The sequence below is a fragment of the Lutra lutra genome, chromosome 11 (genome assembly GCF_902655055.1).
Source record: "Lutra lutra chromosome 11, mLutLut1.2, whole genome shotgun sequence".
NCBI classification, from domain to species: Eukaryota; Metazoa; Chordata; class Mammalia; order Carnivora; family Mustelidae; genus Lutra; species Lutra lutra.
The window spans coordinates 5,029,977-5,174,155 of record NC_062288.1 but is presented as its reverse complement, the minus strand read 5'-3'; the positions used below and the strand labels follow the sequence as shown (position 1 = coordinate 5,174,155).

The window sequence follows — 144,179 nt, the reverse complement described above, 5'->3', positions numbered from 1 at the left end:
AAAATTGGAGTCTCCTCTTCCTGGGACATGGTCAGAGCAGCCACCCCATACAGCAGAACCTGTCATGCCTTGTCTCCCTTCCACCCACAGCCCTGGACGGGTGACAAGTGTGCAGCCCCAGAGAGGGACTCATTCTCCTGGGGTCCCATCCTTTGGGATCAGGGTTGCTCCTTATGTATCTAAGATGTGCTACCCACTTGCTCCTAGGGGAAAAACAAAAAAACTATACCAGCTTCTTTTTCTCCCAGAGCAAAATATCCGCTTAAAAAAGGAAGGTCTAACACAGAGCTTCCCATTTACAATAGTGGCTAAGCCGTGCATTCACCTTTTCCACATGTGCTGAATCTTCACTTAAAGGAAGAAATAAAAAGACTGACTCCATTGCAGTGGTATGGGGGAGGGGAGACACCGTTTTCAAACAAGACATTGGTGTTTCTTGAAGTTACAGGGCAAGTGGCGTTAGGTTGCAGGACCCCTGAGCTGAGACCAGCAATCCAACAAGGGCGTGGGAGGCCAGCGGGGCTGGTTTCCTGGTGTGCAGGTGGTTCCGGAGCTCAGATGGCAAAGCCAGCTGTGGGCCGGGCTGGGGGTTGCTGGACAGGGCAAGGATGCAGAGACCAGTACAGAGCCATACCGTGTTCACATGGAGCTGTGGGCAAGACAGGTTCCCTGAATCAGAGAGTGATCCGTGGCCTGCCTCCTGTGGGCTCTGTGGCCTAAGTCGTGGGGCAGAGTGGCGGGTTATTTCCAGTGGCCATGTTAGGCGAAAGCACAGGTGAGAACTCCCAGCCTTCTCACCCCATCCCACTGTGAGACTTGTTGCCTCTTGATCAGTCTGTGGGCGTCGGTCTTCCTCCTTACAGACCCCGAAGCAACGCCCCTCCCTCCCACTGACCTGTGCACACGCATTAACATGCACATACACACACACTGCAGGCTCACGCAGGAGACCACACACACACAGGCTGCCATGTCCCTTCCCGACAGGCCCCATTGCGCAGTGTACCAGGATTGCTAGAGAAGCATCCCCCACTCGCCATGCTGGGCAAATTTCAAGTATGAGTTAGTTTCTGCTTCACTGCCCTGTAAAAAATCCTATAACAGATTCCCACTGAAATCAAAGATCCAAATTCCCAGCTAGAGCTAAATGGCCCCCGTCGTCACTCTTACTTTGCTTCATTGCACTGGTTCTTGAAGACGCAGCAAACTTTTTCTCTGTACAGAACGTGTGGTGGGCAGAATTCTGATGACGTCCCCACAAGCTTCCTGTCCTCCAGTTTTCGATCAAACGTGAATCTAGGCACTTCTGGAAGGGACTTGATAGCTTCAGGATAGCTGTGGACCGAGATGGTGAGGTTACCCTGGATTAGGACATGAACATCAGACCGTAAGAGCGGAGAAGGTTCTCTGCGTGGTTAGAAAAGAAGCAGAAGTTTGCTGTAGTGTACGTGGAAGTCGGAAATGCCAGGCATGGGAAGGACTCAACGTGGGTCACCATGCTCAGAGGCAGGGTCCAAGAGCCAGCAGAGAAACAGAGATCCGGCCTTAGAACCACAAGGAACTGATTCTGCCAATGACCTGAATGAGCCTGGACCTGAGTTTCCTCACAGAGAGCCCCAGGGAGAGCCCAGACAAGCTGACACCTTGATTTTGGCCTCGAGGGGTTTCGGGCAGAAAACCTAGCAGGGCCCACCAGACAGGCACCCACCAAACAGCGAGCCAGTAAGTGTGAGTGTTTCTGTCTGAGTTTGTGGTGCTAGGGCTGTGCTATGGCTGCCATTGGACACACGTGCAGGGACGGAGGGCCTTTCCACTCCCTGTTCCCTGAGTCTCAAGATCTGTTCCCCATCTCCTCTCATGAGCTGCCTCATGTCCAAGGCCCTCCCTGACCACTGAGTAGGGTGCGTCCACCCATCCCTGTCCCACCACCCCGGTTTTAATTGGTGACTATTGCTAACTGCAATATATATGCTTACTGCCCTTTTGTCCCTGACACCCCCTGCCTTCCTGTCACATCCACGAGGGAGTTCCTCACAGCCAGGCACTTTCTTGTTCATCTCTGAACCACGCCAAGATTCACCAGGCATCTCAGAAAACCCAACGGCTGGGGAGGTGCCCAGAGAAGAACAACTCATCTCAGAGAAACCTGGAAGTCCCAGAGACTGAGCCCAATCCTGAAAACTCCTGATCCCAGAAGACGCAGTGGCCATGAAACCAAAATCAGCAGCGACCGTAGGAGTTACTATACTGCAGCAGCAGCCTCGGCGCAGACACAGCGGCGCAAAACAGTCCATGTGAATGGTCTCCAAGTGTCTGTGGGCCAGGCGTGACCAGGCTTCTGTGTCGGGGGCTCCCACAGCTGCCCTGGGCGTGTCGGCTGGAGACGAGTCTCAGCTGAGGTTCGACCGGGGACGGGGCCACCTCCAGGCTCACACGGCCGCTGGTAGCAGGCAGGACCTCAGACCGCAGTGTCTGCTGTCCGCCACTGCTTGGCATGGAAGGCCTTCCCAAGCAGCCTCTTGCTCCCCAAAAGCCAGCAAGGGAGAATCTGCCAGCAAGACAGGTATCAGAAGTGTCCACAGCATGGTGACACAGGAGCCCCCCCCCCACCTCTGCTGTATCCGGTTGGGTAACAGGCACCACGGCTATGAAATTCAGACTCAGGATGCAGGAAAGGGTCCTAACTGTCAAAATAAAAATCTCAGTGGAGGGACCAAAATATAACTGGAAATGGTCGAAACCAACTATCGATATGGAAGAACGACTTGCAGGTTGATTTCAGACCATGAAGCAGAAGGACGAAAAGAAGGAAGGGGTGAGTTCAGTGGTAGGAAGGATAGATTCCAGGAACTTTATCCGTGTGACGGGAGTCTTACAGAAAAGGAACAGGAGAGAGGAGACAATAGCCACGTTAATAAGAGCGGATGATTTCCTGAGTAAATAGCTGAGAATTCACAAAACAAAACAAAAAGTCCATTGAGCGCCCAGCAGGAACTGAGGATGGGGAAGAAATACTGAGAAACCTCCCGGTGTATTAAGGCTCTCCGGAGAAGCAGGCCAAGAGCATACACAGTCAGAGTGCACTAGGGAAGATTATTATGGGAACTGCTTCCTGGTCGGGGAGGCCCAGACCTCCCGTGACAAATGGCCAGTCTAAACATTTGTCCATGGAGAATTTTCAGTCTGCCTGTGGGGTTGTATGCTGGGGTCTGAAAGACTCAGTTGGCTGTTTGTTTATACACTGATGGCGGGGGACAGCTCCAGGCACTGCTGGTCACTGACACGTGTGAACTGCCCGATAATTCACACATACAGTGTGTAAGTACAGGAATGAGAAAAGGCTAGGAGAGTCAGCAGCAATTAAGAGGGCTCATCCTCAGGGTGCCTGGGTGGCTCAGTGGGTTAAGCCTCTGCCTTTGGCTCAGGTCATGATCTCAGGGTCCTGGGATCGAGCCCCGCATCGGGCTGTCTGCTCAGCAGGGAGCCTGCTTCCTCCTCTCTCTGCCTGCCTCTCTGCCTACTTGTGACCTCCCTCTCTGTCAAATAAATAAATGGGATCTTAAAAAAAAAAAAAATCTTGCCATTTGCGACGATGTGGATGGAACTAGAGGGTATCATGCTTAGCGAAATAAGTCAATCAGAGAAAGACAACTATCATGATCTCCCTGATATGAGGGAGAGGAGATGCAACATGGGGGGTTAAGGGGGTGGGAGAAGAATAAATGAAACAAGATGGGATTGGGAGGGAGACAAACCATAAGTGACTCTTAATCTCACAAAACAAACTGAGGGTTGATGGGGGGAGGGAGGTGGGAGAGGGTGGTTGGGTTATGGACATTGGGGAGGGTATGTGCTATGGTGAGTGCTGTGAAGTGTGTAAACCTGGCGATTCGCAGACCTGTACCCCTGGGGATAAAAATATATGTTTATAAAAAATAAAATTTAAAAAAAAAAAAAAAAGCTCACCGTCTGGGGGTGGGAGTTGGGGGGGTGAGGGGTCTCCAGGTCTGACTTGACACACACAACACAGCTGTTCTAATTGTTTTACTCTTTCCATATTTTTAAAAACTCAGTGAAATCATATTTTTAAAGTACCAAACATAGCTTTGTCAAATAACTAAAGCTTTAAAAAATTTTTTTCCAGCAGCCATCAGGTTTGTTCGTAAGTACTGGAGAGACAAGGGAAGAGTCCTGGGACCCCTGATTGTTAATTACTCTTAGAAAATGTTTCACATTGCATGTGGAAAACAGGGCTGAAAAATATTGAATGGATTGAAAATAAGCCTTTAAAAAATAATTTGAGAGCATCGATGTTTTGCACATAGATAAGATGGTATTTAGAAGTAAACCTCTCAGGATCAGAATCCATAGAAAATAGCCATTCGTTCAAATCCAAATTGAGCAAAGCTGTCAAAATTGCTTCCAAAGTAGCTATGAGGCCAAAGGAGATTTCATCTGCATTTTAAGGAACTGAATGTTCAGAAACCCATTTTATACAGAAGTCCGGGAGCAAGCAACATGTATGAATAACATTATACCTGTGCCCACAGAAGTGGATAAATTCTATTTATCAGAGTTTGGGGCGCAGATAATGTCGAGATCTCACATCTGGAAGAAATGGCATGGCTGCACGCATGCTTCTGACCCGGTGCACCACCGCAACCCCCAAGGTGTGATAGGCATCTGGAGACATCATTTCACAAAATGCAGAAAATTGCTGTGGAGCTAGGGCATGATTGCAATTTAAGGGAAATGGTGCAGATAAATCTATTTTAATGGATAAGCTTAGTAGATGCAAAATAAATATGTCAGTACTTCATTATTTATTCCTTTCAACTGGTTTAAATTGGAGTGGAAAATACACATGATATCCAATTGTATATATCTGCAATTGTATACATGCAAATGAAAAAAAAAAATGTTTCTCCTAAGCCACGTAAGTAGTTTGGAGAAACTTCTTCCCACTGCATAATTAATTTCAAAGACTCTTTCAATTCCACTGCACGGCCTTCCATGCACTTCTTGGGTGTCACCCATTACCCAGGCCATCAAGGTGCTCACCACTGAACGGAGTTCACAAATTCTCTCTCTCTCTTTTTCTTTTTAATGTTATGTTAGTCACCATACAGTACATCATTAGTTTTTGATGTAGTGTTCCAAAATTCATTGTTTACATATAACACCCAGTGCTCCATGCAATCCCTGCCCCCTCCTTAATACCCATCACTGGGCTCACCCATCCCCCCACCCCCTCTGCTCTAAAACCCTCAGTCTGTTTCTAGGAGTCCACAGTCTCTCATGGCTCATCTCCCCCTCCAATTCCTTTACCTTCATTTTTCCCTTCATTCTCCTAATGTCCTCCATGTTATTCCTTATGTTCCACAAGTAAATGAAACCATATGATAATTGACTCTCTCTACTTGACTTATTTCACTCAGCATAATCTCCTCCAGTCCCATCCATGTTGATGCAAAAGTTGTGTATTCATCCTTTCTGATGGCTGAGTAATATTCCAATGTATATATGAACCATATCTTCTTTATCCATTCATCTGTTGAAGGACATCTTGGCTCTTTCCATAGTTTGGTGACTGTGGACATTGCTGCTATGAACATTGGGGTACATATGGCTCTTCTTTTCCCTATATCTCTATCTTTGTGGTAAATCAAGTGGGCATCTTTGGACTCTAAAGGCCAGTATTTCCATTCAGCAAAAAATAGGTTAGTAAGATTGGGCAGGAGCCCTCTGCTGGCATCACTGCCTGACAAAAGGGAGGTTGGTGGTGGACCCAACCCAAGAGCCCCCAGAGGCTGTGACACCCCCAACTTGGTTACTCTTGGTTTATTGAGCAGTGTTATTAAGTAATGAGCAAGGCTCACCTTTCTTGCTGTCTACACAGCAGATAGATTAAGAAGGGGAACTAAAAGTTTTGCTACTTGAGACGCTCCTAAAATTCTACTCCAGTGCAGGGATCAAGTCTACAGAGTATAGACACATACTCTAAGAAATAGGAAATTCAATATAGCATTTCCTTTATTAGATTCAATTGCTAATTTATATAAAACATGGTACACACTTTATAATATGTTAGAGAAAATACAACATTTAAAAATACCAGGGAAACAGATTCCTGATAACTTGATACATGATGTTATCATCTCAAGATAAACAAGCTCTAAGATTAGCTATCAACTTGAAACAGGAAAAACTATAAGAAACAGACAAACTGAATTTTGCATGAGAAAATACACTGACACACTTTCTAACATAACTATAAAAGTAGGTACAAGTGCAGGGTCAAAAAGTGAAATAAATGAAACTGACTCTCTTGGACATAAAACTCCAGAAATTAAAATTCTAGGTGCTAGAATTTAAGAATCTTTGTGTTCCCGTCTCTTAATGTTCTCTGGGTTTTATCTCATGAGGATAATGGTTTCCACATTAAGGATCATGATAAGGAGTAAATGAAAAATATGTATTTGGAACTATCAAGGACATGTCAAAACATTGTTTCTTTTCTTCCTTCCACACTCCCTTCCTTTTCCCCTGTATTCTCTGTATTTTTCTTCAAGTGTTATAGGAAACTTCCTGATTAGTATTTGGAGAAATGGAGAAATAAAGTGTTTTGTTTTAAATAGATTTTATTTTTAAGTAATCTCTATACCTATACGTGGGACTCAAACTCCCAGCCCCGAGATCAAGAGTCCTGTGCTCTATGGACTGAGCTAGCCAGGGGCCCCAGTAATAAAGTCTGTAAACTCAGAAATTTTAGCTTTGCAAACATCTTGAGACTAGAGTTGATTTTCCTTAAGGACACCTGTGATAAATTCCCAGCTGGAAATCCTATCACAATTCTCCCACTTCCAACCATTGGGGCAATCTTAAATTAAAAATAAAATATTTTAATGCATATAAGGAATTTAATTATTGGAATATATGCTCACTGAAGAAAATTCAAGAAGTACAGAATGTCAGGGGGAAGGTTACACACTCAACTGTACAATCCGGAATGGCTGACAGACTTCTCTTCAGCTTATTACCTCCATGACACACAGAATACAGTTTTCTATAACTCAAATTATACTGTGGACTCAACTGTCATTAAAATTTAACAATGTACCATACGTGAATGCCGCACATGTCCACATGCTTCAGGGTTGCCTACAATTCCACTAAGAGGATGTGCCAGTCCCCTCATGCTGGCCCGATGTGGGCAACGAGGTTGTTGAGTGCTGAGAAAACTCTTAGAAGAACAGCAGAGAGGGGCACCTGGGTGGCTCAGTCAGTTAACTACATGCCTTTGGCTCCGGTCACGATCTTAGGGTCCTGGGATCCAGTCCTGCATTGGGCTCCTTGCTCAGCGGGGAGGCTGCATCTCCCTCATCTCTGCTTGTGCGCTCTCTCTCTCTCTCTCTCTCTCTGTTAAATAAATAAATAAATAAATAAATAAATAAATAAATAAATAAAATCGTAAGAAAAAGAACAGCAGAGAACTACACAGACTTCGGAGACATGCCTTAAGAGAACCCTGAAATGTCTCCTCTTCGTCACCTGAGTTAGAGAATGTGGGTCACCTGGGTCCCACTCTAGATCACGGAATCGAGCCACGGCATTTAAACAAAAGGTGGATTGTGAGGGACGGCAACTGGCCTGGAAGTGGACTTTTTAATCCATCAAATCTTTAAATTCTGTGTTTTGTGATTTCTACTATTAGTTTCTTTTTTTTTTTTAAGATTTTATTTATTTATTTGACAGACAGAGTTCACACCTAGGCAGAGAAGCAGGCAGAGAGAGAGGAGGAAGCAGGCTCCCTGCTGAGTGGAGAGCCTGATGTGGGGCTCGATCCCAGGACCCTGAGATCATGACCCGAGCCGTAGGCAGAGGCTCAACCCACTGAGCCCCACAGGCGCCCCGACCATTGGTTCCTATTTAGAATCTTCTTTCCAGACAGAGACGAGATACCTTGCGTATCTCCTGTACTTACATTTATGTTCCGGGTCGGAGGACCCAGCGGACCTGTGTCTACACTCTGGACCCATAGACATGGTGTTGTTTTGAGCTGCTAGGTTTGTGGTAATTTGCTAAGCAGCAGCAAATAGTAACACAGACTGTAGCATCTGGAAGTGAGTGGTTGCTGTCACAGACACCTGAAAAGGGGGGAATGGCTTTGGAAGCAGACCATGGTGGGGGGGCTGAGGGAATTTTACAATAATGCCTAAATCACCTTGAACAGACTATTGTAGGACTTATGCCCCAGACACTGCCACTGGGACTCCCACAGAGGTGAAGGGTATGTTATTATGAACCAGAAGAGGGGGTTATGCAGTGGCACTCAGAAAGCTGAGTGAAATTGTCTCCTGAAGTTCTACAGAAGGCAGGGCCTGTGAGCAACTGACTGCCTGTGTAGCTCAAGAGATTTCCCAGCCAAGTGTGGAAGGGGCCTTCTGGGTTCCTACTGCTGCTCGAAGTGGAATAAACACAAGGGAAGTGGGTTGTGAGAACCAGGACTTCATGATTTTGGAAATCCGCAACCTCTCCAGACAGCAAAGGTGTTACAAGGAAGAGATTTATTGTCAGGAGAATGTGTCTTGGGACAAAGCAGAGGGTTGACCACACAACCTTTTGGGAAAACCTTAGGAGAATGGAAAGCTGAGAATATTCACTCACGCAGAAGACCCTTTGGTGTCTCACGGAACAGACCCTCTCGATTGAGCACAAGGGCCTCTGGGAGGTTTCGGGATGTGGATCTTCAACCATTCTATGGCAGCCATGGATGATCTGAGGGGACGCCTTTCATGCAACAGAGCGAACTCATGACAACCACAGAAGGCCCATAGACATTGGAGAAAACTGTTTTAGCAGAAACTATCAGCTCAAACTAAAGGGGGCAAAGAGAGTAAAACGGAGAGGTGGATCTCAGACTCCCAAAGTCCCTCTGGGAAGAACAAATGACTCACCCACCATCACCATTCATGGAAAAGAAAGGCATGAGGGCATGAGCTCAGACGGCAAGCTCCAAACTCAGAAGGCAAAGCCAAGAGTCAGAGGAACTTATTCTCAGGCCTTGAAACTTCAGATACTCCCAATATTTGCCTGATGGAATCTCAGGGCCACTACGGACCAGCGACCCTGCCTGCCTCTCCTGTCTCCCTGATTTGAATGAGAATGCGCGCAGCTGCCATCCTGTGTCTATCCTGCCCTTTCTGTGGGAGGTGATGGGGGCAGATCCCTCGCTGGTCCACACGTCAAGAGAAGATGTGCCCCCGGAACTGCACTTAATGAACCATCCCCAAGGGCCTTTTCTGGACCTGGGCTTGACATAGAAGATAAGATTTGGGACTTGAGTGGTGGCATGAATGGGATGAGGCACATGGGAGGTGAATGTTTCTTACAGGTGTCAGGATAAAACCACTGGGGCCAGAGGGCAGATGCTGGTGGACAGACACCGCATCCTGATTTGTTTTGTTCGTGGTTTCCTAGAGTGTGAATTTCTTCTAATGAACCACATATAGAAGGGATGGAATGTCATGTCCACAAATGTCTCAAGGGAAAGATCACAGCTTCCCGCTTCCTCTCCTTTCCTTTTTCTCTCACTTGCTCACTCGGATGATATGTCCACCTGCTGTGTTGTGAGCTGCTCTATGGAGAAGCCACAGGGGAAGGGCAGAGGGAGGTGTCTGGTCAGTATGGAACTGGCGTCTTCCACCCAACTTCCTGAGAGTAACAAGATCTTGGTGGTCATGTGAATGAGCTTGGAAGCGCCTGCTCCCCAAGCTGAGACGTCACAGAAGACTCTGGTTCAACAAATTGAATGTGTTCTTGTGGGACACCTTGAGCCAGAAAACCTAGCTGAATTGCACCTGGATTCCTAGCCCCCAGAAACTGTTGGATAACACGTGTTTCCTGTGTGAGGCCACTAGGTCTGGGGATCTGTTGTATGCAGCAATAGATAACCAAGAAGGAGAGTAAAATGACATTTCACACAGAACCTAGGCCCTTTGGGGAAATGGAAGCTACCACACTAAAAACAGCAGCAGAAGCAGCAAAATGGAGAGTAGAGGGAAGAAGGGCGACACTATTTCAGGTCAAGATGTAACAAGTGTCATCTCAATGTACCCAAGGACATCCCAGGCGTGTGACTTCCTGGGAGTATGGGTCAAGTTCTTTCCACTAAATTACGGATTTGCTCTCTCGATTCACACATCTCAGAATGGGCAAGAGCACTTGTCTATGATTCCCAAGTTTAAAATTCCATAGGGATGTTTCATTTAAGATGAAGCTTGCAGTCAAACAAGCGCAGACCAGCTTTCGGCAAAAACGTAGACAGTGTTAACGTGGTCGAGCAAGAATGGTAGGTACCATGCTGGAATTCTGCTTGGGGGGAGAATAATGGGCTCTTTCTCCAGTATACAGCCGCCATCCACATGGGGTGAATCAGCTTACAAGATGCAATGAAATAAGACATTCACTTCTTTGGTTGTGCTAGTCAGGCGCTGAATAGCACCATGTCTGTGGGTTCTACTCTGGACAGGCAGAAGCAGAACGTTTTCATCATCACAAAAAGTTCTGTGGGACCGTTCTGGTCTAGAGAATGCCAGAATCTGAGAGGGGTAAAGGAGAAGGGGCCGTAACACATATGTGAAATGAGATATCACATGGTGTGGCAAACGCAGCAGGGTCCTTCCTCTCAATGTTGTTAAAGGTGACAATGGTATTTAAATGGATTTTTTCAAATAACTCACCAATTCTCTCAGCAAAATTTTTTGAACACTCCATACCACTGATATTTCTAATTCTTCCTTTATTTGTCTTGGGCGACTTTGGCCAATCCCAACCTTCTGGCACTTGAACTCCTGGCCATTCACCATGGGGGTGTTTTTCTTTCTTGAAGACCAGTTGGACCTGAAATGCTGCCCTGGGGAAGCGTGGCCCTGCAAGGTTGGGTGCTTCTCTGCACAAGAAGCTTGTTGTGTAGCAAAGATAAGATAAGGTAAAATTTAAAAAAAATTTAAGACAAAGCATGAGATGATCTTAGCTTTTCCAACCTGTTCTCCAAGAACAGAAGACTGTGCTTGCTCCCACCTCGCGATGTCCCTCTGAGTGTAGAGCAGATGGTCCAATGTTGGAAATTCCCTAGGATTTGGCCTAGTGAAACGCATGCCTAGAGGCATTCATTTGCGTCAGTCTTTGGAATCATCTGTTAAATACGGTGAAAAATGACGCTGGCCTCTCTCCAGAGGGAAGGCAGCCCACATGACCAGGTTAGCGTGGAGTTGTGCCGGATCCCTGGAGCCTCGTTCCCTGAAGACAGGTGGTCGGCAACTTGAGGAAGTGGCAGTGCCCTCAGTCCCCATCTACTATGTGGGCTAAGGTCTCTCCCACAGGACCCCATGGCACATGAAGACCCAGCTGTGGAGTTTGACTGGACTTTGTGTAAAATATGGGGCCAAGAGAGGAAGTAATGAAGTAGAACGGTATATGCAATATGACTGCTCCTGGAGCTCACTGGCCACGGGCTCCATGGGGCTCTTCAGATGGCCCCTCTCCTCACACCCCGCCTGTCTCCATGGTGCAGACACTGCTGACCTCCAAACACAGGATGCTTTCCCCTGGTCCCTGGTCCAGCTGCTCCTGGCCCCCGAGAGTTCTTCCCTATGCTGTAGAAGTTCTTTCTGCACGGCATGAGGTGGCTACGGAGGTCACTGTAGCTCCCTTCAGGGCAATTCTCCCTGCCAGGACTCTGGCCAGGCTGTGCTGAAGACTGAGGAGTGTTTTCCTGCTTCACCAATGTCAGTGTAGAAACTCTACTAGTCATCCCACTACATTACTAACAGCAATCATAACAGCTGATGAATTATTTCCTACCGTCTAAAATGCTGGCTCCCCTATCCCCTTCTTCTAGGACTTCACTCAAACATGGTGAAGTTTGGACTTTCTTTGTATTTTATTTTGCATAGTTTCTATTGTTACACTTTTAAGTCTGCTAATCCTTTCTCAGGCAATGTGTAATCTCTCTTAATCCTAGTTTAGAGGGTGTGAAACAGAATAGGGGTTGAAAAATTGTTGGAAAGGAACCCTCCCTCTCTGAGTGTCTCCTGTGTCCTGGGCACCGTACCTTTCCCATGCTGTCTTCATGACAACCTTTTAAGGCAGGGACTGTTCCCATCCTGTCTTCACAGATGAATACAGGGAGGCCTATAGAGAGCAGATAACACGCCTGAGCTACCCTAAGTCCAGAACAAGAGCCCAGAGGGGCTAACCTCAGTGTGCACTCATTCACCTACACTAAACAGGGTCCTCTCTGTCTGTGGTCAGTGGGCACTGGAGCAGTGGCAGGCAGAACCAGGGTACCCAAGACCAGAGTGCAGCACCATCTAATATGCCAGGATTAGGATTATTTTGAGCCAAAAGCTACTGAGAAAAAGTAGTTATAGGGTGAGCTCTCTGCCCTCCCCCATCCAGTTTAAGCAGAGCATAAGTTCTCCCTGTGAAGGCATCCTTCCCCGGCCCAAGCAGAGAATCCTCATCTGCCACAAGCTTCCCATAATGTTTTTCATCTTATAAATCACTGCCCCTGAAAGTTCAGTCTCTTTTCTTTGTCTTTCACTTCTCTCTAAATATGTCTTCCTTTGTCCGAGGAGCACAAAAGCCTTCAAGCCTAGGCATTTCTTTATTTCTTCCATGTCATGCAAAACTTTTAACATCAGATAAAATCACACACCTTCTCTCCTGTTGATATGTCTATTGCCTCTTCATTCCTCAGACCCAGACATTGAACCTCGGAGGGCAGGAAGAAATGTTTCCTCCCCTGCAAGACATCAGAGATCATGGCTCCAGGAACCTGGGGGCCAAGGAGTGGAGGGCCAGCAGTGAGAACAATCATCATCTGAGTTACATTCTTGTTGCCAGTGACCGTCTTATGCTCCTTGCCTGGCTCAGGGCAAAGTCCAGCAGAGGTCAGGGTGGCTCCCCAGGTATACACAGATTAAGAGCATCCATCAAGGTTAGCAGGTTCTGGGCCACAGCAAGGGCGAGGGCGATCCCTATTCTTGGTGTTAACAGAGTTTATGCAAAGATTGATTTCAGGAGGCATCATGGCTGAATGAGATGCAAAGGGGTCATTTGAAATCAACCCATGAGCAAATGATTCTGATATTTACCTGGCTGCAAGATGATTTTCACCTTTACCTGGCTGAGAGAGTAGAGTATGTTTTTACTGTCCCAGGGCTCAGCTTCTCCCTCCTGCAGTCGGGGAGCTGGGCTGGGTGAGGAGTGGCTCACCCCTAGCCCCCCGGCAGGTGCAGCACCTCCTGGAACCAGGAAGTTGGTTGTCAGCCGCACAGATCCTGTCCAAGCCCACATCTGTTCACCACTAGATGGAGAGCTTCTCCCACCTTTCCCTCAGGGCTCGAGGAAGGCCCTGGAGGCAGCAGTATGCATCTCTTCGAATGCTGATACCATTTAAAGGAATTCCAAATCAGATGTCAGAAAATGTTCTCCTAGTTAATGTGCTAAAACCTCAAATTTTGGGTTTCTTCACTTGTCTTGTTTAATGTACTGTACTTAACATTTTAAAAAATGCTTAATTAATTGGGCTTTCAACATGTTCTGGTCTGTATTTTTCACAAGGAGATTTCCGGCAGAACCTTCACTGTGCTTGTTCCTATATAAATTGGAAGTAGCTGAATCCCTTTTAAGTAAGCTGTTCTTTGCTGGGTCAACCAGACATGCTCTCACCAAGTCTGTCTGCTTACAGTGAGCGTTTTTAGCTCTGATTTGAAGAGGAGGCCAGTCAGATTGAGTTATTAACCAGCAGGTCCAACTCCAGCCCAGTACACAGAGACTGGGATTAGGAATGGTCTTGATTTCCTTCTCGTGGCCTTGAGTGTGTGACAGTCTGGTGCACACAGCCCTGTATTTTGCAGCCTGATATCGGCTAGAACCTTCCAGAGCTGTGTCCTGGCCCTGAGGTCCAGCAGGGACCAGCACACTCTACTGAAGGAAGAAGCCACTGATCTGAGTGGGCACTTGTCTTCGAGCCCAGATGCAAGGAGCGAGGATGTCGCCAGGCAAGGGGAGGGTCCCGAAATGCAAGTGCCTCCCAGAGCCCCGCTGTGTGAATGTGTGGAAACAGCCACTTTCACAAGGAACATTTCTCTAAGTGCAAAGGAAATTAGGCAAGCAGTTTATTTAGGAGAAGCAGAAGCAAGAGGAAAGTGATTTGCCTTCTTTTCCTCTTTTTCTCCTGGGAGGAGAATGATCCTGCAAAAATGTACCAGCAGCCTGTAACGAGCCCTTCCCTATTTTGCTGGAAATCCCACCCTCCCGCCATGGCTCCTCAGTTTCTGTTTTGCAGCTTGTGGCTTCGGGAAGGGGACTGGAGGTCACAGAAGCAGCTAGCCAGGGCTCCAGCACAGCACCGGGAACAGGGAGGAAGTCAGGCAGGTCCCCGAATTCCAAGGCACTGGTGGGGGAAAAGCAGTCCCCACTTAGCCAACACCTTGAAGGCCCCAGTGAGCCTGCTTTATACAAAGCACATGTCCTCAGGCAAATGTCAGGTCCCTGGCTGGCAAAGTGAAAGCCCTGGTCGTCAAAAGGGAAATGAAAGTTTCTGCATAATTTGAATATTGAAGGGAGGGTTCGGGATCCAGTACCCCAGGGCAGGCTTCAGGCGGAGCCAGCTGGGAGTGCATGGTTTACTTGGAGAGGGAATCAATGTTTGGCAGGTACCACCTTTTCTGGGCACCAGGCTGGATGCTGGGAGGCTTCTCAGAGCTATGCCCAAGAGCTTTCCATGATGTGGATAGCTTCCAGTATCTGCGCTGTCCAGTATGGTAGCTGTGGGCATGAGTGGCCTCCTGAACACATGGAATGTGGCTGACGCCACTGAATTTTCTAGTTCTTTACATTTCAATGAATTTAAGTGTACGTAGCCTTGTGGGCCACTAAGCTACTATTGTATGGAACAGCGATGTTCTACGTTGAGCCTCTGTTTTGGGTTCAACACAGGTAGGCCATGATGTAGGCTGCGGCATCTCATTGCTACAGGGAAGGAAAGGGAAGCTCTGGTCCTCCACGCAAACAGTCAAGCAATCAGCTATGCTCTTTGCTTCTGAATGAGGTAGTCTTTTCACATGTTCACATTCTCAACCCCGCCTAAATGGGGGTATGCATGCACCCAGGGTGCCTGCTGGTGACCAAGTCATCCTAAGGGTGAGGAACTATTCTCCTTCTGTTTGCTTCAGGTGATTCCTTACACGAGGCCCAGCCCCACTCACCATGGTGTGGTGACAGTTGTGGCTCTCACCCGCTGAGGGGACCTCAGATGAGCGAGGTCCAGGACTCTCTTGCACGTAATCTCTAAGATAGGAGGTGGTGGCACCTCCGTCCCAGGCTTGCTATGCACGTTGCCCCTGCCATATTCCTTGCTCTGTGCCCGACCCACCGAATATTCATTCAGTGACTATTCAGTGATGGTGTCTGTGGGCCTGCTGGGGGAGGGCTGCATTTAGCCCCCCAGGGGGATGGTTGTTGTCCTCCTTCGTAAGGAAGGCCGGGCATTGAGCCCCACGGGAAGCGCTGGAGGAGCCTGTGGGCTTGGCATGGTGGTTTCCTCCCCCTCGGATAGCAGGGCAGAGAGGAAGGCTACACCTTTTTTTTTCTTTCCTATGTAAATTTTTTCCCAGTCAGCTTTCTACTACTTCTGATTCTCTTTCTGAATCATTAGTCTTTCTCAACACATGTCTTCATCCCATCATTCAAATTCAGGCACGCCCCATGGATGAGAATTTTTGAGTTTCTTTATTGTTTTTTCCCCAAAACTGTTTTCTATCTGCCTGCCTCCCCCCGCCAAGCTCCGAACATAAAGTGTTGTAAGCAAGATTTACATCACCCAAGTGAAACCGTTTCGAGGGCTCTTCCTCATAATTGCTGGTTGGCAGAGGTGGGGGCCTGGCATAGGAAAAATGGGTGAGGGGGGTCCAAAGGTACAAACTTCCAGTTATAAAGTAAATAAGCCACATGGGGGTCATATGCAGCACAGCGACCATAGTTAATACTATATTACATAGCTGAGAGTTTCCAAGAGGGTAGGTCTTAATCGTTCTCACCACAAGAAAAGAAACTCTGTGTGTGGCGATGTATACAAAATATGACTGAGTCTGAACTGAAAAGTCTGGGTACTGAAAAACAGAAATGTGAATGATACCTAACGGCAGCCAGTCATAGGAAAATGCTTGCAAAACAAAGAATAATTTATCGGTGTAAGTGATATCTTTCCTTTTCTCTTACATGCAACATAACAGAGTAGATCCATTTTTAAGAAGTTGTGTTACCTCCACACTGGTGTATTGCTTCTATTTCGCTATTGCAAATTGTGTTATCCTGGGTATCTGGGGTCTGCAAACGTTGTGTGACTTGGGGAAATGACGCATCCTGTCTGAGCTGTAAGGTAGGTGTGACGGGAGATTGCAAAGATCGCAACAGTACCATGCCTGGTATCCGGGATCAGCTCAGCACATTTCTGTCTTTCTTTTGTTTCCCTCAAGTGTTTTATGGTTGGTCTAGTGGTGTTTTTCACCAAGGCCTGAACCAGGAAATAAATATTGAAATGGTGTGTTGCTCCTTTTCAAATGTCAACACAGGCTCACAGGACCTCAACGTGTTTGGAATCATCCAGGCCCAACATCAGGTCCTACGTCTCAAAGTTGAGTGGAACCATAGGCTGAGAAGACGAGTGTCATGCCTCTTTTTTTCCTGCCATAAAGAGAATGAGACACCCCCAATCTCACCTCTGAAATGCTCCAGCTACACCCCTGATGGCGGCAGAAGACATGTCCCTGAAGCAATTCCACTCTCACAGAAAGACCGACTTCCAGAAGGCAGGAGACAACTCATACAATCACCCTCAGTTTCACAGTTTCACAGAGTGAGAAGGAGAAGCAGACTCCATAATGAGCAGGGAGCCCGATGCAGGACTCGATCCCAGGATCCTGGGATCATGACCTGAGCAGAAGGCAGATGCTTCACTGACTGTGCCACATAGGTGTCGCTCTTGGAACCTTTCAAATGCTACCATACAGCATAGCTCTCTGAGAGGGGGCAGGGGTGTATGGCTTTTCCCAAAACACTCTGTTCCATTCTTCATTTTGTATTATGCATAATGGGCTTTAGGAAGTATGCTCAAGGGTGACTCTCTGTGACCTTGAAAAAGTCACTTTGCTTCCCTGGCCTTAGTTTCACTACCTGAAACTGGTGCACACACCCACCTCTGCCCTTCCTCCCCAGCAGCCTGGCAGTTCCGGAATCACAACAGGGCTCATTTTCCACTCCACTCTGGGCCCTGTTCAGCTTTGGTGCTGAGAGGATGCTTCTGGAGCTAAACATGGTTCCCCCTCCTGCTAATCCCCCACCCCACGGCGGGGCTAGCTGGAGGCCGAAGGCCCAGAAAGCCATCCCAGGACACTCTAGCCAAACTCTGGACCCAGACTTTCCTCAAACACCACTTCCACACTCGAGCCTCTTGTACCTGTATGCATGTTGTCCTTTTGCCTTGAATTTTTTGCTGTCTTTCTTCACTCCAATAACCCCTTCTGTCTTGCAGGCTCCTTGTGTCCTTGTTGATTTTCTGCCTGCTGGATCTGTCTGGTTCTGAGAGCCTCTGACTGCAAGCATGGGTTCGTCTCTTCCCCCTTGCATGTCTATCAGTTCGGCTGATACTATGATGCTCTGTTAAGCCCACACATATACAGGCTTGCTACATCTTCTTGAAGAATAGACCCCTTTATCATTAGGTAAGGCCCCTCTTTGTCCCTGATAACTGTCCTTGCTCTGAAGTCAGTTCTGTCTGAAAGCTTAATATAGCTACTCCTGCTTTCTTTGGATTAGTGCTAACACGGTGTCTTTCTCCACATTTTTCTTTTTAGCTTACATGTCTTTATATCTAAACGGGAATTCTCACAGACAATGTATAGTCGGGGCTTGTTTTTGGGTCCACTCCGATAATCTCTGTGCTTTAATTGGTGCCTTTGTTTATTTTTTTAAAAAGATTTTATTTATTTATTTTGGGAGAGACCCAGAGAACTCGCACATGGGGGGAGGAGCAAAGTGGGGAGACTCTCAAGCAGACTCCCTGCTGAACACAGAGCCCACGGCAGGGCTTGATCCCAGGACCCTGAGGTCTTGACGTGAGCCAAAATCAAGAGTCAGATATTTAACCGACAGCACCACCCCAGGTGCCCCTTTAATTGTTGCATTTAGACAAATGACACTTAAAGTATTGATACAATTGGATTAGTGTCCACTACATTCTTACTCTTTTCATTTATTCACTCCTTCCTTCCATCTGTCCATCCGTCACTTCCTTTTTGTCTTCCACTCTTTCTGTCTTCTCTGGTTTTGACTGGATACTTTGCATGACTCTGCTTCTCTTTTCTGCCTTTGTCTCTCTAGGTTTGACTGAGATGCACTCGTTCCGGAGGATCCTGGCAGGCTGCCGTCCCTGCTTCTCAGCCCCTCTCGCTCCTCAGCAGCTTCTGCTCGGACCGTTCAGTCTGTCCCCCAGACGGGAACCCTTTACAAGGGCCAAAATTCTAGGATGCAAGACAGGACCCTCCTGGAAAGACTCAGGGACCCCAGAAGCCTGGGCCCTGGGTCCCATTGCCTTATGCCTGTCTCCAAGGAGAATGACAATGGCCCTGAAGCAAGTGGAAAGATGAGAAGAGGCTTCAGAAAGAGGAGTCATGGGGTAGGGATTCAGGTCACCATCTAGGGCAAGATAAGACCTCAAGGAGCCCAGGAAGCAGAATTGAAGGCCCATATCACACAGCATTCTTAGAACTGTGAGTGCCTGACTTTGTTTGCTGTTGGAGGTTTGGGGATGATGGCAGCAGCATGTCTGCCCTCCAGAAGCTCACAATCTGATGGAGGAGGAGGACACTTGACACACAGCATCCTGAGAGCCCCCAGCATGGACTTAGCCAAGGACTCCAGGAGCACAGAGACCTGGTCTTGAGAGAGTTCTACAAACCAGCTCAGGACAATGAGCTCAGGCTTATTGAATGACTAGTTCAGCAGCAGTGAGGCTAGAGGGAACCACATGGAGTCACGTGGTGGTCCGCCTGGATGCCATTCTGGAGGAAGTGGACTTGAAGCCTAGACCAGGCTCCCTGACCTCTCAGGGTTGCAGTGGTGGTGGCAGACCTCCCAAACTCACACTGGATATAAACATGCAACTGATTTCCCACTGGGCAGCACACCCGCGGTTTTGAAATGGCATCCTCCTGCTTTCAGGGATAGGATCTGGGTGTAGGCAGGGGGGACCCACAGCCGGTCTTGTGAGTGGCAGCACCCAGAGGGAGGAGGCCCTGAAAGGGGAATCAGATGAGGGCCCCAAAACCACAGACCCTCCTTGCTGTGGGGCCTGGCCTGCCCTCGCCCACAGGAAGCGGGAGGGAGATGTGATGAGGAAGCTGCCACAGGTGCCGGGTGGGCTGAGATGCCCCAGAGGTGAGGCCAGCCCAGCGTAGCGGCCAGCAGGACTCTGGAGAGCCTGGGCCCACCCTGCTATGTGTAGGTGTGGGTGCATGTGCTGGGGGATATGCAGGGAGGGGACCCCTGCATAGGAGGCTCAGGGATGGGCGGCACAGAAGGGAGGCCTGGAGCTGACCCATGGAGGGACAGGCAGAACATTTTGGGACAATTCACACGCTCAATGTCACATCTAGTTGGTCTGACAAAACATGGGAAAGAAGAAGTGAAATTTGTTAGCTGTACCGAGATCCATGTAGTTCACTTCAAGGGACAGTTTTGGTACCAAATTATCCTTGTTATGCAAATTTCCTCCCCAACTGGCTGGTTCCCAGTTGTGCACAGGGACCTTGGTGGTTGCATCTGCTTCCCGTCGTGCCGATTCACTGGGTAGCCACAGCCCATCTGCTCCGTGGGCCAGCGCCCTGCTGCCAGGGAGGAGGGACACTTGGGAAGGTTCTTGAGCAGGGAGGGGACAAGCAAGGGGACTTCACCACAAGGTCTGTACCTGTGTCCCTAGGAAATACTGCCCGGCACTTGCCATTTTTAAAGCAGCAAGTCGTAGCCAAGGCCTGAGGCCTGTAGTGTACAGGGTTCCTGTCTTCTCCTCTGCCAGACCCCCATGGGGGTGCTTCAGGAATGTCCCTGTGGATGTCCTGGACCCTCAGGCAGCAGCTCCTTCTCTGCCCCTTCTCATTTCCACTGCTTTCTTCGACCCAGTTGTGGCCTCTCTTTCTGCACCAAGAAAATCTGGGGTGCTACACACAGCTGGCTTTCCTTTTGTGGGCTCTTCCTCCCCCTATCCCTCCTCAGGCACATGGCGCATCTGTCACTTTCCTTACCATCAGCCATCCACATGTTGGTAACGCTCAGGTCTCGGACCTCTCCCTACAGCTCACCTGTTCTCACCATCCTGTCACTTAGATAAGACCAAAACCACACTCCCCACTTCGAGCCTTCTGTGGTCTTAACGGGTCCTCTAGGATCAGAGACTGTTATTCCTGCAATGAGCAATGGATTAAGTCGCCTTAAATAGAGGATAATGTAGCCTATGTCCATGGAGCTCCACCTTCACCCATGGGGCCACGGTAACAACATGGCACAGACTCCAGGAGCTTGGAAACAACAGAAACTACTTCCCAGAGTTCTGGAAGTTGCACCTGTGAGATCAGAGTTGGACTGAGGGCCCTCTTTTGGGTTGTACCTTCATGCCGTGTCCTCACGTGGGGACAGGAATATTTCTGGGCCCCTTTTATGAGGGCCCTAATCTCACTTCTGAAGGCTTGGCTGGGATCTCAGCACGAGGACTTGAGGGGACACGACCGTTCAGACCAGAACAGGCCCCCAGCCTATTCCAGGCCCTCTTGTTGACACCGAGGATGTGGCACTTGGTACATTAAAAAAAAAAAAGATAAAATCCCCGGGGCGCCAGGGTGGCTCAGTCAATGTCCTACTCTTGATTTCAGCTCAGGTCATGATCTTGAGGTGGTGGGACCGAGCCCCACATTGGGCTCCACACTCAGTGGGATGTTGACTTGAGATGCTCTTTTCCTTCCCTCTGCCTCTCCCCCAACTAACTCATGCTCTCTCCTTCTCTCTTTAAAATCAATCAATCAATCAATCAATCATCAATCAATCTTAAAAAAAAAAATCCCAAACCACTCTGTTCATGGAAATCGCATCCTAGTGGCAAGAGTCCAATCCCTCTCCTCTTTGCTTCCCTCTTATCTGGACTCCCCTCCGAGGTTAGTAGCTTGACCCCCACCAGGACATGCCTAGGTCCTCCTGTCCTCCCTTGTTCCCACTGCATCTCCCCTCCGTGCTGTCCAATGTTTGGTCACCTCTTCACCCGCTTCTGGGGGCAAAAACTGAGCACACTTTAGCTCTGCTGGGCTGTGCTGCCTGCTGAGCCTCCTGTCCCCCGTTCCCACAGGGCCAGGGCTCAGTCTTCCTGGGAGTGCGTGAACTTAAATGCTGCCTGTGTCCAGGGGAGCACACAGTCTAATTCGGGGCAAAGGGTTTAGCAAGACTGCTGTGGTCATGCACTGAAGTGTGTCCTCTAATCTAGGTTGTATGCATAACATAGCAATTTATTTTGTTTTTCCACTCTCTGATTTTCTTGTCTCTGAGTTGTTTCAGACTCCAGGGGAAGAGAGAATCATGATTGTTCTTCCTCTCTTAAAAAAAAAAAAAAATAAGTTTGGGCAGAGGAAGAGGGCTAAGCTGTGAACTGTGCTGGGGGGAGAAACAGGTTGGGGAATCAGCTTCATTGGTCTGGGGGAGCTGGTCTGATGCCTAGTGGGTGGACTCCATGCAGACCTCCAGTTAGAATGATCAGGACCAGGGCTCTGGAAACTGCATTTTTAATGACCACCCAGGTGATTCTGAGCTGCATTTGAAAACCAGGGTCACAGGGGATCTCTGGAAACACTGGTGCCAGGGCAGGGGGTGGAGGACAAGGAAACCTTGAGGCAGCTGGGGATTGGGAATTTGGGTTCAGGGCAGGAGAGGCCAGTGGGAGGACAGGAGCCTGGCTGTGAGGCAGCACTGTCATCCTCAGAGCCAAGGGACTCCACTTTCTCCTGTTAGATGGCTTGAGGGCCAGGGCATTTGGAGATAGGCAGGTAAGACTGCCATGAAACAAGGCAGAGCAAGGAACAGTGATGCTTTGGCAGGATCTCTGAGCAGGCGGGGTCTGTGCCACCTGATGCTGCTCTGGACTCTGGTGCAGAGAAAGCCCAGAGGCATCAAGCAGATCCTGGCCTGCAGAGGAACTCACCCCCCAAACCCCAGTCTTGTACCAATCACTGGGTCCCTTGAATTTCCTCTTGTGCTTTGCTCTGTGTTTGGAGTTGAGAAGCCATACAAAAAAAAAAAAAAAACACAGGACTTTTAGAAACTGCCATGGGGATTCTGTTCCTTGAGAGTCCATGTGTTTTTGATGAAAATGCATGCTTTCACCAAGGAGTCACAAAACCTCCAAGATGTTCAATTTTGGTAAAAATAATATGGCTAATTAATTAGCAATGGGATCAGAGATCTTTGGCCTCTGGATCTGCAATCCTGGTCTTTAGCTCCCCCAATGTTAGTGTTTCACCCTAACATTTAAAATATAGAGTGACTTTGGAGTGTCTGGATGACTCAGTGGGTTAAGCCCCTGCCTTTGGCTCAGGTCGTGATCTCAGGGTGCTGGGATCGAGCCCCACGTCAGGATCCTCACTCAGCTCAGTGGGAGTCTGCTTGTTCCTATGCCCCTCTCCCCGTTCATGCTCGTTTGCTCTCTTTCTTAAATAAATAGAATCTTATATATATATATATATATATATATGTGTGTGTGTGTGTGTGTGTGTGTGTGTGTGTGTGTGTGTGTATGGACTTGTATATTTATGGCCCTCACCAGGAACAGAAGCAAAGGGTACAAGAGCAGCAGTTTCCAGCAGGAATGATAAAATCATGCAGGAAAACTCAGCAGCAGCCCTGGGGGCTCCCCGTGGAATACAGAGAGGGTGGGGGTGCTCACAGCTGCTTCAGGGGTCTGGGAACAGTGGCAGGGCACCAAGAACACATCACGTCTACTTGGCCTCCGGTCCTCTGCTTCTGCTGCCAGCTTTTCCCACCTTGCAGCATCCCACCTAAAATCCGGCGCTGTCCTCCTGGGGCCCGCCAGGCACACCTCACTGTCAGCCCACAAAGGTGGACCCCCTCCGGGGCAGCCTTCCCAGAGTGGGACTCATCACTCGGGCCCATCAGGTAGATGCACCATGGACTTGAAGGGTGTAGGGACCAGGGACGGCACAGGAACACTAAAGGTTCAGTGTCAGAAGGATGAGCTGAGATAATCATTCTTAGGATTCTTGGTGAAAACCAAGAAATGGAGTTTATCGTCCTACCGATGGCTTTTGGAACTGAATTGGAAACCTCTCTCTCACCCACTGGCCACATTTGGGGCTCCAGGATGAGACTCCAGTGTGCAACTGAGAGCTGGGGACCGCACGTCTGGGAGGGATTAGTGCCAGCGATGATTTGCCTCTCGATTCCTTCAGGTTTCATTTATTAAGCTTTGTAAGGCTGTGAGCTGCATGGATGCACACAGACACGTTTGTCACTCTCACATCAAATTCATCCTTTTGAGTGACTTTCCTCCCTTCGCCTGCTCTCGGTTTATCTGTAAGTAAGTGCAGATACTCCTGATTCTCCGGATCTGTGATCACCGAGAAATAACAAGGCACAGCTGTAACATGGTCGAACAGATTTCTAGCGCATCCCATCACATCAGTCCGAGCCACACGCTCCAGAAGTGAGCTTACGGGAGGAGGCTGAACATTTCCTCAAAAGATGCTGCCTTGTCAGGGGCTGGTTTTGAAAGTCTCCTTTGGGAATTGACGGCCGGGGCTGACGGGGAAGAGCGCGGTCTGCTTATTCCACTAGCGCTTCACCTTGCTCCAGTCAAAGGTTGCACCATGCAGACCTGGCCTACCCCATCTTGTCCACTAGGTGTGAACCTGAAGTCTGGTTCTCTCTCCAAAAGGGACAGGAGCCTTCTGGCAGCGCCTGGCCCTGGTCTAAGAGCGCAGCTTTGTAGGGTCATGACACGTGGCCACTGGGGTCAGCCACTGTCTCCCGCGCCCCCACAGCCACGGACCCGCCTCCCCGTGGTATCACGCAGTGGGCTGTGAAGAGTGTGGGACGCACCGATTATTGTTCGCCACCTCCGCCTGCCTCAAATCCACATTTTGAAGCCAAAGCCAAAGCCCCCGCCCCCAAGCCCAGCGCAGCCGCGGAAAGGTCAGTGTGCCGCCGAGCCACACTGCTGTGATGTGAAAACCACCCATGCCCACGGTCACGTGGCTCCCCACCCAGGCTCAGCCGCCCCAAGGCCCGCCCCCTCCTCCGGCGGGGAGGAGTCTGCAGCAGGTGGCCTCGCCTCCGGCCCCGGACTTCACGGGAAAGGAACAAAGTATTTGTTGCATTTATTTGTTCTATCACTACAGAAGAAGCATTTTCAAAATGTGTACAAAAGGATCCTCTATTCCTCCAGGGGGTACGCTACCCCTTGTTCACAGCTAAACAGAAATAATTTAACATCACCAGAGAAGGCGGTTGGGAAATACAAGTGCATTTTCTCATTTACAATCCTGTACACGTATTTTCCAGAATGGCGTTCGGGGACCTAAAGCTGCACCGGGATGCAAGCAAATTGGATTTTGAGGATCCCCACAGACAACATTGTAAAAAAGTGTATTAGAAAGTATTTGAAACAATATTGCATATTAATACCTGGTTACATCTGTTCACAGTGAAGGCGACCATACCCACGTGTGGATGTGCTTCTTTCTTCTGAGGCCTGTCCATCTTAAATAGATCTGACTGTGGTTCATTTTAAAGTTAAACACGCACGCACGCACACACACACACACACACACACACGCTGAGCTGAATGAAAGCTGACTGGATTTTAAGTACAGTTGACCCTTCCTTATTGCTGAAACTCAAAAAGTGCAGGTAAAGAGAAATACATTTGCTTCGTGATTTGTCTCTTCAAGTCCATCTGATTCTGCTTCTGTTTTGGCAAAAATACACTATGAGAGCTACACAGTAATCAAAACAAATCAAGAAAAAAAACCCCACAGAAATAAAAAGACCCCCCCCCCCCCAAAAAAAACCCCAAACTCACATCTCCATTAACAGTAGCTTCCTTTGTCAATAAAGATTCTAGGATTTATTTTTGTGGACGCTTCTTGATTGGAAGTGGAACATGCTAGTCTCTGAAGTGACTGGTGTGGGGATACGCCCTTTGGTGGCAAAACAATGACATCTCAAATCTTTTTAGTGATCCTTCCAATAGGACAGCCCGTGCTCTGAGGTCCATGTCACAGAAGGGACCTGGGTGAGGAGCAGATGTCCAGGCTTTCTGTTGGGGGAAGCTCAGTGATGGGGATGGGAGGGGAAGGGCAGTGATTTCTTACTGTAATTGACACATCGACCCAAAACTAGTGACCCTCCTGTCTCTGGTGTTTATTTTAAAGATGGGTGTATAAAGCCTAGGCACCCTTCAGGACACAGCGGTTCCCAGGACACACACTCACACTATCCAACAACAGAACAGACCACAGGACATAAAGAGGTGAAGTCATGCAAAACCCTACTTTAACCAGCTAGAAGAGAAAACATCAACAGCTTTTGGTACAGAATAGGACCACCTTTGTAACATAATTTAATTACTTGTTGCCATTCTATGGGACCTTACCTTAAACACAATAATCTCAAAGAAAAATGGTGTTACAATATAAAACCACAAGAAAAAGTGTGTAAATAGACGGTTACATTGGCTGGAAAAGGCAGTGGTGGGGGGAGGGGATGGGGAGCATTTTAGGAAAGAACATCTGTGGCCACTATTTACAGTTCGGGGCTCAGCTTTGTCTGAAGCCACGTGGTGGGAAAAACTAACTCCTTTCCACCAACTGGCTGTGTGGGACGGATGGAAAAGAACAAGGCAGGTTCACTGCTAGCAAACCGGCAATCTCTGAAGTCTCTCACCTTGACCACGTTCGTTTGGATGAAATATAGCTTTCTCTGTGACAGCGTGTGGAATCACAGCCGTCAGCAGCCCTGTCTCTACCTGCCTCAGCGCATCCAAGCACCAGAGTCTCAATCCCTGTGACTCTGTTTCCCGTTTCAAAACACCACAACGTTTCATTAGCAAAGACACCCACACCTCAAGAATGACGTGTGGGCTCCCTCCTTTCAACAGAACTCAAATGCACACGAGAAGATTTGCTTCTGAAGAATGAGAGGGACTATTTCATTTATAGGATTTGCAGTTAGTACAAAGGAACACAGGTCAGGAGCTAGACCCCCAGAGGGGACAATTCTTCCAGTACCCTTGCTCTTGGGAAGGGTTCCCAGACCCTCGACTGGTTTAAGTGGAGCAGGGGTTCTCAACTCGGGATGACTTGCTTCCCAAGGGGACATTCGTCAAAATCTGAAGAGATTTTTGGTTGCTACTGGTATCTGTTGGGTAGTGACCTGGATTGATGCTAAATATTGTGCAAGGCACAGGGGTTCCCCCATCCCAAACGATGATCCAGCCCCAAATGTCAAGGGCACCGTGACTAAGAAACCCAGATTTAGATTACATGCAGGGGTGCTTATAGACAATTTTTCTTCTTCTTCTTCTTTTTTTTTTTCATGTTCACCTTGGTTCACTTTCGGCAAAGACATGTAAACATTGGAAATTGTACCGCTCTTACTTGCCTAGGTGGTTGGGATTATTATCTTTAATGATAGGATTAACCTTGAGGGCTACCCCTTCCAGTGGGGACAAGAATGGCCAAACACCTCAGTGGGGCTCCCAGCAACATGGCTCAGGAAGGTTCTAACTCCAGAACCACCTGCCTCTTTCCCGTCAGACCTCGCTGGCGGGTTTCATGGTCGCTCTGCACCTTCCAAGCCCCGAGTGAGAAAGGACGTTCCTATTTATGGGTGGGCACATAGGGGCTGCTCTGTCCTTACAGGGGAGTTTAAGACTGTTGCAAAGTTTAGTTTCTAACAAGTAGGTTCAGCATGTTAGCCACATCTCCTGGGCTTTGCTCATCACAGTTCCTTGCTCTGAAAATGACTGATCATACTGCATGCTCCTTTTATGGATTTTAGGACAAGAATAATGTAGCGTGAGAGCAGGGAAAGAAATGTACCAACAAACAAACCAGTGACATTGTTGAAATGGGGTCTAGGTTGGGCCTCGGAGGGGAAACAGGCTTCTGGCTGTCAGTGGAACCAGCCAGGGAATAAAGGAGTATGGAATCTGGAATAAAGCCTTGGTTTCTGAGGAATGTTACCATTTGAGAGGTTCAAAGGAATTAAGGTCAGCACTTCACGATGGATGTTCAAACTGCAGTGTCGGACTCTGGGTATGAGAGGCACAGATGTGAGAAGGCAGAGGGTGGAGGTCTCCAGACAGACCTCCAGGAGTGTGGAGTTGGGAGCGCCTTCCACCTGCCGGAAAGCTGGAGAAGGCTGAGAAATGCTACAGCAGTTTGGAAACTGAGATGGAGACCACCAGGTCCTCCGACCCCTCCTTGTGCCCTTTGCCCGGGGAGTCCAGCATTGCTCCAACAATGTACTTTTTGTTCAGGCTGTGACTTACAATTACATCTTTTACAAACTGCAGGCTTCCAGACCTAGATGCACGCGATCAGATGCTCCGGCTTGGGTTTCTCAGCCCTGCTGTGTCGGGGGGCACCTGCCAGGCTGAGGACCAAGGGCTGTGCTCACTGCATCTGGGGCCTCGGCAGCCACATGGGGTACAGGGGACGCTCAGCACAGCTCATTCCTTCCCATGCCCTGACCTATTTTTACCAAACATTCTCTAAAAATGAGCAACTCTTTGGAGGAGGGGAATTCTAGGAAGCGGGGAAGGGGATTTCGGCTAACAGTCTATGAGCACATCTAGTAACATAGCAGTTTGGGGGGCAGGGGTGGGGGTGTCCATATGTAACCTTTCTCTAACAATAAAAATCTCAGGTTCCAAAGCAAATCAAACCCCAGCCAACCAACCGACTTAAAAAAAAAAATACAAAACGAAACGAAAAACCACCTAGAAATCAAAGCACAAGGTTCTGGTCCAGTCCCGGCTGCTGGCAGGAGGGGAGGGCCTGGGCCCCGCGTGCCTCTCTCGGCCGGCTTAGCTCATGTGGAAGCGGTGCTCGCCCCGCGTGATGTGGGACGAGAACTCGTAGCGGTCCTGGCTGTGGTAGCCGCACATGTTGCACTCGAAAGGGTCGCGGAAGCCGTGGCAGCCCATGTGGATGGTGTACATGACGTGGTCCAGGAAGAGCACCCGGCAGGGTTCGCACTTGTACACCTTCATGGGCTCCCCGCTCGTGCCGATCACGCGGAAGGCGTCCTGGGAGCTCTCGGAGGCCGCCCGCAGCACGTCGTAGGCTGGGTGCTCCTCCTTGATGGACAGGCCGTTGCGCGCGTGCGGGTTGATGTGGTTGGTCAGGTAGATGAGGCCCCGCTGCTCCCCGTTATTGCTCTCCGTGTCCGTCGAGTCTTGGCAGCTGTTGCTCGGGGACGCGTCCCGCTCGGAGGACACCGACTTGGCCTTGGAGAGCAGCAGCAGGTTCTCCACGGCGCTGTCCTGGGCCGAGTGGTTGGACCGCGGGGGGCCCTCCGCGTGGGGCTTATGGAGCTGGTAAATGGGGTTGATGACCGGCACTGCCTCCGAGCTGCCCGGGGGCGTCTGCACCAGCGGGCGCAGGGACTCTGCCCCCAGGTAGCTGATGGCGTTGTTGATGGCTTGGTCCATCACGTGGGTCTGCATCATCTCGTTCTCTTTCTCGTAGCTGGCGCTGCTGTCATAGGGCATGTCCGACAGGCACTTGTCCCCTGTGGGAGGTGGGTGACAGTCAGTGAGGCCAGATTAGCTCTGTGCATGACAGCGACAGCTGAAATCGACACGGGTGGGGGGAGGAGCGGGGGACACCCCACCTCAGGGCGTCCCAGTCCTCCCGCAGAGGACAAGCCTCACAATCACCTCCCAGATGGGGAAGGTGGCGACGTCCCTGCCTGTGGTCACCCAGCAGAGGGACCTGCCCAGGGTCTACACTTAAACAGAACCGACCCGACAAATGAATCCCTGAACCAGAGTGAACCGGGGTCAGTATAAACAGCACAGCTTCCAACTGAATGCTCACCCACTCTCTGCGTCTCTTCCTCTGGAGGGTATAACCGGATGTTACTATATTTAACTTAAGATTAATATTTAAATGATGTATTTTCAATAGAGCATTCCAAGTGATTTGCTGTAACTAGTGAATCTCTCGTAAATTTAATCAAAGTATATTAGTGTATAATTATTCACGACAGAATGCAATGTAGTTATTTAAAACAGTGCTTGGCGGGGGCACCTGGGTGATCAGTAGGTTAAGCGTCGGGCTCTTGATTTCCGCTCAGGTCACGAGCCCAGGGCTGTGGGACGGAGTCCCACGTTGGGCTCCATGGTGGATGTGCAGCCTGCTTGGGATTCTCGCTCTCCCTTTTCCTCTGCCCTCCACCCCTGCTTGCAATGTCCCCTCCCAAATAGACAGACAGACAGACAGACAGACAGATAAAATAGTATTACATGACAGAATTTTAAATTCAGGGTGCCTGGGTTAAGCCTCTGCCTTCAGCTCAGGTCATGATCTCAGGGTCCTGGGATTGAGCCCCGCATCTGGGCTCTCTGCTCAGCGGGGAGCCTGCTTCCCTCTCTCTCTCTCTGCCTGCCTCTCTGCCTACTTGTGATCTCTCTCTGTCAAATAAATAAATAAATAAAATCTTAAAAAAAAAGAATTTTAAATTCATAACTTTAATACTCAGAATAAAATTTAATCAAAAGATATGATTGACATTAAAGTTTACCGAAAGCTGAGTTTGGCTCTGAGAGTAAAAAGATGCTCAGGGTCCACTGCCCACACCCTCCTTACTTCCCGCTCCATGGACCTTTCCATCACTGGCAGCCCCAGAGCCACGTGCCGCAGAGGTATGTGTGGGGAGGCTGGAGGCAAACCAAGGAAGCTCAGGGGAGAAGGTGCCATTCATCTGATCTTTCCAAAAACTACGAGGCAGGAACGGTGCTTGAGGAACCACTGCTGAGGACTCTCAGCACATGAGCTTCACCTCAAGAAACTTCTGGTCCAGCAGCCGGGTTTGCAGCTGCGGGCAAGCTTGCTGCCTGGGAATGGTGAGCCCTGAGACCAGCTCTGGCTGCTGAGTAAATATTTTCACCAAGATGCACCTTCTTGGGGCACCTGGGTGGCTCAGTCATTAAGGATCTGCCTTTGGCTCAGGTCATGATCCCAGGGTCCTGGGATCGAGCCCCACATGGGACTTCCTGCTCACTGGGGAGTCTGCTTCTCCCTCTCCCACTCCCCCTGCTTGTGTTCCTTCTCTCTCTCTCTCTCTGTCAAATAAATAAAATCTTTTTTTTAACTTTAATTTTTTTAAAAATTTATTTGACAGAGATCACAAGTAGGCAGAGAGGCAGGCAGAGAGAGAGAGAGAGAGGGAAGCAGGGTTCCCTGCTGAGCAGAGCCCAATGCGGGGCTCCATCCCAGGACCCTGGGGTCATGACCTGAGCCGAAGGCAGAGGCTTTAACCCACTGAGCCACCCAGGCGCCCCAATAAATAAAATCTTAAAAAAAAAAAAAGATGCACCTTCTCAGAATATTGGTAATAGGTTCAGTATGAAACCAGGGCTTAATTAGCAAATTCCCTAACTGTTTGCACTTTACTGTCAGGACTACTGGTTTGCTTTCCTTTCAGGGCTGGTTTATGAAACAACAAAGCGCCCGAGGCACTCACGAATTGTTTATATTTTACCCCTTACTCTGTTTCTTTTCTTCCTCTAACACATCTTCATTGAGCACTGAGTATCTCCTGGACCAGAGAGGAGGGACAGAAAGGTGAGCTAGTAAAAAGCTAGCTAACAGGGGACTGATATTAAGCCAGGGCTGCACAAATAGCATGCCCCAGGCTGTGAAGTTCAATGAAGAAAACAGAAGGCTTGTGTCACATGGGCTTCTGACCTAGGAAGATTCAGCCAGGTGAGTGGGGCTTGTGTCCCACACTGGGAGAAGCAAGGGGAAAGCAAGGGCAGAAGAAGCCTAGAGCTTCGGAGGGACAGATTAAAGGTGGTGGGGCCAGAGCCTGGGTGCAGGGCCAGGTGGAAATGGCATCTAGTCAGACAATGGGACTAGACTAAGAGGAAGCTTCTGTCCAGGGGAAAATGGGGAGCCCCTGAAGAATCTGAAGGAAGTGCCCTTCTGGGTAACGGGCAGAAGAACAGGTTGAGAGATGCAGAGGTAAGTGAATTTAGAGACTCTCCCAAGACTCCAGGTAATGGCCTCTGGTGAGGGCGTGGCACTGGAGGGTCCCCACACCGCCCACACGGACACCTGACATCAAGGTCTCTTGCTAGCTCTTACCAGCAGGAGAACAAACTCCCTGGTAGTTCAAAACTTAGGAACTAACCCTTTCAGAAAAATGTTTGACCACTGATAATTGCCCAGGCTTTGGCCCCATCGTGCTACAAAGTATCTTTTGGTCTCATTTCTTGCTTGCAGAGGAGATTTATCATGAAACGACTCAGCCTGCATTCAGTCTAATCTGCTGGTGGTCAGGAGGGGCACATGCCCTGATAGTGGAACAGTGTGATCCTCAGATTACAGAGAGGAAAACTTGCTGCTGGCCAGTCACACCACTGCAGAAATGGAACAGAATGGATGGAATCTCTCCACAAGGTGGACGGCAGGGAACACAGAGGTGGTGTTTCTCTTCATGGAGAGTTCAAAGAAGTAATTCGATAGCATTACTAACATCACAGAGTTCTCCTCGTGCTGGTGTTGAGGTGGTAAATATCTTGTTGCTCTAACCCCGGAACAGATGGTTTGTAGGGACCCGGGTAAGGACAAGATGAGGCAGACTTTGAGGCTGATTTAGGTACGTATCAAAGTGTTTATAGCCCCACCAAAAATGGTGGTTTCCCACCTAGTCATCCTGCTTCTCCTCAAAGTCGTGATTCCCTGGTTTCCCAAGTAACCATTAAAATCCATTGTTTTTAAAACTTGGTCTCAACAACAAATGGAGAAAAAAATCCATATATTGCAGATTACTGTGGCATATTGAAACCCACAGAATTTCTCTTCCCCAATACTCCACAAAGTGAGAAATATAAAAACCCACACAGTTCACTTTGGCAATCAACTAAATAAGAGAATGGGTTCTAATGAAATAGTTAAAAAAAAAAAATCAAGGACCAAGGAAAGGCAATTCTGTCCTGAGACATATGGTAAAAGGTGGCTGCAGGTCTGACCTCTAAAAACCTTAAGTATGAGTCAACAAAATCCTTAGCATTCTCCCTAATCTCCTCATATTTGTAGAGAACCAATTCAAATAAACATCTTCTTCCACTTCTGACCAAAAAAACAGTGGAAGACATCTTGCTAGCAAGAACCAGGTGGGACAGAGGAGGTGAGCAGTAAAGTTGGCTCTCTTGATAGGAGTCATGTCCTCTATGAGGGGAAATGGCCCGAAGCTTCTGGTGTCCCCTTGTGGGGCTGGGAACCACTCCCTAGCCAAGTGCAATGAAAACCAGTTCAGGACATTTAACCAAATCTCAGAATGAGGGAGAGAGAGCAGAGAGAAAGTCTTTTAACAAAGACCGCACTTTGCCTTACCTGAACTCCCCCCTCCAACCCATCCTTGGCATTCTTTCAGGATTTAGGAAATTTGATAGCTCTCACAGGAAAAGAAAAAAAAGTCTCACATACAGTGGGAAGAATGTCGAAATGTCAATCAGGTTATATCAGCCCAAGCAGAATAACAAGATGAAAAGAAATGCCATGGTTACAGTGAAAATATTTTCTAGCAATACAAGGGAGGAAAGGAAGTAAAACAGACCAATAAGCCCATCCTAGGAAAAAAGCTTAACTCAAGGAAGAGAGGTATCTCATAATTACTTTGTGACATGGACTTCATAAAAACAAGTACTGAAAGAAGGCATGCTAAAACAACAGAATGAGATGCAAAAAGGAGATGTCAGATCTCGGGAAACATAATGAGGTCCCCAAAAGTTTTATTACAGAATGAATCCACATATTTAAAAGCAGTGAGTAACAGAACATAAGCTACTAAAAGTGGAATGATTGACATAGAGGAAAACACAAGATAATAAGTGTGAATGAATGTGAAAAAAGACCAAAAAAAAAAAAAACTTAAGGAAATGCTAACAGATATGGAAGACAAATTATCCAACACAGGACAACCGGTATCCCTGACAGAGATTACAACAGATGGAACAAAAAATTCTCTATAAGGAAAAGAATTTCTCAGAAATAGAGAGAGAAAAAGGGATTCCCCAGATTAAAATGGCAGGAAATTTTTATTCAGAATACAAAATACCAAGACACATCCTAGTGAGGCTATTTAACTCTAAGGTTACAGAAAGAACTCTTCAAGCATTCAGAAAGAAAATGAAAATCACCTTTCAGAAAAAAAAAAATATCAGATTGACCTTAGAGATCTTCACAGCAACATTCAAAAAGCAATGCCATCATGGCACCACACACTCTGTCAAGATAGAATGGCAGCAGGTAGACAACCTTGAACACAAAACAATCATGGAAATAGAACACCTATACCACCTTCTTTTTTTCTTTTTTTTTTTTTAAGATTTTTTAAAAATTTATTTGTCAGAGTGAATGAGAGCACACAAGCAGGGGGAGTGCCAGAGGGAGGAGCAGCCTACCCACTGAGTGCAGAGTCCAACATGGAGCTCCATCCCAGGAACCTGAGATCATGACCAGGGCCAAAGGCTGATGCTTAACTGACTGAGCCATCCAGGGGCTCCTTATAACACCTTTCATGTTAAATCCAATCAGTTATGAGATTAATCAAAATAAATAGAAATGGCAGTAAAAGGACTGAGTCTGAGCCTTGAATCTGTTTAAATATAGAATTAACAGGGACGCCTGGGTGGCTCAGTTGGTTAAGCAGCTGCCTTTGGCTCAGGTCATGATCCCAGCGTCCTGGGATCGAGTCCAACATCAGGCTCCTTGCTCGTCAGGGAGCCTGCTTCTCCCTCTGTCTCTGCCTGCCATTCTGTCTGCCTGTGCTCGCTCTCTCTCCCTCTCTCTCTCTCTGACAAATAAATAAATAAAATCTTAAAAAAAAATAAATATAGAATTAACAATAAGTAGCTAGACTTCTGGGAGAATTAGGATTATGGAATAGAATGTGAATATTAGGAGGCAAGACCATGTAAAAATAATGTAACTGGCCACAGGGGAATAAAATCATGTCCTTATTCCCCAAAGCTACAGGTCAGTACATACTGCCTAAATGAAACAAATGGATTAAAACACTGATTTGAAGGTCTTCACATTTTAAATAAAGTAGTATATCTTTCTAATCTTGGAAAAATCCTTTAAATAATATCTTTTGTGAGAAAATATTTATTTGAAGATCAGCCATGCCTCCAGTTTTGTTTTTTGTTTACCTCTTAAATTTAAGACAGCTACAGAAGTGATACTTTTAATTTGAAAGAGCATCTGTAATACGATAGAATCTTTACATTGATTTCACACCTGTCTATCAATCCACCTGTTCATCATCTAGCCCCTCACATACATAGATATGGATAGAAAGATATTTAGAATAATGCTCAGCTACTCTTAATACTGGCAATTTCTGGATGTTGGGGTTTGGGGGTGATTCTAAAACATTCATCTTTCTATTAAAATTCCTTATATTCACCATGTGTCATTTTAATAATGCAACAGGGTTGTGTTTTTATCTCAAAAAAAAAAAAAAAGAAACTAAACCAAGATAATTATAATGGATAGCAGGAATATTGATCGTTGTTATTCTCCCCTATTTCCTCTTCTGTATTTAAAAAGCTTTCTCAGGGTGCTGGGTGGCTCAGTCAGTTAAGCACCCAACTCTTAATTTCAGTACAGGTCATGATCTTGGGGTCGTGAGGTCGAACTCCATGTTGGGCTCTGTGCTCATCATGGAATCTGCTTGAGATTCTCTCTCCCCCTCTCCCTCTGCCCCGCCCCTCCTCTCTAACAACAACAAGAAACAACACTTTCTCCCTGTAACCGCCCAGCCCAACAGACTAAGAACAATGAGTAGCATTGTTAAGTAACATTATTATCCCCTTTGTGATGGGCTTCATTGATCCAGTGATCTCAGAGGATGAGATCTTTGATGACACAATTGGTGAGGAATGTTGCCAGCAGAATCAATACCTACTTATAGTCATGCCAACGTGCAAGGTAAAAATTTTAATCATAGATCATGTATGGATTAAACAAAATTATAGACCATTCTGAACAATGTACCACAGGAAAATAATGTCACCTTACATTTTTTAAGTGCTTTCTCTAGTTGAGAGCAGTGCCACACCCATTGTCCCTTTGATCTTCAGAATAGCACTGGGAAGGATGGAGGGCAGGAGGCATCACATCCATTTCACAGATGGGGACACTGAGTCCAGTGACATGCTCAAGGTCACCAGTCAATCATAGCTGGACCTGGACCTGAACTCAGGTCTCTTGAATGCAGACCTGGAGCCTTTCAAGAGCACCACCCCTGGCCCGTGTGTATGATCATGTATGAAAACAGGTGCGTTCCTACACACTTTCTAAATTTATATAAAGGATAAAATTAGCATCTAGAAGTTAAGAAGGACCCTAAGAGATCCTTCTTTCCTTTTCTTTCGCTCCCTCCTTCCTTCCCTTCCTTCCTTCCTTTCTTCCTTTCTTCCCTCTTTTCTTTCTCACTCTCTCTCCCCCTCCCACCCTCCCTTCTTTTCTTTTCGTTTATATTTATTTATTTATATTTTTAAATTTTAGCGATGGAGAAGCTATGACAAGTCAGAAGAGGTTGACTGAAATCCTATCACAATGAAGTGAGGACAAGCTAGGCATTTGGGTGTAGAAAGAGGTATTATTTTATAAATAACTTATCAATCACCAAATTCTTGGGAAAACACCTAACAGAATATGCAACCATTCCTGAGCCCTTTGTTCCAGTTTCTACGCTTCTCTCCTTGTCCTACTGTTCCCATCACATCTCTCCTATGTCCCCCTCTCCCTGCAGACTTCTTTCTAACCCTGGTTTGGCTTGGTTAGAACTTTTGTCTTGTTGTTGTTGTTGTTGTTGTTGTTGTTGTTGTTGTTTTGAACACAGAAGAATCTGAATCTGAAGATAATACCCAACTCGCAGCCTCCTCCCGGGTGGCTCAGGAGAGGTTCACAGGTAGTCTCATTTGGTTGGAAGCCTCCAAAAGCTAACATGAGTTGCAAAGATTCATTGATAAAATCCTCAGCAGGACTTGTACAATTTCCCAACGTGAAGGAGAAGTCGTGCCCAGCTTCTCAAAGTCAGTGACCACTAACAACCCTCAGGCGCATTTGTTACCAGGTCTTTGCTCCATCTCCGCTCCTGGTTACCCGGCTCCTCTGCCTCACCTGCCGCCTGCTGACCTCTGCACCATGCCCACTGTGTACTCCACCCTGCACACTGCTCAGCACCTGTGAGTGCTGAGTTCTCACCTAGACCAGTGCGACTTGAAATCCCAGCACAACAACCTGTTCTGTGCTCAGGACATTGCTCCTGCTCTGCTCAGGAAATGCAGGGCCTCCCTCATTCCCACAGTCTAAGCCTGCATATTATGTGGGTGACTCCCCACACGGTGTCTCCAGCCAGTGGCTTGCAAAAGTTTTTGAAACTGGATCCTTCTTTCCCCAAACTCTCCCACAGGTTGGATCCCCCCAACCTGTGACAAGCCTCTAAAATATGATCCAAACGGAGGCTTCAGTGCAAAAGGGAGGCTGGAGCCCCAAGAACGTGGCCTCTCCTTTGTCCTCCCTGCTTCCTGCTGTCCCATCTGTCCTCTGGACCCCTACGCCTCATTAACCATTAACCCCATTATAGACCCATCCTCTCCCAACACACGTTTTCCACGCTCCCATGTGGCCTCAACCTCAGAAAGCCCTTGAAGATGAGCAGATCAAAACCAGAACTCTTTTTCCAGAAAGTGGCTTTATCATTTCTGTAAATGGCACCCTCCTCTACTAGAACTGCAGTGACTCACGGCTTCCACCCCCCAGTCCCTGCCCTGACCCCCAACGCCTGTCACCAAAACTCCTCTGCTCGGCTTCCTCCTCCTTCCCTGCCACCACTGACTCTCTCCTTTTCCAGTCACCTTCTGGAACTTGTGGTCTTATTTTCTAAGATGTGGCTCCCATTAAAATTATGCCAGTGCTTTTTCCTGCCTCTTGAGTTAAGGAAACATTTCCTACCTCAGCATCCAAAGGCCACTGATTCCGTGGCCAGAGCTTACTGGGACTTACTTTTCTTGCTTCCCTGAGGGCACATGAATTAGCTCGGAACACACCCTGCTTTTCAGTCAGATCCCACGTGACCCACCCCCACTCCAGCCCATACAACTGGTGTCACCACATCCCTGTACTTTCATGTCTGTGTAGAATCCTGTCCCTGTCTTCCACTATTAATAATGTGCTGAAATCCTAGTTCCCCATCAAGGTCACTATCAGCTTCCTGAAATTTTACTAATCATCGTCTTTCCTGACCATGACCTTCCCCAACGGTCCTCTTTCCTGACCATGACCCACCCCCCTCCATGGTCCTCTTTCTTGACCATGACCTTCCCGAATGGTCCTCTCTCCTGACCATGACCCTCCCCCAAGGTCCTCTTTCCCGATAATGACCCTCCCCCAAGGTCCTTTTTCATGCACATGACCTTTCCCCTAGCATTCTCTTTCCACATTATCCTACTGATAATAGTTGACCTTTACACTGAGGGTTTCTAAATGTTTTCACATCCTTGGTGTTAATTTATGTTCACAAAGCCACGTGAGGGACATAAAGCATGGAATCAAGGCTTGGAGAGGTCAAGTAATGTCACCCAGGTGACAGCATTAACACATGGCTGTGTGCTGACACCCTCAGGTTGGGCCCCAAGTCCAGGGCATTTCCACTCTTACACGGAGCTAACTCTACACCGAGCTAATCATTCTTCCTGCATTTGCAGTGTGTGGCCTGATGAGGGCCGCTGTACGGTCTACACTGGACAGCGAGCTCCTGGAGGAAAGGCCACCTTGCTCTTCCCTTCATCCCTCAAAACACCTGGCATGGGCAGAGATCCCACAGTGAGCACAGCCATCGTGGCTGTGCCCCCTCCTCCCTGGGCCTTCTCATTGGCTAGTTGCTCTGCCATCCAAGGTAGCCCACGCAGGGATTATGAACTTCTGAGCCTCTACGGCTCAGTGGGGCTGCTCAGGCAGCAGGTGAATGGGCTGTGCGGGGAGCCCCCGGCCACACCAGGCCAACACAGTGCACTGATTCGGCCACCCCCGGAAGTGCATAGTGTCCACAGGCAGATCTCCTGGGTGCCCGGAATGCTGTAAGACCATACCGAGGAAAAACTGCCCAGAGAAGACTTCTTCTGCGTAAGAAGTCTATCAGAAAAAATTCCAAAATATTTAAGAAATGTAAAGCCTACCAATTTTTGCTTTAAAAAAGAAAAAAAGAAAAAACCAAAAAAACGAGATTATTTTTCTCTCTCCTACTCTCAACTAAGGACCAGCTGAGTCTAAAACACCCACACAGTTGTTTTTTAAGAGACAGCAAACGTTTGACTCTTACCAACAAATTTCTGAGGCATAGAGCTCTTACGTTTGGCGACGTTACTTGCTAGTCTGTCCAGCACGAGGGATCTCTCTGATCCTATCTTGCACAGATCTTCTGCCATCTCACTGTGATTAGCTTCTTCTTTAATGACTAAAGTCAAAGACAGTTAGAGAGGCCAGTTTAGAAACGCTTACAGTGAAAGGACTGGGTCGCATCCAGCGATAAATCTGACATTTGTTACGTGCCGACCAGAACCGGGCTCTTCTCAGGGATTACTCCTAATCTCCCCGGCAACTTTCCCAGCAGACAGAGGCTGCCCACAGCCACCTGCTAATGACACCTGGGGACAGCACATTATCTCCCATGACCAAAGGGAACGAGCACCAGCCCTGTCACCAGAAGCTGGATGTGGTGAAGCCTTTGTGTCCCTCTGACAAGTCCTCTTAACTTTTCAAGGGCTCCCAAATCCACTACCTCAGTCAGTCCCGACATCAGCCTGCCGAGAGTCACAGACCTGTCTGAGCTGGAAGTGATCGTGGTCCGACGCCGTCGGCTGGCACCGCAAAGTGAGAGGCAGGAGTACTACAGTGAATCCCGGCAACACAGGGGACAAGCCAGATCCCCCGAACCCCGAACACGCAGCAAACTTGGAAGATCAGTGCTCTCTAACTGCAGAACACCTAGATGCCGCGGTAAGTGCTGACACGGGGAGCATGTCCAGCCTGTCTTTATTTCCCTACACGATCCTTCTTCCCATGACTGAAGAGACAGTGCTGTGTCCTGCGGCGTCCGTCCGCATCCCAGACTCTATGGCTGGGTGTCTGGATTAGAACTTTTTCTCTTGCCTGCAATTTATCCTAACGGACGAGGAGCTGAAAGTGTCAGTTCTATTCCAAAAGGCTACTCAGTCTTTCCAGCACCGTTTCTGAAGCCTCCACCCTCAGTCCCACGGCCGTCCGCCTCCTCGCCCTCCTTGCTTGGCTGCAACAGGCCGATTTAGCGCAGGTGCACTCCTATTCTAAGTCAGAACTTAGCTGCATGTGAACACAGCACCAGACATGACTCCTCCTCTTTGAAAATGCCAGCCCTCCCCTCTGTTCTTCTAGGCACCCTCACGATACTCCCCTACAACGGACAGACACATTCTACATGAAAACCAGGCCTGGATTTGGGAAGACACGAGCCTGCTGTGTCTGGTCGCCCCCCTCGTCCCTCCCACCTTTGTTTTCGGCCCCAGCACGGTGAGGTAGTTCATCACGTCCCGGGCATTGCCTGCCAAGATGATTTCTCAGTGTTTCTAGTCTTCAGATGGCCTTAGGAAGGCCATTTTGGAAACATACATTTCAAATTGGTTATTATCGCTGGTATAGGACATTTTTTAACATTGGAAATGCGTGTTTGCTATTCGATGGGCAAACATAATCGTCTATACCCGATGTAGATGACGGCTACACACAAAACCCACGCGGCCCAATTCCAGACAGGTACGTGTGACCGATCGAGCTCATAGGCGTCCTCACATGTTCCTCCTTCTCCGCTAAGCACCCCCCCACTGCCCTGGGGCACCTGCAGCACTTACGTCCCCACCCAGCCACAGGGCCTCCTGGTACCAGAGATGATCAGCGTCATCACAGTGAGGGACAAAACAGTCCAAAGATGGCGGGTCGGGGACGACCCTGTGTCTCCTGCTCGTCCCCCTAAGAGCCGTAGAGCAGTTTGTGCCCCTGATGGATCCTCTTCCAAACGCTCCAAAGAAACTCGTTTTTTTCCCATAAAGGGAATTATAACAGAAGACCAACAAGCCTTTAACTAGGTAAAGTTATATTCAGAAAAATTAAACGTTCCCACATCCTAGCTAAGCCAGGCTTTGTTTTTACCAAATCCCAAAGAACGGCCCCAACCTAAGGACTGAGGCAGGGTGAGGCTGTCTAGGTGTCCCTCTGAGGGCCAAGGGGGCTGGTCCTGGGCACCGTGGGAGGGACAGGGCATGAGAAGGCACAGGTTCAGCCAGACCTGGCACAGCACAGCTAAGTGAGCAAGGACCACCCCCGCAGCTCACTGCCTGCTCTCTGAATCCCAGATGTCAGCTTGTAGGACTGGCCCTGAAGTGCTTTTATGGATTCCCTCCACACCCCGAGTGCCTTCGCTGCACACAGGAAGACTTCATCTCCCAAGCACGGGAACAGAAGGACAAACCATTGTGGTATTCCCAGCGATCTGATCACCGAAGGGAACAAATTAGCATTTCAAGACAGAAATAATCCTGGCTGGCGAGGGGGTAATACATGTGTCGCTGACATATATGCTCACTGACCCAGACAGCCAACCGAGGTGGTGTCAAGGCTTCGGTGCCTGACATTTGTATGTTCACGTGAGTACGTGATGTGTGTCTACCCTCCCTGCTGTCTCCTCTTTCACCCAGAGCCTTTCTGCAAGGTTGGCCAGGCAGGAATTACCACTCCTACTTGAGAGCCCAGGGTCACGTTCACAAACGGATTCGGAGACGCAACTTGACCCCAGGTCTCAGGGACACAAAGCCTGCCCTCCCCTGGGTCAACCTGGGCTGCCATCCTAGAGTGTTCCTTCAGTAATAAGATGGCAGAGAAAGCCAATGTGTGTGGTCTGTGTCTCTTGCTCATTTTGTCTTCGAAATTCCATGTGTACAGTTTTAGGGGGATATTCAGATCACTGTGCTAGAGGGCTCAGTATGGTAAGTAATAAATGGCAGCGAATATCTTGGGTAGATAAATCCTTATTGAAACATGGGTCAGTACATTTTGGAAACATATATTTCAAATAGGTTATTACCACTTTTATATGCAATTTTTCAACATTGGAAATGTGTGTTTTTCATTAAATGAGGAGACATAAAAGCAGCCCCTGATTTACATGAAGGATATACACAAAATCCATAAAAAAACAATCCTACTGGTCGTACACTTGACCTGTCAAGCTTATATGCTTCCTCCAACGTCCCTCCTTCTCGGCAAAGTGGGGCACTGGGGCACTTACTTCCAGGATCTGTTAGTCTACTTGTGGTAGGAAAACGCAATGTCTAAATGTCCAGATTTTATTCTGAAGGATCATTATCTTCCTCTCATCCTTTGGACATCACCTTGGCGTTTGGCCACAAATGGACGACTATTACATTATCATTACTGTTTTGCTGCCTGATTTCCTCTCTTCTAGTAAGCCTTGATACCCTTCCATTCTAGAAACAGACCTCAGATTTTGAAGAAGGCTAACTGAGAATTTAATGGGATCTCCCCATTTTACAGGCAAGAAGAGTAAGGCCCAGAAAGATCAATGGTCAGGCCCCAGATCCACAGCTGATAGCTAGGGAAGGCAGCCTTGGAACCACAGAGCTCTGGCCATGTAACACACAGCCCTGGTGCCAAATATATTTGGTTCTTAGAACTTAGAATTGTTCGTCTCTCCTGCTCTCACTGGTCCTTAATCTGAGTGTTCTTGTATACCTACTCGGTCCCTCTCAACCATACACTCAAAAATGGTTAGGACCCTATGTGTATGTGCTACGTGTATTTCACGCTAAGAAAAATCCAGTAAGTGGTCACATAAAATTTAAAACGATACAAGTGATCTGCGTGTTCCCTGGTCCGTTTCCTTTAGGAGCCATTCATTCAAGTCAGGGAGCTTACGGAGGTTTTACAAAATTTTCAACTCTTAATTTAACTTCTGCTCCTGAGTCTAGCGACGATCCTTCCCTTGGCGGAGCCGAGCAAATGGTGTTTTGAAAGAGGTTAACTTCAGTTGATCTATTCATAAATTTCTTATGTCTTAAAAAGTTAGAGAGGGTGCCTTCTCTGCCACCGCCGGTCCCCTGAGTAGATGCAGCCTCCTGCAAATTCAGCCGTCTGCTCCCATCCTTCACTTCACATTATCTAAGATCAGAGTCAAACGCTATCTCCTGATGGGATGCCGAAAGCATCAAGGCTCATAAGAAGAAAGCAGCCTTTCCTCGAACCCTCTGACAGCCACAATCCTCTGGACTGTCAGGGTTTTCCAAGGAGCTCACTTGTTCCAGGCAGGCGATGACTGAAAACCCAGCCTGAAAGCGTTTATTCAATCAACCTCATGAAAAAAATAGTTTTTTGAACAAGACTTCATATCTTATTTTGATTACTAAACACAAAGAAGTAACCGATACTCCAAAGTTTAAAAAAAAAAACAGCAAATCCAAGAAAAAACCTCCCAAAGTTTTGGGGGTGACTATTATCTTAGATATTTCCCCAGCTTCCAAGAGGGAGGGGCTCAAGGTCAGGCTCTCTCTGGTGAGATGGGGGCTTCGAAAGTTGGGAAGCACAGTGAGCTCTGGGTGAGATCACGCCGTGTTAGCAGCCCAAAGAGTCCGTCTGTCCTGGTGGCGGCACGCACACCGGGAGCTCTGTGCCCGGGGCCCCTCTTCACCGCGAGCTGGGGAGGGAGAGCCAGCTTACCTGGGTACAGGGTGCCTGGAAGACCCATGCTTTGCAAGTAGTTATGGCAACGCTCCTTATGTTCCTCTAAAGAGCTGCGCTGTTTATAGCTTCGGCCACAATATCCACATTTGTGAGGTTTACCAACTGCGGAAAACACAATTGAGTTCGAGACCCCAATTAAGTGCTGGCCTTATGGGTAATGGGAATGCATGCAATACCATTATTATCAAAAAGGCAAAAAAAAAAAAACCCACAAAAAAACAAAGGACCCCTCTACTCTTGAGAGCTAAAAGCCTTATGGACTCAGTAAAACTGGCTAAACTTAACAGTGTTAATGCCCCGGGGTTTCTTTGATTGAACCAAGAGCTCCTGTGAGTCTTGCTTCATCTTGATTTGCCCATCTTCCTAGCCACTCAATTCTCTTGGGCTTCAATCACTTCTTTAACTGGAGGAAACGGGCCATGGCAGTCGGGTCGGGGGACAAAAACGTGAGGACAGCATCTTCACTGTGGGCCAGATCCAAATGCAGCCAAAGTGGATTAAATTCCAGGATGCTCAACTGGGTAACTTGAGGTCTCTGAGAAACCATAGTGGATAAGTATACACTATGTATTTCCTTGTTCTAGTTTAGAGAAAGCTCTGCATCTCCCCCAAAACTTACGGATGGCGTAGTTTCGAGATCAGCCCTGTCCAACAGAACTTCCTATGAAGGTGGAAGTGTTCACCATCTGCACTGTCCAGTGTGACAGCCACTGTGCTGTTCAATATGGCGGCCATCAGCCTCACATGACTACTGAGTGTTCAAAATATGGCTAGAGTCACCACAGAATGAAGTTTTGATTTTGTTTAAGTTCAGTCGATTAAACTTATAATTTAAGTACCATATACGGCTAGTGGCTACCATATTAAGCATTGCAGTTCTACATGATGGGTTTGGTTCTTCCCGAACTTTATTATTGAGAAGTATTTTAGGGAAAGAACACTAATGCAAATTCATATCATGCTTAAGCTTAAAGACTTTAATACACAGCACCTTCAGAGATAAAAAAAAATGTAAAGTATCCTTATTTATATGAGGAATATAAATTTCCCTCCTCAGACCAGAATCTCCTCTGACTTTCTTCTTATGTTGTTAAATTTCACAGATTTGAATGTATTGTATAAAAATCCATACCATCCAAATAGGAATGTTTGGTAAAATGTTTTAACCAAAGCTTATACTGCTTCAGTCTCTTCCCCAGATGAATAGAAGCAATGGTTTAAGAAGACTAAGACAAAAAACACAATCTGACTTCCGGAACATTTAACAGAGGAGGAAGGGGGTGGGTCTTTATCCGTGGGAAACATTTTATCACTAAGATCAGGGAAGTAACACCGAAATATATGTTGCCTAAAATGGCACACTTTATGGAATACTAGCTTTAGAAATTAATAGAATATAGACAACCCCTCAATGTCCTGTCCTAGAAAAGCTACCACTTAAGCAAATTCATGTATATATGACCCAGTGTCTGAACATCCATTTTTCTAAATATATGATTACTTTTAACTCTGGAACATAGGAAATATGTTCATTGTAAGAAACTAAACTGAAGTATACCTTACAGCAGAACCCAATATTCTGAAGGAAAGAATGTCTCTAGCTCAGCTCTCAACTCCCAAAGAAAGCGGTGAGGAATGTCTTCCCTACCTTGCCAGATACTTGAGTCTTCCTCTTATCAGTATGAGACACATTTTATACCTACATTATCACCACTAATGTGTTGGTCTTTGGTACTTCAGGCTACCACCAGTGGCCAGAGAAAGTTATGAGGTTGATCATGGCTTCAGTGGAATGGAGAAGTGGCCTATTTGGCTCTTCTCTAAGCGTTGTGTGTCAATGGCACTCCTAGATGCCGTTATCACCAGCAGCCCTGGGCCAATGGTACAGTGTTAGCTGCTCGCTCAGCACTGCATCCATAGCAGAGATAAGCTGTCCGAGTCTACCAGTCTTGTATGACATTACTCAAGTCACTGGCCATGCTTAGAGCAGGACACCACCAACACGCCTTGAAGGAAATAGCAGGCATGGAGCCAGAGTAACCGAAAATACTGTTATTAGATATTCCAGACTTCACAGTGGGTAGGAGAGCAGAGAGAGACATCCCTTCGAGTTTCAAGGACTGATATGCAGGAGAGATTTCTGTTGCAAATCAGAGTCACAGGATGACAGTGACGTGATTGGTGTCACCTAGGGATGGTCCTTGTGTTTTCCACCTCCATGGTGCTGTACTTCCTACCAACCCTGACACAGTCCTGTTGTCAACTGTGCTGATGTCCACTTGACCTGCATGGATGATATGTGTGAAGTTCCTTTGTCCTAGATCACCTGTCAGGCTCTGCCCACTGCTGGCATAATGGTCACATCTGAAGCCTTGCATTTAATTCACTTCTAGGGGGCAACATGCATGGTCCTCATTACTGACACACTGTAAACCCTGAGAGATGCTCACTGTCATCCTCCCACTTTGGGGGAGCCAGATGTTCGAACTGTCCCCTGCAGCAAAGCCTGCCCCAGCCCTTGGCATGGACCCCTGGGGGCGAAGGGGTGGCATTTGGGAACCTCCTCCATGGTGACTACTGAGGAGATCAGCATGGGGAGGAGATGGCGTGGCTGGACCCTGACAGGGAACCAGCACACCCAGGGCGCCTGCGACCACCCCCCTCACCTCCCTGTGAGCTCCTGCTGGCAGGGCTCCAGGAGAAAGACCATGTTCCCGCAACACTGGCTAAAATGCATACCACGCCCCCTTCTGGTGTCACTCAGAGAATTACACATTCCCAATGGAACTTCTCTGAAGGTAAACTTCAGAAACTCACCTCCCAGCGTGGACTCAAGCCCCTCATCTGTTGGAAGTCTTTCTTGAAGCCTCCCACCTCTTTGCCCCCTCCGGAGACTGACGGTCCCCTCCCTGTGCTCCCACTATCCCCTCAGACACTTGTGTCAACACATGGGCAACACGCACTTCACTACTTCCCACCAGGCCCCTCCACAGAGAGAGGGGCCCTGGGGTGCTCCGTAATTGCTCAGTAACAAAGGAAGAGGCACAGGAAGAGGCCACGAGAACCTCGCCACGAACTATACTCATCACATTTGGGAAGGAGACAGCCTGATTCTAGGCAGGCTTTCCCAGGGACACAGCATCCCTGCCCCCGGGGGACAGCGAGGCTCTGGGCGTGTTGGCAGGGAGCTTCGTCTCCAGTAGCGCCAAGCTCCAGAGAAGTCGCGGACCAGCCGGTGGTCCAGATGATGAGCTCTGGGAGTGCAGGGGTTAAGTGTCCCAGCTGGACGGAGGACTCCTCTCTGTTCCTCTGTCCTGCTAGACCACGGGGCCCCTTGATAGAACAGAAGATTCCTCAGGAGGCAGAAGACGGATCCCAAAGGTGGATGTGCGCTTTGCAGGCTGGGAGAATTGGGGAACTGTCCAACGTCTGTGGTAATCACCATCCAGACTCTGGATTACTCGACATGCATTTGCTAAACTTCTGGTAAGAGCCCCAGAGTGGCCTGTCTGCTGAGGCCTGTCTGGCTTCTGGCACGAGTTAGGGTCAGGCCCAGACAGGGAGGCCTGCCTGGGGTGGGGGGTGACAGCCTGGTCCCCAGTCAGGACGCATGGCCGCAGACCCTACTCACCTTCTCTCTTAGCTTTGAAAAGAAACTACGCCAGTGACAGTGACCGCTAGCAGAGTCCTCTGCGTAAAGCAGAAACAGGTGTGGCCTGGCCAGTATCATCAAGAAGCGTCCCTGGGAACTTCCTGGGCCTTAGCAGAGCGCTGGGTGAAAGGAGAGCTGACAGAATCCCAGAAGAGCCCCGCTGACTGAGCACCCCCGGAAGAGGAGGTCTTTCTGGAAAGAGTGTCTGTAAAGCAGGACTGTGTGTGTGTGTGTGTGTGTGTGTGCGCGCGTGTATGTGTGAGATCCCACCCGCGCCCTCCGCCCCCTGAGGGAGTCCGAACTTGGGGCACAGGGGCACTGCTGCCACACTCCCTGGGGGGTACGGGGGCCCAGTGGGGGGACAGTGCGTGGGCCCATGCCCAGCCCCAGCCCACGATGGGGGGGTCCCGCGCATGCGCACACACGTGCAAGTCCGGCCTGGGCGCCTGGCACCTGCGCCCGGAGGACCTACCGGAGTGCGTCCTCAGGTGGCCCGTGAGGGCGTCCCGCCGGCGGCACGCGTAGTTGCAGAGATGGCACTTGAAGGGCTTCTCCCCGGAGTGCAGCTTGATGTGTCGAAGCAGGTTGCCCTTCTGCGTGAACGAGGCCCCGCACTGGTTGCACTGGAAAGGCCGTTCCCCTGGGAGGGCGAGAGGGACGGGTGAGAGCAGAACTCGGCGCAGGGACGCGAGGAGCACCCGGCGAGGAACTTGTTTCCCACGGGGCCGGTGACTTCCACCGGCTGCAGGTTTGATAGAACATGAGGCTTTCAGACTAAACCTGCCAGCTCCTTAACGCTTCACTGGTTGGGTCAATTTGATCTGAAAATCTAATTTTTTTTCCCTAAATCAGAATGGCACATCACAATGCAAATTCAAACTCATTTAAATAAAGTGACTGCAACATTTTGTGATGAAGAGCCACTCTTCCTGATCAGCAGTTTTGGAATAAACCAATATCCAATTTTGCGTGTTGTGGCATTTGGTGGGGTTTTTAATGTGGCTTTTCTCAAAGGGTCTTTAAAATATGCCACTGAAGCAGCAAAATAAAAAGGAAACTCATTAAAAATGCATTTCAGGATCACAAGTTCATTTCAGCGTTACATTCTTATATTTAAATGAAAGGCACTTCATTATAACAGTTATAATAACTTCTTTTCATTTACATTTTTCCTGTATTTTGCCTTTCAATTTCTTCTCCATTACCTGTCTGTCCCTACGCAGGCAAATCAGGAAGGAGACAGACAGAGTGTGAGGCTCAGAGAGAGAGAGAGAGAGAAGGAGAAAGATTGAATAAAATAAGAAGTTAAGGAACTGTGAAGGATACTCCACATGGTCCAAAGAGAAGTCCCAGAGTCCCCGTGGCAGGCCATCCGAGCCACAGGCGCTCGGAGACTTCTGGCTTTTTCCTTCTCCGGAATTCTAAAACCGCTAAGCTAAAACCGCTGGCCTATCTCCGCAAAAGATTGGGGTGATTTCAGTATGAGTCGTCTAAGAGATGCAATTCCGCTGTGCTTGGGAATTCTTTTAGGGGAGCCCCGACTGTGTAGGGCAGTGCCTGTCCCCATGGGTTTGGGATCCGACAAAGGGACGTGCAGGCATCTGTGAGAAAGAAACACGCCACTGGGCAGTCCTGGGTCTTGGACTTCAAATCGGTGACCATTTTCCTTAGCTCTTGTGTAGAAAGGATGACACACTGGTCAGGTTTAAGTGAACACTAAAGCCCTTTTGAAAACAACTGTTTTTTTTTTTTTTTTTCCTTCCTTTTTTCTTTTTTCTTTTTTTTAAGAAGAGCTCTCTGTGCCCACAATATCTGGTGTTGAGATAGCGTGAAAACAAAACAAAACAAAAACAAAAACAAAAACCGACCAAAAACACACACACTTCCCGGTAACGGGTTTTTCTTAGGAAAAAAGAATGTGTGAAAATATATACTTAACAATGTTCTCAATTGCTTAATGTGGTTTTGGCGCACAAGGAGGCATTTACCAAAAGCAACTAGCAGAAGCCTGTCTGGGTCTATTCAAACCTACACCGGCTTCAGTGGAAAAACTCAGATTAGCCCCGGGATGTCATGATTATCATCCCTTGTATTTTTCAGTGGGCCGGACAAAGCTGCTATGGTAATGATGGAAACTAGCAATGATATTGAATTATAGGCCAGTTGGAGGGATCCCTATACCCATCAGGACGTATTGGGTATTTTCCCCAGTCGGCATCTGAGGTGGACTTAGCCGGGCAAAAAGTCAGGCAGGTGGGAGGTGACAGTGATCCTGATTAGCTTGGGCTAAAATCTCAAAGAGTTGGTGGCCGAGCGGCCCCCAGGAGCCTCCACCAGGGAGAGATCATTACCTATTAGAAACACTTCTGAGCCTTCATCACACACACGGGCGTGAAGGTGTGTATTTTAACTCCAAGTAGATGCACGGGAGAAGAGAAATCATGGGTCCTCAGGGGCCAGGTGAGACCAGCAGGGTGCAATGGATCCTGGCAGTGTGGACCTCTGGCTGAACGTTCCAGAAAGGGCATCAGTTGGGAGAGCTCACACCACCCAAAATGCATACAGGGAGGGCGGAGGCCATACGTGGGGAACAGGTGTGTGTGGCGAGACCCAAAGCTAGCTAGTGTGTGATGGAGCCCTTCCAGGCTGACAAGGCACTGGAGATCCAAAGGGCTGGAGGCAGAGGGGGGAACCCAGGTCCGACCCTGCCGGGGAGCACTTGTCTGTGTAGGAGCCGCAGCCTCGGACCCAGGAGGGACTGCACAGTCAAGCCATGGCCCCTGCCCGTGAGAGAGGGCGAGGAGGAAAGCAAGGCGGCTGTTGCTTTGAGAGTGAAATCTGTCTTCTAATTTGAGTCAACAGTTCTCGTGTATCTTGCTGTGCCTGGTGTCTTAATCCTGCTGGCAAGCTTTCCTGGAAATCTATTTGTTTCTGATTGCCTGTGCTGGCATGAATATGTAACATGGGACATGGAGACTCCCGAAGACGGCGTTCTCCGAAGTGACAACCCGGGGCTCAGCTCGAGGTAGTTTCCCTCTGGAGGTGTTGTCAGCAGAACAGGGGGCATGGCCCCGCTGCAGGGGACAGAACACAGCCCCCGTTACCTTTGCTCCCCTGGAGCTGAGGCTCCAGCATCAACTGCTTCCCTCCTCTGGTCCCTAGCTTGCTTCTTGTGGCTAAGTGACAGCGAGCTCCCCAAGGCTGGATTTCTTTTCCTTGGTGGGATGAAGGCTTCATCATCCTCATTAAGTCAACATTGAGTTTTTACTCTCAGGGTCTACAGGTGCCCGTGCCAGGGACCCTCTGTAAGAAGGTCTGAGCCCCTTGGATGTCTCCATCGTGGAACTTAAGGGGGGATATCAGAAGAAGGTAGATTACAGAATATATACCTGAGCTGGCAGAATGAACTTGGGCCCATGCCAGCCACACCTCGGAGCTGACTGCTCTCTGATGCTGGTGATGATGGGAACAGGGGGAAGCCTGAGTCTGACCAGAGTCACCATAATTCAGACACATTTCCTGATCGTGATCATTCACAGTCCCATCACTTAGGACGACACTGCTGCATATTTGCGTGGCCGGGTTTCCCCTGCACTGTGTGGCTCTTTCGTACCACTCTCCCCTGTGATTCTCACATCAACCCTGAGGTGTTGGTGGGGAAGGCAGTGCTATTACACTTGAGTTAAAAAAAAAAAAATGAAACTGAGCGGCAAAACTTGGGATGGAAGTAGTGGGATCCGCACACAGGTCAGCGGGTGGAGCCCAGCGCACCTTCCCCCGTTGGGCTCTGGGCAGAGGGAAGAGGGGAGCCTGCCCCTGGGAGCCGTCGGGTACCAGGGAGGGAAACCCGGCATGATTTATATGGCCTTCGAGCGTGAGAAGAAACTGCTCTAGAAACACTGGAAACTCGGAGAATTCGGGGTGGGGACGGACAGGTAGCAAAGCATGCCTTTTCTAACATACGCTGCTTCAGATCCCAGAGAGGTGGAACAGAAACGTCCCTGGCGTCATCTACTTATTCCAGCCTCGCTTGGATCCGCCTGCCGCCATCCGCATTTATGCCAGTGGGGACACATCATGAAGACCATCCATGAGTTCATTGTTTCAGGGCTTGTTGGTTTGTTTTAATAAAAGCCAGACCAGGAACTGTGGCATTGACAGTCTGCCTGTTCCTATTTCTGGACTGTGCTTGTCCTACAAGGGCAGGAATCGGCCCCGTGCTTGGCACTTGGCTGCCGTTTGTGAGGCGAAGTGAGCAGCACGTGGCCGGGCTACTCTGCATATCTGCACCTGGAAGGTTTATTCATTAAATGCAATTATTCTTTTGATTGGGGCAGGCAGTCGTCATGTTTTGGCGATTTAGCATGCCAGGATTTGATTCATTTATCAAATATTTATTTAAGCGAATTTTCACAGTACAGTCGGGCTTTCCATGAATTAGCAGGGAAAGTCACTCATTTGTGAGGTCTCTTCCTCCATCAGGAACGTATTAACACGGGTCCCGGCGTGTTCTGTTACGTGTCTATCACGAAGTAACTTACCTTCGCTTTAATTTCCAAGTCATTACAAAAGGGGAGGGCCTGACTACTCTCACGCAAGCTTGACGTAGGCCTCCCTATGAAGGGTCTGTTTCACGGGATAATTGGAAGATGAAGGGACGCATTAGGAAAAGCAAAGTTTGCTTAATTTTAGAAGTTACGTTTTTACTGAAAACGCACATTTTCCGAAAGTAAATGGGTATTAGGATTCTCCAGATGTCTTACAAGGGGAAGACATCATTTTGGAGACTGTCACGATTCAGATGGGAAAGTCACAGCTCCACCAAGGCCTGTGTGTCCTGACAAGACAGCTGTTCCGCTCAAAGGTTTTCCTGCATTCCTGCTTAATTTTTGATAGTCATGGATTTATCTGGCCCTGGGGAAGACACTCACAAGGCTGTGATTTTCAAGTCTTCTTCCTACTTCCTTAAGTTATCTTTAAAATCTGCTGTGCCCCCAGAGTAACGATTTCAGCCCTTTTTTTTTTATTTTTTTAATCCCCTTGCAGACAGTGGTGGCAGCAGTGGACGTCGTGGTGACCCACCGAAGGCAGCCCCTAGGCAGCCAAGACTCGGGGTTCCTCCGTTTTATGTTTACACTTTCAGTGACCACTAGAGATGGTGACTTTATTGTGTTTTGCACACCTTCAGGGGAAAAGAGTGAAGTTCTCTTCAATGCGGGGGACACCTCCTGCATACAGCTAAAGGTAGCACGTGGCCCCATTCATGTCTTGAAGACTATCTGAGGCCATTCGAGGTGACTCCCCAGTCCTGGTGGGAAGGTATGGGACCGATCGTCTGCCACGGCCAAGCACAAGAAGGGGCAGAACTATCCCCTCCACCCCACCATGAGCTTGGGCACAGCCGTGGGACGCTACACTGTCCTCGTCCCTTCCTGTTTGGACACAGGAAACCTCCTTCTCTGAGGCTTCCAGACGCTCCAATAGACAGAGGCTCGGATGGGAGATTCTGTCCCCGTGGGAGGTGGACACTCAGCGGCAATCAGCAATCTTGTCCTGAGGCTCACCTGTTGGCAGGGACACCGCCGGGAAACTGAGCTGGACTTGGGGACATGTGGGACTTTTCCACGGCTCACTCACGTTTCTAAAAACTGAGCTCTGAGAGCCTGGATTTCAAAAAGGCACATTTTACTCCCAGTTTCTCGGGGGAAACCTGGAGGAGCGCACGTGAGCGGCTCCCTCTCTCTTTGTTTGGTTTCGTCTTGTTGTTGTTTTTGGGGGGGAGGGGGAGGTTACAGGGACACTCACGGCACAGCTGCCGCTCGTTAGTGGGCGGCGAGATCCCGGACCCTTGATAGCACTGGGGAGGCTGTGAACGTTCCCCATCCAATGGCTTTAAGTCTAGGTTTGAACAGGTGCGTGTTTAAAGTCCCTCTCGCTGCTGCTCCTTAAGAACAAGGCTACCTGTGCTACGACTTGGAACCAGTGCGGAGAGACAGGGCATCGCTCTCTTTCTCTGCACCCGAGGACCTTTCCAGGCCACCAAAGGAGGAAATGCGCCAGGCCTTACCAGTGTGGCTTCGCTTGTGGACCATGAGCACATTGGGGCCGATGCAAATTATCCCACAGACATCACACTTTAGTTTGCCGTTAGGAAGTCGAATGCCTCCAGCTCCCGACAAAGCTCTGCTGCCTTGGCCACCGTGGGAGCCATTCATTTTCTCTCCCGCGGCATCAAGCACTCGTAAATCCTCCGCACATTCTTCCCCATTCAGCTCACAGGCACGCGCATTCTCTTCATCACTCTGAGCCTCTACTTTAACATTACTGGCTGAAAGACACAATACAGGGGCCACTCAGTGTCATCGCAAAAAAAGAGAACAACACAGCAGCAAAAAGACAGCACATCAAAGCGGAGAAGGTTCTCAGCAGCTTGTCGACTGGGACGGTGGCCCCGAGCTGGGTTCTTGGGCAGGTGGGTACTGACCGCGCGAGGTGCCCCCGCCTGGGGCCACCTCCCTCCTAAGTGATCGTCAAGCCTGAAAAGCTTCTCCTCCTCGTCAGGCGACCTTTCCCTGTTTCATGGGTTAATACACTCTGGGACAAACTCAGCAAGAGCTTACGCTCCCGTTTCTGGCCACGGACTCCCGAAGGGTTTCCGCAGGAATTCTGATGGTTTGTTTCTTTGGTACACGATCCTCCTATCTCCTTTTTTAGCACCCACGATAACAGAGCGTGCCCCGGAGTGGAGCCACGATTTCCTACAGGATTTCGAGCTGCTGAAGGGTGGATGGCAGCGTCTGTGGAGGTGACAGATCTCGTTAGTGTCTCAAGCGGCCAGCCCCATGCGTGAGGGCCAAGGGCTGGCATTAAGGAGCACACCGACTCCTGCTGGCTCTGCATTCCTGATTCCGTTAAAGTCACATCGAGGGCAGTGACAGGTGCCATTTGCAGAGCTTTGTTGGTAAGGAAAATCAGAGACATTTCATGCGCATCCTTCTGAAACACAGCCTGGTGATGAACTGATGAGTCCCACCCCATAACCAGAGAGACGACAACGACCCTGAGCGCTAGCACTTCTCATATGGCCTCTATAGATTAAGGAGAACAGGGAGGTAAATTTTGCCGAGTACAAGACACAGTGACCTAGACAGTAATGGGGACTACGAGATCTCTGATCGACATTTGGAATCTGTGGGTCTCCAGGCTTGGTCCATGGACCAGCAGCGTCAGCATCAACTGAGAACTTGTCAGAGGAGCAAATTCTCTGGGCAGCCCCGGATGCGCCGAGCCGGAAGCTCTGGGGGTGGGCCCAGTGCCCTGTGTTGTCACGAGCCTCCCTCCTGGGGATTCCGACATAGGGGCATGTCTGAGACCACGGTTTTAAATAATCAACCTAGTTAGTAACCCTCCTTTATGCAACGCTTTGATTATAAGTCAAGAGTCCAGACTCTGAAGCCGACATTCGTGCCTGGAAATGTCCACTCCGCTCGAGCACTGAGATCTCGGGGGCAAGTCACACACCTTCCCTGGTTTTGGTTTTCACACCTGTCAAGGCCGGAAGGAGCCGCTGTGGCCAACCAGGGGCGCTGTGGGGACACAGTGAAAGGTGGATGAGGAGTCAGCTTAGGACGGGCACTAGGTGGGCCATGTGGGGAGGGGGCTACCACCCCAGTGACATCTGAAACACGAAGTCTGTGCCAGACACACGGCACTTTACTTGCCATGGGGCACTTAGCTCTCATGGGGACCCGCAGAGGGGTGTCATGCTGTCATCTTGTGTCCCGGTGGAAGCTCGGGCACAGAGAGGTTGAGCCACATGAGAAGGTCACACATCTGGCAAGGGCAGACCTGGGAGGTCTCGCGGGCAGCCTGGCCCCAGCGCCCACATTCCTAGCTGCTGAACGGCCAAGATTTTCCTTTAGCTCTCCAGGGAGACACATAAGTAAGTGGGACGGTGAGTTGGCACACGGGCCAGAGCCCAGGACGGAGTATCTCCCCTCATCAGATCCCAGTGTTACATCCAGAAAGAGGGAGTCCCCACCTGTACTTTCCTAGTAGGTCCCGAAGATCGGACCCCCCAGAGCACCCCAGAGGGGCCTGATCTCTCCCGGCTTCCAGAGAAAGGGACCAGGTCCCAGTGACACGGGGAGTACAGGACCCGAGACAGGCCAGGCGGTGGGGGTGCCATCAGGCTTTCTGACCTCGGAGCTCTCTGGAGTCCATATTCCTAGGTCCCTCTCCAGGGGCAAGCTCATTCTCCAGGGTCTCCTTAGCATGGGGCTCTGCACTAGAATGCTCTGGAAACAGGACCGTCCAGTTGCAAAGGCTTCTGAATGCCTTCAGCTGGGTTATTTGTAATCATCTGGTTGGTGGCTTGTTTCTTTTATCAAACAAGACTGGGGGATGGGAGAGCAGGCGGGGCCCATGATCGTGGGTGTGACAGGTTCTTCAGCCAGTGGCGCCGAGATACGGGTGTAGGTCCGCGCACCTGCGGCTAGAGAGGTATGGGGACATGGAGAGAACGGACCCTTGCCTGAAACCGCCACAGAGATAAGGCAGGTGGGTATGGCTGTGACCCTGCCGTGTGCTGTGTGGCTGTGCGCTGCTGGGGACAGTGTGGGCCCTGCCTGGTGACGGGCAGGAGGGTGGGAAAGCAGCGGGGCGACTTTAAGGGTGACAGGAGCCACAGCAGGCCACCAGCAGGGGGGCCACACTGCATCAGGAAGAAAGGAGGCGAGGGTGGCCTGAGGGAGGGCTCACAGCACAGTGTCCCCTTATGTATGACAGAAGCCCTCAAACCAGACCTGATTCCCACCATACTCCGACTTTCTCATTGCTATGATGCCAGGCGATAGTCGAGAACTGTTGACAGAATGAAAACAGGAGGGTCAAAAGGCATGAGAGCCTAGGAGGAGGGACCTGCGACTCTGCAGGGCCCAGGTGCGGTCTGAGGTCAATCTGCTTGGTGCGGGAAGAGGCAAACCTCATGAACTGGAATTCGGGGAGCCGGGACGTGGCGGGTCTCTGAAGGAGAGAGCGCAGAGAACACCCCAGTCACGGGGGTGGGTCAGGGGACCACGACTGGCGGGAGTGCGATGGGGCCCCTGGAAGCGGCCTCCGCCCACGGCTCCAGGTCGGAGCCAGGAGCGGACCCCGAGAGACTGAGGGCTGAGAGCTTGCTCGAACTTTGGGGACAGATTCCAGGCCATGTTAGGGCTGGGGAGGTCTGTAGGGACCGAGGGGAAAAGGATGACAGGGAGGGGCCCGGGATCCCAGTGGGCAGCACCGTCCCCATGGGCACGCCAGAGTCAAGCACCGGCGACAGCTCTCTCAATATGGGCAGAAAGCATTCTCAGCTTAGCTTTTCTTTTTTTTTAAAGATTTATTTATTTGAGAGAGAGTGGGGTGAGGGGCAGGGGGAGAGGGAGAATCCCCAGCATTCCTGTCTCTGCGGACGAATGCAGAGGGGTGCTGGCCACACGGAAGATGCTGTCCAAGGGGGGTGTCCATGACAACAGGGTGTCCCCTCTGCTAAGAGGAGAACACAGGCAACAAGGTTTCAGGACACAAACGTATCCTAATAAGTCACGAACGCCGGTCTCAAAATTGTGATCTAGTGGACACAAACACCCAGTCCCCTTAAATTAAAACATGCCTTTAAAAAAAAACACAAACTCAGGACGGGGGAGGTGTCGGCCCTGCTTATCTATGTGTGAACAAGGTTTTGGGGGTCATGGCTCAGTTAGTGATGTGGCTGGAAAAAGGAGAAGCAGAAGATGCAGAAGATGCAGTCTTAGGATCCTGCACAGGGGGATATAAGCCACTAGCCCTGGGGCCTGGCCCTGTGTGTGCCTCCTTTAAAAGGATGAGCCCAGCCTGAACTGGTCAGAAGGAAGGAAGTCAGTGGGGGCTGAGCACACTGGGGGCTTCCATGGGGCTGGACCAGCTGAGACAAACAACTCGCAGGCAGGGAGACTGAGGCTGAACAGGAGAGTGGGCGGTCTGGGTGCTGTGGGCCCAGCAGAGGGGGGTCTGGGGGTGGCTGGGTGGGGGGCTCCTTCTGTGGCCGGGCAGGCAGCCTCTCACTCATGGAGCAGAGTGGGCACCTGGGCGGTTCACCCCCCGCATGTCCATGTACACATGTGATGGAGGACTTGGGAGGCCCATCCGACCACTGGGTTATGTTGAATTCCACAACCCGCGGAAGTCAAAGGCACCAGCAGTTGCTTCAATAAGTGAAGAGTTCAGGACAGATGATCGGCGTTGACTTAAGCTGTCCGCCTGCTGGCCAGGAGCCCAGCCAAGGAGGAGGCAAAGCTCCTACTCTGGTCCCTTGAGAAGAGTCAAATGGAATAGGATGAGTCCCCTGTCCTTCAGAATTGGTCTCCTTCCAGTCCCTTCCATGAGACAGACGGTCTCCCCTTGTTTGTGTTTATGGTTGTTTGGTCCACCCCTTGGACACTGTCTCTGAGCTAACCGGGTTGGTGCTGACGGGCTCTCCTTTCCCTGGACTCCTGAACCCCTCACCCGCCCCTCTTTGTCCGAGCCAGAACGGCTCAGGCGTGCGATGCTGTCTGTGAAATGCTAGGCTCTCCCTCAGCGTGGGGATCACACTCATAAATATTTTGCAACTCTATCCCCCCACTACTTAGTAAAATGTCGAACTCAGCGCCACCCTGGATTGAACTGATTAAATGCAGAACACGAGGTGAGACTCACGCACGTCTCTACCCCAGAGCGCGCCGGCTCAGGCCTACCCCTGCGGCTCTTCCGCTGGTTCCCGAGAACGCGTGGACAGGGGCCCGATTTTATTATTCAGTAAACGTGGCCTCTATTAAGAGCAGATGTCTTCAAATCTTGAGTCCAAAGCTACTTTCCTTCTTACATTAGGAAAAATTGAAATATCATTACGTAACTTAGAGACCGTCTATGTTATTAGTAATGCAGCAGACTGAAGGCAGACCCCAGACCCTTAAGGCTGGGTGGACGTCAGCTCGTACACAAGTTGAGCACTAGACAGTCTGCAGAATCCAGGGACCTGAGTCAACGGGGCCAGGAGGGCTCTCCGGCTGCCAAGCTTGCACGGACTCATGAATGATTAAAACATTTTAATGCACAGATAAAATGTGCCCTGCCAGCCCCCACCTGACAAATGGGTTGTGATTCCTCCCTGTTTTCCTTGCCCTTCTGGAATGTGTCTTTCTATTTACTGGTAAGGTAAATGTTCGGTCCGCAGACTGGGCTTTTCCACGGAGAAGGGATTCCGAAATCGTCCCTTGGTCTGAATTTAGGCCACGTGAGCCTCAAGCACTCCGTATTTTAAATGAACAACAACAACAACAACAAAATGGGACTGTGACTAGCCACCTGTGACTAGCAAGCAAAATGCAAAGGGAGTAAAAATATTTACAAGAGATCTTGAATGAGCATAATTAAAATTTGAGACGAAGAGGAAATATGTATTTTTTTTTGATGCGGCCTCTAAAAGAGATTTAGGAGAACGTTTAAGGATTTTTAAGCTAAGAAAACCACTTATTATAACTTTTATCATTTAAAATATAGGGGTTTTGGAGCACTTGGGCGCCTCAGTCCATTAGGTGTCTGACTCTTGGTTTTGGCCCATATCATGGTCTCAAGGTCATGAGTTCAAGACCCGTGTTGGGCTCCACAGCCAACAACACCACCACCTCCCCCCAAACCCCAGTAAAATGTAGTGGTATTTTTCTTGTCAAGATGCACAATTTATCCTTATTTGATACTTTAGGCCTTTAAATGAAATGAAGTCAGGGACAGAAAAGAGAAGTCTGACAGTGAAATGATTTACGAGCACATTTACATCTTCCTCAGGTAACTGGGAACACAAACTGGGATAGAGAAGGTAGTGGGGGGGTCCAACGGGTTATAGTTTTAATTTTCAAGAAAGAAAACAAAGAGGCAAGGCAGGGCAAGCAGAGGCATTCTCCACCCTGCCCACCAGGTGGCGATGTTGGCCCAGGACAGCTGGGTTGCTGTGGGGTGGGGAAGTCCTCGGTCTTCTGCCACCTGCGCGTGGGACGGGGAGGAAGTTTACAGTCTGAGGACGTGATATGGGGCAGGGAGGAAAGAGAGAGCTACGAGTACCTTGTGATTCATTTGCATAAGTATATAGACAAGCATGTATCAAAACGTGCATCATCTACCTTATGAAATCTCCAAGCGGCATGGATCTTTCCACGAGCACTTCCCAACATGCTCGCCCCAGAACCTCCCTCAGATTTAGTGAAACCGGCTCAGGAAGTATTTTCTTACTCTTAAGTGCATTTGACGTCTCGACATTTCAGCAATGTGACTGTTCATCTCAACATCAACGTGACTTCTCTGTCCTGAGGCCTCCGTGTCCGCTATCATCATAGGAGTGCACACCCCTCTCTATACACATGCAGAAACACATATACATACATCCGTATCTCCCGAAAATAAACCCCAAGCTATTGTTTTCAAGTTGAATTGAAGGAGGATTAGTAAGAGAAAAGTCTCGATAACTTTAATATCCTGGGAAAGCAGTCCATTTCCAGTCTGGGCTGTTGCCAAATCCTTTAGATAGCAAAGAGTTTTGATGACCAGGATGTCAGGAACTTTTACCATTACTGACACCTTTCGGATTGCACCTAGATCTGTAACAGTTCCAGGATTAACAAGCACGCCCTGTTGGCTGATGTTGCTTTGCCACAGGAGAGAATTTACTAATGCAGGCTTCGAAGGCTTTGCTCCTAAGAGGGCAGGGGACCAACCTGGGCTACTTTAAATATTTTTAAAGCATTTTTAAAAAGCACACTCCATTCCTTAAAATACTCCCTCAAAGTTGCTGCCCTGTTCTATCTATGCTTTATCATCTCTCAATACCTAAAAATGAAATTAACATCTGCTTTTGGTTTAACAGCTCAGAGCAGGACTGTCCTGAGGACACAGAATGCTAAGTGTGTCTGCTTGGGCAGCGAGGTTCCGCACTGCAGACTAACGGCCCCAAAGCCCTGGGATGTTTCTCTTCTCGGTTCTGAAATTAATATTTCAGAGCAACGGAGGGAGAGGCTGTCTCTTCCTCCCACAGACTTGTAGAAGTCATCGTGCACACACATTGGGCTGTTTCATGGCGACAGGAAGTCTGGCCATTTTATCATCATACTCACTCGAAAGGAGATACTCGTCACGTTAATGGCAGAACTGTTGACTAGCATTAGTGGAGTAACAATTCTAGTGTTCCTTCTGCCCTATTACTCCACCAGAAGGCATGGTCCACGGTCTAATCTTCCAATAGTCTGAAATGTTACATATGCACCTTCTCGTATCAGTGATGCCCCAGATGACAGATGTGTAATGAACAGGATGGGCGTTATTTACCTCATTTTTTTCAAGTATGAAGGTGGGTGATGAAGAATCATGCATTTACGATATTTGCACGATGGAAACTGAGTATGAAATGAAAACATGTTTCTGTTTTCTGGAAGCAAGGCATATACTTACGAGAGAAAGATTTGGGAATAAGTGCATGAAAATCCCTAAAGCCATCGGCCCCATATACAACTGCAATAAAGAAGGAGAAAAGAAAGCTGGCTTTTGATAATGTTCATGAGACACAGTAAGCATTTAAAAGAAAGGTTATTATTATTTTTTTTAATAAAGGAGGTATTATTGCTGAAAACCATTAGTTAACTACTAATCTGCTATGGTCAGCCTTCGTACAGGCACCTGAAAGGTAACCTGGAGATGCTCAGAAACAGGGCTGTGACTCCAGATTTCTGAGCTCCTGCACATTATCTACGACACCCACTGTGCTACACATCTTGGGGGTTACAACCAGGAACACATACTAAAACCATGAGGAACTTTTCAGCAGAATCAGTACACACTGACCCCAGACCTGAGCATCATGTCCAGGAGAGCACATATCTTCACAAAAGCTGTGCGTTTCTCGCTGGGCTGAACATAGCAAAAGGGCATAGCAAAGGCCCTTCATTCATCTTTTCAACTTTTCTTAGAAAGTGTTCATAGAAAATGAGAAATGTCACACGACACATCGGGCGGGGGAAAATTAGTGTTTTCCCCTACCTCAAAAAGAGCTATCAATTTCTGTGGGTATTCCTTATCAGCTGCTTTCATAAATGTTATCAGTGCCTCAAATCTTCAAGTTCTTGTTCTGTTTTTATAGGTCAGAGCTTCCCACCGTGTGTCTGTGTCTGAAGGGTTAGCAGATACCACCCACGTGCACACATGGAGCACATGTGCAGACACGTGCGGACACATACACGCAGTTTTCTCTACAATGGCGGCATCCCAACATCTATCGGGAGCTGTGAGCCCAGCAAAGCTGCTAGATTAAGCTTGCTGGGTCACCCGCTGGTTTAGCAGAGGAAAGACCGCACAGTGTCTTGCAGGAGACAGACTTATCTGACTACAGACCCTCCCTGTTGTCCCAGGAAACATTTACTAAAATATTGGGATACTGGGCCAAGCTTTTCCTTGAAGTGACCACCTTAATTATTTCCTGACAAACCCTCAGTCTTCCTTACTGATGCTTCCCTTGACAGTCTGAATCTAACAGAGACTGTCACTATCCTGCGTCCCATCCAACAGGCAGGTCCGCGGCGGCTTGCCCAGGCGCACCTGTGCTCAGTGTCTGCAGCCACCCTGTGAAATGATGCCAGTTTTACAGTGGGCTTTGCACTGAGCTCTGACCCTTCAGGCCAATTTTTCCAACCCCAGTCTCTCTGTGCACGGGGGTGCACCCATCTCAGATGATGGGAGAAAGGGTAATTTTAAAAATGGGGGCATTACAATATGCAATCTAAGACTTTGATTAAATTTTTAATCAGATACCACCACATGCCCTGAGATGCTGCTCAGATGGGATGGGAAGGTCAGTTTTCCTGGATGTCCCCTCAGCTCCACAGGCCACAGCTTGTGCATCCCGTGATGGTGGTGAGAGGTGTTCACAGTCACCAGTAACTTACGGGTATAGGAGCAAAGGGACTCGAAAGATACACTATCTACAGACTGTCTGATGGTGGAAAAGAGGCTTATATAGGGCTTTGGGTCATCCAAGCCCTGAAATACAGAACTCCCTCAGAGTACCTCATTAGACATTAAGTGTTCATCGTTCTCAAGAGGATCCACTCCATGCCTACTATAATTCAAACTTTTTGAGATTTGTCCTTCATCTTTGATTCCCTAGAATGGACAAAAAGCTTAAAAAACCAAACTCGGCTATAGCTACAGAGTTGTCCTACTTTCCCTTAGGAAAGCTGCACTGGTAGGAATTCAGTCTTCGTTATGCCCTACACACATTCATGCACAACCAAATTCTCAGACTGGAAGAAGAACAGGGCATTCTTACGGACGGTACTTACGCCCAACGGAAAAACGTGAAACTCACCCTCTTCTGTTCTGTCCAGTTTCATCTACTTCTGTCCTGTCTGGTTCCTTCTGGTCCTGTCCTATCCTGTCACGTCCTGTCCAGTTCTGTCTATTTCTGTCCTGTCTGATCTGGTCTGGTCCTGTCCTATCTGGTCCTGTCCTGTCTGGTTCTATCCTGTCCAGTTCAGTCTGCTTCTGTCCTGTCCAGTTCTGTGGTCCTGTCATGTCCAGCTCTGTCCGGTTCTGTCTTATCCTATCCAGTCTGGTCCTATTCCATCCTATTCTATCTGGTCCTGTCCTGGCTGGTTCTGTCTGGTCAGGTCCTGTCCAATCCAGTTCTGTCTGGCCCTGTCCAGTCCTTCCTGGCTGGTCCTCCTTTTTTCTACTTTTGTCTCATGGAAGGCATTCACGGGGAGTCTGTAAATGCCAGGTATCTGCGAAGAACTTTCCAAAAGCTGCCTTCAGTCTTCTCCATGGTCCCAGAGGCAGGAACGACCACCAGTTTACCAGGGAGGAGACTGGGGCTCCCAGAAAGTTCTGGAATTTGTCCTCCTGGTGGTTAGCATGGGCAGGTTCAACCTGATGGTCAGTGCTCCAAACACACACTCTCGCCGTGCAGGAAGGACCTCTGAGGAGCCGGGGTTCAGAGGCATCAGGAGGGTGTTAGTGGCACTGTGCGCACGCTCCCTCCTGCATGGGGGCCACGATGCGCTTCCCAACAGATGAGATGAGATGCGATGCCCCACAAGAGGGGAGGACTTAGCCACCAGTGAGTTAGAAAGCATGGCCCCTGGCTCTGCCTTCCATGCAGTTATCCCTGCCCCAGCTCACGCGGGTCCCCTGGGACACTGGGTGAGCCTGCACAGTGTCTCACGAGCCCCCGTCTCGCCCTGAGCCCTCTGCTCCAGGGCTCACGCCGTCTGACGCTGCTCACATGCTTCTGGTGAGCCCTCAGGTGGGCCACAGAACCCTTCCTCATGCTCGTGTGAGGAGAGGTTTGCAGGTGCAGACCTGCCCTGTCCCTTAGCACAATCCTGCCCGTAAGCCCAAGACTCAAGGCAAAGCAGCCTCTCTCGCTGGGGCTGGATGCCGCCCCGTGGGAGCAGGGAAGTGATGCTTCCATGAGGGGCTTTCATGCTTGTGTTCCGTCCTTTAGTCCATCCCACCCCAAACTTTAGGCCATGGTTTTACGAAAGGGCACAGATAGAAAAGGATTCAATGTATCTTAAATTTCCTGAACACCATGAAATTCCTTCTTCTTCTCAAGGACAAATTTAGCTCATTGGGTAGGAATTTTTGTGGGCCAAATTGCCACAAAATTCATCAAAGAAAATGCTGTCAGTGGCTCAGATTCTGAGTTCTATTCAGACTGCCCCCTTGAAGAACATTCTGGAAAAAGGATGACATGCCCACAAACCGCACTTGTCCGTTTGCATTCAGTCGTGCACGTGAGTCTCTCACGCTGCTGTCCCCTTAGGGAGACATGAAAACAGACCGGAGACTCTCAAAACAGGAGGAGGAAGTCTGCTCCACTTTCAAGTCAAAGAAGGATACTGACGGTTTTCTGGGGAGAGTCAACGTGTATAGATTCGTGGTTAGGAGAAGTCAGAAATACGCTGGGCTCTGACTTTTATACACAGTCTTCAGATCACATGAGCCTGTTGGGCCTGGTCAGATCATTAGTGTCCTGTTAACTCCTGTTAACAGGGATCTTTCAAGGCTTACAGATTTGGCATTTCATGACTGGCACTCGAACCCTGCCCAGAGGCCAGCGACAAGGTCCCCTGATTGGGACAGTAAAGAAAGGCCAAGGATGGGACGGGTGACCCTCACCAGAGCACAAACCCCGTGCCTGCACTCCTGCTAGGGAACGCGTTAACCTGCATCGTTAATCTGCAAATCCAGCTTCTCGCGGAATTCTCCCAAACCTACACATTCCTGGGGTGGCTATTTGCTCTTAACCCATCCTCGACATTGCCCGGGGAGGACAGTGCCAGCAAATGTCTCCCGATGCCTCCTTCCCGGGAGGCGGTGTTGCTCCAGCCTCAAGTTTAGAGACTGACCCCCAGACACAGAGCCGGGGAGCGCTGGCGTCAGCTCTCGTACCTGGACTGAGTCAATGCTAAGCTGCTCCTTCCAGGACACACTGAGCTTCTCACCCCAGCTCCTTTCCAGGCTCCGGGAGCCCTGGGTGTGCAGATTACGGTGTCTCCATCAGCCCAGTACTCTGCATGGCCCCAGCTGAATGCCACGCACTGAGGGGTGCACAAAATGTTTGTAGAAACAGGCAGTGGACGTATGCCAGGGCCTCCAGCTGTGGGAGCTCACCTGGGCTCTGTCACCAACCGAATCACCTGATAGGAGCTCCAGAACTTTCTGCAGACCCACCCGTCCTTCCTCCACTCCACCGGCACCAATGACACTTGTGTCTGGATTCCCGGAGCTTGAACCTGTACGGCTGTCCCCTTCCACCCTGGACTCTCCCACAGCTGACTTCTGATCCGACAGACCTTCTCAAGCTTCCTGCTTTCCAGCCACATCGCTCCCCAACACCGCCACCCAGCCGAGGCTGCCTTGGCCCGCGCCACATCCTGCCAGGGCTTCCTGGCCGTCCCCGCCCCCTGGCACACTGGTGGGGACTCATCCTGTGGGCCTTGCCTTTGGGCTACCTTTCATTGGTCTTGCCCCTTGCTCTAAGATGGTCATGCCAAAGGCTGCCTTCCTCAGTCCATGTCCACTCCCAAAGTTCCCACTGGCCGGCACTGTTACTGGGAGCCCCAGACCACAAGACCTGGGTCTCAGTCCTTCTAGGACTGGTCTGCGAGGACGGTGACCTTCTCAGTAGGTCATCTGGCTCAGATAATAAGTGCATGAGCTTTATGGAAGAATGTAAGAAAAAGAAAACTCACCAAGGGCACCTTATACCCTCCAGCTTTCATTCAGCTGTGCAGATCATTATTTCCTAATGAAGCCTCCGCCCCCATAGGAACATGGTCACCTCCTGGAGCCCTGACCATCCCCACGTTCCGCAGGGCTGCATATCCCTCCTCCTCTCTCCCATCCTCACGATGCCCACCCCAAAGCCGGCTCTCTCTCGAGCCATCTCCAGCCCAGAATGGCTGTGGCACGTGCCCAGTTCTGGACTGGATGTGGTCCAGAGCCCAATTCCGCGCTCAGCTGAAGAGGCTGCGTGTGCTGGCTTTCCTCTTCCCCCTTCCCCTCCTCCCGCGCATTGCCCAGAACATGCGAGGTGCTCAGGATGGAACTGCTGGGTCTACAGCCTTTCCTACTACTTTCCGAAGACACCTGTCAGGTCTGAACGTTTTCAGAAGCTCATTCAAATCCAATGCAGAGTTGCAAAATACACAGCAGAAAGACTTGAATTTCCTCTGTTGGCAGAGACTGAGGCTCCCAAGAAACGGGGGGCTTGTGGAGTCAGTTAGGAACGGGGAGAATCGCTCTTGCCAGTTTCCACTCAGGGCGGGACCTGACTGCAGTCCGTCTACACTGAGCACACACGGACTGCCTTTCGGTCTGAATGGGTCCCCTGGCCTGTGTCTCGTCCCCTCACGGGAAGACAGGGGCAGCTTCTGAAGGGTGCGGCAAGTTCTGGGTCGAGGCGTGTTTGGCATTTGGCTCCACATCCCATCAGCTGTGTGGACTGAGCGGCCCAGGGCCACCCGCTCTGAGCCTGTTTCCTCCCCCGCCACGTGAGAACGAACAGTCGTCAGGTTACGTGAAGACTCAGGCCCTTGGTGTGCTGAAACTTTTTTTCCTTAATGGAAAAAGCACAGACAGATAAACCCCCGCCCCGTCAACAAAGACCTCAGGGCCTACGGGCTCAGCTACAGACTGCTAACATTAACTGAATTTTCTAAATGGGGGAAAAACCCCAGGGAGAAGGCTTTGTGGGATCACGGGCTGTGACAAGCCAAGACACATCCTCGGGGAAACTGCTGTTGGCACCATGACCCCTGGGTCCACGCAGGCTTCCCTTTGGCCCCGAATATTCCTGCTTGGCACACCCTCCATTTGGGATTTACGCTGATGGGGTTTCAGGCAACCCGCCAAGGACGTGCGACAATTTTGGTTGCTTGAACTGGGCTTTGACAAAGATGGCTAAAGTCAACTTTGCTTTACTTCAAACTCCAGCTGTCAGATCTGCCTTCCAGAGCAGACAGGGCACAGGGCTCAGCGAGAGCCCCGGGAACAGACGAAAACCCGGTTCCGACCCTCCCTTTCTCGAGGCAGCAGCTGGGCACCTACCCTATTTTTGTCTGTTTTATTAGTCCCCTTGTCACGTCTCACAGTGAACTAAGGGGCAGAGCAAAAGTTCTGAGGCACAGAACTTTATTTAGAAAGGGAAATTTAGAGAGGGGATTTAGAAAGGGAAGGCCAGTAAGTGAAGGGTTTCCTTCTGAAGGGTACAAGTAAGAAAACAGGTTGAAAAATGATGATTCCATTTATGGGATTATCCTTGACAGACAGAGATTACAAGGAGGCAGAGAGGCAGGCAGAGAGAGAGAGGAGGAAGCAGGCTCCCTGCAGAGCAGAGAGACCAATGCAGGGCTCCATCCCAGGACCCTGAGATCATGACCTGAGCTGAAGGCAGAGGCTTTAACCACTGAGCCACCCAGGTGCCCCTATGGGATTATCCTTGAAAGTCACCACTTTGGTGTCATTTGTGGCCACCTGTAACCCCCCGCCGCAGTTCATCACAACTTGGGTTGAGACATCCTGCAGATTAAAGAACAGGGTGAGGCACAGTTTCTGACTCTTAATGTCCTTCTCTTCCATTTTTTTTTTATTAATGAAAAATTACCTTTTTTTGGCGGGGGGTAGAGTAACATTTGCCTGTACGACAGAGGACAAGTGTACAGAAGTAGCCAGTTGGAAACGCGCCTCCCAGCTCTGTAAATCTAAAGAAGGCATGTGAGGGAGGACACGGGGAATGGTACTGAAATCGATAATAAAAACAGAGGGACAGAGAGCTTTAAAAAGAGAGAAGGGACGTTTGCAGACACCGAATCAGGCCTGGAGGAAATGAAGTTGGCTGGAGAAACGGAAAAGACAGGGCGAGGTCCCGTTATGCCCCGGGCGGCGGGGTGCAGGGGGCGGGGGGCGGACGAGCCGGGGTGAAGCCCTGGGCAGAAGGGACAGCGTGCGTGTCCTCCTCCTTTCCACATCTCGTCCCAGGGAGGGGCATTCGTGCCGGGGCACACAGGTGCCAACAGCCAAGGAGGGACATTCTACAAAGTGACGGTGGCTACAGGCAGGGGTGGCCGCCCAGGTGTGTCCGTGGCCCGTGGCTGTGAGTGCAGGGCCACTTTGCCATCAGCCCCTGCAAGGGCAGCGCCGTGCTCCACCTGTGCACAGGGCAGGGCTCACGCCCAACACCCAGAGGAGGGGACGGGGGACCCACCGCTCGCCAGCATCCCGGGCTCCGCAGCGCGGGCAGCCGTGAAGCCAGGCACCAGCGGCCGTTGGTGCTGCACTCCTGCCTCAGATGTGGTTTTCCCGCAACCACGGAGCCCTTGCTGCCAGGGGCAAGGGAGTGTGGCAAAATGCGGCCCGGAACAGGAAAGGAAGTACTGCAACCTGTTGTTCCACCTGCCGCTTCTGGAGAGTGGGGGCCGCGCGGGCCTGCGACGCAGACGCATGGGGAGGCCCGGGAGACGGTGCTCCTGGAAAGTGGGTAAGGGCCGAGAATGACAAAACCAGCTCTGTCACCAGCCTCCGGGGACAGGGCGGAGCGGACACGGCTCCCGTCCAGGCTGGGCAAACGCTCTGGGCCATTCCCTCCCTTCCCCATGGCTGGCACCGTGTCAAGCCCCAAAGATTCCAGGAGCCCAGGCCCTGCTTCAGGGAGGCCACAGATAAAGTAATCTCCCCCAGGACACGCAGAGGGTGGCTCCCCGGCTGTCCCTCCCTTCCAGAAGCTCTGAGGAGTCCCTGCCAGAATTCCAAGCAAAATGTGACTCAGCAAAGGCCGAGCAGGGTCAGGAAGAACAGCCTGGGCGCCCACCCAGGTCCCTGAGCCCAGAGGGGCCGGAGCAGGTTCTCTGGCTTCGGATGGGCACTGATCCTTGAGGGAAGTGTTCACTGAGTTCGTCCGTCCTCTGAGGCCACAGCTGGCCTCCGGCTGCCTTCCCAGGCTGCAGGGGCCACGAGGCCCTCACTCCTGCCTTTCCCGACTCTCCCTGCTCCTGCCCCACAAGCACACGCGGCAGGCAGGAGCTCAGTTGGGAGCTGGGGTTCGGGGTGTGGGCAGGAAAGAGCAGGAAGCGCAAGACACCTTCCTCTTGCGCAGAGGAAGACGGGGCCGAGGGCGGGAGCGGCGGCAGGGGCGGAGGCGTGCGGGTGGGGTGGCTGCGTCTGGCCCGCGTCCCAGGGCGCACGTGCGTGTGTGTGCACGCGTGCCCACGTGTAAACGGCACAGAGGTCACTCTTGCCGTGCAGGTGTCTCCCGAGGGCAGCTCAGGAAGAGAGGCTTGAAGCTAGAGAGCCTGCAGCTCACGGTGCCTTTCTCGGTTGGAGACAGCAACGTGACGGCCGGGACAGGGAGGCGGGAGCCCTTGCTCTGAGCACCAGATGAGCCCCGCATTCCTAGGGGCACCTTCCCTCCCCAGCCCAGGAAGCCAGCCCGGACAGGAGCCCAGGCGCCAGACTCCGGCCCCCACTGCTGGGAAGTCACACATCTCCTGCTGCCCCCTTCTCAACTGGCAAGGAACTGTGACTGATGGCAGGACCGCCCTGTCCCCAGCTGACACCGAGGCTGCGGGGACACCTGGCTACGTCAAGCTCTTCGGAACTAGCATTAACGAACTGCTCACCTCGAAATGCTCCTAAGGGATTCCTTAACCAGCCCTCCCCCCCCTTCCTCTTCTTGCTCTCTCTCGTGATTTCCAAACTTAGCTCTGGCTTCCCAACTGCTAAGCATATGGTGTTTTGTCAACACTCATGAGGAAGCCCCGGGATCTCATTACGAGTGCTGGTTCCAGGGCTGGGGCTCGGACCACCAAACGGGGTGATGGAGGGAAGGGGCGTTGGGAAGGACCTGCCCCCGGCCTCCTTCCCCCTCCTGGAGGCTCTGGGGCTTGAGAGCCCCTCAGAGCCTCAGCAAATCTCCATCCCCTCCCAGGTGACACTGGAATCCAATGGCTGTCCTGTCCCCACACATCTGGGTGGATGGGCAGGAAGCCCCCCGAGCAGAGCCGCCCGCCCGCTGGACCAGAGCCTCTGCTGCGGGCCCCACAGCCTCCGACTGGGACTCACTCGTGACTCAACATCCTCCGCTTCCCAGCACCTCTGTCAAGGCTGCACATCTTTCGGGAAGAACCTTCAAATATCACGCTTTTTTTCCTGGTAGATGTCAGCGGCTTCTCAGGACTCGAGAAGCTCAGAAAGTCCTGTCCTTCTCTTCAGCACCGTTTCTTTGAAATGAGGGAGGTTCTTTTCTTCCTTTTCCCCAGTCTCTGTCGCTTTATGATTCAACCCTGTTTACTGGGAAGCACGGGAGAAGGACCAGGGCAGGCCGCGCCTCCTTCCATCCAGAATCCAGGTGATACCAAACAAGCAAGGTCAGTGTCAAGGTCGCCCGGCCCCAGCAGCAGCTGGCCGCACGTGGCTGTGAGGGGCTACTGGGCACCAGCCACCACGGGAAACGCTTTCCATACACCAACGCCCCATTCTTGACGGAGCCCCGTGAGGCCGCTCTGACCCCAGCTGACAAAGAAGGCAAAGACGGCTGGAGAGGTCAGCTGCTGCCCCGAGCCACCTGCTGGGACGGGGTGAAACAGGGACTTGAACCCGTGCTCTTCACCCCTTAGTTCATCTTTGTCCATCCAGGCCTGCCCTCTACGCCCACCAATTGGAAAGACGAACGACACAGAGGTGATGGGAAGAGAGTTTTGCCGCAGGTGGGAGGCCCGGAATTCCTCCGGTTGTCTCGGTGGGGCAAAGCCGACCTCTGCCAACCTCCCCATTCTAGCTGCTTGTGAGTTAGTGAAATGAGGCCCCTTGATCGAGTCACGCGGCACAGCCTCCCAGGAGTGGTTTACACTCCAGGCACCGCACACGAAACCCAGCCCTGCCTCCGGGAAGCACAGGGTGAGAGGAAGTCCTCATTCTCGGGGGCAGCGTGGTGGGCTGGTGCCACAGGGCCCGGCTTCCTCAAAGGGCAGCATTCGCAGTGAGCAGCGGGGCGGGGCGAGATCTCTGGGACGATCAATGCAGACGAGGTGTTATGTGTGGTGGGTGGCCGTCCCCACCGCTTGGACCCTGGGGCTGCTGTGGGGGACGAGGCCTCTGGAAGCTGGAATGACATCCATGGCCCCTGCTCAGAGGGTCCCGTGGTGGGAAGAGGGGTCATGTGTTGGAATGGGGATGGCCGAAAGATGCGGAAGACACTATTCCCACACCCCACACCCAACAGACAGAAACGGGGAAGCTGGGGGCCAGCAGGGTGGTCTGGGGGAGAGCAGGCTCATGGGCCTGGACTCGGGCCAGGACAGACAGCTGGCTCCTGTGCCCCTGCACCCCCCACGCCCCTCCTCACAGCCCCCTGTGGCCCCTGCAGCCCTGTGGGGCCTGGGCCCTTCTGGAATTAGGCTGCAGATGGGAAACTCCAGGTTCTAAGGAAAACCATCCCAGCTCTTGCCAGCCCTTGGGTTTCCAGAGACCCCAACTTCTGCATTCCGGCCCCGCTCCACACCACCTACCCTCCTCCTCCCGCGGCCCCATCCAGATGCCGCCAGGAGGCAGGGCCCAGAGCACGATTGTGACACGGCGGCATGTGTCATATTGTAACTGGGTGTCCACATCCTCCTGCCCGAATTGTAACAGCCTAGAAGAGGAACCAGGTCCCAGAGTGAAATACAGGAATGCGGGGAAAGAGGAAGCTGCCGTCAGACACCAGCCCAACCGAAATGCGGAGAATTATGGAGAAGTGATAGAAAGGGAAGCAAGAGTAGGGAATTGCATTTGGTGGCTTGGCCCAGTGCACACGCAGGCACAGACACACACAGACACAGACTCACACACTCACACATACTCCCCCACACTGATACATGCACACACACACACACTCACACTCACAGACCCACACACACACACAGTCCCAGACGCACAGATCCATGTCTTCACACACACGGACACATACACTTATTTATACACAGACACAAAAAGACACACTCTCATATGCACAGACACATGCTCACACATATTACACACACATTACACACACACTCATACTCTCACACATGCAAACACATGCTCTCACACACACACACGCAGATTCACACAAAGACACATCCTCACACACACACCTTTACACAGAGACAGACCTTCACACATAGATGGTCACATGCACACACTCACACACACACCCCCACCACACACACTTATACACAAGCACAGACACACACATACACTCTCTCACACAGACACAGTCACATATACATACATACTCACATACACACAGAGACACTCATATACACACACGCGCATACACACAGACATATACATACACACCTATGCACAGATATAAGCTCTCACACACACAGCCACTCACTACACAGACACAAACACATCACACATACACACACACAGATACCCACACTCATAGTCTCACATACACACACACTCACAACACATACACACACATACTTATGCACACACTTAGATACACACACTCACACGCACATATACACTTACGCACCCACACATACACACACACATACACATACTGTTTCACATATACACAGTCACACTCTCATACACACATGCACACTCACACACACTCACAAGCCTTTCTTGCATCTAAACTGGACTTCTACGAGACAAGGCTCTCCCAGTTCTTAGCCCCAGAGGCAAGGGGCCAGTCAGGCCTGCGGTCCTGCTGTCTGAGGACGCGCAGTCCAAGCTTCCTCTGTGCGACTGTCCTAAACGGTACGAGATGCAGAGATTCCTAACAATTGAGGAGGCTGTTCTGTCATTTTCCTCTTACATTTAAACAGTCAGAGTAAAACAGGGTAAAATGTCCTTACCTCATCATCAAAAATTTAATTTTGGAGCAGAGACAAAAAAAAAAATGGAATAATGAACAGAAAGCATAAGTACATTCAGGCAGATCCCTTTGGGACCAAAAAATACCATTTTAAGAAATGAGAACAGGCCAAGAGGAAAAAGCCTGAAATTTAGGGAAAAATGAGAAAGAAGTTGTGAATTAACCCGTTTGTGGCATTTTCTGTATGTGGAGATAACCGGCAGCAGAGCTCCGAGTCAAAGGCATTCCCACTGGAGGGGTGAGGAGGTTGCCTAGAAAAATCCTTATCTACCGTTTTCATAGGCGTGTGGCGGAGGGCGGAGGGCCCAGCCAAGGGAGCCTTGGGGCCTGTCCTGCCTCGTGAGACTAATGAATTCACAGGGGAACCTCCCTCCCGGTGCGGGCTTCTGAATGAATGCACCTTTCCTCTCCTCTTATTTTCCAAGAGAACCACAGTTACCCCAGGTGCTGTTACTGTTCCAGGAGAGAACTCCTGACAGATCTCTTGGAACTTTGCATGTGTGGGGGACTCTCCCAGGAGTGGTCCTTCTGATTCACTCTTTGCTAGCGTGAGAAAGTTGCCATGAATTTAAGACAGGACAACCTGCCTTCCAGGAAGACTTGAGGCAAACCTTCAGCCTGTGGGCAGAGTTCGGATGCGCGGGGCGGCTCAGGACTGCCCCGTGCCCACCCCCAGGCTTCCTGGGTGAATGTTCTAGAGGACCTTCCATGCGTCACACATTGTTCCTAACCCCACATGACGTTCTGGACCCTGCAGTGTGACACCCAGGCACACCACATAAAACCAAGACGCCTGACGTCTTCCTTCACAGGTAAGCCTAGGTCAACTCCACAAGCCCTTAACCAGCACTGGTGTCACCAAGGCTGTGACATCCGCCCTGTAGCCACAGGCCTGCAACCAGAGGCACTAACTGTTGACTTGTGAGACCCTTCCCAATATTACAAAAATGAAGACCACTGCTGCTCGCAGGGCCACACAGCCTGTGATCCCAAAATGCCCGAGTTCTTTTTTCCCTTCTGCTTCGGCAACTTGGTTTCCCATCTCTGATCCTTGTTTTTTTTATTGTTGTTTTGTTTTGTTTTATACTGTTTCTATCTTTAAAAAAAAAAAGTGGTAGCAGAGACCTCACTGAGCACCATCCTGCCTCACCATCTTACCTGCAGCCTGTCAGCTTCTCCTTCATGCCACCATGGGCAGCTACACCCCCACACCTCGTGTCAACTGTTCTTTTTCCCAGGGCATCAGAGGGTTCAGGGACATCTGTGCTGCTCCGAAACAGCCCCGAAGCAGGACCTGACTCTCCACAGGGCAGCCATTGGCTGGTGGAGGGCTGCCATGCTTGCCTCCTCCTGCACTGTGCCTGGGGCTGGGGTGGGATGGACGCCTGGTCTCCCACAGCGTTGGGGAGGGGACACGTCTGCACTGCTTTTCCTCTTTTCTCTCTCCCCTGTCCCTCGGCCAGGCCTCCCATCAGGCTGGGAGAACCACCCAGCTCTTCCAAGTGATGGAGAATTGACCAAGAGGCATTTCACAAGCACAGAAGGTGAACCTGGGGTTTTTAACCCTGAGTTATGGGTCAAGATGGGCAGAACCCATAAGCCAGTGCCACCCAAGGCAGGTGCAGGGGATGCTGCCTTCTCTGGACCCTGTCATCGAGTTTTAATGTGATTCCTGCATTCTGGCTCTGGGGCAGTCTGGTCCCCATGCAGATGGATCTCCTACCCTGTAACAGAGATGCTGGGAGAAGCACGGAAAGGATGGTTAGCAGCAGTTAATAGAGGAAAGCTTTATTGACTTGCTAGTAGACTTCAAGATTCACTAACAAGAGATGCCCTTTGATAAAGATGACACCACTGAAGACCCACTGTGGAGCCAAGGCTGCATCTACTGGGCCCTTCGCATTCTCAGCTCTCCCAACCCCAGCCTCAGTCTCCCCACGACTGGCTCATGGCCAGTCCCTCCTTGTGACGACAATGGAGAGCCCCTAATGCCATGTCTGGGCCGACACGTGTTGGCAGGGGGAAAACTTCTTTCCTCTTGTCCCTTATAAGCCTTAGCGCAAACACTAGAGAAATGAAACTTTGAGTTTACCACCAAGGAACAGGAGAAGAGCAGGAGACGTGTGCCGGGAGAGAAGCCGACACCAGGCCTACTCTGGGGAGGCACGGTAATGCGCCAGGGTTTGGGATCCAGTCAAGAGAGAGAAATTTGGGAAACTGTAATCTTGCTTATTTAAGAGCAATGCTTATTTTCAGAACACTAAGTATTAAAAATTCTAAAACTATATGAGGGAAAAACATACAGCATGAGGAACTCCCAGAATTTTTACCCTCTTCAATGATAAAATATTCATATTTCAGCAATTATTCCAAGGTCTGTTGCAGCAGAGGGACAAGTGAAACGAAATGTCTAGTAGGGGTGCCTGCGTTGCTCAGTCTGTTAAGTGTCCTAACTGCTGGTTTCAGCTCAGCTCATGATCTCAGGGTCCTGGGATCAAGCCCCGCTCGGGGCTCCACACTTAGCAGTGCGTCTGGGGTCTCTCTTTCTCCCTCTCCCTCTGCCTTTTCCCTGTTGATGCCCTACCTCTAACAAACATGCCCTATCACAAACAAAATCTTTTTAAAAATGTCTAATCAAGTGACAAGAAGACATTATTTGCACCGTAGATCAAGAATAGTCATTAGACTTTCCCGTCCCGATTTGAGGCTTTGGGTTTCAGGGACAGAAGGAAGTACCACAAAAACTTAAATTGGAAGGATCTGAATAAAGATCAAAGACATTACACATGCAATGCTTTTGCTTCGTTCTGAGCTGCTACACTGAAAAATATGGACTGGGGGAAGTCAAAAGCATCACGAGCTGACCTCATCCCTTTGACATTACACTTACTCAGAATCTGGACATCTCTGTCTGCACCAACTGGTGACAACAGACCCACAATGAGAAAGTAAAACTTGTCTCTGAGCCCACCATCAAAAAGAGAAGTAAGAAGTCTCTCAACCAAATTCCCGCCGTTTACCCACGGGCGAGTCCCTCCGGTGCTCGGTAAAGCAGTGGTGCCCTCACCTTAGGCACTGCGCTGAAGATGATTAAATAGTTCTTTAACACCGAGAAGATTAGGAGTTGCAGTTTAGAAAGCCGAGGAAGACGCTCAAAACATCCAAACAGATAAGAGTGTTCAAAACCAGGGTCGTTTAGGGAACAGTGATAAGCTCTACATTCACAGATTTTTTGGGACGTGAAGTGCAAGACCTCTATAGGCCGACAAATGCCGCTGTTCTTTTGGGCCTCAAGAGGACTACCTCTTTGCAATCTGGACTGCTTTGGACAATCTAGAAGTCAGGACCCGCTACAGCAGAGGCATGAGACGCGTCTGCTGAAGAAAGGGACGCACGCATGGGCAAGGGAAGGAGCGGTTGGTGTAAACCTGCCTGCTCTCGGCATTTACACCCGGCCAAACGTGTGCCCACAAATGACCTCTCCGCCATGCTAGGGCTCGCATTTACAGTAGGAAACCTGAGTGCAGAAGAAGAGATTCAAGTAATTTCAAGAAATACTTGAAAGAATCACAGGAGGGGTCAAGGGGGTTCTAGAAAAGTCCCTCATCCAGAAAAGTTAAAATACACCGAAAATAAAACAGGGTAGGTTTGAGTACTTTGGAAATTTTAGTCGAGAAGGAATGTTCCCTTCTTGCAAATGCCAGGTGAATGAGAAGTCGGTGGCCTCTGAATGCGAACAGGGAGCATGTGTGGCAGACCCAGTATCGAGCCCAGATCCATGGAGATCGGGGGTGCACTGACCCGCCTGCTGAACGATATCCCGTGGACTGGGACGGCGAACTCTGCCTCCCATATCCATTTCTGAGCAGAGAAACTGCAGGTTTTGATTGTAACCAAGTGCCAGGTGCATAAATCTTAGGTAGGGGTAAGAGAGTTCGGTGTCAATAGTTTCCAGGGTTTCGCCGCCGGGAAAGTAGATATGGAGGAAATACAGAACATTCTGAGATTAAAAACAGGAAATGGGTGAATTCATTGCCCCTTCTGGGAAATGATGAAATGAAATGTGTTTCAACCTTAAGGTGTAATCATGCAAAACTTAGTTTATCAAGATTGTTAAGACCTACGATTTCTCATCAAGATAATGAGTTTTTAAATTTTAAAAACCCAGTGAATGTAAGGGTTCAATCCACCCCCCTTCCCATACCATAAAACTACAAAGTGCTAGATGTTTGAGTATTTTCTATCAATGGACAATAAAAGAGAGAGGAAGCACCTCATGAACAATTGTGATGTGACTATTTTCAGGATCTCAAATCAGAGCTTGTGATCAGGTTGGTCACTGGTTGTTTCTGTTCGGAGCTGGGCTACATGATGTGAATTAAACAAGGGTCCTTGTGTCAAAACGCCAACCCCTCGTGCCGAGAAGCACAACAAGCACTTTTTAAGAGCATGTCTTCAGCTGCGAGCGGGTCAACCAGAAATCCAGTCTGTTGTCTGCTCACTGATCCCTGGTGGCGCAGGCAGGACCCACGGTGACGCCTCATGGGCGCCAAATGTCACAACCCAGCACGCAGGGAGGAAGCGCTACCCCCAGCTCAGCGTGCCCCCAGATCTCTTTTCACAGAACAACACACACAGCAGATGTACCCATCACACTGAAGATCTACATGTATGAGTAACCAATGCAAATGAGAGGGAATGAAAGACCAGAAAATGATGGGAAATCTAACAGCATAAATATTTTCACACTTCAGTGACACATTTCTAACGGTTAGGAGCGGGGCAGTTCTCCGTGTGTGATGTAAGGCCCTCGTCAGAGTCTGCTGGCGTAGCCTGCTAGCACAGCCCAACGTATCCTCCCAACTGCCCGCCTCCAAGTCCTGCTGGAGGGATCTCTATCCAGCTGCCAAATTCACTGCAGGCCAACTCTGTCTCGGGATCGGCGGTGGGGGTGAGGACCACGGAGCCGATTGCTGCTGGAGCCACTCATTCCCAAACACGGCACCTGCATCGTGTACGCCAACAGGGGTGAGGATGGACAGGTTTCGCTGCCTTCTTGAGACACACAGACTGGCCTTTGTGGCCGTACCCCGCATCAAGAAGGTCTGACCCCCAGCACCTTGGGATTTCCCTCCAGGCTCCTCTGAGTAGATGGCATTGGTGTGTGACCTCATAGTCTCCGATGGTGATTTAAATCCAGGCCTGCTTGTCCCCCCAAGGCACCCCACGCACTGCCACTGCTTTGCATACCTCTGCTCAGACACTTCAACTGAACTGGGGGTCACTTCATTTGCTTCTCACATGGCTTCTTGTACCTAACTTTGGTGTTTTCAAGTCTGCAGCTTTCTAAATGAATGTGTAAAATAAGACACACTGCCTTGGTTCCAAAGCCTTGACTCAACCTTTGTATGGAGGGTCCCTATCTTCCCCCAATTTTTCTCTTACTGATCCTGTAATGTGACTTAAAATAGAAGCATGAATGCCCTAAATGTGACAAGGTTTCAGTTTGGGTGATAGGTGCTGTAAGACTTCTTGATGAAAGGCAAGTGATGGTCCAAGATGGCATTCGTTTGGGGGGAAAGTTATGCCAATGACTCCCCCCTACTCCCCATCAGCACCATGACCATGACTGCCCCAGGAATACATCTACTGAAGGCCTTCTTTGAGGTCAGCTCTCCTCCCAGAATCCCTCGAGGCCCACACAGAAACAAAAGATCCCACTGTGTTTTCTGGGCCCTCAGTTGTATCCCACCCTACCTGCTCCTTTCTCCTACTCATCTCTAAAAACTCTACCCATTCTTGAAAGGACAGAATACATGTCATGTCTTCTGAAATCCTGCACATATCCCATCAAACTGATTTTGCTCCTTGCCTGTTTGTGGGTGTTGATACCTCTACTGTAGCATTTCATGTACCCTGCTCCCTGAGGAAAGCCCAGGGGGTGGGTCACTCACCCTCTGTGCTCCTCACTATTTGCCCAACAAAGTACGGCATGAATGAGCTAGACTGGCCTGTGGATATCACAACCGAATTTTCCTACCAGTTTCCCAATGCCATTTAGAATACCAGTATTTTTCAATATGTCATTCAGCTAATATTTACTTTTGGGATGGTAACAAAGATCCTGAACACACAGGCTTACTATAAAAAGTAAAAATGGCAGCAAGAGAGGGTCGGAAGAACACAAGATTTAGAATCAGAAAACTTGGATTCATACGAGTCGTGTGATCTGGAGATTGGCTAACTGACCTCATTACATTTATAACCAACCACGGACCCTGGATGGGGGCCCAACGACTCATAGTACTGACTGCCATCCTGGGCGGTCTGGGCCCGGGGACCCTTCTCATCTGTAAAGCCGAGAGAGAGAGAGAGGGAGGGTGGTGTGAGGACTAAGTTAAACCATGTCCCCAAACTGTACTCGATCTCCCACCGATCAGTTCTAAGAGTAGAGGCTGTCAGCATCTGTAGCACGTGTGTCTGGTGTACTTGGGTCTACGGGGGGTACCTGGGTCTGTGGGGGGGTACCACCACAAAAGAGCCATTCCCTTGTTGGGATTGTTTTGTATACTTCTTTCCGTGTCTGTGTTTGGAAGAGTTGCGGGCTTTACACCACATCTGTGGTTCATTCCATTTGCTCATTCCCAAAACAAAATGGTGCCCAGGCTCGGTTTTCGAGTGGAGTGAGCCTCTGTAGTTGATACAGGGGACGCCCACGGTTTCAATCCCACCAGATTCTTGTTCTGATCTCGGCGCCATGGTCATGAGGAAGCAGCACCTTACAGAGGTGTTTTACCTCAAAGAATGTGCCAAAAATAACTGTTTCTCAATGTATATAACCCACTCTCATTTTTCCTTTTGAGGTGAGAATTTTGCTAACAGCCATCTGCAGAGAATCTCATGAAATCCCTTTTCAGCACTTTTTTCTCTTTTGTGGTTGGGATCACTCGCCCTTTCTCATGGATTCTGAAGTCAGCCGTGTCGTTTCCGTAACAGCCATTGAAAACTTCAGAGATTTCATTTTCTTGACAAACTAAGATAACGAATTTCTTTCCCTACTTTCTGATTCAAGATCTGTGACCTGCCGATGGGAAAGTAACAGGTACTGTCTCTCTAGAATGGGAATTCTCTTGAAAATGCCCCTGGCATATCATGGGAAAATCTTGGGATTTTCTCTGTCCTTCCTAAATAAAGAACATACTGCGTACTTTGATCACAATTAAATGTCACTCCCTTTGCTCTTGGATCTCCTGTCTCTCTGTGGATCTTGGAATGAGAGCCTTCCTGACCCCAAGAGTTGGCAAAGTGGGAAGGAAGAGGCTTTCACAGCAGCCGGACGACGTTGTCGGGCGCAACACGGGAGAACCATCCACATCGCTGTCGTTGTAAAGCCCGCTTTCTATCAATTTCCCTTTCACTTAAACTTTCTAAGAAATCTTTCCATATCTATAATAGGCCACCTGCAACCTGAAAGATTCACGAAATTCTGACACAGCAGCGGACATTTACATGAGCTACAGAAACTCTGGATTGAGGATTTATGTTGTTTAAAGATTGGTTTGTTTAGGGACACCTGGGGCCTCAGTCGGTTAAGCATCTGCTTTCAGCTCAGGTCATGGTCCCTGGGTCCTGGGATGGAGCACCACGTCAGGCTCCCTGCTCAGTGGGGAGTCTGCTTCTCCCACTGCCTGCCTCTCCTCTTGCTTGTGTTCCCTCTCTCTGACAAATAGATAAATAAAATCTTTAAAGACTGATTTGTTTAAAGATAACATTTCCATTTCCAGGAATAAAAATCAAACTCAATTAACAATCTGATGGACACAGCCACGTGCAATCTGGCCTCGCCTGGAGCAAAGGATTAAAGGAGCGTCCCCTGTTGGGAACCGTGGCATATTTTTCTGCTTTGATGCCCGGTGTGAGTTCTGCTCCTTTTGAGGAACTTGCAAAAACTAAGTTGTCAATGGTTTAAAGAGCTTTGACCTTTGACCTGGACCACTGATAACGTATCACAAACTGCTTCCTTTTTCGTGTTTAGGGGACTGCGAGGCCCGGGGTCCCAGAAGAGTCAGAGATCAGCAGCCCACCTGTGCCAATTTCATCTTTAAAAAAAAAAACAGATGATCTCAACATTAAAAAGAAAAGAAAAAGGGTGATGGTTTCCACTGGGCTTCTCACAGAGTTGCTGTGGAAATGAGCACCGTAAAGGGCAGGAGTTCTCTTCTTCACCTATGACGCAATGTCTATGTCTGGGACACACAGGCGTTCCAGAAAGATCTCATTCCAGAAAGATGCACGCCAGACCCGCGTCTGAGGCCCAAGTGTCAGACGCACTGGGACAGCAGAGTGAGATTTGCGTGCTCCTGGGAAACCGAGGCATGCGTTCTGGCAGACAGATGCCGTGGGCTGAGGCGTCACGGACCGACCACAACCACCTATGTGTGCCCAAAGTGCACTGGGGGCTGGCGTCCTGGGCAAGGCTCTGCCCTCCAGAAACAGAATAGTAAAGCTCACAAACATGGAAAATGGGTTTAACACCCACGTTTCTCTAGGTGAACAGCGGCGGGTCCCCCAGTTACACATCAGCCCTGGCTTGGTGGCTTCCATCACACCCCGGGGGCGAGCGTGGATCTGGACGAAGGAGAGCTTGCCAGGCGCACGGACTGGGTTTTCTCTTTCATTTGTGCTCCCTGCCAGGGCCCCCGGGGCCCTCCAGACGCTGCGTCCGGGGAGGGACTTGGGCACGCTGCCAATGGCCAGGGGTGGGTGGGGACAGTGAGAGGAAGCAAGGCGATGGAGACTCAGGTCGATTTCATCACCCTCCGAGCGCCACAGGAAACGTCAGCCGGCGGAAGGGGATGTGCAGCCGGCTTAGCGTGGCTGTCCTGATGGCCTGGACGGGTTCTCACAGCTCAGGGAAAGTACTCACAGTGCAGCTGGCTGCCCGCGTGGCTCTCAGTACAAGCAGATCTGGTTCAAGACTGCGGGTAATCACTGCCTGCCTAGCCTAGACCCAGCTGTCCCAGGGGACGTCCCGATGGCAGGCCCTAATCCATCTGCAGTGCTGAAGGCCGCAGGCGCGGGGTCCTCCTAGCTCAGTGTTCCTCCGCGAGGAGGCTCTATGGGAGGGAGACTCACTGCACAGCCACAGGACGGCGGTGACCACACTCTGTGCTGCTGGCCCAGCGCATGTGTGCGCAGAGGAAGGCTTAGTGTCAGCTTTCCTACGCCTTCCTTGTGTTGTTGTTGTTGTTGTTTTAAGAGGGCTCCACACTCAGCGTGTAGTCCCACGTGGGGCTTGAACTCACGACCCCAAGGTCAGGACGCAAGCTGAGATCTACAGTCAGATGCTGAACCGACGGAGCCACCCAGGCGCCCCTCCATCTTCCTGGTTTCATTCACATGCAGACAGAAGCCCTGAACCCTCTCTCCCCTGGGGGGTTGCTGATACAGCAGCGAGTGCATTTGCTCAGAGTGGCCAAGGACTTGGGGGCACCATGCTGAATATTTTCATTTAAACCTACAGATGTTCAAAACCAGGCAGAACTGTCTGCAAGACATGAAGCAGTTGATTCTGTTTGTACTTCTGTATCTTCCTCCTGCTCCTCCTCCTCCTTCACTGTTTTTCTCTCTGCTCAACTGCGTCCTTTTTGGAATAGAATGTAAGCTCTTTGAGCCCCCCTGAGTCTTCTCTGTCCGGTTGCCCCTGTGCCTTGCAGGGTGCCTGGGACACAGTGGGGAGTAAGGAAGCATCTGTCTCATGAACTGATGCTCAAAGTCACCCCACCCCACCTCCAGCTTGCTCCCTTGCATTCTGGGATGCTAATACCACCCGACCCACACCTGTGCTCATCCTCTAGCTTCAATCCTACCAGAGTGTTCGGCGCCTGGGGCTCCCTGCGGGTATAGACGGTGTGTTTCACTCCTGGAGGGAGCCTGTGCTCCTATGGCCTGACACCCCATGACATCTAGCCTGGCAGTTCTGAATGCATTCAGGGATCGCACTTGGATGACACTATGGTGTGATGAACATGTCAATAACCATCCAGATTTCTTTTCAATTGCCAAGGCTGCATAAGGTGAATTACATTCATAGTACATAGCTACAAACATTTTGATATGATGATAATTCAAAATAGGACAGAGTAATAACTTCTAATATCCCGAGATGCTACTGATTTGGATGATGTGTCCCCTTAAGGGTCGGGAGAAGGCCAGAGGGGGTGACCCTTGCAGTCTGTAGACTGCAAAGGAAATTCTCATCACACAGCAAAACTGAAAATACTCATTTCCCTTATCTTTTCCCATCTCTATGTGACTTATTTAGATGACACATCTTCTTTTTCTCTCAGCTGTGAAGCCCTGCTCCTCTCCCTTCTGCATTAACTGTGTTCACTTGTTGGGCTCAAAGTCAGTTCTGACTACAGCTCCCTCCTGAGATGATTTTCGATTTCTACAGCCAATCTCACGAAAAGACATAGTAAAGAGGCTTTTCACCGTACGCTGAATTGACTGTTTCTGTAAGGTGGGATGTTCATTCTGTTTCTGCTTTCCCCACGGTGTGTTCCGTGATGGAGAAACGAAAGAAGGAGAAATGTGACTGGCCTGGGAGGGCCCTGCAGTCCAAGGGGACACAGGGCACAGGTACATCCTGGGTGCCCCCGACCCCCCACCTCCACCCTGCCCCAGGGGCAGCTCGCACGGAAACATTAGGCTAATGGGCACCATGGGTGTCTCTACATTTTTTGCATTTCTTGGGCCAAAACAGTGGGAGAATTCTAGGTGTGCTCACGGATACCTGGTAAACGGCTGGGAAGTTATGAAGTCTGTCTCCTAGGGGGCAAACAATGTAAAGGTAAGCAGGACGATGGGTCCTTACGGGTTGGTCATGTGCAAAGAGAGGGAGCTTCTGCATGTGGCCCCATGACTTCATCAAGGAAAGGGCGGAGACAGGAACAAGAGGTTGGCAAAGAGGGTGTGACCTGTCCATCTATCCGTCCCCGAGAGATGCATACAGTAGACACAGGGCAAATTTCCGTCCTTTCTAACCCGGTCAGGCAGGTTAACAGACGTTTCAGGTAGCCCTTTATTCACTGTGCATTTCAGAGGAAGGTGCGATCATCCGGTGTGTTCTGTACAGGAAGGCCGTGGTCGGCCTCACATCACACTTGCAGCGAGGCTGAGAGCCAAGACTTAATCCAGACCTTCGGTTTCAGAACCTTCTACAACCAGCACGACTCATCCGCTAGAGGCATTCTTTCAGGGCGAACATTTACGGCAGCCCCAAAAAACAATTTTCACGAGTTTACAGCTCAACCTCGTGTTGAACAAAACCATAGGATGGCCCAGGTTAATTCAACAATGTAGTCAAAATTCTAGATTCCAAACTTTTGAGGATTTCTGAAAGAGAAAGGAAACCCAGCCTCAAATATCCAACAGTGTGGGCCTGGGGCTCTGTCTGCAGGAGCCATAGAAGGGCCTGGGCATGGGAGCAGTGTGGATGCTGGGGACGATCCCCGTCTCCGCACGGAGGCCCAGCGTCCTACCGCACGTCCGCTCCGCTACGGGAGGTGGGCCCTTCAAGCCCACAGACTGCAACCCGCCCAGCACCGTGGTCTTTTTCTGGTTCAACCCTTTTGGACAAAGCAGCAGATCTCGCAGTCAATAACTCATGCCAGGTCGTCCCTATCTAACTCATGGAACAAGCAGCAAAAAGTGAGAGCTGGTGACCTTGAGCCTCGTGGGGCTCAGACTCTAGGTGACCTGCCACACAGATGCACGGGACCCGAGGGTGTGGGCGTGGTCTTGCCTCTAGCCTCTTGCAATGGTTTAATCCTGGGCAAAAGGGTTCCATCACTGGTCCCTGGACCTAAGTACTAGAATTCTGAGGAACCTGTATCCAGAACAGGGTTAAAAGAAAGGAGAGGGAAGCAGAGGAGAAAGAAAAGTGCTCCAAAGATGGAATGTCACAATCAGAGCCACGCGGCTGACCCTGTGAGTCTGTGAATTGGGGTGTGCTCAGGAAACACTAAAGCCACACAAGTACACGCTGTCTCCTGAAACGCAGGAAGGGCAGCAGTTAGCGGACGGGGCGCCCTCGCACAGGAAGTCTGGGGTCTGGGATGCACGCAGCTGGGTGGGGTCGAGCGCCAGAGCACCCTATGCCCGGGCTCCCAGGACACGGGGACCCAGGTGGGACACCCGGCTTGTGCTCTTGAGCTGCCCTAGGCAGGCAAGCTGCTGCTTTCCCTTTTCCTTAGTTTAAAAAACAAACAAACAAACAAACAAACAAACAGAAAAACAAAAAAAACAAAACCCAACCCTCTCCTTGACCATCTCTGCTATGGTACTTCCTCGGGTTGTGGCAGACTGCTTTACAAAGTTACCAAGAAGCTTCATTCGACACAATTTTGCAAACCATTTCACAGATGTGATGCTATCCGCCTTCGAAGTTTGCTTCACTTAGCACCTGTCCTCAGTGGTACGTTCGTGAAATGGGCTTCACATCTACAAACCGACTGCCTCATTTCAAAAAAAAAAAAAAAAAAAAAAGGATTTACCAACCCCCCAAATGACCATAAAGCGTGCACGGGAAGAGAATGAGTGGCTGAAAACCAAAACTAAAAGTACTGTATTTCTGGGCACCTGGGTGGCTCAGTTGGTTAGGCAACTGCCTTCGGCTCAGGTCATGATCCTGGAGTCCCGGGATCGAGTCCCACATCGGGCTCCCAGCTCCATGGGCAGTCCGCTTCTCCCTCTGACCTCTCCTCTCATGCTCTCTCACTCTGTCTCTCTCTCTCTCAAATAAATAAAATCTTTAAAAAAAAAATAAAAAATAAAAGTACTGTATTTCTGCACCGAACTCAGCCACTCTGCTTTGGAAAACTGCTTTACATTTTGCCTTATTAATAGTTTTTACTACGAGTAACTACCTTCTCGTTCTTTGGCACTTCATCAAATGCCTATAAGACGCACAGTTAAAACAGAGCTATGTAAGATAAATCCAACGGGTGTAAAAATTGGACTGGACCTAAATGTTTTCCCTAAATCAAATGTGGCTAAAAACGGAAGAACCAAAAAAACAATCAACAAACCAATTTTCACCTTCCTTGGTGAGGACAACCAGAAAAGGTTTTGAAGAGAAAACTGATTTAAACACTGCTTTGGAGAGGTGGTAAGTGACCAGCTTTTGGCTAAATTTCAGCAAGGGTCGAACTGAAAGGGGAAACAGAAAAGGGAAAACTGAGGAGAAACATTTCCTCTCCAGCACTCCATGTCCACCCCAGCTAGCATGTGGCCCTCGGCTGAAGAGTGTTCTGAACACGTGAAGCCCCTCACGGAACTGAGACGTGCTGTGCGCGTAACCTGTTCTGGCTTCGAGGACTACGCGCTCACTAATGCTTGCTTAAATTGAGCACATGTTCAAAAAATGGTACTTAGGGCATTCCCTCTTAAATAAAGTCTATTAAAATTAATCTCACCTGTGCCATTTCTCTTTTTGAATGTGTCTACTAGAGAACTGAGAATTATGGTTGTGGGTCTCGGGCTGATTCCTGCATTTCTTTCTTTTCTTTCTTTTTTTTTTTTTTTTTTTTAAGATTTTATTTATTTATTTCTCTCTCAGAGAGAGAGAAAACGCACACACCAGCAGGGAGAGGAAAAGAAGGAGAGGGAGAAGCAGGCTTCCCGCTTAGCAGTGGGCCTGATCCAGGACTCGATCTCAGGACCCTAGGATAATGAGCTGAGCTGAAGGCAGACGCTTACCCGACTGAGCCACCCAGGTGCTCCTGATTTCCTGCATTTCACAGATATGTTCCAGGGATGCTGGTGATTACTCATCTCTGAATTCTCTGTCCCCAGACAAGGACTGAAGATCCACCCCATGTGTCATGAGGCACAGAGCCCCCACTGCCTGCCTGCCTGCCCAGGACCCTTCTGCAAGGCCCCACACACGACATCTACAGACTGTGCCTGAGTGTGCGGTGTGCGTGCACAGGGCAGCCTGACCTTAAGGATAAGTTTTTAGGACACACTCCATCAGTAATAAAAGAACAGCTACTGAGGGGTGCCTGGCTGGCTCAGTAGGTAGAGCTCTTGACACTTGATCTCGGGGTTGTGAGTTCAAGCCCCACGCTGGGCATGAAGCCTACTTAAAAAACTTGTTTAAAACAAACAAACAAGGGGCGCCTGGGTGGCTCAGTGGGTTAAAGCCTCTGCCTTCGGCTCAGGTCATGATCTCAGGGTCCTGGGATCAAGTCCCACATCAGGATCTCTGCTCAGCGGGGAGCCTGCTGCCTCCTCTCTCTCTGCCTGCTTCTCTGCCTACTTGTGATCTCTGTCTGTCAAATAAATAAATAAAATCTTTAAAAACAAACAAACAAACAAACAAATGGACACATACAAACCATCAACAGAATTTTTAACACCCGTAGCTCCAGAGTCAACAACAAAGTTCGGTCTATTAGTAATAATAGCACTGCTTTGAAACTGTGAGTAAATGCAGTGTTTATAATGACAAAATAACCCTGTTATCTTCTCACGAATAAAACCACTTCACTCAAAACCACAGCCTTCTCTACCGAACGCGAATTGCACTGAAGACAGGTTAAACTGCATGTCACACCAGGATGAGCGAGTTGGGGGCCGCCCCAGGTAACAGTTCATGGTCTCTCTTGCCCTGATGGCGGGAACAGGAGGCTGTCGAGAGATCTGGGGGCCCTGGCAGTGGGGTCCTCTCCTTCTTGCTACCACCACCTTCCACTGAGCAGTGTGGATGCTGTGACAGCAGGAAGATTCTGCCAGGTTCCAAGAAGTATAATAAAGATCATCATCCAGCTGCGCACGGGGCTGTCCTTGAAAGCTCTTCTCCTTCTCCCGTTTCAGCCCAGTTTCACCTCTGCTGTGACAGCCCCACGTCCTGCGAGACGGAGAGGCCGCCTCAGCCACATGCTCCGAACGGCTTCGAGGAACCGGCTGGAGGCCTTCCATCCATCACCCCCGCCCGGTGGGGAAAGACAGCGGATGTTCAGGGCTTCACTGGAATCCTGCCTGGGTGATTTCAGTGGAAATCGACAGCCTACAGCCACATCCCTTGTGGGGGAAGTACTGTCCTGGCAGGCAGCCTTTCACAGACACACCCAAGACGTGTGGCTCAAAGGTCCCTGTAGCTCCCTCGCTCCCCAAAATAGGGCACATGATGCCGCCTTGGTTAACAGGTCAAAGCAAGTGTCAGAGGCTTTGAGGCAGGAACGTTGGAAAGGACCCCTGTGGCCCGTGGCCCACTGGGGTGCCTTCTGATAGTGTCCCTAGCTGCCTTTGCTGAGAAACAGGCCCACAGAGGCCACCGTGCATGCAGGGACAGGCGGCAGGGTCACCCCCTAGATCGGTACACACACCCCATGGTTGTATTTGATCTGAGACGACACTAGGTCACTGAAACTTCCCGGAAGACCATGTCCATTCCCACACTTCAAAGGATACTGGGAAGGTCATCGTCATGATTCATTCCCAGAGAGACCATCGTCTCTGATTCATTCACGTAACACACACTGGTTGCTTCGTGTGCCCAGGTTCTTCAAGCCCAAATACCAGCTGAGCCAGAAAGGAAGAGACCCGTTTCCAGCTTGGGACCCCAAGGGCAGAGCCATCTGGAATCAAGCCTCTGCTTGGATGCCCTGCGTTTCCCCTCATGGCCCCCTCCTCTCTATCCTGCTCCACAAATCCCCACTCCTGTCCACAAAGCCATCCACCCAAGTGTTCCCTGCCCCCGTGAACACCAAGAAAATAGTATGGTAGACATGGTGTGCAGGTAACTCAGCTCTTAAAAGAAAAAAAAAAAAGCTCTAATTTGTAGCATTTGCCAGTTTCTGTGGCGTCAGTCCTTCCAGCCCGGAGGACTTCAAGATCCCCCTGGCTGGTCCCCAGTGAGCCTGGGAGCTTCTCAGAGTCTGGACCCATTGGCATATTCCCGCTGGCTCCAGCCGTAGATGGAAATGTGCTTTCTGAGTTCCCTACAGGTTTCTGGCACTGGCCCCCACGCCGCACGCCCAAATCCTAACAGGCAAAGGGTGTGAGCAGATCTGCGGTAATGTGCTAACGTAGTTCCCGCTTGGACTGAGAAGAACCCCGGGCTTATGTGGCGGGTACAGTGGCCCGGCCCCGACCACTGCCGAGCCGTGGAAGCAGGCAGCGAGCTGGCTTCCTGGGCCCGCGGCCTCAAGGCGAGAGCCTTTTCATCTCACTGATCGAGGTCGTGGAAACTTTGCAGCGCAATGATTTGGGCTCTGCTCTGTGCCTAAAGCTCGCTACTTTTGCATAAAAGGAGGGGAAGCTTGTTTTTTTTTTTTTTTTTTCTGGGTTATATTTACACTTCCCAAATCAGAAAATGTCCTAACCAGATAGGACAGGTGGCAACTGGCAACCACAGCTCAAAGCCTTTTTTTTTTTTTCCATTTCTTTTCTGAAACCCCATCTAGAAGGAAAGTTAACGAAATGTCGGTTGGCTGTTTTATACTCAGAGCTAAGTATGCTTTCAGCAGAGCTGGAACAGAGCAGAACGGGAAATCGGGACTGGCGATCTAGCACCAAAAATGCTGTTTAACTATTTATTCTGGTAAAGAAGAACCCATCTTTATTTCCTTTACTAAATCCGTGAGGTACGATGTGAGCCTGGTGTTTAAGTTGTCAGTAAATATACAAAATACTGATATCTGCATGTACAAATAAACAAATAAACAAATAAACATGTACGTGCAGCTTTGGAGTCACGAACATGGAGGGAAGGGCCAGGATCAGAGTTTCTCAACCTTCTGCGGCCCAGTTTTTTCTGCACATACTCTTTTTAAAAAAAGAAATCCATGGTCAGGATCCAGAACACCATGACTCTGTGAATGGGCCCAAAGCTGACCATGTGAGGATAAGGTGCTTGGGCTCAATGGCAAGGCGTGAATCCAGGGGCTCGCCTGGGTAACAGGTGGGGACGTTTGGGGTGAGGTGTGACACCACAGCTAACATCCTCCAGTGGGAGGGACAATGTCAACCAAGGAAGGCTTCTCTGCCCCAAATACCAACTACACCCACAGAGAAACAGTGACCTCAAATAATCCACATGATGAACCTTAATTTCAGATGCAGCCTTCGATTCCTTCCCCTTCACTTCCTCTCTCTGGGGTCCGACTTGAGAGAGCAACGCCGCCCCCATTCTGGGCTTTCATTCTGTACATGCCCTGCACGCCTACTCAGTGCACAGAGCCCAGGTGCTGGGGCTGCTGACTGAGCAAATCCCAGAGGAGCGCTTTCTCCCTGAGCGGTGGCAGACCCTGCTGCAAACATGGAGGGTGGGCTCAAGTATGGTCCCAAAGGCAGTGAGAGAGAGGCCATGAGGATGTCTGGGGACATGCCACAGGTCTGGACATGGCTAAGGAGGAGCCCGAGCCCAGCTCCTGGATGGCCCCTGTCTGCCTCCCTGGGCCTCCACTTGGGCTGCTATCATGTAATCCTTCCTCTCCACCTGCTCCTTCCTGTTAGCCTTCAAACACACTTTCATATTTTCCTCTTACAAGTCAACCCACGGGTGGGGCTGCCTCCTACCCTCCACCCACTCCCTGGTGCTCCCCGACATTTTCATGTGGGCCTCCGACCCTGCTGAGCTGATTCTGGGGGCCCACCACTGATCTCCCAAAGGCCCTCTTCTCCAGCACAGCTTACCATTCCCACTCTTGTTATCTACTCTCCTTATAGTGGCCTCTCCGCCATATTTCTTTCCAGAAATTCTACTTGAATCAAACAACTTATTCTCTGCCACCTTCCTTGCCTTCTCTCCTAGACCACTACACACATTTATTTCCCAAGGCCCTTGGTGTTCCGCTGTCCCTCCCGCAGATCCTAGAGCTAGAACTAGCTCTCTCTCCACCTCTCACCCATCCTGCCTTCCGGAAGGCTCCTTGGCTATGGATGGCCAACAGATGTCAAGTAGACCCCAACTCCCCATGTGTTCCCATTCCATTCAGGGGAATCACTGTCATCACCAAAGTGGAGGCTGAGCCACGTCACACATGTTCCCAGAGCGAGTAAGTGGACAAAGATGGTGGCCACAGAGGACGGACATTCCCATCGCCCTGGCTCCTCCTGCCACAGCCCCTGCACACAGGCACAAATCATGCCTCCATGCCAACTGCCACCAGTGATCTTTGAGCACACAGATCTGGCAGGGTCATGTCCCAGAGCAAGCTGCTTTGTACCTCTCGTTGCCCACCCTCCTCCCTCCCACCCAGCCACAGCTGTTCCTAAAGTCCAACATGGCTCCCCTCGGCCAGCTGCTCAAATGTCAATGCTGGGAGTCCTCCCTGGCCCTCCTATCCCCTCTGCCCAGCTCAGCCAGGAGCACCTCTTCCTTTGCTACGTCCCTTTCAGTGAGCTCTGCAGGGCATCGGGCCATCACTCCCAGGCCTTGGCATGAGGGCATCACCCTGCCACCAAGAAGGGTTCTATCTGCACAAATGTGCTCAAATAGACTTTCCTAAGAGTCGGAGCAGCTGAGGTGGAAACAAACACTACGCCATCAGAAACGGTATCTGCACAAATCCCCACGTGAGCTTAGCCTGGGAAGTCCTCCATGGTGGCCCTGCTCCGGGTCTGACCTTGAGAACTTCTACGGTGTCATGGCCACTGGCATCCAGACACAAGCAGGCAAGGACAGGCTGGCCCTCGTGGGACAGAATGGAACCGGGCCTTGCAGGAGTCTGTCGTCCCCATGCACGCCCTCCTGATGGGTGTGTCTTCATGCTGGGGGGGGTGGTCACAAGAACACCGTCCAGTCTGGCTGGCCTCCTCCTCATCCCCTGCTCTCTCCTGAGACTCAGAGGCTTTTGCTACACTGACTGTGTCCTGCTCTCCTCTATGCCTCATTTCTAAGGGATGCTGTCTTTCCATGTGGTCACCGTATCAGGGCCTGTCCCTGAAGTCTGCTGCCAACACGTGTCCTGGGCACATGTCTGCCTGGGTCCCGCAGGACATCTCCCAGCGATTACACTGCAGTAGTCCCCATGGAGGACCATTCCCGGGGAACCCCTCTGCCCTGTGCTTCCAGGTGGGCGGGTGACCCCTGTCAGCACACAGGGACAGAAATGATGGGAAGCCTCCTGCCAGGAGCAATGAGCCAGATATGACTGGAGCCAGGGACAGAACCCCAGGCCCAGAGTCACTCCTCCAAGGGAACAACTGTGATCTCTTGTCCAATACCACCCAGGACACACACACACACACACACACCACACACATGCACACACACCACACACAATACACACATACACAGCACGCAGACACATACTACATATAACATACATGCACCACATGCAAACACACCTCATACACAACACACACACACACCACAGCAGAAACACAAACCACACACTGTACACATATACACACCATACATATACTACATACAATATACACACACCACATGCACACACAACAGGCACACACACCATACCGACACACATTACACATACACTACATATAATACACACACCACATGCATAAACACATACTACATATACTGTACAGACGCACACATCACACACACTATACACACACACAGAGACACAAACACACACATATGCACCACACACTCACATACCACATAAACACACATACACACATACCACATACACGCCACATATACTATACACAAACACACACATACACACCATGCATCACACAGCCACAGACAAACACTACAGACAAGATATACACAGCACGTGCAGAAACACACACATCACACACACACACAGGCAGCAGTTTCAGTTTCCTCCAAGGAATGTTCCGAATGGTGTGCTGTCCCATCCCACCCATCCACACCGACGCCTACTGCAAGATGGTCCTGGAGCAGCCCACGGTCTCTTGCTTTCCTGGGGGAACCCACACGCGGTGCTGCTCTGCAGGGCGCACGCCTCCCACGTGCCGTGGCTGGCGACAGAGTGGAGGTGCTAAAAAAAATAGTAACTTTTAGATGAGAAGCAATGCACCTACTACGTCACAGCCTTTCTTCCCAAACCTGACAGTCTCAGGGAAAATCCTTGTTTTAAGGCTACGTCTCCTGTTTGGTGAGATGCAGGAAAATGAGAGTCTTTCCAACAGGAATCGTCTTGGTTTGGAAATGTCCTGGTGACAACACGTCCCCTGTCCATGAGGCGTTCCAAGATAGGGGAACCACAAGACGAGTGATGCAGAATTTTACAAATTTCTCCACTCTTGCACAACACGTCAGCTACCAAGAGGCACGAGGAAACAGACGCAGCGAGGGGAGCCAGGATCCGAGGGATACTTGGCTTTTAGTTTTTGCTCCCAGGAAAATACAAAAACCCCAAACCCAAGACAGCCAGCGCGCTGAAGTCCGGCAAACAGTTTTCGGCTTTGTGCCCGCAAGGACGCCTACCATCCGGGCACGCTTGCGCTGGCGGCAGCAAACGCTCAGATGCTGCTAGATAATATGTCTCCCTAGCTAAAATGGGGTTTATCGGTTCAGAAGAGATGCATTTCACAGATAAAAACAACTTCCTCTAACTGCTGATTAGATAAGCAGGCTTAGCATCCGTCCTCACAGCCAGCTGCCCAATCTCCAATTAGACCAAGCTTGCTTTCTCTTTCCGTCTGGAAGAGCTCTCTGCACCTCCCCCACACCCACCACCTCGAGCTGCCCAGAAGCCTTCCAGCCACGGGTCCGCCCCTCTGCGCTGTCTTGGGATTCTGCCTGAACTTGACCATGAAGGTGACATGTGGCGCAGGAGTAACCGAGCAGCCCTATGTTAGTCTTCTGAGCCATCTGTCTTCGAACTCAGGACTCTGTGAAGCGATTTTTACTTTGGTCGAATACATAAAAAAAAAATAATAATAATAAAATTAATGTTTTCACATACTTAATCACTTTCCTGGATTCCAGGAAAAGAAAAAAAAAGTAGAAACAAAATATAGATTTATTTTTCTTTCCTTTTCTGCCAAGGTGACACTCACCCTGGACAAAAGATTGAAGAGAGAGACCCCGAGATCAAGCCCGTTTAGCTTTGAGAAGGCGACAGCGTCTTGCTGCAAACACCACACCGTGACACGCGACCTCTGAGAGTGAAGTCCTAAAACACCCCACAGGCAAGACCACGGTATCACCTCCCAGCTTGGGGGGCGGGTCCCACAAGAGAGCAGAGGCAAGGAGGAGGCGGTTCCAGAACTAAGTGGGGCCTGTAGTCTGCTCTCATCCACATAGAAGCCCAGGGTAAATGAAGAGTAGTGAGGACCCAGGGATGAGTATTCGAACTCATCCCAATTATCCAATTATCCGCTCTGGCATGCCCTGCTCAGCCCCGGGGCGGGGGGGTGGGGGGGCTCCAGTCTCTGGCCTCCTGCTGGGCCAGCTGGGCTATGCTTGGGGGAGCCGCATCCCCATCAGTCCCACAGCACTATTATGTCTCTGCTCGAGGTCAGGACACGGACACCTGCACTCACAGGGAGCCCAGAAGGAGGATGGGGAGGGCACTGAAGAAAAGAAGAAAATAACAAAGCTTGTAGTTTTGCTCCCCTGTGCCCCCGGATGCCAGCCTGGCATCGTCGTTCCTCCAAAGCCGCTGGCCCACGGAAGGAACCCCAAGCCGTCCTCTGCTTCCCTGGCCTGGCTGCCATGGTGGGGCGCGTCCGTGTGCGGCTGCCTTTAGAGGTCACCGAGTACACGGTCTGCGCGCAGCAGTTTCACACACAACCACTTCAGAGAGGTGAGATCTCTCATTTTTACAGCGACCACTTCAGAAGCACAAGCTTCCATCCTCTTAAGGAGATTGAATCCCTCCCCGCCTGCAAGTTCTCCTCCGAGTCTAACTTCAGTGCTTCAAGCTGCACTTCCGAGCTGTTTCCTCTTCCTCGGGCCCAGAATCGACCAGAGACCTCCCAAGGTTGCTCTGACATCTGCTCCCCATTCCTCCCTCCCTCTCTCTTTTAATCCAGGGGACCATATTTCCACACGGTCCTCCAGCATCCCCTCAACACGGGGTGAAGTCCACCTGGGAATAACCCACTGTCCCTATAAACACCACCACCCATCACGGGTGGCTCATTTCTACCACTCCCCGCCAGTATGCTGGAGACTAGGGTTGAGGTTCCACGTGTCTACACCTGGTCATAAGGGCTCATGGCTTTTCTGAAGCATCCCTTGTCTCTTAAAGCAGATAGGCGAGGGGTCTGCGTTGCTAAAGATTTCCCACCGTCTGGCATCTGGCTGTTTGTCCTTCTGCTTGGGTCTGGCAATGGCCAGCACTCCTGAGCTCTCCATTCAATTTTTTTTTTCAAGATTTTATTTATTTGACAGAGTGAGCAAGTGTATGTGAGAGAGGACACAAGCAGGGACAGAGAAAGAGGGAGAAGCAGGGTCCCTGCTGAGCAAGGAGCCCGATGCAGGGCTCGATCCCAGGACCCTGAGATCATGACTGAGCCAAAGGCAGATGCTTAATTGACTGAGCCCCACAGGCGCCTCCCCAAGCTCTCTATTCTGATCCCTCTCTTGTGGTTTGCCTATACCTGGGATCAATTTCTTGATTATTATTATTAATAAATTGCTCTTCCACATTAAGAAATGTGCTCCACACATTATCTTTTTTCTCTCTCCCTTCCCTCCAGTGAAGCCCCAACAGGTGCCCTCACCCCTTATCTCCTGCATCTTTGAAAGCCCTATTTTGCACAAATTGCTTTCTTTTTCTGCCTTTTACTGTCCTTTTTACCACCTGTCTTTGCTGCTCTGTCTTCAGCAAAGTGTGTTTCTCTGTTTTCACATGACCCTGGAAGCCCTTCTGCGAGATGAGTTTCGCTGCTGTTGCGAAAATGAGGAAACGGGCTCAGTGGCAACAGTCTGGCCAGAGGCGCCCGGCTGGGAGAGGGGCTGGGACGTGGCCCTTCTGAGTCTGAGCTGCATCTTCTCTGCGTTGCCTTCTCCCCTGCGCCACCTGCCCTCTCCATCCCTTTTCTAGGACCTGTGCTCAACAAAGGCACTTGTCTACGTGCTTGACTACTTCTGGGCAGGGAGGGGCTGCTTATGGTTTCCTGTTGTCTGTCCTCTGACGCTCCTCTGCTCTTCTGCCTTCTTCCCATGGAGCCGAGGACACATAGCTTCAAACGTGCCTCCCCGTCCTCCTGGGGGACGACTCCCCTGCCTTTCCCTACTGTCTCCCATTGCTCTGTATACCTAATTTGTTTAATGCTCCCTATGATGGGCCACTTCCATGGACACCAACCATTGCACACTAATGCTAGCTGGTTTCCCTCGAAAATCCCCAAGGATGGTTTCTAAAACTTCATCTCCAGGAAGCACAGGTGACGTCTTGATGGCTCTTGGGACACGGGCTTCTGGGATTCTCCATTCACTGCCTGTTCCTTCAAACCCTTCTCCTCTTGCCTGCTTGATTGTCTTTTGTGCTTTTGCATTTCTGGACCTCCTGGCAGAGACCCCTCGCCCCTCTGGCCCCGGCCCCTGCAAGAGGGCGCTGGCTCCCTGACACAGTGTCTTGCCGCCCACTTCAGATGGATTTCCTCGCCTGCTCTACTGCGTGGCCGCGGCTCTTTACAAACTCAGCAAAGAGGTTTGTCAGGTGTTTTAAATTTTGTAATTCTGGAATTTGTCACAAACTTCATCCTACAAGGAGAAGTGGAATGCAAATCCTACCCCATCGCAGGCAGTGGTGAGGGAGCACCGGCAGGAATCCGCAGGGAGTCACGGACAAGCACACCCCCCTGTACCCGGCTCCATACCACACTTGCCCCGGGCTCGCTGGCACCTAGAGCTCAAGCCTCAGCCAAGAGACCCAGCCCGGGAAGCAGTCAGCAGTGCCCGCCAGGGGCCTGGTGACCTTGTCCCAGCCGAACCTTCCAGGCCATGGTGGCTGACAAGGGACGGTGTACCTAGAATATTCTGAAGGCAGCTACAGGGAGCACGTACTGACCGCCACCAAGCGCCCTGCGTGCTGTCCTCTGCTCTCCAGGAATCAGGCGACTTTCAGTTCTCTAAAGGACACCCATCACCACCAGGGCTCATGGGCTGCAGGGCAGCTCTGGGGATGTCGGGGAGCGCTCCCTGGTTTCCCCCACAATGAACCCAGAGTCCTAACGCTGATGGCTAGGCTCTCCGATCACTTGAGAGCTTAAGTGAGCACATATTCACCTAATTTCTTCTGAGCCCCCCCGCCCCATGTCCCAGGTGGGTCATGAGCCCGTGCTTGTTGCCACCCAAAGTGCAGAGAACAGTACCCATGTCACTGGTGGTTTCAAGGTCGGATGAAGGAGACAAAGCAGGGCCACGTGACATTAGCCATTCATGCGCCACCTTTGCAAGCTTTTATCATATATGTACACCCTCACTGCCTTAATAGTTTTACTGAAATCTGACTTTCGACTTTATGTAAATGTGTCTTGAGAGGCAGTGTAACAGTAGCACAGTATATGATATACCAGAAACACTTGCAACAAACGCAAGACAGTCTTAAAAATAAATGCATCGATGAAAAAGAAGCACGCTCTTATGTGTCCCAACTCTGGGGACCCCTGAAATGACATGTGGAGAGCAAAGTGGAAAATCCAGAAGTGTCTGTGTGTCTGTGTGTCTGTGTGTGTGTGTGTGTGTGTGTGTGTGTGTATATATATATATATATATATATACCCTTATACCCAAAGTTTCACTGGTTTCTAAGACGTGAAAACACAGAAAATGCATTTCTTAGTTACTACATCAGGATGTCCTATAGAGAGACAGCTGTGATGGTCTTCATAATGAACCCTAAGAACTTCACACATGTCGCCCTCCTTGGCTGTGGGGGCTCACACCTGCCCCACACAGGATCCATCCCACCTCATGACCTCTGCTCACCCTTCATGATACTCTTTTGTGCATATAGGTGGCTCTCAGTGTCACCTTTGTTTTGTTTTCTTTTTTAAGAAAGAGAAAATAGGTATTCTAAGGAATTGCTGACTCATTATCTCATGACAACATGGTTTAAACGTGTGAAAACTAGTCTTTGAGTTAGAAATCAAGTCTCACGTTGACTCTGTGACCTTGGACATTTGGCTGAACTTCTTGGGGAGTCCGTGATAAAGACAACAGACCAGGTTTTGCAGACATGACCTGTGCTGTGCACATTAACCCTGGGGAGAGGCTGCAGGAATGTACGTACCTACCTCTGTATGGAAAAGGGGTACGCAAAAAGGCATTTTGACATTTAACCATTTCTATCCCTCGAATTTCATACTTGAAGTTGCATTTGGCATTTGAAAAACACGGCTGAGTGGGATAACATAAAATGGACAGATCTGGCTTTTTCTAAACCGAAGCTCTAAAACTAACTTGTCTGCCATAGCACATAAAATGTATCATTTTCACTACCTACAGTCCGTAATATCACACGTTCCTGCAGCACCGAGGGGATGGGAGACATTCTAGGGACGTGCCCCCACAGCGGGGAGTTCTTCCCCTCTGCCACGTGGGGGAGTCACTCCTCGGTGACTCCTCTCTAACCCCCTGCACACCGGGACCCCACCCTGCTGATCTTTATCCCGCATCTTCTTAACATGGCGGTTGAGGAGAAACAGCAAGTCCGATGATCTCACCCCCCAACCACTGACTTTGGAAGGATATGAAGGGACCGAGGTGTTAATGGACACAGAGCGTGCGACAGCCCGCCAATGGGACACCCGGATGGCCGACTCACCCACTCCTCTCTCACTCTTGGAGCTCTGCTGTCCTCCAGACGTGGTGGAAAGGTCTTCAGGGACCGGCATGGGCTCGTCCCCATCATCGGGAGTGTCACTCACTGGAGGGCTTTCCTTCCCTGAGGAAACAAGTAGTAGCTTGAATTTCTAAGGCTGTGGTCGCCTACAGCACGGGCAGCAGGGACCCTGCACACAGATGCATTTAGTTATATGTTACGTGTAATACGCAGTGATCTATTTAATCAGAATGAACAGTGGTCGGCAGACATTTTCACGGTCACTTTTCCATGCCAAGTGACCAAACTCCCACAATTTTATTTATGACGTCTGTGTCATTCCCCATTGCATGGCTACTCCAGGATTTATTTAAATCCTTTTTTAATTTTTGAATTTATGTTGTTTCCAATCTCTTTCCCTGTTAAGCAATACTGTGGTAAACATCCTAGTGGCCAGCCTTTGCCCGTGTTCTTAGTCAGGTGTTCCAGAAGTCTCAAGAGTGGGTCAAAAGGCCCCTATGTTATTTTTTTTTAAAGATTTTATTTATTTACCTATTTATTTATTTGTCAGAGAGAGAACACAAGACAGGGGAGAAGCAGGCAGAGGGACAAGCAGTCTCCCTGCTGAGCAAGGAGCCTGATGTGGGACTTGATCCCAGGACCCTGAGACCATGACCTGAGCTAAAGGCAGAGGTTTTAACCCACAGAGCCACCCAGGCGCCCCAGGCATCTGCCCTTGTAAGGCTTACCACCCGTTATCCCACATTTTTTCCTCCAAGATGGTCCAATCTACCCCCCCCCCCGTAAGTGGGCTTTGTTCCACCTTCAGACTCATTGTCATTCCAGGTCACCTGACCAGTTGTCTTGCTCGGAGCTCTGCATTCTGGCTCTGCTCACTGCCCTTTAAAGACCCAGAGAATATTCTGCTAGTGGCCCACTTTGATCCAACCAGGAGGGGAAAGCGAGCTTGCAAAGAGCAGGAATATGGAATCTGAGGCCTCCTGGGGCCACGATTCCTTCTGTGGAATTCTTGTCTTTGAAACTCGAAAATCGGTCCTCCAGGCTACCCAGAGGCTCATCCTGCACAAAGTGAGATTGACCGAAGGAACGTGCTTCCCGGGACAGCCATAGCAACTGCGACTGCATCAGAGGCTCCAGCAACGGGGATCCCGCCCCTCCCCACTCCCACCCCACTCCCAGAAATCCAGCACAGGGAAGCCACAACTGGCAGAAAACATGCTGTTTTTCCTTTGAAACTGAAACACCTGTATCTCCCAACCTAGACATTACTTAAAATTGGGTTAGCAGACACAAACACATGCAAGGAACGGATGGTAAGGCCCAAAGCTGATGCGAAATAACCCATCAGAGCCGCTCCAGAAGACCAGGGGAGACGCCGGCCCTAAATGAGGCCAACAGAGAAGTGGAAGGCGGGGGTCACACGCCTGCAGGCTGGGCTGGTGACCCAGCTTCCAGGCAGAGGACATCCCCGCACAGACGAGCCCAGACTTTGGCGAGGACTGTGCTGAAAACTAGAAAACCTGGCCAGGAAGATCGAAGTGTGCTCACACGTTTGAATAACCGTCTGGAAGAGCAACACCCACACTTCGGGGGACAGAGAAGACACGCTCAAGTGTCCCCAGGAGAGGACGTGACCTCATGGGCAGGCACTGAGGCAATGCTTTGGGGGACAGCCATGCATTCTCTGGGAACAAGACACTGTAGCAGAATATTTCAGCTTAGCTGCAGCTGCCACAAGTAGGTTTTCAGAAAGAGCATTATTGGGTCTATCTGGACAGCGAACGCCAGACGTGTCATTAAAGGCAGGGCAGGATTATAAGGATTTCACAAGAAAAAAACAAAAGCTGGAGAGGAACTGATGGAAAGCCTCGTTGATATGCATTAGGTCAGTGATATTTCCAGGACTCTAAACAGTGAGAAGTAACAGTGGCTAAAAGTCTCGTTGTGCTCAATTCCACAAATGTGGAACCACTGAATGGGAGAATGTAGGAGGCAAATGGACCATCTAATAACTGGGTTTTCCTTACCTGTGCCTCGAGCAATGGTTTTCAGACAGAGGACTTCAGGGAGGTGGTCAGAGGAAACTTTTTTACTCAGAACTTCAGTACATAAGACCAGACTTCAGTGTCAAGTGGAGGCTATCGTGGGGGGGGGGGAGGGTGGGAGACTGGAGACCCAGGCCACCTGCCTTCTCAAAGACCTCCTGAGGACTCCCCCTCCCCCAAAACAGACAGTGGAGACCCCCGGATGAGCCAACTGACTCAAGATTAGAGGTGTTTAGAGCAAGGTGGTGTGCACGTGCGTCTTGGTGACTAACCAGGTGTCATTATTACAGGGTAGGAGTGGGAGGCTGAGCAACAAAACTTTATGGGCATGTTTTATCTTCCCTGTGACACTTCCTTTTGGAATACTCCATGATCCCCCTGGTTAAAGAATTAGGACCTATCCAATAGAGGTACATGGGTCTCTGCTCTACTTAGCTAAAGCATGTACATGTAACTCTGATTACTCTTCTCATAATTTAACTGCTCTGTGGGTTACGGAATAAGGCTAATCACACCGTATTGAGGATGGTTATATCTTAGAAGTGCCTGCTAAGTGTTCTGTGGGTCTGGACGGGCTCCTGCACTGAATGAAATGCCAGCTCTCCAGCACCAAACAGCCCGTGCCTCAGTCCTCCCACTGCTTCCTGCACGGGGAGAAAGAGGAAGAAGAAAGCAGCAGGGAGGGTGAGTCCAAGATGCATGGGTCAGGCCCAGCAACGGGAGCTCCCTATGTGGGAGAAACACATGGGCAGAAGGGAGTGTAAACAGTCGTCCCCGGCGTAGACCTAGAGGAGAGGAGAGTGAGGTAACAGTCACCTTCCCTCCACCACCTCCAAGGGCCCTGCTGTCACACAGTCTCCGTTCACCTTCGCTCGGTGAGAGATTTTAGGAGGCGGCCTGATTTGCCTGAAAGCCCTAAAGTCTGGGTGGTGCTGAGGCTGACTTACTCCCATGAGCCCTGGTGCCCCCATGGCCCCATTCGCTCATGGTTGGAGATTTCTACAGTGAATATGGACCCCTTTGGGAAAATGTTCCGGTCAAGCGAAGATTGTTCGTGTGTTGATTTTAAACAAATTCGCCTCATGAACCACTGAAAAGGCAAAGCCGTGGAAAGATCATAAGAGATACAAAAGTAAGGTTGTTAGATCAAGTCAACGCATCCCAAACACCAACACACAGTCGACCTGGGATACAGTATGGACAGAAACATGGAGGAAGTCACCTCTCTAAGAGAGTTTCCTCAACAGACAAATGAAGCTAAAAACCGTGATGTTGGTCTAACTCACAGGGCTCCTGTGAAGATAAAATAACAATGTGTGTGAGTGTGTATATGCTGAAGAAGCCTATGGGCCCATTTCTACACGGCAGCTGACCACGGAACCATGAGGTCTGTGTGCACCAAGTACTCTCATCTCCCCCAAGTTCACGTACAGAGACAGACAACATGTGGGGCCGTAGACAGCGAGAGATCGAGCGCTCCTCCTAGAATAACTTAGGAAGTGCAATGTAATCTCACTTAGAAAAACGAAAGAGGGGCGCCTGGGTGGCTCAGTGGGTTAAGCCACTGCCTTCGGCTCAGGTCATGATCCCAGGTCCTGGGTTCGAGCCCCACATCGGGCTTTCTGCTCAGCAGGGAGCCTGCTTCCTCCTCTCTCTCTGCCTGCCTCTCTGCTTACTTGTGATTTCTCTGTCAAATAAATAAATAAAATCTTAAAAAAAAAAAAAAAGAAAAACAAAAGAAACTTCTCAGCAATTATTTAATCTTACTACTTGCTTTTGCTTCCAATAAAGCATTACCTGTGAGAAGTGTTTGGGGCAAAGCAGATGAGAAAATTGTATAATGAGCTTATCAAAAGCAAGCAAGTTAATTTCTCAAGTAGATTATAATTCATTCAACAAAGTTCTGTGAGTCCCCATCTCCCAAGTGCAGGAGTGGCTTTTATATGCAATTACCCAGGGGAACATAATTCCTGGGGGTAAAGAACAAGTCAGAATACAGATTCCCAACTCTAGAATAGTGGAAAAGCTTGCATCCCAGCGTCCTGTCTGGCTCCCTGTGGGACTTCTGGTCCATTCCTGAAATTTCCCCAATCTCAGCTCCCTGCAAATGGAAAATGGTACCTGTATCTTCTTCACTGGGTGCTTGTAATGTTGAAGAGAGACAACACCCAAGGCAGTGTTTGGTAAACGTAAGCATTCAATCAAGCGATTTCCTAGGATGACCCTTTCGGCTTCCATTTCAGTAGAAACTAGCTTCGTTTCTCTGAGCAGACTATGCTGCCTACAGAGCATACTTCTTGCTTCTGTGTCCCAACAAACATCACAAATACCATTGAGAACACTTCCTGTACTGCTCTCAGGAGTCAGAGGATCCTTAAAAATCCAGTGGCTCACATCCCTCATTTTGCAGTGACATGACAGCGGTCTGTCCAGAAGGCAGAAAACCTCTCTCAGATACTATAGTTGGGGACAAAGATGGACATAGATACTGGCCTCATTATCCCCCATGAGCTGTCTCTCCCCTTAGAAATCCAAACAAAAAATAATGCACAGGCATAAAAATATTTTGGAAAGACTGACAAAGAAGAAAGAGACAAAACAAAAACAACAAAAACAAAAACAAAAAAACAACCATACACACACACAAACTTTACCCAAAGAATGAATAAGATATGCCCTAAAGGAAAAACCACCAGAAAAAAAGGATCAGGTGATTTGGGAAAATTAAAAAAAAAAAAGTCAGATACTAAGTATTTCTTTCTTTTTCAGGTGAATATTTCTCAGATACTGATGGAACTGTTGGTCCTGGAGCATTTGAACCCAGGAAACTGGCAACTTCCTGGTTCACCTTAGAAAGTTTGTTGTTTTCTTTCCTAGGGGCAGAACATGACAGTGAAGAATTTTCTGGGGGAAAGACAGAGATTGAATAACATATGCCTCCACAGATCAAGAATGTCAACTCCTATTTGACTAAATGCATGTCCTCCTTCTTCTTTTTTTTTTTTTCGCTAAGATTTATTTATTTGAGAGAGGGGGAGAGCATGGGATCACAAGCACGGGGCAGGGGCAGAGGGAGAAGAAGAAGATACTCCCCATTGACCAGGAAGCCTGATGCAGGACTCGATCCCAGGACCCTAAGCTGAAGGCAAACACTCAACCAACTGAGCCACCCCTGTACATCCTTATTCTAGAACTGACAGTACTCTCAATTTTCAGAAATGGAAAAGACAAAGTGATGTGACTAGCTTTGAGTTGGAGAAGCAGCAAGAAGTAGAAGAAGAATCCTTCAGATCTTTAGGAAAAATGGCAGGACCCTTCAGATGCCCCATGAGCTGTGCAGGACACTTCAAATTTCATCGGCCAAGAACGCTATTAGTGTTTTGGAAGTACCATCTCCCTTGCATACAAACTAAATTTCAGACCACGTCTTGAACCTTCGTGACCACAAAAGAGTTTCATTTTTCAGGCAGTCTTGGGCCATGGGTGTTACAGGCAAACAATGGATCGTGGAATACTCCATCATAAACTAATGATGTACCAAATGGTGATGAATGTAAAATAATAATAAAAATTAAAAACAATAAAAGGTTTTAAAAAAAGAAACCCCCTAAGCCAAAAGCAACACCTATACCCAAAGCAAAAAACAACCCAAACAAACAAACCAAAAAAAATTAAATAAATAAATAAAATAAAAGAATCTGTTCAAGGAAAACAAATATGCAAATAGAACTTAAAGCTAGTAGATACTACCTGTAAAGCAAAGGGCAACCCCTCTTCCACAGCCCGTCCCTCCCTCCCGTCACCAAGCTGCCTAGGGGAAGTCTAGGTTAGTAAATCTCTCTCCAGAATCTTCTCCAGCATGCATGCAAGTGTGTAGGAATTGTGAGTGTGTGCGTGCGTGTGAGATGCGTGTTTATTTTACAGAATGGATCACACCTTGCGTGCCATCCCGAAATTGGCCTGCCTGTCAGCATAGGTCTCGGACGTGTTCCGCTTGCTATAAAGGTATTCACACCAACCTCGTTTGGAAGAGTGGGACAAACAAGTGTGTAGAAATGCCCTGGTTTTTTGGATGTCAGAGCCAATGCTGCTCCAACACTCTTTGTGCTTACGGGTGCATCTCTAGGGAGAACTCCTTCGTAGCCCCAAGGGTTCAAGTCCACACTTGCCGAATGACCGGAGTCGCTGGCCCAAAGGAGGCAGGGGACGTCTGGGACCGTGGCAAGAATTTGACTGTCTCCCCTGCACATGTGTCAGTGAGCGGGCAGCCACCAGGTTGGGCAGCAGCCACTTAGACCGAGGGGCAGAATTCAATACAAACTTGGAAACGGGTGGGGGACAGGTCAGCCGGGCCCAGATGACAAGGCCAGGCCATCCTCCCACAGACGCCCACCCGGGACCAGCCATGAGCCTGGGCGGCCCTAAAAGGTAAAATAATGAAAACCCACAGCCCACAGGGGCTGCTCTTGCAGTGGACACCTCGGGGTTCAGGGCCAGACAGCAGGTGGGCTCCCTATGCCTAGGAACACGGGAGCCATGGAGGCTTTGCTGGACGGTCTGGTGGGTCACCCTGCTCAGCACCGACTAGTGGGATAGTCTGTGACCCGCCCCTTAGGCTTTATGTCCCATTCCCGACTGCTCCACTTCCTGGTCTCCCAATATGACAAGAGCCACATCAAATATGGCTTGAAAAAGGATGTATGTGGGAGGGGAGCAATGCTGCTTCCAAGCTTACCAGATATTTGAGTTGTGCCTCAAAACTATGCTTTTCAATTTCTTTCTCCCGCTCTTCCTCCTCCCACCCCCCCTTCCTCCATCTCCCGCTTAAACACCACCATTGGCACCTGCCTGGGTTCCAGAGCAGACTCATCAGTTTCTCCTCCCTCCACAAGAGAATCAACATATATTGGACCTTTTCCGGGGTGCTCTCAGATTTCCCAGCAGAACTCATTTTATGCTTGGAGATTTTTCTATTCAGGTTCTCCAACAGGGATGAACTCTAAGACTTGACATAAAACATTGACATGACTTCCATCTTGGTCTTCCCTTCTGCAGGACAGCCTGTCTTCCTCCCTCAGGAACACAGTGAGTGCCTTGGCCCCAGCACCCTGGAGAGGGGTCCTCATGGGCCCCCCATACCCCACAGGGTCTCACCTGAAACTCGGGACATGTCTTGACCCTCATCAGTGTCCATTGTCCTCGGGTTATCTGAGAAAGAGAGGAAGGGATTTTAGTTTAAAGCAAATTACTAATAAGATAGAGAGAGAGAGACGTTCTATGTATTTAACAACAAGGTTATCTACCAAGAATAATGCATTTTCCTCCTCACATACTTGCTGGAGTATCAGACTGGCACAGACCTTGATCCTTTTAAAAACAGCATTACAAAGATTTATAAAAATATCATTACAAGCACAGGAGGACCAAATTTGTTATTTATTGTTAATTTCCTACTGCATAATAACCCAAAATGCAAACTGACTGCAACAAAATTAAGCAGAAAATTAAATGGCCCTGGGTCATTGTAGGCACAGAATTCATTCTCTTGGCTGATCCATAGTTATGTTCTTTCTAATTTACTGAGCATGCATCGATGAACCTTGAGTCAGCTTGGTGACACGCGTACAATCAGCAATCAAAAAACGAAGCAATTTGCTGAAGAATGTCTCATTTACCCAGGCAGGGCTGCATCTGTGAGCAGCTCTCGCACTCCCTCCATCAATAATGAATACACCTCCATCCTGGCAGACGGGCAACGCGGGCGCGTCCGTCTTTGTCCGCCACTCGCTCAGGGACCCTGCCTCCGACGTCGCCCATGCGCTCACGCAGGGAGAAGGGAAGCTCACGCAGCAGCAGAGCCAAGCGGGGAGAGCACCCACACCTTCCTGTTTGCTGACACATGGCTCGGCTCCTCACATCGGTTTAAAAAACAGAAAACCAACTGGGAAGAGCCGCCCTTGGTGGTGACAACCAATGTCCTGCCTTGAGGGGCGAGCAGCCGCACATGCTGGTGGGGGCCGTCAGGGCCCTGGCCTGGCCTTGGAGATCATGGGTGCCCTAGGGGATGACCCCTGGGAGCCCTGTGGACAGGGAGATCTGTGGCCAGCGGCAGATGACCTCACCCAAATCTGCTTGTGTGTGCTCTGTTGGACAACCGACAGGACAGACCCTTCTCGAAGCAACACACTGAGTCCATCTGTTGACTCTAACTCAGATCACCTCTGTTTCTTGGGAGGGGGGGGTGCCTCTGCCTCTTTGGTTCAGGTGTGTGGATCTGAGTGTGGGGCCAGTTTGCAGCAGACCCGGCCACGGGTCGGGGGTTCAGGGGACTGAACTACACAGGCAGGGGCGGATACGTGCATGTATAGAACAGCCTTTCTGGTCCCCGTGGAGTCCATATTTTCAATTTCTGTAGTATCAGTACGAGTCACAAAGAAGACACGAATGACTGTCACTTTTTCTGGATGGGGAGGGGTTTTCATCTATTTCTGAAAGTCACTGAACGGGTCTGAAGCGTGACTTGGTTTTTCCAGGCTGCTGTGGGGCACAGGGGTACGGCTGCTGGCCACAGAGGGGGAAGAAGGACCGTGACCTCACGTGGGTTCTGCCGCAAGACTGAGGGTCCACGAGCCAGCTGAAGCCAGACAAACCAGCCCTGGGAACCAGCTCGAAACTGCCCGTGTGCCCAATGTCTCATGGACCCCTATGTGAAAATCTATGATTCTTCTGAAACCATCCAAACAATTATAAAGAGACAGGATGGGCTCCAATGAGAAAAATCTTTGTCATCTTTGGGTGGCATGAATGTGAGGTTCTACTCAGTGAAGGCGGGCACAGTGTTTGACTGCCGCATCACAGACCTGTCTTCAAACACCCTGTGTTGAGTGGCGAGACAGATGGCATTACTCGAATCTTGTTGTGACAAATCCTGGGCTAACACAGAATCTGTAAAATGTTGACTTGGACTCTTCTCGCCATGCAAGTGACACATTTTTTACAACTTTTTTTTTTTTTTTTTTACAAAGACAAGAAAATGCCCATAACTTCCACACACACAGAGCTTTTTACAAAAACAGGACACTAAACATATTCCAAATAGCCTCATGTAAAGTGTTTTTTCATTGAATCTGTCACGTGTCTTTTTATTTTGCAAATCTACATCAATGTCCTCATTTCAGTGGCTACACACTTCTCAGCTGAAGGACTGATTTATCCGGTACCCCAGTGTAGATCCAAGCTAAGTGCAAGTAGAGAACTACTGTTTCCTAAGGCCCCCATCTTGGCTCTAAGGGAGAAGGTGTCCTCCCTCGAGGCACAGTGGGGACCCTCTGCATTTGAGGCCAGGACACAACCCATTCCCACCAGGTTCCCCATCATGCATCTGCTCGTTCACGTGGGACACGTGACAAGTGCCACAAAGCAGAACACAGATGGTCCAAGGCCCAGACCAAGCTCTCCTGGGTGGGAGAGTCCTTGTCCTGGGCAGTCACCTGGCTTGTGTGTCCTATGTGTTCTTTCCTGGAAGCAGGCCCCCCAGTACCCCCCTCCCCAGCAGCCTCCTGGACACTCAGGACAGTATTGTGCTAGGGGTCAGCCACACCGAGCAACTGCCTATTCCCATTCTCACTGAAGGTCCACCCCCCACCCCTCACCCCCCCACCCCCCATGCGGAACTCCACTGGGTGATCAGCACTACTGAGATTTCCAATCATACTCCCAAACGACCCTACTGCCTGTGGTGTGTGGCCGTGCTGAGAGGGTCCCCTTGCTTGGGGTAACAGTTGCTTGTCACCACTGTGCTGACCTTGATAATCTGGGTATAGGGCCCACCTTCCCAGGTTGCGCTGGGCCCTGTGAATGCTGTGGCCTGTCCTGCCTGCCATCACGCAGGAGGCGTGGGACTTGACAAGCTCCCAAATTTTCATCTCCTGGGATGGAACAGTCATGACTTTGTGGCAAAAGTGATGGCTTTTAGGCAAAGACCAAAGGAATAATTTGGCAACAGGAAACTAATTGAGGGAAAGGAAATTCTACCCCCTCCAAGACCCAAGGTTATAGAGAGACATCTGTGGGCATCTGGGAAGGGACAGCAGGATGCCACACCGTCCTGGCCACCACGTGCACGACCCAGGCTCAGTGCTTATTTTCAGGCAGTGTTTACCGAGCTCTTGTCTCCCATGTGGAGTTGTGTCCAGAGTCGAGTGGAAAACACTGTGTGGGCTGGATATCATCTCCACGATCAGAAAGATGAGTTCATCACACAAGTGGATTCATAGCCATTATGAAAACCGGCCCTTAAACAAAAACCAGGACCACAGAGATGCCAGAGGCAAGGAATATTTCACAGAGGTGAACTGTGATTTTCTCCCCTGCACGGGAAAGACACAAACAACTGAAGGCCAGAGTTCCACTGATCGACAGGGCAGAAAACACAACATCAGCAAACACCTGTCACCTGGGCAGTTCCCACAGCCCTGAAAGCTCTTATTGTTTCTCTGGAGCAAGCAGTTCTGCATCTCGCACACGGGAAACAGATGCAGAGATAAGTGAAGGCCAATGTGACAGCGGCTGTCGCTGGCCGCCCCTCTACGGGAGCACACTGTCACAAGCTGCTGCCCGCTCATCTCCCACTCTGGAGCAGGCATGGAATGGAACATCTCTTCCCATCTTTCCTTCTGTCTCCTTCATCCCTCCTCCCTCCCTCTCTGTTTCTGTCTCTGTGTCTCTCTGGTCCTTCTGCTCCAACAGGACTTTCCTAGTGTGAGCTCAGTGGGGTTGGCACATCAGTGACTCCAGAAAGTGGAGGATGCAGATTGAGCAAAAGAAATGAGAGACAGGAGCAAAGCTAGCCCAGAACCTCTGTGCTTCTCCAGCAGCCCCGCCAGAGAAAAGGGGTCTTACTGCCAGTGCTATCCCCAGTGAGCTTCCCTCAGTGAAAGGAAGACTCTGGAAAATACGCCACCTCCCTGACCCTGTCCTTCTTTCCTTCTTCCACACCCACGAGGGACTAGGATCTGGCTCTCTCCTGGGAAGAACTGCCCTGGGCAGTCATGGTTCCCGAGTCAGGGGCTGGGCAAGTCTCCAGGAACATCTTCACTTGTACTTGCGAGAAAGCAGGTAGCCCCAAGAATAGCCCCAAGAGCCAAAGGAAGACCCAACGGCCACTGGCAGGTGCACGGGGCTGGCGGCAGTCCTCGGCCCTCCTTACGAGACCCCGCTTTGCCCTGAGATGAACACCGCTCTTCACAGCACTTGCTATGAGACAGCAGCGCTTTCCCATACTTCTGAAAAGGTGTTGGAATTAATGAAGTCTAAATGAAAAGCCAGATGCCTGTCAAGAACCACACCTTGATTCCTTCCCAAGCAGTCCAACGTCATGGCTATTCCAGCACCGCCAAGTGCAGGGCGGGCTAACTGGCTGTGAGCCATTCCCTGGGAGCACCCAGCCCCTCCATAAGATTTACAGATCTCAGCTCTCTGTGGTTTAAACAACACACACGAACTTAAAAAAAAAAAAAAAAAAAGCCATGTTTGTACAGCGGGATGCTGGTAAGATGCTGTCCTGCCTGTTCGAAAGTTGCTAACAGAGTCAATCTTAAAAGTACGCCTCACACACAGGTTTTTGTGACTCTGAGTGGTGACAGCTGTTAGTGAGGCTCCTCGTGGGCATCACTGTGCAACGTACACAAATATCGCATCATCGTGCCGTATGCCTGACACTAATAAAATTATCCTTCCATCAAAACAAATACATAAATACCGAAAAACAATGCCTTTCCTCTCCCCTGAGACACATGGTCACCTTCTGTCCAGCGCTATCTCATTTCTTAAGAACTTTGTATGTGCCAGAAAGAGATGGTGAAGGAATGGATACTGGTCTTGGCTGGCTTTGTTTAAACAACCGACCACGGCATTTAACAGGCAAACTGCAGAGAACCACAAGACTGTCCACGCTGTCCCCCTCACCCACTGCTCTGTGTGAGGGCCTGAGACAGTGCCTGGCATGGATCTAGTATTCAAGACTCATTTGCTAAGTGTGTACCTTTAATCTTCACGATGAAGCCATAGGAGTATAGTTATTGTACATAATCTGTATATTATTTCCATTTGGTGGATGAGAACGATGGAGGCTAACCACACATGAGCCCCGCCAAGGGCGCGAACTAGACAACAACGGAGTGAACTTGAACCCACAAGCGCTCAACGGAGATGCATTCTTCACTCTACCACTCCAGCCTGTGTGAACCCCTCAGCCCAGTGCCATGGTCCCAGATTTCAAATGGGCAATGGACAAGGAGTGTGAACAAGTTACCTGTGTCCTAACAGAAAAGGAGTGTGTCCTTGGTAATCCTACACAAGTAAGGCAACTTTCATCACAAAACTTCTCCAACAAAGTTAAAGTCTCCTTATTTGATAAGGTGCATGCTATTGATTTTTTTTTCCTCCCCAACAAGTGAGGTTGCACTAGAGTTCCATTTTGGGGTTTTTCCCTTATACACTCAAGGATGCTTGTTTTGAAGGGGCTGGGCACAGGGGGAAAACACAGGCCAAGCCTATAATCTATTTAAAAAGCCTTAGGTCACAGACCTCTTTAATGAAACCCATTATTCCTGCCCAGAGAGAGCTCTTTCATTTTGCAGATTGGTAGATTTTATTTTTGCAAATCTATCATATCGCTGTGAATTACATGGTATCTTAAAAAAAAGAAATGTTTCAAGAGAAAGCTGAAGCAATTGGCCAGGTCTTTGTGTCTGGTGAGGGGGACCTTATAGATTTTCCTAACAACTTGACAAAACAGGTCGGGAGAACATAGAAACTTCTGGGCACTCTTATTTCATTTCTGATTCTTTTCATTTTTCAAAAATTAGCTGCCAATCTACACATTTTCATGATTATTCCACAGAGCGTTGCTGGCGCAAATAACAATGAAAAACAAGATTTCAACAGGACAGCAGGGAATCCAATTTGGCTTTCAGACGGCTCCCCCTCCCCCATATTTAACTGAGCCACAGAAGATGCCTCCAGTGGTTTGTTCTACAGCGAACCTGCTTTCTGAGGGCAAATTAGCTCAGATGTGCAATTCTGTCCTCACAATTTTTTCCCCCCTAGGGGCAGGAACTGATATGCAAAAGAGGAAGGGTCCGGGGAACTGAGGAAGACTTCTCAAAATACAGCTAAAAACTGAGCTGCTTGAAAACGGTCTGAGCCAAGAGATATTTGGTACAGAAGGGAAAGAACACACGGATATCACTAAATGGCATCACGGAGCCCCCGTCTCAAAGTGAGGTATAAGAAAGATGGGAGATACTTGGGGGGCGCCTGGGTGGCTCAGTGGGTTAAGCCACTGCCTTCGGCTCGGGTCGTGATCTCAGGGTCCTGGGATCGAGTCCCACGTCGGGCTCTCTGCTCAGCAGGAAGCCTGCTTCCCTCTCTCTCTCTCTGCCTTCCTCTCTGTCTACTTGTGATCTCTCTCTGTCAAATAAATAAATAAAATCTTTAAAAAAAAAAAAAAGAAAGATGGGAGATACTGAATTCGACATTTCTTTTTCTTCCTTCCTTCCTTTCTTTCTTTTTTTTCTTTCAACAGAAAAGGCAGAGTTAGAGACATTTACCCCAGCACAGGTCCAGGAAAGGATTTCCAGGGGCCTGGGAAGGTACTGGTACCATGCATTCCTCTTATGCAGAGAAGACACCTCTCAGTAAAGACCACCTTGCTCCTAGACCGCAGGCTCTCAACATACCCTCAAGGTCTGTGTATGTAGCCACCATAGAAGAGACATGCAGAGTCAAAGATTTACATACACGCTTATAGGACTTTTCCTGATTTTGACTGTCATCATGGGCCACTTCCTAAGCAGCTTCCTCAAATATAAATGGCTTTTTACACTTCGTTTCATCACTTAAGTCAAAAAATCCAAGTTTAGAATCATTTCCTTCTACCCTCTTCCCGGTTTTAGAAGACCTTCATGCATGGTCAGCAGCCATGCAACAAAAATGAGACTTAAACATCTTGAAAAAAAAATGTATATATATATAAACTGTCCCCAAATAATGACAGTCCCAAAAGTGCTGATGGCTTTGTCATTTATTATGATAAAGTGAGGAGACTGCAGAGCCCAGGCATAATTTTGTATTCCAATTTGTGTGAAGTGTCGTTTTCACTTTTTAAAAAAAATGCATAAATACAAAGTTACAATATTCACAAAGTGTTTTACTCAGCAAGACAATGGGCTGTTCTCACAAAGAATACAGTATGTTATCCTGCCTTCTCAGCAGTGATTTCACTTAACATATTAGCAGATCCTTTAGTGGGGACATGTGAAAGCTCAAAATTAAAGCTGAACATGCAAATCCACTCATAACATTCCAAATACATACATATATTCCATACACACACACACACACACACACACACATGCACACACTTGTAATTCTGGGCCTTCTATAAGGTCATTGGGATATTTTCTTTCTTTCTTTTTTTTTTTTTTTTTTAAATTTCAGGGCTTGTGTGAGTTTCTTTGGTGAAAGATCTAATTTATTTAGACCCAAGAAGTACAATTCTCCAAGTCTTGATAGGAACGTCGAGTTGTCGACAAATCCATACAAATATGTTTATTTCTAATAACTGAAAAGTCATTGCTGATTCGACCGACCACCAAGAACAATCTGCTAGTTACTATTAACCTTTTTATTTTTTTTTTTATTTTTTCCATTTTGGATAAGTCTCTGTTGTCTGGTTGGTAGTGAGACAAGATCTATAAAATCTAGATACACACAGAGACAATGTGTTTCGGAGCAAACATGCCCCAGGATTCATCGTTACCCTGTTTATCTACCTCTTATTCCTTGCAATGGAAAAGTCTGAGTGGGGGGGGGGGGCACCAGTAAGAAGGGAGGTTTCATCTTGGCTCCAGAGAGGGGGCTGCAGACAGACACCCTGATGACCAGCTGCCCCCCAACCCCCACGAGGAGCACATGGCTTCCGGGGCAAACAGGAAATTCTCCCTGCAATAAGTGTGTTCTGAGCTCCCCAGTTCTACCACCAACACTCATAGATCATCACCTAAAATCACTTGAAATAAGGTAACCTCATGAAAATGACGAAAAATCCTATGGTCACAGTTTTAAACTAGATTCACAGAACACAGAAATGTGGATTCGCAAATCAGGTTGTCCGAATCCCAGCCCGAGCTCTTAGCAGAACTCTGGAATTCACCTTGTTCACCTCAAACGGTCCCACTGAAGTCAAACCAAGCTGTTTTGAGAAGAGTAAAAGGGAGAAGACATGCATTCGGTAAGTTATCTGGTAAGAATGATTCCTCTGGGAATATACCAAATAATCATAGGAGAGAACACTACTTGATAGTCTCAGCTGGCTGTTTAAGTTGGAGCAAATTAGCAAGACAAGTTCTAGATTTCCATTTTATTCTGAGAGAGAGAGCTCAGTCTCCCTGTACCACAGCCCCAACCTGGAGGGCTCCCGAAGAGAAAACACCCAAAACCACAGAACGAAGGACATGGTCCATATGAATGCAACATCCTGGTGGGTTTGGGGGCCCCACCCCACCCAACATTTAGCCTACAAGGTCTTTGTGCAGACCCGGTGGGAGGGGGGGTGCATGGGGGAGAAAGCTTACAACTTCCTCATTTGTGGGGCCACAGAAATCGGCGTGTGTTTATTTGTAACCTGGCAGAGAAATGCTCTTGTCCGTCAGAGGGCAAAAGAGAGGAAAACTCATTTTAAACACTACCATCCGATTCCCTGGCAGCCCTTAAAGGAGCCTAAATTATTTATTTTCAATGCTTTGCTTTAAGTATTTCGCCGTTGCTGTTCAGCAAGTTCCATTTCTTTCACAAGAGCCCAGGCTGCTCTAAACAGAGCTGGAAATTCTTTAAATGCAGGGAAATACAGACAACTCCCGGCAGAAGCAGGAACACACGTGCAGAAAAGCACTAGAAATTTCCAAACCATTTTTAAATGGTAATTAATGGCCTTATCTCTAACAACCTCAGATAATTAGCAGGGTGATTTTGGTTGAATGAAGTGGGATACACAATTTATCAATATGTTTTCACTGTGGATCTCTTTGAATATCATTTTAATTTTCCGCCCTCCACAAAACTCGCCACAAAAGAGAAGGAAAAGGTCACTTTTTCAGGCTGGAAAGTGGGGCTCGCACCAGGGGGTCGCAGGCTTGCTCTCTCTCTTTGCCTTAAAAGCACAGGGAGGGGAGGATGTTTCGAGTGTCTCCGAAGCAAGCTCATAAAAGATCAATTCCTCATTTTCATTTCTCCTAAAGATTCTAAAGCAAACATTCCCCCCCCCGGGGGGGCCAAGGAGGGGTCTTTTGTGCTGTTTCATGGGCTCTAGCCTGACTAGTGAAAATCAGATTCCACAAGAGAAATTCACCCCAAACAGGCGAATCAATATTCCTAACAGAACTCTGCGCTTCAGAAAAGGACTCTGAGCCATAGTGTTCCATTTTAAATAGTTTCAAACTAACAGAAAACGCTTTAGAGGGCTGCTATCAGGATGATCTCCAAAATGGAGCCTGAAACTCTCTGTCTGGATGCGTACGAGCACTTAAAATGTACTTGATGCCGTTCTTAGTTGTTTCCATGGACTCCCAAGGCAACCTCCCCTCCCCCCCACCCCACCCAGAGAAAGGAGGAAGAGGGAGAGAGACCGGGAGGGAGAAGGAAGAGCTGGGAAGGGGGACAGAGGTCCAATGCTGGGTGCCCCCTCCTCACCCCGCTGCGCCCCCCCTCCCTCCCCCCAGCCGGGAAGCGCTGCACCGTGTCCGTGACTGCTAACTTTTGGCGCGAAAATGGCAGGAAGAGAGTCAGATTGCCTTCAGCAGTGAGCTGATTGCTGGAGAAAAATGAATCATTGCACACTTGAGTGAGAAAATATGAAGAAGGCACTTTTCCACTAATTAGGCCCCATTTTAGGCAATCCGTTAAGCCGTGGCCCCGTGCCACCAGCCATCAGGAGGTGGGGCACGGGACAACCCGAAAGCAGCGCATGCCAATGGTGTATAATGATGCTCTCCATCACCCAGACAGGCTGCGGAGGGGAGCAGGGCCGGGCCGGGCAGGCGCAGGCCACCAGGAAGAGAGGCCACGCTGGCTGTCCCCGTCTAGTAAGCGCGGCAGAGAAAGTGTGAGTGGCACTCACCCGTCAACCCGTGCCTCCCAGAGACTGCGGGGGTGCTGCCTTCCCACACCAATGCCGCTTTTGGAGGATGGGGGTCTTCGGACCCTGGGTCACGCACGCGGAGTCCCTGCCACTCAGCCACCTGGGAAGGACCCTGCTGCCCTGGGTGGCAGGGCGGTAGGCCCTGTCCTCCGCCACCGCCTTCGCACTCCCCTGGGGCGGAGAGAAAGGTGGAACCATTTGCCAAATATGCAAAAAAGGAGGGAAGATAGTTTTCTCTCAGGAAAACACGGGCAGGAAGGGAGCCTGGGCTTCCTGTGCCGACCGAAACGGGTTCCGAGATTACTAGGATGTCTCATTTGACAGGCCTGTGGTGGGGCCGGAGCTCTTTTAGTCAGCAGGAATTGTGAGTTCCCCAAAGGCCGAAGTGGCCGTAGCCGTGGCCGTGGCCATGGGAGAAAGGAAACAGGGCCAGGCCTGCACCGGGGAAAGACAGCGGGCCCCCCACCTGTGACTCTGGGTTTTCACCACTTTTAACAGTTTGTCGCCAGGCGGGTCCCTGAAGACACCTGTGGGTCCTGCCTGTGGCTCGCAGTCTACTCTGAGAAGGACACAAAGCCAATGGAAGTGAGGAGGACGTGGCCTCTAGGGGCGCGGCCACCACTGGCGCTCTGTGGGCCCCTCTCAGGACTGACCTGCAGCGACACACACACACACACAGAAGCGGGGGGTGGGGCCCTGCCCCACCCCCCACTCAGGAGCGTGTGCACTGCGTCCTTTGTCTGGCTGTGTTTCACGCTGCACGTCTTGTCATGTCTGAGAGACAGTTGTCAGAGGAGCATCGCACATTTAAAAAAATGACATCAAACAAAAGCCATCCCTGGAACGGTGCAGAAGGGGGAAGGATGGGAGCGCGTATCCCAGGAACGGCAGAGAGAGACCCCTGGGTGTGAGGTAGGTTCTTAAACTGCCAAGAACGCAGTAAAACCTTGGGTCCCCAAGAAGAAGCTGCTGGAGTCGGGTCTGGCGCACGCCGGCCCCATTCCTATTTCCCTCCCCATCCGAACTTTAAACGTACGCGTGTGTATGTGTCTCACACCCATACGCTGCAACACAAACTCTCTACCATCTAGATCACACGTGCCCCTGTGCCTGGTGTGAGCCGAACGATGACCCATCTCGAGGTGCACACGAGATCGAGGATCTTCTGAAAGCCTGAGACGACGGGTCACTTGTTGCTTCTACATTTTGTGTTTTGAGGACCTGGAACGATTGCACGCACCCACGCCTAAGGGTTCCCCAAAGAATAACCTACCCACCCAGGGCAGGGAGAAACCTTCATGGCCAGGCCAAGAGGTACAGCATCTCGTGGCCGGAAGCAGGAGTCACAGTCCCCAAAAAGGCCAGTCAGGCTGACAAGTTCCAAAGGTTCCCACAGAACATAAAGGGGGCTCTGTGTGCTCTCTGTGAGCGGCTCCTCGAATGGGTCTCCATCAAGATAAGTCGACAAAAACCAATACTTATCTCATAGTGAAATTGTTTCAGAATTACAAAGATTAGAGGGGCAGGAAAACACACACACGGCAGACACACACACACACACACACATGCCACGAAATGGTGCTATCCTTGACAGATTCTGGGTTAACAGTGTTAGGCAAACACCCAAAGTACTCGTATCATTTACGTCTACACTCAACAGTATAAAAAGGAAAACCCATCCTGCTTTAGTGAAAGGTAAAAACCAACCAAACACACAGAACCTAAATGGCGATACTTTATTACTCAGGTTAGGTTTGTGCGATGAGAAGACTCTTTCTCACCCTGCCCCCCGCACCTCTCTCTCTGTGCCCTGTGCATGCTGTGTGACTGTGTGTGTGTGTGTGTGTGCGCGTGCGCACACAGACTCAATGCATTTCTTTATTTCCTATATCTGTCAATGCACACATAATCTTGACGTATACACAGAACACCTGTACACGTGGGGGGCGGGGGCGTTTCATCGCAGGGCACTCTGTAGGACAGTGTTGCGTCAAATTTGCAAAGTCTGACATTTATGTTGCCAATGTGCTGCCCTAGGACCCAAACATGAAATACCACAATCCAAATGAAGGGAGGGAAAAAAAAACACCCAAAAAACAACAAATAAAGAACCATCATCCATTCTCAAAATCTTAAGCCCCTAGCCGAGTGACGAAGGCTCGGTGGACCCCAGCACCCTGGGGCTTCAGACGTCCTGGCCAGGAAATTCACCAGGATCTCAATTTTTCAACAAAGAAAATGGTGCCAAGGACAGCCTCAGTGTATCCTCTCTCAAGAGACCATGGACCAAGTTCTCAAAAGAATACGCAAGCATGCTTTTTATTTTAGGGACCCACAAGAATAGGACAAAACCCACTTTTATTTAGGGACCCACAAGCTCACCCGGTGAGACCCAGCGGATGAGCTCCTCTTGCTACCATGTTTCTGATATCCTAGGATGTGTAAGGATGTAGCCTTTCCATTAAAACGCTGGTGAATTACACCAACAAGCAAGCATGCTGGAGTTTTTAGAGCTCCTGCCTTTAACTATCACCATGAAACAAAAGGGGAAGACGCATGACCCTTTAACTCAAGCATCTGCTCTGGCCTCCGCTCTGGGGGACTCCAAGACCGGGAAGCACATTTTTTTGGCCACGTAAAAAAAGGTATAAACACGTATGTTCCTGGAAAGTTTTGAAATCGGATGCATTCCATCAAACCAGGAGTGTACAGGATTTTAAAATGTGCCATCATTATCCACATCTGTTCATACAAGTTATTTTTTTAACATGTTCTGCATATTCTATGATGGAAGCAGGTAATCCTTTCACGGATATTTGGCACTGTTTAAATTTCTTGCCACATATCAAATAACCTCATTTGCCACTAAAACAATTCTGACATTTAATATGGAAAAAAAAAACTGGTACTTTTAAAATTCCACATAAAAGATGGGTCCAAGGAGCCTCACCAAACATCTTCAAACAAAGAAACAAATTCACAAGGCTCCCACCATTTCCTGCAGTTTCCTGTCTCCTCTCAACTCAGAACCAAGTGAACCAATCCTTGCAACCCTTTCAATTTCTATGAAACTTTAAATATTGTCCAGATTAAATATTTTCAACCTCCATACGTTTTTCTCCCTTAACAGAAGTTGATTTGGCTCGCAAGCAAGTATTCGTTCAACAACAGTTTGTGTCTCCAAGTTTAAAACAAGGTACCTGGGAGCTAAGATGCACAGTCGGAAGCAGGGTGGGAAGTGAGCGGCAGGCAAGCTTGCCTTGAATTCGCTCTGGGCCGGCTGCAGCCCAGAGCGACGACGGGGGGACTGCTTTGGAAAGCTGTGCATGTCCGCTTCCTACACCCCATACTCTGTGCCTCCAAATTAGAAGGGAAAAAAACCATCTCCTCTGCCCCACAATTCCTTAAGAACCACGGAGGACCCTTGGCGATTTTTTTTTAAAACATACATTGCAAATCCAGTCGCTAGTAACCTGATGCCTCATTACCAGGAAGTTTAGAAACCCGATAGCCAAAATCGCAGTCTGCAGAAGTCCTACTAACTTTTCAAACCGGGGTAATTCTTCATCTTGCAGAAAGCGAGTTCAGGCACGATCTAATTATTTTACCGTATAAGCAAAATGCTCTCACCCCAGAAATAAGAAAGGAAAGCTCTGTACGAACGACTTTATAAAGCCTGACTTCCGTGAGCTAGAGGCAGGTCTATACAGTGTAATGTAAGTGGGGCTAGAACGTCCCCCTCACGGTGACAGCAGGGCGCCGCACAAGCGCCCCACTGCCGGCCGGCCCTGCGCCTGCGGTCTCAGCACAAGTTGGCGGAGGCTCTGGCAAACTGGGCGCTCTCGCCGTCCGCAGAACCCAGAGGCCGACCTGAGCGAAACCAGGGCTTCCGAATCTGACTGCCCCGTCTTCTCATTCTTTCCTTCTCTCTCTCTCCCTCCTCTCTCCCTAATCCACCGGCTACCCGGAGTTTTCCTATTGAAATTCAATTCGAAAACACTCACGTGGATGTGTGCGTCGCACTTTGGGGGCCAAGACTGATCCTCAGGCGCGGAGAGCAACCGCGGGGTCGGGGCTCCCTCTGCCCTGCCGGGCTCGCCCGGGCCGGCCGCCTCGCCACCTCCAAGGTCCCGCCCGGGCTCGGCGGTGCTCCGCGGGGACCCAGGGACTGTCGCCGCAGTCGCCGCCCCGGGCGCGGGCCGCGCATGCACTTGTTAGAATGCCCTGCTAACTTGGCCGCCGAGCTCTTCCCAGCTTTCTTTCACAATGACTTCCTGAAGTTGCTCACTCGCATTGTTCCCCATTTCTCCGCCACCCTCCCCACCCCCCGCCGGCTCCGACCCGGCTTTCGCGCTCGCTGCCGGCCGGCTTGCCCCGAGCGCACAGCGCCGCCCACGGGCCGCGCACCTGGGCCCCTCCGCGCCGCGCCCCGCGGGCCGGCGCCTCGCCACCTGCGGCCGCCCAGATTGGCGGCGGCCGGAGCGCGCGCCCGCCGCCCGCGCTCCGCAAACTTTGGGGAGGTGCACTCCTCGGGCCGCGGCGCGACCGGCCCGCAGCCGCCCCGCCCCGCGCGCACGGCCCTGCCCTCGCCCGGCTCGCCGCTCCGGAACGCGGAGCGGGACCCGAGCGCGGCGCGGGGCGGCGCGGGACTCGGAGAGGGCGGCGCGGGGCGGCCGCGTTCAGCCGGGCGCGGAGGGGGACTCGGAGCGGGGCGTAGAGATGGGCGCGGGACGGGACAGGGACCCGGGCGCGGAGCGGGGCGCGGAACGGGACGCGCCGCCTCCGTCCCCGCCCCGCCGCGGGATAGCCGCTTCCCGCGGTGCCGTCCGACCGCAACTCCGGGACCGCGTGCACAAACTTTGCCAGGGCGCGAGGCTGGCTCCCGGCCCCCAGGGCCGCCGGGGCGGCGGCCGGCGCCGGCCGTACCTGCTGGCACCGCCGCCGGCTGCAGCCCGCTCGCCCGCGCCAGGCCCGCTCGGCGCGCCGCCGCCACCCCCGCGCGCAGCGCGCCCGGGCCCTCCCCTCGCCGCCGCGCTTCCTCATTCCAGCGCCGCATCGCTCCGCGGCTCAGCGCGGCAGGTGGCCGCCGGCTCTCTGCGCCCGGGACCCGGTGGCGGGATCGGCCGCGGCGCCGCGGGGCCCGCGCTTAACCCTTGGGGGCCCGGCGCGGGCGGCGCGGGCGGCGCGTGCGGGGCAGCTGGAGGCGGGAGCCGCGTCGCCGGGGCTGCTCGCCCCGGCGCGGGGACCCTCGGGACGCGGGACATCGTGAAGCACTTTCCCCCGGTGACTGGGGGCGTCCACTGCGCGCCCAGCTCTACTTCCCTCGAAATGGGGCCACTGGGCTCCCAGGTTCTGGCTGCGACCCCGGGTGATGAGTGCCCACCCGAGGGGGTGGGAAAAGTTGATCCTCCGCAAGTGAGGGGAAGGTGCAATTCATTTTCCCAGACAACCAATGGAATACCTCTCGTCTCTCTTCCCTCCCACCTGCTCAGGCAGCCGTTAGCATCGCGCCTTCCATCCGGCCTGTGTGCACACGCAAGTGTGAAGGGACGGCTGCGGGAGGAGGTGACACCAAAGGCAATCCTGCAGCCTGGTACCGCGGCTCTTGGCACCGTAGACCCCTCCCTCCCTGAGCCCTGAAGCGCGCGTGTTGAGGCGCCCTGTGGGTCTCCGCTGAAGAAGAATGCCGTGCAGACGGAGAACCTCTCCACACTCTGCGAGGAGCCCATCATCATTCTCATGAGCCGGGCCCCACCCCAGCAGGAGCCGGGCGACAGTGTTCAATGTGAGCAGAAGTGGGAGAACTGTGAATTCCGTAGATTTGCCCTGATCCCCCTTGGGCGTTAAGGGAGGGACAGGGGTGAGTGAGCCGCTTCAACACTCCAGCAGGCCTTCCAGGTGGAGACAGGTAACATGTGGAAAATGTCATTTCAGGCCCTTGAGTGTGGCAAGGAATGGCAGCCACCGGGGAAGGCTGTGGCCTGGCCCAGGAGGCTGCTGGTGGCAGCACCCAGGCACTCTTGGGGACTGGCTTTGCCTGGTGCCATCCTGGAGAAGTCTCTCCTACCTTCCGAGAACCACAGACAGCATCTGGACGAGTTCTTCCTGGACCACTTATGCAACACCTGCTACTCAATTCGTGCTGACAGACATTTTGATGTTCTGAGCCCTGAGCCCATTGACTCCCCCTGTTTGGAGTCCAGAGGAAGAGGAACTAGTGAAAGGTTCATTGCTTTAATCCTTAGTCCACCCCTTGCCTGTATGTCCTTAGGCAAGATACTGAACCTCTTTGAGCCTCACTGTCCTTACCTGCAAAAGAAGCCAGTGCTACTTCGTTCATCCTAAAAGTCCTTGTCAGGACTAAACAAAGCAACAAACGCAAGATTCAAGGCCTTGGGGCCAAAAATATTGTAGTGGAGGGGTTATGGGACACCTCTGGTTCTTGGGTGCACACAGCACCCTTTGCTCCCCTATGTGTCTTTTTAAATGTATGCCATGGTCCCTAGGAGTGGGACTCAAGGACCCAGATGTAGTCTCCAGGCCAAGGCATTTCCTCCTCAGGCGGAGGAATAGGAGGTAAAGGACCCTGAGAGTTTAGGCTGTGTGGTCCTAACCAAGTTCCTAAACCTCTCTGAGACAGCAACTTTCCCATCTAGAGATTGGTGGTAATAATGTAAGCTACCTCCTGGGGTTGTTTGAAGATTGTGTATTTTACATATGAAAGCTCTTGCCCTCTGCCCACCAAGAAGAGGACTCTGTGAGTGGCAACTAGTGTTTGTTATGAACCTTGCTAACTACCTGTGTCCTCTTGCGATGGGGAACAAGCAGAGAAAACCAGGCTTCATGGTCCTCTCCCCCTCCCACACCCAAACAGGCAGAGCACAAGATTGTAACCTGGGGTCTGTGGGTGAACACCATGGCCCTAGAGAGGATGCTTACATCAACAATTAAAGCACATTGGAGGGGAAAATCTATCAGGATAAATTGAAACATGTGATACTTTTAAAAAAATATATAGGTGTAAAGTAATTTTGTTTCTTTAGAATATATACATAATAATATTGCACTGTTTAATGAAGGACGGCTTCATTTATTCAGACAGTAACTGCCAAATTATCAGTTTTTCTTCTTTTGAGATATTATCAAAGTCACAAAGAACCCCTATAGAATGAATCACAAAGTACTGATTCAGAGCTTGCTGTAATAAGGGATGCAGCTATTGGCACTTTTATGCTGGGAGAGACTGGAGAAGATTTCAAAGGGGAGTCAGTTTTACAGAGTGAAAGGATGCTTGAGGTGGTAGGATATGATCCATTGTTTCCTTTCTTACTCCTTATGTGAGTCTTGGAACGTTACTTAACCTCTCTGGGCTTCCCTTGCTTGTCATCTGCAGAGCACACCTACTTTACAAGGGTGTTGATAGGATTAGGGGAAATTAAATGAGCTGAAGGAAGTAATTTCCTATGATTATAACTGTATCCTTCTTCAGTTTAAAGATGTCTGCTAAAGGGCAACAAACCAGCGCCCCCCCCCCCCCAGCAGTTGGGAAACAGCAGGAATCATTTTTAAGTAACAGGAAGAGATTTTTGTAAAAGAAAAAAAAATTCTATTGTCCTTCTACAGTGTTAAAGGAATACAGAACTCAGGCAGTTTCCTCTGAAAAGGAACAGGAACAGGGGGGAAAAGACTAGGACATGGATGAAACTTTTGCAACAAGGACTCTGCTTCTTTGGTTTCTTTTCCCCAGTTTTCAAGATCTCTAGCTTTTGTTTCTTCTGGTTTTGAAAACTAAGGGTTGCTGGCAGGGGCAAGGTTCTTGACCATCCCACCCCCCGCTCCGCCCCCAGGCTCATTCCTTCAGGGTTGACTTTTTCTTTCTTTTTTTTAATTATTATTATTTTTGTGTGTGTGTTATGTTAGTCACCATACAGTACATCATTAGTTTTTGATGTAGTGTTCCCTGATTCATTGTTTACATATAACACCCAGTGCTCCGTGCAATCCATGCCTTCCTGAATACCCATCACCGGCTCACCCATCCCTGTACCCCTCACCCCTCTAAAACCCTCAGTTTGTTTCTCAGAGTCCACAGTCTCTCATGGTTCGCCTTCCTTTCTGATCCCTACCCCCTTCATTTTTCCCTTCCTTCTCCTAATGTCCTCCATGCTATTTCTTATGCTCCACAAGTAAGTGAAACAATATAACTGACTCTCTCTGCTTGACTTATTTCACTCAGCATCATCTCTTCCAGTCCCATCCATGTTGATACAAAAGTTGGGTATTCATCCTTTCTGATGGAGACATAATATTCCATTGTATATATGGACCACATCTCCTTTATCCATTCATCTGTTGAAGGGCATCTGGGCTCTTTCCACAGTTTGGTGATTATGGATATTTTTTCTAAGCACTTTTTCTAAGTCACTATATCTAGAAGGGAAGGAACGTGACATGGGGGAGGAGCAGGGGGAGTTTCCAAGGAGTTAGGAGTGCCCAGTGGGCAGGGCTGGGTGGGAAATGCCCAGCCAACAGCAAGGAGACCCTCAGGATGTTCCCTTTCCTGCAGAGTTTCCAAGGCTCTGTGGAGGCTCAGTTGTTCCTGGTTTTGAAACTCATAGAAATTCCAGCATTCTGTTCATCATTCACGTTTCCACCTCTAGATTTGAATTGAGCATGTGCCACCACCGACAACCAAATTCTTCCCATTTTATGACAGCTTGTTCAATTTATTCCCTGGATTTTGTCAGAATACACTTAGATTCTCAAAAATGGTGACTTTTTATCAGTATCACTTGGTTGGAAGAGATTGAAAAGCAAACCAGGTCAGGTATAATGACTTGAAGAAGATAGATTTACCTAGAGAGCTTTCTGATGAGAATTTTTTGAACATTTTTTGGTTGAGTAAAGGAAAAGTAGATCTTGATCTAACTTGAACAGATCAGACTAAGAACAAACAGGGTGGGGGGGGTCGTCCTCCAGTTGCTGTCACTGGATAGGAACAAGATTAGAACGTGACTTATAGAACTGTAAGTCTTCTGGTGGCATGGTTCAGTGACAACCTCCCCTTGCAGGTGGTATATGAGAGACAGGAAGTCCCAATAAGGCATAACATGTGATCTTACAGGAAGGTGCTCCAACCTAGGAAAGTAGAAACATTGTATTTCCATGCAAAACATGTCCTGGTAAATTCCAATGCAAAGCCTGTGGATACACAAAAGGGTGAAGCCACTAAGTGGTTGCTAGATTTGGGAAGGGATTTGTGGAGGCATGGAAAGAAGAGGGGGAAATAGAGAAGGTGTAAGGAAATGTTTGTCTTCCCCACATGGTGGGGGTACTTGAAAAATTCTCCTCCAAAGGGAATTAACAAAAGACTGGAGGTAATATTCTAATGACTGCTCTACTGAGCCCAGCTCTGTGAAGGACATTTCCAGACATTATTTCCCACCTAAGAATACAGCAAGGCCATCCTGGCTGTCCTTATCCCACATAAGGACACAAAGCTCAGAAATGGTGACTCGCCTGGGGTCAAAGATTAAGTGACAGACTGCAGACCAACCATTTGGGTTTCATAGGTTGGGAAGTCACTAGTACCTCTGTACCTCAGTCTCCATTTCTGAAAAATGGGAATAATGGCAAAGCAGCAACAATAATATGAGTTCCCAAGGAAGTTTCATGATCTGAAGGAGTTTGTGTGTGGTAAGCATAGTTAGATGGATTCCTGACACATAGTCAGCACTGAGTAAATGTCTGATATTTTGATGTACCTGCTTTCTTCTTCTTCTTCCTTTTTTTTTTTTTTTTTTTTTTTTTTTTTTTAGATAGAGAGCAAGGGGAGGGACAGAGGGAGATAGAGAGAATCCCAAGCAGGCCCCATGCTCAGCATGGAGCTAGACATTAGGCTCCATTTCACAACCCTGAGATCTTGACTGAGCTGAAATCAAGAGTCAGATATTCAACAGAGTGAGCCAGCCAGGCACCACCGGTGTACTCAATTTCTAAGTGGTTGGTCTAGGATACACATCTTGGTCAGGTTTCTTAGCTATGCCCATACCTCTCCCTCCAAGGACCAATTCCTTTAAGACATCCTTCTCCAATTGGAGGGACGTGTTTCTTTCCCTCTGGTCCTCTTTCAATTTTTTATTTCCCTTATGGCCAAAGCACCTGTCCTGATAGCACAAGCCTTGACAAAGGGATCGGATGGGCACATCCAGGAAAGATTAAGGTTTACAAATGGACTTTCTGATCTGTAAAGTACACAGACACGGAGTCTAGTTATTTCTGTGTTTTTATAGCAACTTTCTCTTTTTGGCATTAACAAATCACAAATCTTTCCTGTCTAGTTTTGAAAGGAAGTGGGATAGTTTTGGATAGGGGGTTGAGAGGGGATACTCTACCGAGGAAAATGTCCTAAAACTCTCAGTGTCTCTCCTCTCCACACACAAAGTCGCTGTGGGAACTTATCTGAGTCACCCTACTTCTCTGAGTATTGCATTGTCTTCTCCACAACAGGAAAAATAAATCCCGCTGCATGGAGCTGGCATGAAGTTTGACTGAGAGCATGAATGTAGATCTTTCATCATAGTACCTGGTAATGAGTGTTAGTTTCCCCCTCCTGCATTTCCATGAAGGTTCTTAAGGTGACATCAAGCTGAAAGCAGGTGAGGAAAAAGGCAGAATATCTGAAAGATATTCCCACATTCACAATTGGGACAGACCTTAATCCGGTTGCAAATAGATTGTTTCTTTACCTGAAAAGAGCTGCAAAGAATTATTTCACAGTGGTTGGTGCCAAGTCTGGCTGGTTTCAGAAGCAGTAAGTGAGGATATCTGGCACTCTCAAGTTTACACAAATTTTCACAAGCATTTCATTTGAACTTGTTGCTATCAGTGAGGTAGACATTCAGGGGGTCACATTTGCCTGGGTTTTCCCTGTGTCATTGGTTTCTCAGTCTCTTGCCTAAAATGGGGGAACTCCCTGGACATAGTTTTTAATGTTATTCTGTACTGATATCTGCAGTTCCAACTGTCCCCTGAAATCAAGACTAATGCATCTACTGCCTCCTCGACACCTTTACCTGGACATCTACCTGGCATCTAATATTTACCATGTCCCTACACACATCCCTGATCTTTCCCCTCAAACCTGTGTCCTTACAGCCTTCTTCACCTGATCAAATAACAACTGGAAATTGCTGAGGCCAGGAGATCTGGAGGCGTTCTTGATGGCTCCCTTCCTTCTATGATCCCTTCATCAGGACTTTCTGCTGGCTCTGCCTCCAACAAACATCCATTATTCAACCCCCTCCCATCTCCATTGCAACCACACTGGTCCAAACTCTGTCACCTTTTGTTTGGGGGCTCCTAATGGCTGTCTGCTCCTGTCCTTGTCCCTCACAGCATTCAGGGAGGGTCTGATGAAAAGCTCGTCAGATCACGCTGTTCTTCTCTGGATAGCGTGCTAGATCTCTAGGGATAATAGTTGAAGCTCAAAGGTCAGGTGATTCTCTTCTTCTCCACCATCCTTCTCCTCTACCTCTCATGTCCAGCCACTTACTGTCCCTCTTGCTCACTGCTCTCCAGCCGTTTAGCTCTGATTTACTGTTCCTCAAGTACTGGAGGCAGCTCATTGCACCTACACTTTTCAGGATACCTGCCTGCCTGCCTTCATACCTGCTTCAAGTCTCTGCTCAAATGTCATCTCAGCTTTGGGATAGTCATGGCCCATCCTCCAAGAAGTGCAACAACACCTACTCCCACCCAAGCTTCTCCTAATTTCTCTTCTTTACATTTTTACACAATGCTTATCTTCCAACATGTTGTATAGTTAACATTTATTTTGCTTACTCTCTATGAAGATAGAGGGGTTTCTTTGCTATGTGTTGTTTCCTCAATGCCTAGAACCAGAACACACAATGGGTATTTCCATTTGTTGTCACTACTTTTGAAGCATTCATCTGACTTTTTTCTAACTCAGGTGGAATGATTTCCTTTAAATTATATGATGAGGAGTTGTCATATTGTTTTTCTACTCTGCAAAGGAACTGTGTTTTCCTAGTCTTACAGCTGGAAGAAGCCACCTTCCCTTTCTGTCCTTCTGTCTGTCTGAGGCTCTCAGCTCATGCATGTAGTCAGGTATCTTATTGACTTATTGAATGCTGTCTTGGCAGTGATGAGTTCAGAACAGAATGTTCTGCATTTCATTCCTTCCTTGGTCTGTAGAAAAATTAACAGTGTAGCTCACCCTATCCTCATTTATGCACTCTTCTGTAGACTTTCAAGTAGTTTTTCAGAAGGAAGCAAGGAATAATTTAAAAATATAACCCTTCGCCTTCCTAAGGAAGTTTCTGTAATCCTGTTCTGTTTGTATGAAGCAATTATCCTGAGAGAGTTGATGCCTCTTTATTTCTGTAGGATAAGAACACAGATGATAATTTAGTAGGGACAGGAGTTTGTTTGTTTTTTTTCCCTAAATGGGTGATTTAGAAATTATTTAAAGATATAATGCATTCTGTACCTACTCACAGCCTAATGGCTATGTATTCTTTTAATATTTACTCATAATATTCTTATTACTTGCAGATATGTTTTTCTAATGAAGAAAAAGAACTCATTTTTCTATAATAGGCATCTCAGAAACTGGCAACTTTATTTCCACTTCAGAGCTCAAATACACAATTTCCTTTAGTTTAAACAGTGTTTTGCAATTAAACCAAAGGGTTGCCTTCACATTATAATATCCCTTTATTTTCTATGATGATACCTCATGAGCATATTCTGCCAAGCAGCATGTTTTCAATGTGTTGTACCCAATGATCCTGCATTTCGGGAGAAGGAATCTTGTTGTCTTAATTTACAGATGATAGCAAAACCTGTGTTAGAAAGAGAATACAGAAAATGAAGACCTCATCCTTTGTTACAAGTCGAGGGTTGGGATTTGTGTATGTCTGTGAGACAGTTGACTATGTCTGGGGACACACCGTATGGCCATCAAAGTGTAATAAGCTAAGTGATTAACCCGGCAGTAGAACCAAGGAATTTGGCTTCCCTGGCCAAGTGTAGAGTGCAGATGTGCACTTATTGATCATTCGATCAATATTATAGATCAGAAGAACCTGTATGCTAGTTTAATTACCTTAATATTAGATTCTAATTGGCAAAGGAAAAGTCAGTTCTGTCTGCTCTTACTCCTTCTGTCCTTGTTGGCTTCTCAGGGCAGCCTTTGGCCCTCTGGATTCCAATGCCATTAAGCTTGCAAGACAGAGTGTTGTGCCACATGATTGATGCCCTTTGAGCAAGGCTACCTGACAGAGCAGAGTTCTTAGAGCAGATCCAAATGCAGCGATCGATAATCATACACTTAGCAGTTGCCACTCCACTACAACAGCGCTCCAGTAATCATCACCAAAATACCCCAGACCCATCTCTCCCAGCGTATATTTCTTATATACTCCTGGAGCCCCTGTTGATTTCAGCAAGAGCTCCAGGCACCCTGGGTAGCAACATAGTGGCATATGCAGTACTGGGTGATTTATATTTGCATGGCTTTTGAGCTAATCAGCAAAAAGCACTCATCAATCTTCTCCTCCTTAGGAAGTTGGATCATGCTATTGTTCTGGTTTTTTGGGTGAGGACACTGAGGGATAGGAGCCTCCCAAAGTGAGGAGATTGGGGGAAAAAAGACATAAAGCTGCTTCTTGATGACCCAGAAGTCATGTTTGACATCTGATCTACCTACCAGAAGGTACTGAGCATTTGGATTACTCAACAAAATGGCGTTTCATAAAGACACTCATGCCAGGGGAAAACACTGCTGCTCCACTATGAAGTTCTATTTTACTTTATGAAAAAAAAATGTTTTTTTTTCAGGTAAGGCTTGATCAGCTAATCGATGTGGAAAGGCCAATGGGACAATTTGTTGCTCGGTGCCCTCTTGATTAAGTCAGAGATGTGCCCAAGGTCATTCCCCATAGGGTGGCCAAGACTCAGCCTCCATAGCCTTGTAGTAATAACTGGCATTGCATGTACAAGAGTGCAGTGCATGCCTTGCTTCTTTGCTTCTTCCAGGGTACGTTTGTGCTAGAATCATTTCCTAGGTATAATAAATTTAGGAGCCTCCCACAGTGGAACTGACAGCAAAGGCAAAAACTGTCAACCCACCTCCCCCCCGTGATGGAAAACGTTTCAAGGTTTTCCCAGCAGTGCATTAGGCAGCTCTGTAAGAACCCACTGTTGTGCGCGTTTTGAGATTTCACGTCTTCCATTAACCAATTCTGAGACAGAAGACCAGTGTCTGTATTTCCCATGTTGTTGAAGTACCTTTACATAGACTTTAACCCAGTTGCTAAATTGCTTGAATTTGTTAAATGTACAAAAGGGCCCACTCCCCGTTGATGGAGTAAAAGTAGATGTTTGATTAAGTAGATAGCTAGATGTGCTTTTTTTTCTCCCCATCTGGATGTGTTAAGGGGGTATGTTTGAAACTTAGCACTCAGTTCATGCCTTTCATAAGGGGAGGGAATAGGGTATTTAACAAGGTTAATAATGACAGAGAGAGGAATTGACACCACAAAAGAAAAAGAATCATTCTAGCATTTCATGACAGTTCAAAGACAGATGTCGTTGGCTAAGTGAGCACCTCGTAGACGTGGGGGTAATACACACCTTACATGCATATGCATTAGTGCAAGCAGACTGTCAAGTCGGTGAGTGTAAGGTTGTCAAATAGGAGACACAGCTGCAGAAAACCTGGGGAACCACTTACTATTTATTTCTTCTCTTAAAGACCCAATCCTGTTGTCTTTTCCCAGACAAAAGACCAAGTCCTTTAGAAACTGAGGACCAAGGCAGGTCAAGGGTAGGATGGGATGGAAGACTTGGATTGGGGCCTCCTGCGGACAGCAGGGTTGGCGCTCTATTATCTTTGGAAGTCTGTTTTTTATCTTAATTATATGCACACTGTTCTCTTTTGTTTCTGTAGACTTTAGTTCACACAATTGTGCCACATCGAATTCCATCTTCCTGGTATTCATGATGAGAAATTCTAGAATAGCAATTGATGAGACCGCAGATTGAGCAAGTTACCTTCCAGGTCCCTTAGAATTAATTTAATAATGGCAGTCAACCACGTGGAGGTGATTTTTGCCTCTGCCCTAGCACAAGATGCTTCTGAGAGACATCCCTGGCCTTCTGAGCTTTGGTAGAGGTTGGGTAGATGCAGAGTGTCACTAGCCACAGATGGATTGGCTTGGTTGGGTTGGGTAGATGAAAGATGTCACTAGTATGAGTCAGGAGACCTGGATTGGGTCATGCATCTCTCTCTAAGCTAGGGCAAATTGATCAGTCCACCCTCCTAAGCTTTGGTGTCTCTATTCCTGAGATGAGAATGGTTGATGAAATGATCTCTATGACTTCTCCTAACTGATATCTCATGCCTTGCCTTTGGCTGTGGCAGAGTGTTTCTGTGGGCTGGCAGGGAGCTGGGAATAGCCTTGGGGAAAAGTTTTGCTGGCTACTTCCCCATTGTCTCTACGTTGACTCTGTATTTTGGTGCCATGCCATCCCAGAATTCCCCAAGCACTGAGGAACAGCTCTGCTGATGGTGGTCACAACTTCTTACAGCCTCAAACACCCACAAACACAACCATTAACTCCCATCACTTACTAACCCTTGGTGACTAACCCACTTTGGCCAAACCTGGGGTCTGACCTCAGGACTCTGCTAATGGGATGAAGAAGTTAAGGATTCACCTAACCTGAAGCAAGAATCAAACAGATGTGTGCTACAGAGAAAGGCCCACCCCACTGATGTGTATGGAGAAGCGGTCTGCTTCTTGCCAGTGCCAGGATTGTTCTTGGAAAGGCCTTCTGAGTAAAAAAAAGACAGGTGCCTGGTAAAGACCAAGACTCTTGGGAAAGGCTCCTCACTATATAATCAAGGGAGAATCAGGGAAGGTGAGTTAATATAGACTAAAAGAAGTGTATTGATCTGGGGGAAATCCTGAACTCTGTTGTTAGATGATGTGGTAAGTGGGAAATGCTTTGGGGAAAAACCCATGACTTCCCCAAATGCCTATGTAAATGCCTATAACATGGAAAATTAGCAGGAAGACCTTGGGGTTTCAGCTCACACTGTCACTTACATTGGAAATATTGAGCTGCTCCTTAGGAGACCATGAAAAATAAGAATCACAGCCCCTTTTAGGTTCAGAGGTCTCCCACCAACAGATGCTCGGAAAGGAGAGTGTGAGATGTTCAAAGGGAAAAGCTGAGTGATGCAAAAATCTTCTGTAGGAAAAGAGAATCTGATAAGAATTACAGAAATGTGGTCAGGATGCAATGCAAAGTAAACAGATGAAATTGTCTCTGGTTGAATAGGCAAAAAGGCCTAAAGAAAATGACCTGGGGGGAGGGTCTATTTTGAAATGGTTATATATTATCCAAAGGAGTTTTACGTGGTGGGTACCATTTTCTTAGTGTTAAATGTGGGTATATTAGAAAATAGTAAGTAGTTCTGTGTCAGAATGTCCTCAGTAATAGAGATGCATTCAGATGTGTTATGGGTAAAATGAGCTTTGCTTTAAAATATTCCAGCAAAAATAAATAAATAAATAAATAAATAAATAAATAAATAAATAAAATATTCCAGCAAGGAGTGCCTGGGTGGCTTGGTTGGTTGAGCATCCAACCCTTGGTTTCAGCTCAGGGTCATGATTTCAGGGCCGTGAGATCAAGTCCCAAGTTGGGCTCCAAGCTCAGCATGGAGTCTGCTTGTGGATTCTCTCTCTCCCTCTCCTTCTCCCCCTCCCCCCACCCCTCTACACTCTCTCTCTCTCTTTCCCTCTCAAAATAAATAAATAACTCTTAAAAAAAAGATAAACTACTCCAGGAGAATAACAACAAAACAATTATATAAATAAAAAGAACAGTTGAGAGATGGAAGCCGGTTGACAATATCTTTAATACTTATTGGCTCTGGGTGGTGTCTCTATGGGGATTTGTCATATGATTGTCTCTGCTTTCATACATGTTCAAAAATGTCTGTGATTGTGTTTTTTGAGAAAGAAAGAAGACGAAGACCATCATTTTAATATCAGTGATATTTTGAGATAATATTTGCAATGACCATGAAAGAAGGGTTGCATTTGCTCATATACAAAGAGCTTTACAAATTTATAAAAAAATAAAAAGAAATAACTCAGTAATGGGCAATGCACAAAGGACCCCATTATATGATTTACAAAAGAAATACAAGAGGCCACTGAATGCAAGGAAAGTATCCAATTTCAGTAATAGTTATGAGCTGAAAATTAAAATAAACTGTGTGAAGGGAGTGGAGAACTCGGGGCCCATCGACAGCATTCAGAGGGCAGTTCTGAAAACAGTTAAGCCTTACATGTTGATATAAATCAAAGTGTAAATGTACCAATTTTCCAGTGTAACTTCAAAGAATACATACTCAAGCAAGAGGGGTGTGTGTGTTGGGGGGTATATCGTTGTTCAAGGTGTTTAGAAACAAGTATTAAAGACAAACTAAATGTTCATCACAAGATAAAACAATATTTGGCATATTCATAAAAGTGAGTATTTGGCCACTGTAAGAGTTGATGATGTCTGTTTATTCTCTGAGATGAAAAGTTATCAGCTACGCACAGTGGAGTGACAGTTCAAGCTGCAGGGATGTTGCAAGCATTTTGCAGGTATTTGGAAGGGGAAGAAAATATTTAAGCAAAGACTATTTTGAAAATTCATTGAAATCTAAGAGATCAGTGAATCTAAAAGTGCTGGATACAGATATGTTGAAAGCCTGATTTTTAACTTCATAGGGAAAGTGAAAGACTGGGTTTGTTGCACACTGGGAAACAAAACCCAGAGCTCGAGTCTAAGAGTTTCGCAAGGCCTATGGATATGTCTCCAAAGGCATTTGTGAAAAATCTATCACACTCATCTCGAGCCCCAAGATGTACCACACATGTGTGGAAACCAAATTAACTGAAAAACAAAGTAGGTGTACTCTCCAACCACTATAGCAAACAGAATGTTTTTCCATAACACGAGATAGGAGATGAGGAACGTTGTAACTTCCTGCTCCCGTACAGAAGCTTAAAACACAGAATGATTCTATTTTCAATGAAAGCTCTAGTTTCAGAAGTATAATTGACCCATGCAACAAATTTCAATTATGCTTTTGAAGCATTTTTCCTTTTTATTGTTGTAAAGGACGCAAAACATAAAATTTACGATGTAACCAATTTGAAGTGTACAACTCAGTGGCATTAACTACATCACAGCATTGGGCAGCGATCAGCGCCGCCATCTACTTCCAGAACGTTTTCATCTTCCCAGTGGAATCCCACACCCATTAAGCAGTGGTTCCCATGCTCCTTCCCCAGACCAGTAAGTAGAGAGGATCACTAATCTTCTTTCTATCTCTAATGATTTGCTGATTCTAGATATTCCCTATAAAGGGGATCAGACATTTTGTGCCTGGTTTCTTTCACTTAGCACAATGTTTTTGAGCATGATGGTCGCCCGTGTTATAGTATGTATCAGTGTTTCATTGCTTTTTTAGTGCTGAACAACATTCTATCAAATGGATGTTTTGTTTACCCCTTCATCTGCTGGTGAGCATTTGGGTCATACCTGCATTTTAGCTAATGTGGACAGAGTTATAGTGGCTCTGTGTTTGTGTACAAGTTTCCATTTGAACACCTGTTCTGAATTCTTTTGGGTAGATTCCTCCATGTGGAATTGCTAAGTTATATGGTAATTCTTTGTTTAATTTTTTGAGGAACAGCTAACCCATTTTCCATAGCAGCTCCACCATTTTAAATTCCCACCAGCAATGTACGAGTGTTCCGATTTTTCCACATCTCACCAATACTCATTATTTGCCATTTTTTGGCTTACAACTATTCTAGGGGTTGTAAGATGATACGTCATTATCGTTTTAATTTGTATTTCCCTGATGACTAATAATTTAAACATCTTTTCGTGTTTGTTGGCCACTTGGATGCCTTCTTTGGAGAAAGGTCTATTCAAGTCATTTACTCATTTTTTAATTGGGTTGTGTGTCTTTTTGTTGTTGAGTTGTTAGTATTTTTATATATTCTGGATACTTTGTATATTCTGGGTATATACTAGACTTTTTATATTCCTCCAGAATTTTTTCAGATGCATGATTTGCAAATATTTTGGCCCATTCTGTGGTTGTCTTTTCACTCTCTGGCTAGTATTCTTGATGCATAAAAGTCTTAATTTTGGTGAAATATAATTTACAAATATGGTTTACAAAGTTTGTTGTGCTTTGATGTAATATCTTAATGACATTTTTTACATTTTGTGATATTCAAATTTATCCATAAGAGTAATGCTTTACAATCCATAATTAATTATTTAAATTTATTTTATTTCCCCCAAACAATTTCATATTAAATGTTTGTTTCTATTTTGTTGTCATTGTTTTAAAAAATACATGCTTTTCAAAAAAAATTTATGCTTTTCATCCATTTGGTGAAAATAGAAATTTACTGTAAAATTAAGACATTGGGAACTTCTCATTAGTTTTTATTTTTTTCCTTAAAAAACTGAGCTAAAACTAAAGGTTTCTATGTTGGGAAGATGAAACATGGGCTAGAATTGGAAGGAAAGTGACTAAAAGTGCTTTTGAAAGTGGACATTGATTTTATTCAGTGCAATTAGATCTGATGGTTTGTATTCTGTGATATTTAAGGAATTGGAAGGGGTTACATGATGTACCATTACTTATTTGTTGAGGAAAAGAAATAAAAACATAGTCTCCAGATTTTAAAATGGATTCAGGATGATTCTAAAAATGATTACATGTTGACCAATACCAATTCTTGGGCTAGAAGAATGGTGACTAGCTGTATCACTAAGGGCAAGTCAAATATTTGAGATCATTTTATTGTTAGTTTTATAAAATGGGGATGCAATTTTAGTTTTGGAAAAAGTTGATCTGAAGTTAAAAACTAACAAAGAAACAATGCAATAATTTCATGCAGAAACATGCTGACACTGTTTGCTGCCAGAAACGTCATTGCCAGTAGTATAAAAAGGATGGAAGTAACATGAAAAGATATGGACAGATATTCAACATCACATGTCATTAAGGAAATGCAAATTAAAACAACAGTAAGATACCCCTCCACACCTATATTTGAGTGACCAAAATCCAAAACACTGACAACACCCAGTGCTGGTGAAGACACACAGAAACAGGAATGCTCCTTTGCTGATGGCAGGAATGCAAAATGGTGCAGCCGTTTTGAAAAACAGTTTGGAAGTTTTTTGTAAAACTAAACACTCTTACCATAGGATCTAACGATCATAATCCTTGGAATTTACCCAAATACTTTGGAAACTTAGCTCCACACAAAAACCTGCACATGGGTATGTATGACATCTTTATTAATACTTTCCAAAATTTGGAAGCAACTAAAATGTCTTTTAGTAGGTGAGTGTTGAGATAAGGTGTGGTCCATCCAGACAATGAAATATTATTCAGCACTAAAAAGAGAGGAGCTGTCAAGCCATGAAAAGACATGGGGGAAACCTAAGTCATATTACTAAGTGAAAGAAGCCAATCTGAAAAGGCCACATACTGTATGCTTCCAAAACCATGACCCTCTGGAAAAGGCAAAACTATGGAGACATTAAAACAATCAGCTTGTTGGGGCGCCTGGGTGGCTCAGTGGGTTAAGCCGCTGCCTTCGGCTCAGGTCATGATCTCGGGGTCCTGGGATCGAGTCCCGCATCGGGCTCTCTGCTCGGCAGGGAGCCTGCTTCCCTCTCTCTCTCTCTCTCTGCCTGCCTCTCTGTCTACTTGTGATCTCTCTCTGTCAAATAAATAAATAAAATCTTTAAAAAAAAAAAAAAAACAATCAGCTTGCCAAGAGTTAGGGAGAAGGGAGGGATGACTAGGCAGAGTATAGAGGATTTTAGGGCAGTGAAACTACTCTGTATGATACTGTAATTGTGGATACATGTTATTACATGTTTGTCAAAATCCATAGAATATACAACACCAAGAGTGAACCCTAATGTAGACCATGGACTTTGGGTGATGACCATATATCAACATAGGTTCATGGACTGTAAAAAATGTATCACTCTGATGGGAGATGTTAATAGTGGGAGAGATTGTATATTCATGGGAACAAGAGGTTAAAAAAAATCTCTGTACCTTCTAATCAGTTTTTCTGTGAACCTAAAAGTACTCTAAACAATAACATCTATAAAAAAGCATACAAGAGGTAGGTCTGTTTAGAATGTCACACAGCAGGATTATTCTAGAAAACTGGGTTAAAAGACTGATAGATTTGGAATTCCCAGAGAAGGTGACAAAATGCCATGTTAAGGTAGTTGGGCTCCCTGTCTTCAAATTAAACCTGATAAAATTACAGGAATTAAGGCAGAATTAACAAGAAAGAACAAAAGCATGTGAATCGCCTCAGGATTCTGAGGGCTATCCTGAACTCAGTGGGTAAGGAAGGCGGGTAGTTGTAGCTGGGGGAGAAGAAGGGTCAGGGATTACAGCAGGATGACAAACTAGCAGAAAGACATTTGACTACTCCTTTTGCCTATGCCTACAAGGCAATTTCTGCTTTTTTTCTGTACTTCATAGCTCTTCAGCAAAGGTCCAGACCACTGATGCCACTACCTGTTAGGGGCTATCAGGGCAGAGAAAAGGCTGATTGGTGTGAGATGTTGAAGGCAGTGGATGGATAGCTGGGATGACCAGCTATTCTTAGGCATTCAACTCCCTACTGCTCTGATTCTGAACCCCCAAGGTTAGATCACTGTACATCCAAGCCTATCCGTCTAGTACTGCTACACCGTCTAGGAGTGGTTCTCAGATTTGAGCATATATCCACAACACTTGGAAGGTTTGCTGAACCACAGGCTGCTGGTGCCCGCTCCAGAATTTCTGCTGCACTAGGTCTAAGGGGAGGACAGTAATTTGCATGTCTAACAAGTTCCCAGGTGCTGCTGATGTTGACGTTCTTGGTGAACCACTCACTACGGGTTTACCAGGTAAACCCTAACTGAAGAGTCTTCTGGAGTATCAGAAAATAGGTGTTTGGTTCCATTGCTCTGGACTCTCTCCCCTCCCCTTAAACTTGTGGGACTCATGCAGACCAGAAATGGCCTTTTCCGCAATACACATGACTAGAGTAGATGGTGTCCCTCCAGGAAAATAAACTCATGAGATTAGACATCCGAAGGTGAAGTATGACTACTTCAGCTGGCCACAACAACAAACCAGATTGCAACATCATCTGAAAACTATGGTTATGTGCTCATGAAATAATGTAAAATTTTCAAACTACACACCTTATTATGCTCCAAATGTTCAGGTCTCTCCACATTCATATGTTGAAGCCCTCCCCTCCCTGCTGTGATGATATTTGGAGGTGGAGCCTTTGGGAAATAATACAGTTTCCATGAGGACATGGGTGTGGTCCTCATGATGGGATTAGCGCCCTTAGGAGAACAGGAAGAACAGCTCCCTCTTTCCTCTGTGGGAAGACACCCTAAGAAGGCAGCTGTTTACAAAGTCAGGAAGCCAGTCCTCTGCAAGAATTAAATCCACCAGCAACAACAACAAAACATTGAGCGAAATGATCGTGTCGAGTAGCCCTTGATCAGAGATCTCAGGGCCATGAACCCAGAAACTGCCTGCAACACTGTCTGAATTTGTGTATTTTACTGAGCTTTCTTCAGATGTCAGGGCAGGCCTGGGGTGCATCCAGCCAAATGTTCCTCCAGGAAAGGTGAAGAACCCACTGGCCCAAGTTGATGAAACACAATCACACTAAAGTGTGTCCCTCACGAAAGCAAAAGACCAGCAGCAGGGTCTTTACTATAGGACTGGGAGAGGATGCCACTGGAGACATCAGGCCTGAGTAGAGGGCAGGAGTATACAAGAGGAACAGAGAACTCCCTGAACCAACATGGCATTTGGAACTTTTGGCCTTGGGTCAAGCTTATTACAGCTGGGAGAAAGGCCTTCATTCCACCGTCCTGGCACCTGATCTTGGACTTCCAGCCCCCAGAACTGGGAGAAATGGATTTACATTTTTTATTAGTGACCAGGTCTACAGTATTGTTATAGAAGCCTCAAGGGACTAAGAAAATGCATGTGCTGAATTCAGACATTATTGAAATCTGGACATAATTATGGCTTGATATTCTACTGTCCTCCATCATCCATGTGATAATGTACTTTTTAATTTCAAAGGAAGGTGATACAGTGCTTGGGCTTTGTAATTTTCTTCCAAGTGGCAGATGGGGTTGACTGTCCCCACTGTCTTACACACATATTTTTGTGGTCACCAGCACACATTGGGTATGGATTTAGTACTGGTGGTTTCTCTATACCAAAGGACCATGCTACTATTACTAAGGGACCTATCAGTGAACTAACCCATGATCTCTCACCACACCAATCTGCCCAGCTGACAGATGTGAAACACCACTGATCATACCCAGAGAAGACTCAGACACACCCAATATTTTCTCACCTACTGAGATGTATTCCTAACCAAAGTAAAGAATGCCCAGGAAGAATGTAGGTGCATCTCTCTCCTCCAAGTTTCCAGAGCTGCCTTTTCCTCATATATAGGGGCATGGAAAAGCTTATTAATTACTATAAGCCTATGAAGGTTATAGCTCGTCTCTATAGTAGATAGGTCTTAGGAGCCCACATAGGTCTCACTCACAAAAGGTGGGTAGGCATTGCTATTTCAACCATATTTCAACCATCCCCTTCTGAGCACAGTGTATTGAACTAAGTTTTATCTCTAAAATGGACCAATTTCATTTTCACTCCCAGGAATTTGGACTTGTTCCCTAAGATGTTAGGTGTTATGCAAGAAAGGCAGTGAGGCTGAAGTTAGGGTAGTTATATTTGGTCATCTATGTGCCTCAACAGGGAAATGCATTTTGCAGACTTACAAGAATGAGAGACAGCCAGGGAGGAAGAGAGAAGACCCTGTAAGACCTGATGGAGATGAGAGAGGAACCTAGGAGTCTGGCTGGGTTCATCTTGGACTTTCCTGTTCTTTGTTCCAATTTACAATAAGCCCTGGGCTACCTCTCTCCCCTTGGGTGCCACAAAGCATCCTCTATTCCTTCTTAGGAAAGAAACAAAGAAAGAGAAGAAAATGAAAACAAATTTCTAGTTAAGGCAGCTTGAGTTGTCTCTGTTGCTTACAATCCGAAGAACTTGACTAACTGTCCTAAGAGAGAATTTCTCACCAGCATGAGGTATTCTCACCATTGCTGATTTTAGGCAGTTGAATTTCTTGAGATAGTCCTTTAAAAAGAGATCACTATGATTAAATGACAGATAAATAGAATCTTCATGTCCCTCTGCCTGGTTCTGTAACCTTAGAATATAATGGAAGCATCTGGAGAGAATGAGGAACTGTGTGAAAACAGACTGGGTCACCCTGAGGGAAATTAGCATAAGTGTTCTAAAAGAGAGGAACTAGCTATCAGGGGAAGCAGGAATGTCCCCATCCTGGAGATTTTCAGAAATAAGATAACCAGTTGCTTATCTGGGATAGCTTGAAACATTCAGATGACTAAACTACCTTCAGTTGTCCCTCTTCTTTTGACCCCTTGAGTCTGCGCTCTGGGCTTCATGGCCATGTTTTGTGTTTGGGGTTGATGTCCTGTATGATGGGAATTTGTCTATCTGGCTCTGTGGGCATGTACTCTGATTTCAGGATCTTTGCCACAGATTTTATAAGCAGGCCTTTGAAAATTCCCTACTCTGCAATCCCCCGGATTCTGGTTTTCCAGTAGGCTCACTGGTAATGCCTTTAAGATGATAGGAGAAACAAATGATTCAGAGAAAACCAGTGAACCCAAATAGGAAGTTGGAAAAAGTGAAATTTTACAATGCATTTTCCTGCCCTTCACTTGTCTCTCTTTCCCGGACGGGATTCATCCTGAGAGTCTATTTTTACCCTGTTCCTGACCCAGCGAAACCTTGAGGTTCTGCAAATCTTACCAGATTTAGATTCCATTTGTGTTTTCTCTGTAACCTCTTATTTCTGGGAAAGAGAGGCAATCAGAAGGGACTGCTTTAGCTTATACTCATTTCTCTCCTACCACCCTGAGTGGAACCTGGATCTCTGTTAGGGGCACCATGTGTAGGGCCTTAGACTGCCCCACTGGGAAAGAAAAGGTTTACAAACTGAAGAAATCAAGGAAGAACAAATTCTCCAAGGATAGCCCTTCTCCAAAAGGGCTCAGGGAGTAGAACACTCCACAGTTTCTCAGTTCTTTGAGGCCTTAACCTTGGGATATCAGAGCTGGGTGAGAGGCAAGTCAAAAGTATGCCTTCTCACTGTGGTTTCCAAAACCTGACACCATTTCAGAGCAGTTCCTTCTGCAGATGTAGATGCATGCTGGTATCCTCAGGAGGAAAAAGCCTGCTGTGGCCAGCTCCTGAAGTGTTGAAGAAAGAACTCTCCAATGCAGAATTTTCCCACACTCAGCACACAGGGTAAGGAGAAACCAAGAGGCACAGGCTGAGTCCTGCGGAAATCACAAGATGTGGTCTGCAGCTGGGGGAAGAGAGACTACATTTCTTGCCGTTCAGGGTTTCTTCTGGCTGGAATATTCCCAAACCTAAATCTAATTAACAGAGGATTTTCAGTGGGCTTGAATGGAAAGAGCAAAGAATATGGCTATCGAATCTTTCTGTGTCTGTCTTTCTGTCTCTGTCTATCTCTCAGCATCAAAGCAGAACATGCTGCCTTGTCTAACTGAGAGTGAGACCTGAAATCTATTTCTGGTTCTGCCAACTGACTCCCTGGTGACCTCAGTCACTTCCTCTCATAGAGCCTCAGAGTTCCCTTCTCTGAAGAGGACTTTAGAATATTCCTACAACTAGACAGAGCCCCTAAACCTAGAAGATGCCTGTAGACCCAAGTTTTGATGGCTACACTCTGAACCCCTGTGGATTTGATTTATCCAGGGGCAGGTGAGGTCCAAGGAGAATATTCTCTGGTCATGGTCATCCTGGAAACGAGGCATTCAGGTGAAGTAGTTTCCTCCTGTTACTTTCTCTGTTTTCACAAAACTCTGTGGATTAACTCTTGGATTCTATCCAAAGCTGGGACAGAAGATCCTGGGAGAACAGAAGTGGGGCTGAGGAAAATATTGGAAAGGAACTTCAGCTTCAGGAAAATACTGCCCAAATGAATTCTAGGGCATCGGCCACAGTCTTTGTTGGGCTGCAGCTATAACAAAAGTACATAAGTCAGAAGGATGAGGACTGGGCTTGAGGTGTTCTCCGGTCCTAACATAATCTGGATCAAAATAAAAAACATTAGGTAACATTATGCATTAAGTGTGCATATTAAAACTTTTGTGGTGACCACTAAAAATACCAAGAAGACATACAACTTTTAAAATAGGAGTGAAGAAAAACACACTGAATTCAAAAGGAGAAAAGAAAATAGTATAACAATAAAAAGCAGAACAAACAAAATGCAAAATGATAGAAATAAGTCAGAACATGTTATTACTTAAATATTCATAGGCTAAATTCTCTAGTTGTGATTGAATTGAATTTTGAGTGGATTTTAAAAACAACCCCAACTACATGCTTTTTTATAATGGACATATAGCACAGAAGATTTCAGAAGGATTGAACACAGAACTGTGGGAGAACATATAGTAGCCAAATAAAGACTAAAACAAACAAACAAACAAACAAACCAACAAATAGGTGCAACTATGTTCCAACTAAACAAAAGAGATTCTATCATAAAGGGAATTATAAAAGAACAAGAGGGCTACTATGTCAGTGTCATAAAAATACAACAATTTTAAATTTGTAAAATAAGAAATAACCTCATAATATAGAAAAATGCACACACAAGAGTAGAAGGGAAACATAGATGAATCACCTTCATAGTCTTAAGTACCTAGGGAGATATACCATGTTCATGGATTGAATGGCACACTATTGTAAAGATGTTAATTTTCCAGATTGATTGAGGAACTCATTTCCAAATGAATTTCCACCTATTTAAATAACTCAAAAAGATGATTCTGATGTTCATGTGAAAGAGACATAGGACTTAAGAATAGCTAAGGAAATCCTGAGCCAAAATGTGGAAACTTATGCTTTATCAACTAGCAAGAATTATGAATAACACAGTGATGAAGATGGTCTGTTGCTGGTGCAGAAATAGACAGATTGCTCAGTGGGCCAGAAAAGAGAACCTAGATACAGATTCATACACATGTGGAAACTTAATTTATAGTGAAGGTAAAATCGCAAATAATGGAGAAGAAAAGCTTTTTCAGTAAGTTATAGTTGGAGAATAGTTTGTTATCCAAAAAGGAAAAACAAATAAATACAAAGCCTTTTTGCAATCCATTCCTCTAAAATCAAATCATTAAAAGCCAAACTGTGAAGCACTAAACTTTTACTTTCAAAGAAAATATAGAGAAATCTCTTCACAATCTCAAGGTTAGAAAAATTTGGCACAAAAAGCATATTTTAAAAAGATGAAGATTAGGTGGAGCACAGAGGATTTTTAGGCCAGTGAAAATATCTGCATGATAAAATGATGTTTTTTATTGTACATTTGTCCAAATCCATAGAATATATATCACCAAGAGTGCACCCAAACATAAACTGTGGACTTTGAGGGAAATTAATGATGTGTCATTGTAGGTTCTTCCTTGGTAAACAAATGAACAAACAAATGAACAAACAAACAAACAACACTCACCAAGGGAGAGCAATAGTGATGATGGGGAGGTCTGTGAATGTGTGGTGGTAGGGCCTGGAAGGGAAATGTCTGAATCTCCCTCAAAATTTTGTTGTAAACTTAAAACCTCTCTAAAAATTAAGACTTAGGGGCAACTGGGTGGCTCAGTGGGTTAAGTCTCTGCCTTCGGCTCAGGTCATGATCTCAGGGTCCTGGGAGTGAGCCCCACATCAGTCTCTCTGTTCAGCAGGGAGCCTGCTTCCCCCTCTCTCTCTCTGCCTGCCTCTCTGCCTACTTGTGATCTCTCTCTGTCAAATAAACAAGTAAAATCTTTTAAAAAATTAAGACTTAAAAAACTAAATAAAATAATAATAATAATCATAAAAAATTTAAAAATAGAAAAATATTAAAAACTACAAAGTAAATGAAAAGTAAACCCCAAACTGGGAGATTCTTTCACTAATACATATAGTAATCATTTTCAGAATACATAAAAAACCCTTATACATGGGATTTTTAAAGTCACTCATAAAACATCAGCAAAATGGTGGATGGTTTGAATAGGCACTTAGAAAAGAAGAACATGATGACTTAGGAGCACTTGAAAAGATGTTCATCTCCATCAGTCCTCAGGTAGATGCAAATTACAACTACATTACCAGGTCACCAGGTCTGAAGAAAAATTAAAATATAGAAAGAGCAGTAGCACTTCTTGTAATAGCAAAGACTGTAAGAAACCAGAAGGCCCACTGGTGAGTATCTGTAAAAAGTGTGGTATATGCTTGCAATGGGATACCCACAGAAGTTCAAATGAACCAGCTATACACTTTCATGCATACCAGATAGATGTCACAAACTGATTTTTGAGTAGACTTCTGGGGCACCTGGCTGGCTTAGAAGAACCTATGACCCTTGATTTCAGGATCGTGAGTTTGGGTTCCACGTTAAGTGTAGAGTTTACTCTTAGAAGAGTGTATTTCATTCCTGTGAAGTCCAAACACATAAAAAACAATCTATTTATGAGTGGTGGAAAAATAGGAATAATTTTCTGAAGAATATAGGGAAATAAACTCAAAATCCCAGAGAGTGATTTACTCTGAGCAGGGA

The 144,179-nt window shown here is 48.5% G+C and overlaps 2 protein-coding genes across 8 annotated transcripts; one reads left to right on the top strand and one right to left on the bottom strand.

Annotated features, from left to right (window-relative positions):
- Nucleotides 1–26,685: 26,685 nt before the first annotated feature.
- Nucleotides 26,686–119,698, bottom strand: IKZF1 (IKAROS family zinc finger 1). Of its 7 annotated transcripts, none has more exons than XM_047694242.1 (8): nt 119,316–119,698; nt 105,267–105,320; nt 98,050–98,169; nt 52,931–53,191; nt 47,336–47,503; nt 43,188–43,313; nt 38,746–38,880; nt 26,686–28,917 (listed from the first exon to the last, which is right to left on the bottom strand). In XM_047694242.1, exons 2-8 carry the CDS (start codon nt 105,304–105,306, stop codon nt 28,211–28,213), a joined length of 1,557 nt encoding a protein of 518 aa, XP_047550198.1. In that variant the 5' UTR covers nt 105,307–105,320; nt 119,316–119,698; the 3' UTR covers nt 26,686–28,210. The 7 variants fall into 7 exon arrangements, with proteins under 7 accessions (XP_047550198.1, XP_047550200.1, XP_047550204.1 ...); XM_047694244.1 differs by lacking the exon at nt 119,316–119,698 and adding an exon at nt 115,291–115,460; XM_047694248.1 differs by lacking the exons at nt 52,931–53,191; nt 119,316–119,698 and adding an exon at nt 105,788–105,806 and having other exon boundaries at nt 38,776–38,880.
- A 134-nt stretch (nt 119,699–119,832) lies between these two features.
- On the top strand, nt 119,833–122,912 carry LOC125080443 (collagen alpha-1(I) chain-like). Its single transcript, XM_047694250.1, has 2 exons — nt 119,833–121,096; nt 121,246–122,912. Exon 1 carries the CDS (start codon nt 120,031–120,033, stop codon nt 120,949–120,951), a length of 921 nt encoding a protein of 306 aa, XP_047550206.1. The 5' UTR covers nt 119,833–120,030; the 3' UTR covers nt 120,952–121,096; nt 121,246–122,912.
- The last annotated feature ends 21,267 nt before the right edge of the window (nt 122,913–144,179 follow it).

Bases quoted from the DNA above. Each gene is read 5' to 3' on its own strand.
- IKZF1 (XM_047694249.1), bottom strand. From the start codon at position 53,901: ATGGGGTGGGACTCATCAGTTCATCACCAGGCTGTGTTTCAGAAGGAT. The intron at 53,188-53,554 runs GTGTACCAAAGA...TCTTTCAGCCAG, and splicing joins AAAAAGGAGATAGGAGGATC to TAATGTTAAAGTAGAGGCTC. The intron at 28,918-38,745 runs GTAAGAGTCAAA...CACCTCCCACAG, and splicing joins TATGCCTCAGAAATTTGTTG to GGGACAAGTGCCTGTCGGAC.
- LOC125080443 (XM_047694250.1), top strand. From the start codon at position 120,031: ATGGGCGCGGGACGGGACAGGGACCCGGGCGCGGAGCGGGGCGCGGAA.